General features: G+C 47.1%; 2 protein-coding genes and 2 pseudogenes across 2 annotated transcripts in view; 2 read left to right on the top strand and 2 right to left on the bottom strand.

Annotated features, from left to right (window-relative positions):
• The first annotated feature begins 7,731 nt into the window (after nucleotides 1-7,731).
• LOC139232577 (zinc finger protein 239-like) lies at nucleotides 7,732-8,370 on the top strand (annotated as a pseudogene).
• Nucleotides 8,371-74,907: 66,537 nt separating this feature from the next.
• On the bottom strand, nucleotides 74,908-124,742 carry LOC139232764 (zinc finger protein 271-like; annotated as a pseudogene).
• On the top strand, nucleotides 97,368-104,518 carry LOC139232576 (zinc finger protein 3-like). The gene is made up of 2 exons (XM_070863004.1): nucleotides 97,368-97,452; nucleotides 103,253-104,518. The coding sequence occupies exon 2, from the start codon at nucleotides 103,606-103,608 to the stop codon at nucleotides 104,278-104,280; it is 675 nt and encodes a 224-aa protein (XP_070719105.1). The 5' UTR covers nucleotides 97,368-97,452; nucleotides 103,253-103,605; the 3' UTR covers nucleotides 104,281-104,518.
• A 17,425-nt stretch (nucleotides 124,743-142,167) lies between the features above and the next one.
• LOC139232565 (zinc finger protein 84-like) overlaps nucleotides 142,168-144,179 on the bottom strand; it is a 3,960-nt gene continuing 1,948 nt past the window's right edge. The window contains exon 1 of the mRNA XM_070862994.1: nucleotides 142,168-144,179. This exon is cut by the window's right edge and continues 1,948 nt beyond it. Within this exon, the coding sequence (XP_070719095.1) occupies nucleotides 144,013-144,179 (167 nt within the window). The 3' untranslated portion in view covers nucleotides 142,168-144,012.

The raw sequence follows: 144,179 nt of genomic DNA, 5'->3' as shown, positions 1-144,179 counted from the left end.
CTATTTGGTGGTCTATAGTATACCCCTATTAGGGTGATGGATCCCTTCTTATCTTTTAACCCAATCTGTATAGATTCTGTAACGACCTTACTGCTGGTTACATCCTTTATTTCTAACACCATTATGTTATCTTTCACAAGTACAGCTACGCCACCTCCCCTCCTTCCTTCCCTTTCCTTCCTAAATGAGCAATATCCGGCATTATTTAGTTGCCAATCCTCTTCTCCATGTAGCCATGTTTCAGTCATCCTATATCCGGATCCTCTCTACAAATTATTGCCTTCAGTTCATCCATTTTGTTTTGAACACCTCGTGCATTGCTGTACAACAGTTTAAATTGTTTTATTTATTATTCATCTCTTTGTATTTAGTCGTTAGTTTACCTTTATGCTCTTTGACTTCATCTGATTTCTGGTCATTCATGTTATCCTTATTCCTTCCTGTAGTTTGTTCTTTACTCTCTTTTCCTGATTCCTTTGTAAGGTTTCTTTCATTTCTAGCAGTTGTCTCCGCCGATGTTATTGGTCTTATTTACAGCCTGAGTTATCCTTTCCGATAGGACGTTGTTCCGAGCCCGGTTTGGGTCCCAGTAGTACAGCTCCCTCCTGTTCCAGTACTGGTGCCAGTGTCTAATGAAATGGAACCCTTCTTTCCCACACCACTCCTTTAACCATGTGTTGACTTTCCTAATCTGTTTGTCCCAATCCCAATTTGCACGTGGCTCGAGCAATAATGCTGAGATTATTATCCGTGAGGTCCTAACCTAGGAGTTAGCTCCTAACTCCTGAAACTTCATTCGCAGGACCTCTTCCCTAACCATTCCTATGTCATTGGTTCTGACATGGAGCACATTAGCTGGAGCCTCCCTCTCCCTTTCCAGGTTATTTTACAGTCGTTTCGAGATGTACCTTACCCTGGCACTGGGGGCAACACACCCTTCGGGGCTCTCGATCCTGAATGCAAATGAATACAATCTATCCTCCTAATGATAGAATCTCCTATAACTACAATCTTTCCTCTCTGCACCTCCTCCCCTTGAACTCCCCCTCCCTGTTTCATGGTGCCTTTGGCAGCATTCCGGCTGTCCTTCCCACTGTCTTTTTCCTGATCCTCCCAGATATCGAATACTTTATACCTATTGGGCAGGAGCAGAGTCTGTTGACCCTCCTTCACTCCCTCTCCTATGTTCCCCATACCCTGGTTGACTGACAGTCACACTCTCACCTTCCTGCACCTATGCTTTCTTCTGGTCTGTGACTGTACTCGAGTAAATTATACAGTCATTCTTGCACCTCCCTTTTATGTTGGAGTGTCTCTAGCTCGGATTTCAGCTCACCGACTCTGAGATGGACTGGTCGCTGAGACATGAGTCCGGGGATCGGCAGAGACCTGTAAAGGCAGCGAGAGGCAGCGGGAGTTCGTGGTCGCTGAGGTGTGATTCCACGGATCGGCAGAGGCCTATAAAGGCCGCGAGAGGCAGTGGGAGTTCGTGGTCGCTGAGGCCTGAGTCCGGGGATCGGCAAAAGCTTATAAAGGCCGCGAGAGGCAGCGGGTGTTCGTGGTCACTGAGGTGTGAGTCCGGGGATCGGCAAAGGCTTATAAAGGCCACGAGAGGCAGCGGGTGTTCGTGGTCGCTGAGGTGTGAGTCCGGGGATCGGCAGAGGCCTGTAAAGGCCGCGAGAGGCAGCGGGAGTTCGTGGTTGCTGAGGCCTGAGTCCGGGGTCGGCGAGAGGCCTACAAAGGCCGCGAATTCAGCAGTCGGGAGGTGTGTCGCTGAGGCGTGAGTCTGGGGTCGGCGAGAGGCCTATAAAGGCCGCGAGTTCAGCAGTCGGGAGGTGCGTCGCTGAGGCGTGAGTCCGGGGATCAGCAGAGGCCTATAAAGGCCGCGAGTTCAGCAGTCGGGAGGTGCATCGTTGAGGCGTGAGTCCGGGGATCAGCAGAGGCCTGTAAAGGCCGTGAGTTCAGCAGTCGGGAGGTGCGTCACTGAGGCGTGAGTCTGGAGTTGGCGAGAGGCCTATAAAGGCCGTGAGTTCAGCAGTCGGGAGGTGCGTCGCTGAGGCGTGAGTCCGGGGATCAGCAGAGGCCTATAAAGGCCGCGAATTCAGCAGTCGGGAGGTGTGTCGCTGAGGCGAGTCTGGGGTTGGCGAGAGGCCTATAAAGGCCGCGAGTTCAGCAGTCGGGGGGTGCGTCGCTGAGGCGTGAGTCCGGGGATCAGCAGAGGCCTGTAAAGGCCGTGAGTTCAGCAGTCGGGAGGTGCATCGCTGAGGCGTGAGTCCGGGATCAGCAGAGGCCTGTAAAGGCGTGCTTGTGCAGCTACAGGGAGAAGGCAAAAAAGAAGTAGAAAGAAATAGAAAGGTGACGTCGCAGCCAAAGGGGTAAGTGATTGGCTGGTGATTGGTGAGTAGTTTTTCTTTTTTCTTTTCTGTATCAGTAAGTAACTTTTAGCACTGTTGTTGCCAATTTACGTGTATCTAAGGGTTAAGTCATGGCAGGAGAGCTCGGAAATGTGTTATGCTCCTCCTGTACTTTGTGGGAAGTCAGGGACGCTTCTAGTGTCCCCGACGACTACGTGTGCAGGAAGCGTATCCGCCTCCAGCTCCTGATGAACCGCGTTGTGGAACTGGAGCTGTGGGTGGATTCACTCTGGAGCATACACGATGCTGAGAATGACGTGAATAGCACGTTTAGTGAGTTGGTCTTACCGCAGATAAAGGGTACACAACCAGATAGGGAATGGAATACCAACAGGAAGAGCAGTGCAAGGAAGGTAGTGCAGGGATCCCCTGTGGTCATCCCCCTGCAAAACAGATACACCGCTTTGAGTACTGTTGAGGGGGATGACTCATCAGGGGGGAGCAGCAGCAGCCAAGTTCATGGCACTGTGGCTAGCTCTGCTGCACAGGAGGGCAGGAAAAAGAGTGGGAGAGCGATAGTGATAGGGGATTCAATTGTAAAGGGAATAGATGGGCGTTTCTGCGGCCGCAACCGAGACTCCAGGATGGTATGTTGCCTCCCTGGTGCAAGGGTCAAGGATGTCTCAGAGCGGGTGCAGGACATTATGAAAAGGGAGGGTGAACAGCCAGTTGTTCATATAGGTACCAATGACATAGTTAAAAAATGGGATGAGGTCCTACAAGATGAATTTAAGGAGCTAGGAGCTAAATTAAAAAGTAGGACCTCAAAAGTAGTAATCTCAGGATTGCTACCAGTGTCACATGCTAGTCAGAGTAGGAATCGCAGGATAGCTCAGATGAATACGTGGCTTGAGGAGTGGTGTGAAGGGAGGGATTCAAATTCCTGGGACATTGGAACCGGTTCTGGGGGAGGTGGGACCAGTATAAACCGGACGGTCTGCATCTGGGCAGGACCGGAACCAATATACTATGGAGAATGTTTGCTAGTGCTGTTGGGGAGGAGTTAAACTAATATGGCAGGGGGATGGGAACCTATGCAGTGAGACAGAGGGAAATAAAAAGGAGGCAGAAGCAAAATATAGAAAGGAGAATAGTAAAAGTGGAGGGCAGAGAAACCCAAGGCAAAAAACAAAAAGTGCCACATTATAGCAAAATTCTAAAGGGGCAAATTGTGTTAAAAAAAACAAGCCTGTAGGCTCTGTGCCTCAATGCGAGGAGTATTCAGAATAAGGTGGATGAATTAACTGCGCAGATAGCAGTTAACGGATACGATGTGATTGGCATCACGGAGACATGGCTCCAGGGGGACCAAGGCTGGGAACTCAACATCCAAGGGTATTCAGCATTTAGGAAGGATAGACAGAAAGGAAAAGGAGGCGGGGTGGCGTTGCCGGTTAAAGATTAAATCAATGCAATGGTAATGAAGGACATTGGCCTGGATGATGTTGAATCGATATGGGTGGAGCTGCGGAATTCCAAAGGGCAGAAAACGCAAGTGGGTTTTATGTACAGACCACCAAATAGTAGTCGTGAGGTTGGGGACAGCATCAAACAAGAAATAAGGGATGTGTGCAATAAAGGTACAGCAGTAATCATGGGCGACTTTAATCTACACATTGATTGGGCTAACCTAACTGGTAGCAATGCGGTGGAGGAGGATTTCCTGGAGTGTATTCGGGATGGTTTTCTAGACCAATATATCGACGAACCAACCAGGGAGCTGGCCATCATATTGTGTAATGAGAAGGGACTAATTAGCAATCTTGTTGTGCGAGGCCCCTTCGGGAAAAGTGACCATAATATGGTAGAATTCCTTATTAAGATGGAGAGTGACACAGTTAATTCAGAAACTAGGGTCCTGAACTTAAGGAAAGGTAACTTCGACGATATGAGGCATGAATTGGCTAGAACAGACTGGCAAAGGATACTAAAAGGGTTGACGGTGGATAAGCAATGGCAAAACATTTAAGGAACACATGGATGAACTTCAGCAAATGTACATCCCTGTCTGGAGTAAAAATAAAACTGGGAAGGTGGCTCAACCATGGCTAACAAAGGAAATGAAGGATAGTGTTAAAGCCAAGGAAGAGGCATATAAATTGGCTAGAAAAAGCAACAAACTTGAGGACTGGGAGAAATTTAGAATTCAACAGAGGAGGACAAAGTGTTTAATTAAGGGGGGAAAATAGAGTACGAAAGGAAGCTTGCAGGGAATATAAAAAGCTTCTATAAATATGTGGAGAAAAAGATTAGTAAAGACAAACGTAGGTCCCTTGCAGTCGGATTCAGGTGAATTTATAATGGGGAACAAAGAAATGGCAGACCAATTGAACCAATACTTCGGTTCTCTCTTCACGAAGGAAGATACAAATAACCTTCCGAAGATACTAGGGGACAGTGGGTCTCGTGAGAAGGAGGAACTGAAAGATATCCTTATTAGGCGGGAAATTGTGTTCGGGAAATTGATGGGATTGAGGTCGGGAAATCCCCGGGGCCTGATCGTCTGCATCCCAGAGTGCTCAAGGAAGTGGCCCTAGAAATAGTGAATGCATTGGTGATCATTTTCCAACAGTCTATCGACCCATGGACTGGAGGGTAGCTAATATAACACCACTTTTTAAGAAAGGAGGGAGAGAGAAAACGGGTAATTATAGACCGGTTAGCCTGACATCAGTAGTGGGGAAAATGTTGGAATCGATCATGAAGTACGAAATAGCAGCGCATTTGGAACGTGGTGACAGGATCGGATCAAGTCAGCATGGATTTATGAAAGGGAAATCATGCTTGTTGAATCTTCTGGAATTTCTTTGAGGGTGTAACTAGCAGAGTGGACAAAGGAGAACTCGTGGATGTGGTGTATTTGGACTTTCAGAAGGCTTTTGACAAGGTCCTGCACAAGAGATTGCTGTGCAAAATCAAAGCACATGGTATTGGGGGTAATATATTGACGTGGATAGGGAACTGGTTGGCAGACAGGAAGCAGAGAGTCGGGATAAACAGGTCATTTTCAGAATGGCAGGCAGTGACTAGTGGAGTGCCGCAGGGCTTAGTACTGGGACCCCAACTCTTTACAATATACATCAATGATTTGGATGAAGGAATAGAGTGTAATATCTCCAAGTTTGCAGATGACACTAAACTGGGTGGCGGTGTGAGCTATGAGGAGGACGCTAAGAGGCCGCAGGGTGACTTGGACAGGTTAGGTGAGTGGGCAAATGCATGGCAGTTGCAGTATAATGTGGATAAATGTGAGGTTATACATTTTGGGGGCAAAAACACGAAGGCAGAATATTATCTGAATGGCGGCATACTAGGAAAAGGGGAGGTGCAACGAGACCTGGGTGTCATGGTACATCAGTCACTGAAAATGGGCACGCAGGTACAGCAGGTGGTAAAAAAGGCAAATGGTATGTTGGCCTTCATAGCTAGGGGATTTGAATATAGAAGCAGGGTGGTCCTTACTGCAGTTGTACAGGGCCTTAGTGAGGCCTCACCTGGAATATTGTGTTCAGTTTTGGTCTCCTGATCTGAGGAAGGACGTTCTTGCTATTGAGGGAGTGCAGCGAAGGTTCACCAGACTGATTCCAGGGATGGCAGGACTGACATATGAGGAGAGACTGAATCAACTGGTCCTTTATTCACTGGAGTTTAGAAGGATGAGAGGGGATCTCATAGAAACATATAAGATTCTGATGGGACTGGACAGGTTAGATGCAGGAAGAATGTTCCCGATGTTGGGGAAGTCCAGAACCAGGGGACATAGTCTTAGGATAAGAGGTAGGTCATTTAGGACTGAGATGAGGAGGAACTTCTTCACTCAGAGAGTTGTTAACCTGTGGAATTCCCTGCCGCAGAGAGTTGTTGATGCCAGTTCACTGGACATATTCAAGAGGGAGTCAGATATGGCTCTTACGGTTAAGGGGACCAAGGGGTATGGAGAGAAAACAGGAAAGGGGTACTGAGGGATGATCAGCCATGATCTTATTGAATGGCGGTGCAGGCTCAAAGGGCCGAAAGGCCTACTCCAGCACCTATTTTCTATGTTTCTATGTCATGAGGCAGAGACATTTGCTACAGATGAGGCAGTGTGGGATCGTCTCGTTTTTCACAAGCTCCCAGATACTACAATCTCGACACATTGCCTGGTCTTTATCAATGAATGAATCGTTTTATTTTGTTATCTGTAGTTTATTTCTTCAACTGATTAATTAATTTGCTATTTATCACTTTTGAGCATCTTTAAATGCAGTTAGAACTGAGTCATTTACCTCATTTTCTTTTGCCTTGCACTAATAAATCCTTACTAAGTCAAGCTTAACACTAACCACTAAAGAGACTAAATACACAAAGGTATATCGATGTACTTACCGATATACTTATCCTAATTTGCTCGGGTTCCTCTCGGTGTGTTGATCATGACGTCACTTTTTCGTTGTCCTCCAGTGCGATTACCTATTATTTACTGTTGCTCCTGGGTTTAAATTACTGAGCACCTCCCTCTCCCTCAGCATCCAATTTGCGCTCTGTTTAGCAAGCCACTCACTTGCTAAGAAGAATCTCCAGCTCTGTGCTGCACAGCTCCTCCTCTTATTCCCTTCTCCAAAGGTATCTCTGTACTCCTCAGCTATTCCACTCACATTGGTGAACAAAATGGTGCCGGATATTACCCGGGATCCACCGCGTGCTGGAACAGGCCCTATCAACGCTGCAGGGGCCGAGTGCGCAGGCGCGGGGAGGGCTCGGGGCGGGTCCCGCGGCTGCGCAGTGCCGCCAGTCGGGCGATGTAGACGGAGGGCGGAGAGAAGCTTCCGGAGCGGGGAGGAGGTGGCAGGGGAGCGATGGAACCGGCGGGAAGGCTTTATAAAGACCCGCTGTGGGCCTCAGGCCCCGATCAACAACCTCCGGCTCCAGCCTTTGCCCCGAGCGGGGCCCCCGGGGCAGGGGCAGCTGCGGGCTTTCTCCCGGTGACAGGCCGGGGAACGGCCGCCATCTTGCTGGGGCAGGGGCAGCAGGACGCATGCGCGGCCTTTCCCTGGGCCAGGAACCAGGAGGAGAGAATGTTGTGAATTTCTATCCTGGACTCACAGTCAGGGCTTTTGTAAACTGCTGTTCCAGGCTGTGAGAAGGGCAGCATTTACAGACCGCAAACTCAAACCCAACATCACATCCACATCTCACACACTCACTCCATTCATCAGGACCTGAATATCAGCCGCCTTTCAATGTGGAAGGAGAAATGTTTGTCTCTTCTGTCTGTGGGAAAACATTTCAAACATCAGTGTGACTGGAAAACTACCGAGACACACACACCCGAGTGAGAGTGTTCCAGTGCACAGATTGTGGAAAGAGCTTTAACCAGTTACACAGCCTGAAAAAACATCGCACCATTCACAGTGGGGAGAAACCGTACACGTGTTCTGTGTGTGGACCAGGCTTCAACTGATCGTCCAACCTGGAGAGACACAAGGACACCCACACCATGGAGAAACCGTGGAAATGTGAGGACTGTGGGAAGGGATGCAGTTACCCGTCTGAGCTGGAAACTCATCGACGCAGTCACACCGGGGAGAGGCCGTTCATCTGCTCCGTGTGTGGGAAAGGATTCACTCAGTCATCCAGCCTCTATACACATGAGCGAGTTCATACTGGAGAGAGGCTATTCACCTGCATTGCATGTGGGAAGGGATTTAATGCTTTATCAAACCTCCTGACACACCAGCAAGTTCACTCTGATAAGAGACCTTTTAAATGTTCTGACTGTGACGAGAATTTTAAAAGCACAAAGGATCTGCTGACACACCAACGCACTCACACTGGAGAGAGGCCATTCACCCGCTCCGTGTGTGGGAAGGGATTCACTCAGTCATCCCACCTACTGAGACACCGGCAAGTACACAAGTGACTGCAGAGGTTGGATTCTGCTGTTATTGCTGCTGTTAATCACATCCAGGACTGAACCATGTTCATTCCGGCAGTTGGAGTTTTTATCAGCTGATGTTAATAACACCTGTAATGGGGCTGGAGTTCAATATTGTGGATAAATGTCAAATCAGCTTTGCTTCAAAAACACTTTTTATGGATTCTGTGGTGTCTCCATGTTAAGAGGAGACCAATTGATGTCCTGTTACTGACTGCTCCATTTTTGGGCCTTTTCTCCTTCCTTACTCTGGATTGTTTCAGTTCTCATCTAATTGCCCTTCTACCATCCTGGTAGTCCCATGATACAGCAGTATTGGAGTGTTGACCAATCACAGTAATCAGTCGCTATCAATGAGTGTACAACAGACCCAGACATGAGGCGAGGAATACCCCAGGGATGGAGAGCTTTAGGACCCAGAGGACCAAAGTCACCTGTTCCTTCCCAGCATTCTACACTTACCACACGGCACATCTCAAATTACTCTCACACTATGTCCCAAAATGGCATTCTATGAATGAAATTGGACCAATTTCCATTGAATGAATCAACACGAACTGTCTCCCGAGGGAGTCTGTCCCATAGATTGACCACTCTCACTGAAATATTGTTCCCACAGATTGGATTTGAATTTACCCCCTTTAAGCACAGGCCGTGCCCTCTGGTTCTACTGTTCTGGACAAGGTGAAATAACTTGTCGTGCTCTACATTATCCAGTCCCTTTAGAATCCCACAAACAGTAATCCTATCACCTCTCAACCTCTGTCCCAGTGTGAACATGTCCAGTTTACATAACCCAGACACGTTGGCTCGATACTCAGTTACATTCTCACACAAACTCTCTGATGCTTCTGTAATTGCAATAAACTGACACTTCATAGAATCACAGAATTATACAGCACAGAAGGAGGCCATTCGGCCCATCGTGCCTGTGCAGCTCTCTAAAAGAACCTTCCAATTACAGAAACAAAATACTGCGGATGCTGTCAATCTGAAATCAAAACAAAATGCAGGAAATATTCAGCAGGTCAGGCAGCGTCTGTGGAGAGAGACCTTCTGTCAGAACCTTTCATCACACATTATAATTGAATCTATTACTCACTCTGTATGATGCTTATATTGTGGTTAATAACGGAAAACTCTCTGTTTCCCCTGATCTGATTACAGTTTCCAGTCAGTGGGTTCAGTGGAATGGAATGTCTTATCAGTGTTGTCATGGTGACCTGTCTGCAGTGAAGCTCCTGTTTGACTTTCTAACTCAGAATCAACTTCTCTCCCATAATACACATTATATCAGACGTTTCATGGCAATGGATTTCAGCCACCTGATGTTAATATCTTTAAAACCGACAACGTGTTCATTTACACAAATCGTTAAATATGGGAGGACAAGTTAATCAAGTTGTTTAAAAATGTTATCCTTGGTTTTATAAATCGGGTGTCGAGCACAAATCATTGATTAGGCTGTATTTAGAATATTGTGTCAAGTTTTGGGGCATTTTACTGTGAGGTGACTGTCAAGGTCATTGAGCGGGTGCAGTGGAGATTCACTGAGATGATAGCAGGGACAAGAGGCTTTAGTTATGGGGAGAGAGATTCGAGAACCTGGGGCTCTTCTGATTAGAACAAAGGATGAGGAGATGTTTAAAATGTTCGGGACACTCAGTGACCCTCAGGACCTGCGTCCAGGGACAAGCTGATGGGTTTATCTTTCAGTTGAAAGGTGTGTTCATCGATGTGAGCAACTCGTGTCAGCATCAAATACACTCAAAGCAGGTACAGCACGGGTTAGATACAGAGTAAAGCTCCCTCTACACTGTCCCATCAAACACTCCCAGGGCAGGTACAGTACGGGGTTAGATACAGAGTAAAGCTCCCTCTGCACTGTCCCATCAAACACTCCCAGGGCAGGTACAGCACGGGTTAGATTCAGAGTAATCCGCCCTCTATATTGTCCATCAAACACATCTAGGGCAGTCTAGAGGGAACTTTACTGACATCCTTCTCCCCCAAACACAGATACCGAGGGACAGGGAGTGTCCGGGACACTGACATTTCTCACTCAATAAGGTATAAATTGATCCTGTACCTCTCCCCATTAATCCTGGGCTCCACACGGGTCAAATCCTGCTCCTATTTCCCTTCCTGTAACAACACTGAGATAAACCCAGCCCATAATGAGCAGGACTGAGGCAGATTGGTTGCTAGGCACTACAATGATGTCATAAAGCAGTGCCATTCTGCCCAGCTGGCCCTCTCCTTGTCCCTTTAAAGGAGGAGAGCTGTCTCAACACACATCCCCCTGTTCATACTGAGAATTCCCGGGGAAGGGCCAGGGCCCAGAGTGTGCAACACATCCAAAGGGGAGAAAGGGAGGTTAAAGCATGGAGTCAGGACTGAGGGACACCAAGCTTCAGTTTTGGAGCCTGTAGACGTCAGGAGGGAAAGACTGAGTTCAGTAGTTTTAGGTCCAGGGGAAGAACAAGGCACAAGGCCCAACTTAATACTATTTACCCTCCTCACCTCTCCTCCCCTGAAGGTGCTGACTCTGGCTGGGTTCAGTTCTACACTCACCAGTTTCTCTCCAATATGTGACTCAAGTGCCCAATCTCCATTGACAGTGAGTGTCAATGGGCTATTCCACTGTACTCACCTGAGGCCTCACACGTGCATTTCCCAGCAGGTTCACTGGGCCCTCCTCCCAATGGCTCAGTCCATAAAGGCACCGTCCATTGAAACTGAGTGCTAGGAACAGGAGGAACCCAGGATTAATCCTGTCTGTATATCCTCCCCTTCTAATACCATGTAAAAGTAGTTTACAAAAGTCAGGATTATAAGTAGAAACAAAGGAACTGGAGTCGGCCATTTTGCCACTTGAGCCTGTTCCACCATTCAATGTGATCACGGCTGATCTTAACTCCATCTTCCCACCTTCATTACCTAACCCTTGGTACCCTTGCCTAACAATCTAACGCACAGTTTTGACATTTTCAGTTTTTGGGGAACAGAATTCCAGATTTGCACTACCTTTTAAGAATATTAGAAATAGGATCAGGAGTCGGCTATATGGCCCCTCAGGCCTGCTTTCCCGCCCTATCCCCAGAATCTTTGATTCCTTTGGTGTCTAACATTCGATCTCAGTCTTGATTATTCTCAATGACTGAGCATGTACAGCTCCCTATGGTAGAGAATCCCAAAGATTCAAATGCTCATCTCATTCCTGAATGGCTGAATCCTTATCCTGAGACTATGACCCTAGTTCCAGCTCTCAGCATCTGTGTGAAGAAGTGCTTCCTGACATCATTCCTGAATGGCCTCGGGCTAATTTCAAGATTCTGCCCCCTTGCTGTGGACTCCTCCACCAGAGGAAATAGTATCTCTCTCGTTACCCTATCAACTCTTTAATCATTTTAAGCACCTCAATTATATCACCTCTTCGTCTTCTATATTCCAGTGAATACAAGCCTAGTCTGTGCAATCTGTCCTCATTATTTACAAATGCCATCACTCTAAGTACAGGATAGAAATTCTGAACAGTTTTAGTTTCATTGAAACATTCTTTCCTATCTAGCCCCTCCTAAGCTGCAAATCCCCCGTCCCACGCTCTCCCACTTCTCCACATCCTCGCTGTTTGAAATCCAGATACATTGGAGGATCTGACTGTTGTCCCTTTCTCTCCTGAAGGTGCTGTGTAATGGTGGGGTTTGGCCACAGTCACAGTTTCCCCTCCAGTATCTTGCCAAGTGGTCATTCTGAGCTTGTGAGCCGATATAGCTTGCTGCCAGCATTTCGCCCAGGGGGAGCAGCACAGCCAGCATTTACATAGCGCCTTTAACATCGTAAAACGTTCCGAGGCGCTTCACAAGAGCGTAATCAGTCAGAAATTGACACCGAGTGGAAATCCACATAATCGGCTTGGCAGCAAAAGTGACGTCCATGGAATAAAAGGGAGAGTGGCAGCTGGGAAACTAAATGGGCTCAGTGACAGGAAACAGTGGTGGACTGTAGTGTTCGACCGAAGGTATACAGTGGTGTTCCCCAGGGGTCGCTTCTGGGACCACTGCTTTTCTTGATATATAAATGACTTGGAAATGGGTGTACAGGCATCTTCCACTTCGTCAGTATGAAGTTCGGGACCTGGAACGTCAGGACCCTCATGGATAATCCCAACAGCAACAGGCCGGAACGCCGCACCGCCATAGTTGCCCGGGAACTCAGACACTTTGACATTGACATCGCCGCCCTAAGCGAGACCCGGTGGGCAGGGGAAGGCCAGTTGAAAGAACATGGTGGAGGTTACACCTTCTTCTGGAAAGGGAAACCAGAGGCAGAACACCGCCTTCAAGGAGTCGGTCAACTGCCTCAAAGACTCTCTCTGTGGGGTTAATGAATGCTTCATGACTCTCCGTATCACCCTATCTCGGAACCAATGCACCACAGTCATCAGTGCGTACGCCCCTACACTCGATGCAACGGATGAGGCTAAAGAGGGTTTTTATTCCAACCTCGAGACATCCTTGTCCCACGTCCCCACGGGTAACAAATTGATCCTCCTGGGTGATTTTAATGCCAGGGTTGGCAAAGACCCAGGCCTCTGGGGAGGCGTGATTGGCAGAGGTGGTAGGGAAAGCCAACTCCAGCAGTACCCTACTCCTGACAAAATGTCTAGAACATGAACTCCTCATCACCAACACCCTGTGCTGCCAGAGGAACAAATACAAAGCATCGTGGCAACACCCTCGCTCCAAACACTGGCACCTGTTCGATTATGTCATCGTCCGAGCCAGGGATCGCAAGGATGTGCGCATCACCCGTGCCATGACAGGAGCTGACGACTGCTGGACGGACCACCGCCTAATCCGATCCATCATTGACATCAACATAGCCCTAAAGCAGAGGGGGCAGTAGAAGCAGTGCCGCAAAAAAGTGAATGATGGGGCACTTAGAGACCCAGCTAAGAGAGCCCTATACAGCCAGTGCCTCACAGCCAATCTGACGTGCCTTGATGACCCTGAGATGCTGAATGCCCACAGCGCTTGGTCTGCCCTCCAGGCCTCTATAACCAGTTCCTGTGAAAAGACACTTGGTCACTCAACCAGGAAACATCAGGACTGGTTTGATGAAAATGACCAGGAGATTGAAGAACTAATAGATCGCAAGCACAAAGCATTTCTGAGCCTCAAGCAACAGCCCAACTCGGGAGCTGCAAAACAACATTACAGACGGCTCGAGGCTCACGTACAACAAAAAACTCGGGACTTAAAAAACAGGTGGTGGATGGAGAAAGCGCAGGAGATACAACAACTGGATGACAGCCACGATATGCGAGGATTCCTCGCTGCAGTCAAGGCCATCTCCAGTCCAAACTCCCAAGGCCCCACCCCACTCCCTCAAGAACGGGGGAACACTTATCAAGGACACCGAGGCTGTCAGGGCCCGATGGAAGGAGCACTTTGAAGATCTCCTCAATCAAGACTCTGCCTTTGACTCGAGTGTTCTCGACTCCATCCCACAGCATGCAACCCGCCACCAACTCAGTGAAACCCCAACGTTGCACGAGGTAGGCAAAGCCATAAAACAGCTCAAAAATAACAAAGCTACGGGTGCGGATGGAATCCCTGCTGAGGCGCTAAAGTATGGTGGAGAGGCGCAGATACGTGACCTCCTCTCTCTCATCTGGAGGGAGGAGAGCATGCCGGGAGATCTCAGAGATGCAGTGATTGTGACCATTTTTAAACAGGGGGGCAAGTCCGACTGCGGCAACTACAGGGGAATCTCCCTCCTTTCAGCCACTGGGAAAGTTGTCGCTAGAGTTCTCCTCAATCGTCTTCTCCCTGTGGCCGAGGAGTTCCTCCCGGAATCACAGTGCAAATTTCGTCCCCTACGGGGCACAACAGACATGATCTTTGCAGTGCGCCAGTTGCAGGAAAAATGCAGGGAGCAGCACCAGCCCTTATACATGGCCTTTTTCGATCTTACAAAGGCCTTTGGCACTGTCAACCGTGAGGGTCTATGGAGCATCCTCCTCCGTTTTGGATGCCCCCAAAAGTTTGTCAACATCCTTCACCTGCTTCACGATGACATGCAGGCCGTGATCCTTACCAACGGATCCATTACAGACCCAATCCACGTCTGGACTTGGGTCAAACAGGGCTGCGTCATCGCCCCAACCCTCTTCTCAATCTTCCTCGCTGCCATGCTCCACCTCACAATCAACAAGCTCCCTGCTGGAGTGGAACTAAACTACAGAACCAGTGGGAAGCTGTTTAACCTATGCCGCCTCCAGGCCAGGTCCAAGATCACCCCAACCTCTGTCATTGAGCTGCAGTATGCGGACGACGCCTGGGTCTGTGCACATTCAGAGGCTGAACTCCAGGATATAGTCAATGTATTCACTGAGACATATGAATGCATGGGCCTTACGCTTAACATTCGTAAGACAAAGGTCCTCCACGAGCCTGTCCCCGCCACACAGTACTGCCCTCTAATCATCAAGATCCACGGCGCGGCCCTGGACAACGTGGACCATTTCCCATATCTCGGGAGCCTCTTATCAATAAAGGAAGACATTGATGCGGAGATTCAACATCGCCTCCAGTGTGCCAGTGCAGCCTTCGGCCATCTGAGGAAAAGAGTGTTTGAAGACCAGGCCCTCAAATCTACCACCAAGCTCATGGTCTACAGGGCTGTAGTAATACATGCCCTCCTGTATGGATCTGAGGCATGGACAATATATAGAAGGCACCTCAAGTTGCTGGAGATATATCACCAATGATGTCTCCTTAAGATCCTGCAAATCTCCTGGGAGGACAGGTGCACCAACCTCAATGTCCTCAACCAGGCTAATATCCCCAGTATTGAAGCACTGACCACACTCGATCAGGTTCGCTGGGCAGGCCACGTAGTACGTATGCCAGATACGAGATTCCCTAAGCAAATGCTTTATGCGGTGCTCCTTCATGGTAAACGAGCCAAAGGAGGACAGTGGAAACGTTATAAGGACACCCTCAAAGCCTCCCTGGTAAAGTGCGACATCACCACTGATATGTGGGAGACCCTGGCTGTAGACCGCCTAAGGTGGAGAAAGTGCATCTGGGAGGGCAAAGAGCATGAAGAGGCCAAGCGCAGGCAGCGGAAGGAGCGCACGGCAAACCAGTGCCACCGATCCCTTCCCTCGACAAATGTCTGCCCCACCTGTAACAGGGTCTGTGACTTTCGTATCGGATTGTTCAGCCATCAAAGAACTCACTTTGGGAGTGGAAGCAAGTCTTACTCGATTCCGAGGGACTGCCGATGATGATATGATGACAGGGCACAATTTCAAAATTTGCAGAGGACACAAAACTGGGAAGTGTAGTGAACAGTGAGGAGGAAAGTGATAGACTTCAAATGACATAGTCAGGCTGGTAGAATGGGCGGGCACATGACAGATGAATTTAATGCAGAAATGTGTGAAATGTGAAAAGGGAGAAAGGGATAGACTGAGCAATTACAGGCAAGTCAGCCTAACCTCGGTGGTGGGAAAATTATTGGAAAAAATTCTGAGGGACAGGGTAAATCTTCATTTAGAATGACACGGATTAATCAAGGACAGTCAGCATGTATTTGTTAAAGGAAAGTTGTGTCTGACTAACTTGATTGAATTTTTTGAGGAGGTAACAAGGAGGGTTGACGAGGGTAGTATGTTTGATGTGGTGTATGAGGATTACAGCAAAGCTTTTGATAAGGTTCCACATGGCAGATTGATCACGAAAGTAAAAGCCCATGGAATCCAGAGCAAAGTGACAAGTTGGATCCAAAATTGGCTCAGAGGCAGGAAGCAGAGGGTAATGGTTGATGGGTGTTTTAGTGACTGGAAGGCTGTTTCCAGTGGGGTACCACAGAGCTCAATACCAGGTCCCTTGCTTTTTGTGGTAAATATCAATGATTTAGGCTTGAATGTAGAGGGTATGATTAAGAAGTTAGTAGATGATACAAAAATCAGCTGTGTGGTTGATAACGAAGAAGAAAACTGTAGACTGCAGGAAGATATCAATGAACTGGTCAGGTGGGCAGAACAGTGGAAAATAGAATTCAATCTGGTGAAATGTGAGGTCATGCATTTGGGGAGGGCTAACAAGACAAGGAAATACACTTTAAATGGTAGGACACTGAGAAGTGTAGAGGAACAAAGGGACCTTGGAGTGCATGGCCACAGATCCCTGAAGGTCGCAGGCCAGGTGGTTAAGAAGATATACGGAATACTTGCCTTTATTAGCTGAGGCTTAGAATACAAGAGCAGGCAGGTTATCCTTGAACTGTATAAAACACTAGTTAGGCCACAGCTAGAATACTGCGTGCAGTTCTGGTCACCACATTACAGGAAAGATGTGATTACTCTAGAGAGGGTACAGAGGAGATTTATGAGGATGTTGCCTGGACTGGCAGATTGTAGCTATGAGGAAAGATTGGATAGGCTGGATTTGTTTTCTTTGGAACAGAGGAGGCTGAAGGGAGACCTTATTGAGGTGTATAAAATTATGAGGGGCCGAGATAGAGTGAATCGGATGGACATATTTCCCTTCGCAGAGGGGTCAAGAACCAGGGGTCATAGATTTAAATTAGGAGGTTTAGAGGGGATTTGAGGGGGAATTTCTTCATCCAGAGGGTGGTGGGGGTCTTGAACTCACTGCCTGAAAGGGTGTTAGAGGCAGAAACCCTCACCACATTTAAAAAGTACTTGGATGCACACTTGAAGTGCCATAACCTGCAGGGCTATGGACCAAGAGCTGGAAAGTGGGATTAGGCTGGATAGCTCTTTGTTGGCTGGAGTGGACACGATGGGCCGAAATGGCCTCCTTCTGTGCTGTAAATTTTTATGATTCTATGATGCATTTTGGTAGAAAGAATGAGGAGATATAAATTAAATGGTACAATACTAATAGAGGTGCATGAATAGGGAGACTTGGGGGTATATGTGCATAAATCGGTGAAGATGGCAGGGCAGGTTGAGAAAGCAGTTAAAAAGGCTTACGGGATCCTGGGCTTCATAATTAGAAGCACAGAGTACAAGAGTGTGGAAATTATGAGGAACCTTTATAAAACACTGGTTCGGCCTCAACTGGAGTATTGTGTCCAATTCTGGGCACCGCACTTTAGGAAGGATGTGAAGGCCTTAGAGAAGGTGCAGAAACGATTTATGAAACCCAATTTCACGAATCTGGTCATCCCAGGAACCAGTCTAGTGAACCTTTGTTTCACTCCCTCTGAGGCAAGTCTGTCTTTCATAGAAACATAGAAACATAAGAAATAGGTGCAGGAGTAGGCCATTCGGCCCCTCTAGCCTGCACCGCCATTCAATGAGTTCATGGCTGAACATGCAACTTCAGTACCCCCTTCCTGCTTTCTCGCCATACCCCTTGATCCCCCTAGAAGTAAGGACTTCATCTAACTCCCTTTTGAATATATTTAGTGAATTGGCCTCAACAACTTTCTGTGGTAGAGAATTCCACAGGTTCACCACTCTCTGGGTGAAGAAGTTTCTCCTCATCTCGGTCCTAAATGGCTTACCCCTTCTCCTTAGGTAAGGAGACCAGAACTGTACACAGTATCCAGGTGTGGCCTCACCAATGCCCTGTATAATTGTAGTAAGACTTCTTTACTCTTATACTCTAATCCCTTTGTAACAAAAGCTAACATACCATTTGCTTTCCTAATTGTTTGCTGTCCCTGCATGTTAACTTTCTGTGTACAAGGACACCCAGGTCCCGCTGAATGCAAAAAATTCCTAGTCTCTCACCATTCAATAAATATTGTTTTTTTGTTTCTCCTACCAAGATAACTTCACACTTCTCCACATTATACTCCGATTGCCATGTTCTTGCCCACTCAGACAACCTGTCTATATCTCTCTGTAGCCTCTTTGTGTCCTTCTCACAGCTTGCTTTCCCACCTAACTTTGTTTCATCAGCAAACTTGGATATGTTACATTCAATCCCTTCACCTAAGTCATTGATATAGATTGCAAATAGCTGAGGCCCAAGCACTGATCCTTGCGGTACCCCACTAGCTAACCCGAAAAAGTCCATTAACCAATCTTCAATCCATTCTAATATATTACACACAATCCCATAAGTCCTAATTTTGTGTACTAACCTCTTGCATGGCACCTTATCGAATGTTTTTTGAAAATCCAAATACATTACATCCACTGGTTCCCCCTTATCTATCCTACTAGTTACATCTTTGTCAAACATGATTTTTCCTTTCTCTGCTGAATCATGCGCCTGATACCTTCTGTGACCAATGGGCATGGAAGGAATCATGAGGTGACAATCGATTCTCACAATCACATTATGATTTCATTATTAATTGTGTGTGTCACAAATAGATTTTTTCTAGTTTGCATAGAAATACAAATGATGTATGAGACATGTTAAAGTACTAGTTATTTAAATCAGGGCTGCAGCTACTGAAAGGTTGACTGTACTGAGGTTTGTGGCAAGAGCTAGCAGACATGTTGTTCTGAAGTATGATATCTCACACCTGAAGAGTCTGTTTATGTCGTGTTGTAATTACCTTTTTCTCTTGCTTGGTGTCAGAAATAGAAATCAAAGGGAGATGATGTCCCACTCTGTTAATAGACTCTTTGACTCATTTCCATGCATTTCCTTTCTTAATTTACCAAGATCACAACTCCATTAGTGAACAATGGATTGTCAGTCTGCCAGTCTTTAGGGAGGTTTGAAAGGATTCGCTGTGAAGCTGCACTTGCCCATCGGCCTGTGTGTCACTGTGTTTGGATTGTGTTAGACAACAATGCTAATATCTCGCCTACATCCATTACAGTTTTGAAGTGTTAGATTGCACTTGGAAGAAGTTTGAGTTTGAATCTGACAATTCTGAAAGTAGGAGCAGTTAATGATTTTTTTTCCCACATAACTATATAGTGATATAATCAGTCAAAGCAAATTAAAAGCTGATGCTGCTATTTACTGAACACAACTGAATAATTCTACAAGGATGCTATCGCAGTGTTCCTCAGTATTAACTACATCCCCCAATTTTGTGTCACCTGCAAATCTTGAAATTGTATTTCTGATTCCCAAGTCCAAATCATTTATGTAAATGGTGAACAACAGTGGTCCCAGCACCGATCCCTATGGAACACCGTTTCCCACCTTCTGCCCATCTGAGTAAATATCTTCAACTCATTCCGTTACTTGGACAGGACTTGTCTCCATTGCCGGGCCGAGGGGATTGCTGTACCAGACGGGAGGGGCAACATTTGGGGGCTCTCGATTTCCCACCAATTCCCAATCCCCTTTCTGGTGGATAATGGAGGGGCCACTGTGTGTAATGTACAAGTCAATGAGAATTGTCAGCAAGGATTAATCAGCACATTCTAATTGAAGCTGTTAATCAGTGGAACCTTTCAGACACTTAATTGTAGATTTTGTACCAAAGATCAATTTAGGATTGAAGTAAAAGTTCATCATTGTATTGTAAAATAATTTAGGGTTCTCATCAGAAATGAAGGGGAAAGATCAGACAGCGGTTCTTAAAGCCCCAACAACTCAATCAGTTATCTATCCAGAATATTAAACTCCAGCCCAGTTATAAGGGTTATTAATATCAGAATGGAGATGGTTCAGTCGTGGATGTGATTAAGAGCAGAATCCAAACCCTGCAGTCACTTGTGAATTCGCTGGTGTGTCAGCAGGTGGGATGATCGATTAAATCCCTTCTCACACACACAACACGTGTACAGTTTCTCCCTGCTGTGAATGGTGCGATGTTTTTTCAGGCTGTGTAACTGATTAAAGTCTTTCCACAGTCAGTGCACTGGAACACTCTCACTGTGGTATGTGTGTCTCGGTGCTTTTCCAGTCACACTGATGTTTGAAATGTTTTCCCACAGACAGAAGAGACAAACATTTCTCCTTCTACATTGAAAGGCGGCTGATATTCAGGCCCTGATGAATGGAGTGACTGTGTGAGATGTGGATGTGATGTTGGGTTCGAGTTTGCGGCCTGTAAATGCTGCCCTTCTCACAGCCTGGAACAGCACTTTACAAAAGCCCTGACTGTGAGTCCAGGATAGAAATTCACAACATTGTTAAGGGAAGGTTGTGTCTGACTAACTTGATTGAATTTTTTGAGGAGGTAACAAGGAGGCCCCGAATAATAGCCCACAGGCCCCGTGTTTGCACCGCAGTGACAGACCCGGCCACCAGGGTCAGCGAGGTCACTGGCCGCCATCTTGGATAGGGCGGGGTCACGGCGCTTGTGCAGCCATCCTGGCCAGGAAAAGAGAGTGGGCGGGGCTTCAGGGTCTCTGTTCCCAAAGCCCGGGAGATGGAGTATCACGGGTAACAGGTGTTTAATCCTCTTCACCCACTCCCAGGCCGCAGATGATGTTTGCTGCTAGAGGGGTCCGCGGGCCATGGAGATATTCAGTGTGAGAAGTTGCAGCCCCTGGATAGTTACCTGAAGAGCTGCTCCTCAACTCTTGGTTACTCATTCGCCGCACGTTCCTAATCTTTGGCTTCCCGGTGCGGCCGGGGGAGGGTAAAACGGAAGATCTTCTTCTGGGCCTGCTCTTGGGCCTGGCTCAAACAGCAACTTGTAGGATCCAGGATGGACAGGATCCATGGGTGGTCACTCTGGCTGCCTGCCTCTCTTTCACGGCCAAGAAAGGAGGCGGAGAGAAAAAGGGAAACTGCCGGACAGTTGGAAAAATGTTGGAATCCATTATTAAGGAAGTGGTAACAGGGAAAGTGGTAACAGGGAAAATCATAGTATGATCAGGCAGTGTCAACATGGTTTTATGAAAGGAAAATCGTGTTTAACAAATTTATTAGAGTTTTTTTGAGGATGTAACTTGCAGGGTGGATGAAGGGGAACCAGTGAAGCTAGGTGGGAAAGTATGCTGTGAGGAGGATGCAAAGGGATATATACAGGTTCAGTGAGTGGCAGATGGAGTATAATGTGGAGAAATGGGAGATTATTCACTTTGGTAGAAAGAATAGAAAAACAGAATGTTTTTTAAATGGCAAAAAATTACTAAATGTTGGTGTTCAGATTCAGGTGTCCTCGTACAGGAAACACAGAGAGCCGGCATACAGGTCCAGCAAGCAATTAGGAAGACATGTTGGCCTTTATTGCAAGGTGGTTGGAGTACAAGAGTAAGGAAGTCTTACTAGAATTATAAAAGGCCTTGGTGAGACCACACCTGGAGTATTGTGCGCAGTTTTGGTCTCCTTATCTGAGGAAGGATATATTTGTCATAGAGGTACGGCAACAAAGGTTCACCAGACTGATTCCTGGGATGGGGGGATTGTCCTATGAGGAGAGATTGAGTAGAGTAGGCCTATATTCTCTGGAGTTTAGAAGAATGAGAGGTGATCTCATTGAAACATACAAGATTCTGAGGGGATTGACAGGGTAGATGCTGAGAGGTTGTTTTCCCGGGCTGGTGAGTCTAGAACTAGGAGGCATAGTCTCAGGATAAAGGGTCAGCCGTATAAGACAGAGATGAGAAGGAATTTCTTCACTCAGGGGAATGTGAATCTTTGGAATTCCCTACCCCAAACGACTGTGGGCGCTGAGGCGTTGCGTATATTCAAGGCTGCGATAGATAGATTTTTGGACTCTAGGGGAATCGAGGGATGTGGAGATCGGGCGGGAAATTGGAGTTGAGGTTGAAGATCAGCTATGATCTTATTGAATGGCGGAGCAGGCTCGAGGGGCCATATGACCTATTCCTGCGTCTAATTCCTATTGTCTTTTGTCTTGTCCGTGCCTGGATGGCCCTGGAGAGGGAGCATTCGGTATCCACCGGTTCGCTTAATGCCTTGTGCATCAGGTGGCCCCTCAGGGTACAGGGTGTTTCATACACACTGCTAACAACATTCTGGTTTAGTTGGGAAGACGATTTACTTGTACTTCTTTCAATTTAATATATTGTACTTGCTGCTCACGATGTGGTCTCCTACATTGGGGAGACCAAACGCTTTGCTGAGCACCTCCGTTCAGTCCGCAAACGTAACCCTGAACTTCCTGTCGCTTGCCATTTTAATTCTCTGTCTCAATCGCACTCTGCCCTCTCTGTCCTCGGCCCCCTACACAGTTCCAATGGAGCTCAACGCAAGTTCCAGGAACAGAGCCTCATCTTTCGATTGGGCACTTTACGGGTCGCACGACCTCCTGTGCTGTAAGTTTCTATGATTCATGACTGATCTGTGACCTAACTTCATATACCTGCCTTTGTCCCCTGTCCCTTACTATCTTTGATTGACAAAACTCTATCAATCTCAGATTTAGAATGAACATTTGACCCAGCATCAACTGCTGTTTGCAGAAGAGAATTTGAAACTTCTACCACCCTTTGTGTGTAGAAGTGTTTTTGAACTTCACTCCTGAAAAGCCTGGCTCTAATTCTTAGGCTATGTCCCCCAGCCCTAGATTCCCCAATCAAAGGAAATCGGTAATCTCTATCTACCCTATCTGTGCCAATTCATATTTTGAAAACTTCAACTCCTGTGTGCAAAGTGAGACTAAAATAAATAAGAACATAGGAAATAGCAGCAGGAGTAGGCCATTAGGATGTTTCCCCTGGCTGGTGAGTCTAGAATGAGGTTGCATCATCTCAGGTTAAGGGGTCAGCCATTTGGACTGAGATAAAGAGGAATTTCTTCAGAGGGCTGTGAATATTTGGAATTCTATACCGCAGAGGGCTTTGGATGCTCAGTCGTTCAAGACAGAGATTGATAGATTTTTGGGGCTAGATTTTACACTTTTGTGCAGATGGCCCAAAAATGGGTGTTATTTCTGGCGTGAGCGGTAAAAATGGGTTTTCACATCGCCGGCTTGTCGCCCATTCTCAAATCCCCTAGTCTCTATTTTTGAAATTGGGCATTACCACGAGCGATATGAAATGGGCGGTAGTGTTAAATTTCTCTGACCTTCTACTATAAAGTGTCGCCGTCCTTAGCAACGGCATGGCAACGCTCGATTCCCGTGATTCAAGAGGTCAAGGGTCATCATGACATGAGCAGAAGAGAAGACAAAGAGAGAGGGAGCTGAGAGGGACTGAAGGTGTGGCTACTTTGGGAGGAAGGAGGGAGAGTTTAGAGCTTTAGAGCAAATAGGGAAAATAAATTAGCCGTTACCACCAAATATTTGCCTGAAGTTGACCTATAATGGAGGGAGAGGAGGAAGCGTTACAGCACGCTGTGGAGACTGACGCTGGACAGAGCAGTGAGCTGGGAGAGGAGCACATTGGAGGGCGCAAAAGAGTGAGGAGGTTCTCGGACGAAGCAAATGCCTGCTTCCTGCAGGAGTTCGAGTCACACTGGGGTGATTTGACCCAGGGCGGGGGTGGAAAGCCTACCCCAAAGGCCTACAAGAAGATATGGGCTGAGATAGCAGAGGTGGTCTCGTCGGCGATAACGAGGTGCCTGAGGGAAACCAATGCCGCAAACGATGTAACGAGCTTGTGGGATCCGCAAGAGTAAGTATTACATTTATTTACATGTATTTATGTATTTATATAATTTGATTTGTAACAGTCATGAGTGACTATCATCAGATGTCACTTTTACCGGGAATGTTGTAGACAAAGCCTGCGGTCACGGTGCATGTCTTTAGGTAAAGAATGATAATTATCATAATAATCATGATTACTTCTGTCGGTTATGTATTGTATCAGTCTCTGTGACAGTACCTAGCAATGATATCACACAATGATCTCATGCCATGTCGTCCTGTCACCTTTTACAGAAGAAGCTATTGATGATGAGGTCCGTGCAGAGGCAAACGGGTGGGAGGCCACCAGTCTCCAGCGACATCACTGAGACGGAGGAGCAGGTGCTCGCACTTGTGGGGAAGCACTCCCGGACAACCACGCAAGCATCTGCAGACCCTGAAGTCTCTACGGATGAGAGCACGGACTTCGAGGGACCTGCATCGCCACACTCCAGAAGCCATTCCACCCCAAGGCCATCTAGTGCTCCTCCGGTCATTCCCGCCTCCACTCTGGAGGTACTAGTCCCAAGCACCTTGTCACAGGTGGCACCCCATTTGTCCCCAGGACGGCGCCGACCCCGTGGAGGTTTTGTGGACGCGGCAGGTCTGGTCCACGAGCGCGACATGAGAGCGGAGAGATTGTAGACTTGTCTAGGAGGACTGTAGACATTGGTGACCAGCTCCTCGATGCATTGGGGGGGCATATCCCGACAGCTGGCCACCATGACTGAGTATGTTCTGCGGATGGCAGAGGGCCTGGAGGCGATAGCCAGGAACACTGCTGGCACAGGCCTCCCAATGGTCCCGGGGCACGGCACTCCACCTCTAGGTTCCGCACCACTACTGCGAATGACAGATGAGAGGCACGATCAGAGAACGTTTCCCCTCGGCACCCCGCGCTCCCGTACCCATGCAACCACCGCCTCTGCCTCCAACCTCCCCCGCAATGAACACCGCCTGAGGAGCTCTTCAGCCAGATGGCATGGAGTGAGGAGGGGGAGGGGTAGAGGTAGGGAGAAGAAGGGAAGGGGGAAAGGAAAGTGAGGTGCATCTCTGCAGGTGATGGCTGTGTTTTTTGTGTATGCAATTTGTTGTAATGTATGGGGGGAGGGGACCACCTCCTGCTTTGTCTTTGTATTCTGTGTTGCTGGACATGTTGACCATTTGATTGATGTCAATGGTAGAAAAAATGGGGTGTGGGCGGGGATGGGGTGTTTTTGCCCGTGATACTTATGATTTCAGACCAATGTTGGTATAAATGTTTTTATTGAACATAACCTTGTTGCGCATTGTCTCAGCCAGCTGGACCGTTACACACTGGTGATTCCTTAACATGAAAGGGTTAAATAAAACTTAACTCCATTCAACGTAAACTTTAACTGGCACCAAGGTGATGGGCACCATTGATGTCTGAGCTGCACACACACAATAGTGTGTCAGCGTTGTCACTCACAGCAACATTCTTTCAGGCAAATCGTTCAGATATCAGCTCCTCACGTAAGAATCTTGCAGCTATGTAGCCACCACGGGCCCTTTCCTGCGGTCTGGAGAGGGTCGTGGGCATGGTTGCATAGTCAGCCTGATTGTCTGGCCCTAGGTCGGCGTCCAGCACCTCATCATCCTCTTCCTCTCTCTCCTGAGGTGGAACATCAGTCCCTTCTAGCAATTCTTGGCCCCTCCCGATAGCCAGGTTGTGCAGCATGGAGTACACGACCACGAATTGAGCTACTTGCTCAGGGTTGTATTGTAGCTCCCCTCTGAGTGCTCCAAGCATCTGAAGCGCTGCTTAAGCACAGTTATTGTTTTGTGGACCACATTGCATGTGTCTCTGTGGCTCTGGTTGTATCGCTTCTCGGCCTCAGTGTGGGTGTCACGCAGGGGTGTCACCAGCCAGGTGGCTAGGCCATATTGGTTATCACCAAGCATCCGGCATTGTCCTTGTGCCTGACTCTTAAACATGTCAGAGACAGCGCTCTCACGCAGGATGTGAGCCTCATCGAAGCTGCCCGGACATTTGGCATTCACTGCCATTATGATCTGGTTGTGGTCGACAACTAGTTGGACCTTCAGGGAGTGAAATCCTTTTCTGTTATGAAAAAGCTCTGGGTCATGAGAAGGTGCCCGCATGGCGATGTGAGTGCACTGTATTGCTCCCTGCACCTTGGGGAACTTAGCAATGCGGTAGAATGCTCCAGCCCCCGTCAGTCTGAGCCTCTGTGGTCATGGGGAAGCTGATAAAATCCATCCTTCGTGCGTACAGGGCCTCCGTGACCTGTCTAATGCAGCAATGGGTGGCATGGTGAGACAGAGGGGAAATCTCGACCGTGGAGGCCCGAAAGGAACTGGACGTGTAGAAATACAGTACCGCGGTGACCTTGACCTCGACCGACACTGATATCCTGATGGCAGGCTGCATATGTGGCCTGATGAGCTCACATATTTCATTGATCACCACCCTGTGGAAGCACAGTCTCTGAAGGCAGGTGTGCTTGGACATGTCGAAGTAAGACCTCTTTTCCCTGTAAGTGCGGGATGTGTATGGTCTGGACCTCCTCCTCATTCTGGCACATCTTAAATTAGGTACATCATGATGTGCATCACACATTGAGCCATCTGCACTCTGCAGCATCTGCATATTAATCGATGCAGACCGAGAAATGGCTGGCCCTATTGCAATGAAATTATAATAGTAATTGATCAGAAGCAATAATTTCCTCACTAAAATACACCTACAGTAAACCCCCAATAGTCCAGAGTCTGAAAAGATGTCTGTTGAGATGGTCACTTCACCTGAGAAGAACTCCAGAGTCAATCCAAACTCCCCTGAAGGTGAAGCAGCCTTTTGAATAAAGCGACCTACGATTTTAAAAATGGCCCACACCGCTGTGATTCGTTCAGAACATTTCCACTTTTTCTGAGCGGTGTTTTGGGTGAGCGATATTGTGGGCGAGATGTGTGTGAGGTGGTGAAAGTGACGCTGGCCGATATATTGGGCGTTAGTTTCGGCAAATGTGATCTTCATGACAAAAAAAAAATGGGCAGGCGGTATTATTGAATCTCGCCCATTAATTCCGTGCGAAACGTAACGCTGGGCGATATTATGGGCGTTGATTTCGTCCATTCTGATGATTCCACCTAAAAAAATGGGCGGGCAGTATTATTTTTTCCCGGCGTAATGCACACGGGGAAAGTAACGCTCGGCGATAAGTGTCAGTTTCCATTTTTTGGCTAAATGGGCGATATATGGGCATTATATGCCATTTCAGCGGTAAAATAGGCGTTAATTGGGCGCTAAGTATGCAAAAAAAGCGGAAAATCTAGCCCCTAGACTCTAGGGAATCAAGAGATATGGGGGCTTGACTGGGAAAGTGGAATTGAGGTCGAAGATCAGTCATGATCTTATTGAATGTCAGAGCAGGCTCAAGGGACCATATGGCCTACTACTGCTCCTAATTCTTATGTTCTTACAATGAATTTGAGGGGTTGCAGGAGTTGGGAGCTTTCTTTATTCTGTCCACTTGAGTTAGATAACTTACTTTCCTCTGTAAATATAGAGCTGCAGTATTGTAGTTACTTATTCATCTTTTGCTAAATATATTTTCTGAGTGAATTTAAATTTAAACCAGGTTTTCAGGCGTGATTATCTATTCACACATCGAGAGAGAGATGCTGTGGGGCACACGCTAACCTCTGTAGCTGAAAGATTTTAAACAGACTGGGTTTTGTGTTTAGTGATCCCAGGTGCATTACTGATACCTTCCCTGGATACCAAAGCTAGGAGAGGCACTCTGGAAGGTATAGGGAGCTGGCACTTGTCCATGAGAGTAACCGAAGGCATGAGAAGTGAATTAATCTCAACTTATAGAAGAGAAAAGGCCTAAAAGTGGAACAGTCGGTAACAGGACATCAATCAGTTTCCTCTCATCTTGGAGACTCTGCGTGTTTCACACAAAGCTGATTTATTTGACAAATATGCAGAAAATTAAACTCCAGCCCAGTTATACGAGCTGCTAACATCAGATCAAAGCACAGCTAGCAGAATGAACATGGTTCAGTCCTGGATAGAAACAGATTATCGGGTCGTTATCACATTCTTCTTTGTGGGAGCTTGCTTTGTGCAAATTGGCCGCTGTGTCTCCTACATTGCAACAGTGACAAGACTTCAAAAGTACTTCACTTTTGGTGTGAAGCACATTGGGACATTCTGAGGTCGTGGCGCTATATAAATGCAATTCTTTCTTTTTGGATGCGATTAACAACAGCACGAACAGCAGAATCCAACCCCTGCAGTCCCATGTGAACTTGCTGGTGTGTCAATAGGTGGGATGATTGAGTGAAACCTTCCCACGGTCAGTGCAGGTAAATGGCCTCTCCCCAGTGTGTCCTCGCTGGTGAATCAGCAGATTCCTTGTGCTTTTAAAGCTGCTCCCACAGACAGAGCATCGAAAACGTCTCTCTCCAGTGTGAACTAGCTGGTCGCTCAGCAGATTGGATAAATGAGTGAATCCCTTCCCACACTCTGAGCAGGAGAATGACCTCTCTCCAGTGTGACAGCAGCGATGAGTTTTTAGCTGGGACGGGAAATTGAATCCCTTCCCACAATCCCCACATTCCCACGGTTTCTCCATGGTGTGGGTGTCCTTGTGTCTCTCCAGGTTGGACGATCAGTTGAAGCCTCGTCCACACACAGAACACGTGTACGGTTTCTCCCCACTGTGAATGGTGCGATGTTTTTTCAGGATGTGTAACTGGTTAAAGCTCTTTCCACAGTCAGTGCACTGGAACACTCTCACTCGGGGGGGTGTGTCTCGGTGCTTTTCCAGTCACACTGATGTTTGAAATGCTTTCCCACAGACAGAACAAACATTTCTCCTTCCACATTCAAAGGCCGATGATATTCAGATTCTGATGAATTGAGTGACTGTGTCAGATCTTGATGTGATGTTTGGTTTGAGTTTCCATCACACCATCTCCCAACAGCTTTTCCTCCTCTCCCAGTTTTCTTCCCTGACTCTGGCTGGGCTCAGTTCTACACACACTGGTTCCCCTCCCTCTCCCTCCCCTGAAGGTGCTGACTCTGTCTGGGTTCAGTTCTACACACACTGGTTCCCCTCCCTCTCCCTCCCCTGAAGGTGCTGACTCTATCTGGGTTCAGTTCTACACACACTGGTTCCCCTCCCTCTCCTCCCCTGAAGAAGCTGACTCTGGCTCTACCACTTTCCCCAATACTCTGTCCTTCGCTGTAAGCTAGCCCTCTGTAATGTTGGTGAGGGGATCTCCTCGACCAGTCACCACTTTGCCTTTATTTACGGATGCTCCCTGACCCGTCACCAGTTCGCCTTCATTTACAGACTCTCCCTGACTCGCTTCCTGTTCCGGAGTTTGCCGTGGGGCCGCTTTGTTGTGCTTCGGGCTGGAGTGAAACAGGAGAAGCCAGAAACCGGCAGGTGAGGGATGGCTCATGTTAGATACAGGGTAAAGTTTCTTCTACACTGTCCCATCAAACACTCTCAGGACAGGTACAGCACGGGTTAGATACAGAGTAAAGCTCCCTCTACACTGTCCCATCAAACACTCCCAGGACAGGTACAGCACGGGTTAGATACAGGGTAAAGCTCCCTCTACATTGTCTCATCAAACACTCTCAGGGCAGGTACAGCACAGGTTAGATACAGAGTAAAGCTCCCTCTACACTGTCCCATCAAACACTCCCAGGGCAGGTACAGCACGGGTTAGATACAGGGTAAAGTTCCTTCTACACTGTCCCATCAAACACTCTCAGGGCAGGTACAGCACGGGTTAGATACAGGGTAAAGTTCCTTCTACACTGTCCCATCAAACACTCTCAGGGCAGGTACAGCACAGGTTAGATACAGGGTAAAGTTCCCTCTGCACTGTCCCATCAAACACTCCCAGGGCAGGTACAGCATGGGTTCTAGACTGAGTAAATATCCGTCTATGATTCTGTAATTATTTACACAGGAAATCTCCATTAGCCACATTCCCGACTATCCATTAGAATTTTCACACGGCAAAAGCTTGCAAGAGATGTTGCTGCATTTACACTAATCTCCCGTCTCATATAAACCAACTCCATAGGCCCAGAAAGATTAAACTCATCCCGTTACTTGGACAGGACTTGTCTCCATTCCCGGGCCGAGGGGATTGCTGTACCAGACGGGAAGGGCAACATTTGGGGGCTCTCGATTCCCCACCAATTCCCATTCCCCTTTCTGGTGGATAATGGAGGGGCCACTGTGTGTAATGTGCAAGCCAGTGAGAATTGTCAGCAAGGATTAATCAGCACTTTCTAATTGGAGATGTTAATCAGTGGAACCTTTCAGACACTGAATTGTAGATTTTGTACCAAGGATTAATTTAAGATTGAAGTAAGATTCATAATTTTGTTGTAAACTAATTTCTGATGAGAGTCCCTGAATTAAGGAGAAAGATCACATCACATCACAGACAATGGTTCTTAAAGGGATACTGCAGCCCCAAGAACACAATCAGCTATATATCAAGAATATTAAACTCCAGCCAAGTTATAGGGATTAATATCAGTAGAAACAAACCCTAACTGACAGAATAAACATGGTTCAGTTCTGGATGTGATTAACAGCAGCAATAACAGCAGAATCCAACTCCTGCAGTCACTTGTGAACTCGCTGGTGTCTCAGCAGGTTAGATGACTGAGTGAATCCCTTCCCACAGTTGGAGCAGGTGAACGGCCTCTCCCCAGTGTGAACTCGCTGGTGTGTCAGCAGATTGGATCACTGAGTGAATCCCTTCCCACACACACAGCAGATGAATGGCATTTTCCCAGTGTGAAGTCGCTAGTGTCTCCAAAGGCCAGATGACTGAGTGAATCCCTTCCCACACATGGAGCAGGTGAACGGCCTCTCCCCAGTGTGAACTCGCTGGTGTCTCAGCAGGTGAGATAACTGAGTGAATCCCTTCCCACATACGGAGCCAGTGAACAAACTCACCCCAGTGTGACTGTGTCGATGAGTTTCCAGCCTGTTCCCACTCTCTGAAAGATGCATTCAATTAGTCACACTCTCTGTTTTTTTCCCACTGGCTGGGAAAATATTCCTTTGGAAGTATTGATCCAATTCCCTTTAGAAAGTTACTATTGAATCTGCTTCCACCAGCCTTTCAGGCAGTGCATTGTAGATTATAACAAATCATTGATTTAAAAAATCTCTCCACACCACCTCCCTGCCTTTTGCCCAATTATTTTAATTCTTTGTCCTCTGGTTACTGCCCCTCCCGCCAGTGGAAACATCTATTATTCAATCTACTCTATGAAAAACCCTCATAATTTTGGTCACCATTATTAAATCTCCCCTTAACCTTCTCTGTCCTAAGGAGAACAATCCCAGCTTCGCGAGTCTCTCCAGATAACTGAAACCCCTCAGCCTGGCACCATTCTAGTAAATCTCCTCTGCACCCTCTCCAAGGCCTTGAGGTCTTTTCTAAAGTGTGGTGCCCAGAATCGGACACAATACTCTAACTCGTGATTTATAAAGGGTTAGCATAACTTCCTTGCTTTTGTACTCTATGCTTCTATTAATAAAGCCAAGGGCCCTGTATACTATTCAACAATTAACCTGTCCTGTCACTTTCAGGATCCCTCTGCTCCTGCACCACATTTAAAATGGTACCATTTAATTCATATTGCCTCTCCTCTTCCTACCTTCCAAACTGCATTACAGCCCCTCCTTGACCAGGCACCATTTCTCCTCCATTTACAGACGCTCCCTAACCAGTCACCATTTCTCCTCCATTTACAGACACTCCCTGACCAGGCACCATTTCTCCTCCATTTACAGACACTCCCTGACCAGGCACCATTTCTCCTCCATTTACAAACACTCCCTGACCAGGCACCATTTCTCCTCCATTTACAGACACTCCCTGACCAGGCACCATTTCTCCTCCATTTACAGACGCTCCCTAACCAGTCACCATTTCTCCTTCATTGACAGACACTCCCTGACCAGTCACCATTTCTCCTCCATTTACAGATGTTCCCTAACTCGCTGGGGATTTCCCAGATTTTAAAAAAGTGTTCATGGGATGTGGGTGTCGCTGGCAAGGCCAACATTTATTGCCCATCCCTAATTGCCCTTGAGAAGATGGTGGTGAGCTGTCGCCTTGAACCGTTGCAGTCCGTGTGGTGAAGGTACTCCCACAGTGCTGTTAGGGAGGGAGTTACGAGATTTTGATCCAGTGACAATGAAGGAATGGCAATATACTTCCAAGTCAGGATGGTGTGTGACTTGGAGGGGAATGTGGAGGTGGTGGTGTTCCCATACGCCTGCCGTCCTTGTCCTTCTAGGTGGTAGAGGTCGGGGTTCGGAGGTGCTGCCGAAGAAGCCTTGGCGAGTTGCTACTGTGCATCTTGTAGATGCGTATCAAGCGTGTTATTTTGCCTGGATGGTGTTGAGCTTCTTGAGTGTCGTTGGAGCTGCACTCATCCAGGAAAATAGAGAGTATTCCATCATATTCCTGACTTGTGCCTTGTAGATGGTGGAAAGGCTTTGGGGAGTCAGAAGGTGAAACACTACAGAATACCCATCCTTTGACCTGCTCTTGTTACCACAGTATTTAAGTTAGGGAGAGGGATGGAGTCAGTCGCTAGGGAATGGAGTTTGTGGCAGGGAACTGAAAACAATAGCTTCAGTCTTCCCAGTACTTAATTGGAGAAAATCTCTGCTCATCAGAGCTGGATGTTGGACAAGCAGTCTGACAATTTCGAGACCGTGGAGGGGTCGAGAGAAGTGGTGGTGAGGTAGAGCTGGATGTCGTCAGCGTACATGTGGAAACTGACACTGTGTTTTCAGTAAATGCTGCCAAGGAGCAGCATATAGGTGAGAAGTAGGAGGGAGCCAAGGATAGATCCTTGGGGAACACCAGAGGTAACGATGTGGGGGCAGGAAGAGAAGCCGTTGCAGGAGATTCTCTGGTGATGATGAAATGGAATGGAACCAGGCGAGTGCAGTCCCACCCAGCTGGACGGTGGTGGAGAGGCATGTAGGAGGATGGATCGCGGCCTTCCGCGAGAGGTGGGCGCCAGAGGGACTGGAGTGCATCATCACGCCCGGCAACCAAATTTTAATTTGATTTTATGTTTTAAAGTTTAATTTGTTTTAATTGCCAGTGTTTTTAGAATCCCCCTCCCCTTTTATAGGGGGCACTTGTAAAATATGGAATTTTAATGCCCTTAAAAAAAAACACTAAAAAAAACCTACAAAAAAAATACAAAAAAACCCCAAAAAAGGGTCTTGGGAAATGTTTGGAGTGTCCCCCAGATCGGGGGGCACGTGATTTAATGTTTATGTTTGCTCCCAAAAAAGTTGTAGAGCTGTTGGCTTGCTCTTGCTGTGGCTCAGTGGGTAGCACACTCACCTCTGGGTCAAGAAGGTCATGAGTTCAAGTCCCACTCCAGCGACTTGAGTACAAAAATCTAGGCTGACACTCTAGTGATGTACTGGTGGGGTGCTGCACTGCCGTCTTTCAAATGAGACATTAAAATTGAGGCCCTGTATGGCCTACTTCTGCTCTATCCAAGCCAATATGTTAGTGTCTGGAGTGTCCCCCAGATCGGGGGGCACTTGATCTAATGTCTATTTTGTGTCCCCCCCCCCCCCCCGCCCCCAAAAGAGTTGTAGGAGGATGGAGTGGGCAACCGTGTCAAAGGTTGCAGACAGGTCGAGAAGGACAAGGAGGGGGTCGCTTACCTTTGTCACAGTTACAAACAATGTAATTTGTAACTTTTATAGAGCTGTTTCGGTATTGTGGCAGGGGTGGAAACTTGATTGGAGGGATTCAAACATGGAGTTGCGGGAAAGATGGGCACGGATTTGGGAGGCGACAACACGTGCAAGGAGTTTGTAGAGGAAAGAGAGATTGGAAATGGGGTGTTGGTTGCAAGGACGGAGGAATCAAGGTTTGCTTTTTTGAGAGGGGGTGATGACATCAGATTTGAGGGGGAGGGGGGCAGTATCTGAGGAGAGAGAACCATTAACAATGTCAGCTAACATGGGAGTCAGAAAAGGAAATTGGGTGGTCAGCGGTTTGGTGGGAATAAGGTCGAGGGAGCAGGAAGTGGGTCTCATGCACCAGATGAGCATGAAGAGGTCAGGAGGGGAAATCGGAGAGAAAGTGGAGAAAGATGTGAGTTCAGGGCTAGGGCAGGGGGAACCTGAGAGGAAGTTTGGCCCATTGGGCTAGGGGAAGGAAGGGAAGTGGCAGAGGCAACTGAATGGATGGTCTCAATCTTTGAGACAAAGAAGGCCTCAATTTCAAAATGATCATCCCTCCATGGCCTCACCCCTTCCCTATCTCTGTAATCTCCTTCAGCTCACAGGCACCCCCCCCCCCCCCAAGATCTCTGCGATCCTCAAATTCTGCCCTCTTGAGCATCCCTGATTATAACTGCTCAACCATCGGAGGCTGTGCCTCCAGCTGCCTAGGCCCCAAGCTCTGGAACTCCCTCCCTAAACCTCTCCACCTCTTTCCTCCTTCAAGATGCTCCTTAAAACCTGCATCTTTGACCAAGCTTTTGGTTAACTGTCGCGATATCTGGCTCGGTGTAAGAATTTTTTTTTTGTCTTATAACACTCCTGTGAAGCGCCTTGGGACGTTTTACTACATTAGAGGCGCGATATAAATACAATTTGTTGTTGTTGTTGGAGGTAGCATGCTGTGGACAAGGCTAAGTGATCCCACAACCAACGGATTAGATTAAAGTTCTGTATTGCTGCCACATACAGTCGTGAATGGTGGTGGATCATTAAACAATTAACGGGAGGAGGAGGCTCCATGAATATCCCCATCCTCAATGAAAGCAGAGCCTAGCACATGAGTACAAAAGAAAAGGCTTAAGTGTTTACAACCATCTTCAGCCAGAAATGCCGAGTGGATGATCCATATCGGCCGCCTCCTGAGGTCCCCACCATCACAGAAGTCAATCTTCAGCCAATTCGATTCACTCCAAATGATATCAAGAAATGGCTGAGCGCACTGGATACAGCAAAGGCTATGGGCCCCAACAACATCCCGGCTGTTGTGCTGAAGACTTGTGCTCCAGAACTAGCCGCACCTCTAGCCAAGCTGTTCCAGTACAGCTACAACAAGGGCATCTATCCAACAATGTGGAAAACTGCCCAGGTATGTCCTGTCCACAAAAAGCAGGACAAATCCAATCCGGCCAAATACCACCCCATCAGTCTACTCTCAAACATCAGCAAAGTGATGGAAGGTGTTATCAACAGTGCTATCAAGCAGCACTTACTCACCAATAATGTGTTCACTGATGCCCAGTTTGGGTTCTGCCAGGACCACTCGGCTCCAGACCTCAATATACCCTTGGTCCAAACATGGACAAAAGAGCTGAATTCCAGAGGTGAGGTGAGAGTGACTGCCCTTGACATCAAGGCAGCATTTGACCGAGTGTGGCATCAATGAGCCCGAGTAAAACTGGTCAATGGGAATCAGGAGGAAAACTCTCCACTGGCTGGAGTCATACCTAGCGCAAAGGAAGATGGTTGTGGTGGTTGGAGGTCAATCATCACAACCCCAGGACATTACTGCAGGAGTTCCTCAAGGCAGTGTCCTTGGCCCAACCATCCTCAGTTGCTTCATCAATGACCTTCTTTCCATCATAAGGTCAAAAGTGGGAATGTTCACTGATGACTGCACAGTGTTCAGTTCCATTCGCATCTCCTCAGATAATGGAGTAGTCCATGCCTGCATACATAGAAACATAGAAACATAGAAAATAGGTGCAGGAGTAGGCCATTCGGCCCTTCTAGCCTGCACCGCCATTCAATGAGTTCATGGCTGAACATTCAACTTCAGTACCCCATTCCTGCTTTCTCGCCATACCCTTTGATCCCCCTAGCAGTAAGGACCTCATCTAACTCCTTTTTGAATATATTTAGTGAATTGGCCTCAACAACTTTCTGTGGTAGAGAATTCCACAGGTTCACCACTCTCTGGGTGAAGAAGTTCCTCCGCATCTCGGTCCTAAATGGCTTACCCCTTATCCTTAGACTGTGACCCCTGGTTCTGGACTTCCCCAACATTGGGAACATTCTTCCTGCATCTAACCTGTCTAACCCCGTCAGACCCCAGCAAGACCTGGACAACATTCAGGCTTGGGCTGATAAGTGGCAAGTAACATTCGCGCCACACAAGTGCCAGGCAATGACTATCTCCAACAAGTGAGAGTCTAACCACCGCCCCTTAACATTCAATGGCATTACCATCGCCGAATCCCCTACCATCAACATCCTGGGGGTCACCATTGACCAGAAACTTAACTGGACCAGCCACATAAATACTGTGGCAATAAGAGCAGGTCAGAAGCTGGGTATTCTGCGGCGAGTGTCTCACCTCTTGGGAAGGAAGGGTAGCAGTTGCATGGGAACACCATCACCTCCACGTTCCCCTCCCAAGTCACACACCATCCTGATTTGGAAGCATATCGCCATTCCTTCATCGTTGCTGGGTCAAAATCCTGGAACTTCCTCTCTATCAGCACTGTGGGAGAACCATCACCACACGGACAGCAGCGGTTCAAGAAGGTGGCTCACCACCATCTTCTCAATTAAGGATGGGCAATAAATGCTGGCCTTGCCAGCGACGCTCACATCCTGTGAACAAATATTTTAAAAAGTGAGGGTAGAAGAGAGCGGTTTAAGAAGATGGTTAGCAATGGAGAATAGAAGCTGCAATTTATCTTTGCATTCCACAATGACTCTGGAACAGTATTCCTGGAATTAATCACAACACAGAGACAGAGACGGAGTCCCTTTAAATGTCCAGCTCACCTGCTCGGCGCCGCACATGCTCAGTTGTCCCACAATCCGGCCTCTCCTCTCCTGCGCCTGTGCATTGGGCTTGGTCGCCGCGCCGGGGCTCCTGGGAAAGATCGGCCATTGAGGCGGAATCACCGACGGAAAGTGAGTTTTCGGAACTGATTTAACTGGAGGTGGGGGCAGAGAGAGGGAGAGTGAATAAAGTAAAATCCATACACGAGAGTGGCCGGGAGCCCCCTGGACACTGAATGGAGCGGATTCAGCTGCGCCGGTCACCGGGTGTTGCGAGGGGGTGGGGTGACCTGTAGCATGTGACCCCGGGGCTCGACCGGACTGACGAAAGCTAGACCAATAGGAACAGCCGGTGGAAGTGGGCAGAACGAGCTGGCAGTGGGTCGTCCAACCAATGGTGATGCACCACGGGGGCGGGGCCTGGTGTCCAGCTCAGGTGCGCTGGGGCCGATTGTGACGCGCCGTCCCCAGGTGAGAGCAGCTAAGTGAGCACAGAGCTGGGGCTGGAATCTGGGAGAGGGGCCACAGTGAGCACAGAGCTGGGGCTGGAATCTGGGAGAGGGGCCACAGTGAGCACAGAGCTGGGGCTGGAATCTGGGAGAGGGGCCACAGTGAGCACAGAGCTGGGGCTGGAATCTGGGAGAGGGGCCACAGTGAGTGGCCTTTCAAAGGGCCAGAGGGACAGCAGCTTCACAACACGAGCTTATTTAAATACAAATTTCCTGCAGTGTCAGAGACAGCCTCGGTCACTGTGCAAAAATCTGAAATGTTTAATAATGAAAGAAGGGAGTCAAAAACATCAGGTGAGGCAGTTTAAGAAGACAGTCCCTGACCAGAGATTGCTGGATGCTGACACTCGGTGTTCACAAGGATAGAATGTTCCAATCCCCAGGCACAGACATCTTTCTTTGTTCCCCATTATAAATTCACCCGAGTCTGACTGCAAGGGACCTATGTTTGTCTTCACTAATCTTTTTCTCTTCACATATCTATAGAAGCTTTTGCAGTCAGTTTTTATGTTCCCGGCAAGCTTCCTCTCGTACTCTATTTTCTCGCTCCTAATTAAACCCTTTGTCCTCCTCTGCTGAATTCTAAATTTCTCCCAGTCCTTAGGTTTGCTGCTTTTTCTGGCCAATTTATGTGCCTCTTCCTTGGATCTAACACTATCCTTAATTTCCCTTGTTGAGCCACCTTCCCTGTTTTATTTTTACTCCAGACAGGGATGTACAATTGTTGAAGTTCATCCATGTGATCTATAAATGTTTGCCATTGCCTATCCACCATTAATCCTTTAAGTATCATTTGCCAGTCTATTCTAGCCAATTCACGCCTCATGCCGTCGAAGTTAGCTTTCCTTAAGTTCAGGACCCTAGTTTCTGAATTAACTATGTCACTCTCCATCTTAAGAAAGAATTCTACCATGTTATGGTCACTCTTCCCCAAAGGGCCTCGCACAACAAGATTGCTCATTAGTCCCTTCTGATTACACATCACCCAGTCTAGGGTGGCCAGCTCTCTAGTTGGTTCCTCGACATATTGGTCAAGAAAACCATCCTTAATACACTGCAGGAAATCTTCCTCCACTGCATTATACCAGTTTGGTTAGCCCAATCTATATGTAAATTAAAGTCGCCCATGATAACTGCTGTACCTTTATTGCACACATCATTTATTTCTTGTTTGATGCTGTCCCCAACCTCACTACTACTGTTTGGTGGTCTGTACACAACTCCCACCAGCATTTTCTGCCCTTTGGTATTCCGTAGCTCCACCCATATCGATTCCACATCATCGAAGCCAATATCCTTCCTTACTATTGCACTAATTTCCTCTTTAACCAGCAACGCCACCCCGTCTCCTTTTCCTTTCTGTCTAGCCTTCCTAAATGTTGAATACCACTGGATGTTGAGTTCAAAGCCTTGGTCACCCTGGAGCCATGTCTCTGTGATGCCAATTACATCATATCCATTAACTGCTATCTGCGCAGTTAATTCGTCCACCTTATTCCGAATACATAGAAACATAGAAACATAGAAAATAGGTGCAGGAGCAGGCCATTCAGCCCTTCTAGCCTGCACCGCCATTCAACGAGTTCATGGCTGAACATGAAACTTCAGTACCCACTTCCTGCTTTCACGCCATACCCCTTGATCCCCCGAGTAGTAAGGACTTCATCTAAATCCCTTTTGAATATATTTAGTGAATTGGCCTCAACTACTTCCTGTGGTAGAGAATTCCACAGGTTCACCACTCTCTGGGTGAAGAAGTTTCTCCTTATCTCGGTCCTAAATGGCTTACCCCTTATCCTTAGACTGTGACCCCTGGTTCTGGACTTCCCCAACATTGGGAACATTCTTCCTGCATCCAACCTGTCCAAACCCGTCAGAATTTTAAACGTTTCTATGAGGTCCCCTCTCACTCTTCTGAACTCCTCACATTGAGGCACAGAGCCTTCAGGCTTGTCTTTTTAACACATTTTGCCCCTTTAGAATTTTGCTGTAATGTGGCCCTTTTTGTTTTTTGCCTTGGGTTTCTCTGCCCTCCACTTTTACTATGTCTTTCTTTTATTTCCCTCTGCCTCCCTACATAGGTTCCCATCCCTCTGCCATATTAGTTTAACTCCTCCCCAACAGCACTAACAAACACTCTCCCGAGAACATTGGTTCCGGTCCTGCCCAGGTGCAGACCGTCCGGTTTGTACTGGTCCCACCTCCCCAGAACCGGTTCCAATGCCCCAGGAATTTGAATCCCTCCCTTCTGCACCACTGCTCAAGCCACGTATTCCTCTGAGCTATCCTGTAATTCCTACTCTGACTAGCACGTGGCATTGGTAGCAATCTGAGATTACTACTTTTGAGGTCCTACTTTTTAATTTAGCTCCTAGCTCCCTAAATTTGTTTCGTAGGACCTCATCCCGTTTTTTACCTATATCGTTGGTACCTATATGCACCACGACAACTGGCTGTTCACCCTCCCTTTTCAGAATGTCCTGCACCCGCTCCGAGACATCCTTGACCCTTGCACCAGGGAGGTAACATACCATTCTGGAGTCTCGGTTGCGGCTGCAGAAACACCTATCTATTCCCCTTACAATTGAATCCCTTATCACTATCGCTCTCCCACTCTTTTTCCTTCCCTCCTGTGCAGCAGAGCCACCCATGGTGCCATGAACTTGGCTGCTGCTGCCCTCCCCTGTTTTGCAGGGGATGACCGCTGGGGACCCCTGCACTACCTTCCTTGCACTGCTCTTCCTGTTGGTCACCCGTTCCCTATCTGGCTATATACCCTTTATCCGCAGTGTGACCAACTCACTAAACGTGCTATTCATGTCATTCTCAGCATCATGGATGCTCCAGAGTGAGTCCACCCGCAGCTCCAGTGCCGCAATGCGGTCAGTCAGGATCTGCAGGCGGATGCACTTGCTGCTCACGTAGTCGTCAGGGACATCGGCAGCGTCCCTGAGTTCCCACATAGTACAGGAGGAGCATAACACGTGTCTGAGCTCTCCTGCCATGGCTTAACCCTTGAGCACTTAATTGGGCAACAACAATGCTAAAAGGTTACTTACTGATAAAGAAAAAAAAAGAAAAACTACTTACCAATCACCAGCCAATCACTTACCCCCTTGGCTGTGACGTCACCTTTCGATTTCTTTCTACTTCTTTTTTGCCTTCTCCCTGTAGCTGCACAAGCCGCCTCTCCACGCACCTCCCGAGCCTCTCCGACTCACCACGAACTCCCGAGCCTCAGCGACGCGTTAGGCCTTTTTATAGGCCTCACCAACGCACCTCCCGAACCTCTCCAACTCACTATAAACTCATCTGTTGTTGGGAAAATGCTGGAGTCCATTATTAAGGAAGTAGTAGCAGGACATTGGCAAAAGCATAATACAGTCAGGCAGAGCCAGCATGGTGTTATGAAAGGGAAATCATGTTTGACAAATTGCTGGAGTTCTTTGAGGATGTAACGAGCAGGGTGGATAAGGGGGAACCAGTGGACGTGTTGTATTTGGGTTCCCAGAAGGCATTCGATAAGGTGCCACATAAAAGGTTATTGCACAAGGTAAGAGCTCATGGGGTTGGGGTAATATATTAGCAACGGTAGGAACTTGGCTAACTCGCAGAAAACAGAGTTGGGATAAATGGGTAATTTTCTGGTTGGCAAACAGTAACTCGTGGGGTGCCACAGGGATCGGTGCTGTGGCCTCAACTATTTACAATCTATATTAATGACTTCGATGAAGGGACCGTGTGTAATGTAGCCAAGTTTGCTGATGATACAAATGTGGGTGGGAAAGCAAGTTGTGAGGAGGACACAAATAATCTGCAAAGGGATATAGACAACGCTAAGTGAGTGGGCAAACATTTGGCAGATGGAGTATAATGTGGGAAAATGTGAGGTTATCCACTTTGGCAAGAAAATTAAAAAAATGATAAATAATTATTATTTAAATGGAGATTACAAAATGCTGCAGTACAGACGGACCTGGGGGTCCTTGTGCATGAAACACAAAACGTTGGTATGCAGGTACAGCAAGTAATCAGAAAGGCAAATGGACTCTTGGCCTTTATTGCAAGGGGGATGGAATATAAAAGCAGGGAAGTCCTGCTGCAATTGTACAGGGTATTGGTGAGACCACACATAGAGTACTGCATACAGTTTTGGTGTCTGTATTTAAGGAGGGAGATACTTGCATTGGAAGCAATTCAGAGAAGGTTCACGAGGTTGATTCCTGAGATGAAGGGGTTGACTTATGAAGAAAGGTTGAGCAGGTTGGGCCTATACTCATTGGAGTTTAAAAGATTGAGGTGATCTTACTGAAACATATAGATACTGAGGGAGCTCCACAGGGCAGATGCAGGGAGGATGTTTCCACTCATGGGAGAATCAAACCTCTGGGGCATAGTTTAAGAATAAGGGGCCGCCCATTTAGAACTGAGATGAGGAGGAATTTCTTCTCTCAGAGGGTTGTAAATCTATGGAATTCTCTGCCCCAGAGCGCTGTGGAGGCTGGGTCATTGAATATATTTAAGGTGGAGATAGGCCGGTTTTTGAGCGATATGGGAGTGAAGGGTTTGGGGATCAGGCAGGGAAGTGGAGCTGAGTCCATGATCAGGTCAGCCATGATCTTATTGAATGGCGGAGCAGGCTCGAGGGGCAAAATGGCCAACTCCTGCTCCTATTTCTTATGTTCTGATGTATTGGTCTACGAAACTGTCCCGAATGCATTCCATGAGCTCGGCCTCCAGTGTACCTTTACCAATTTAATGTGTCTATGATGTTCCAGGTCTCACCAGCAGCCTGGTCTGCCTGATGGGTGATTGACAACTGAGTCCGCGCATGCGCAGCCGCATCCGGCACAGCACTCCCTCTTGGTCACCATAGGTAATAACCGCGTATGCCCAGAGGACACCAGCTGCGCCCCCTCCCCCCGCCGGATCAGAGCTGAGCCTGCGCGCTGGGACCCTGTGATGCGGAGTGGGCGCGAGCCTTCTGGGGAAAGTGTTTGTGCCCGTTGGAGTCGCGACCAGTGACGTAGTGAGTTTCCTCCGCTCCGATTGGGCAGCGAGTCACGCGGGGAGGTGGGGGGGGAGGGGGAGAATAAAGGGAAATGCTGCCAACCTGAGAGCCACCGGTTCGGGCCCCGGGCGGAGCTGCTGCAGTTTGGCGGAGCGCGCTCCAGGGACACGTGACCTGGGCCCGCCGCCTGATGGACGGGAGCTTCCAACCAATGGCAGCAAGGGGGCGGGGTTGGAGGAGCGAGCCGGTGGCGGGTACTCTAATCAATCAGGGAACCTGAGGGGCGGGACTTGCGTCGCTGATTGGCTGAGCCGCAGGGCAGCCACTTTGTGCCGCCCCTTGTTCAGGGTCCGGGGCCTGGGGAGGCTGTGGGCCTTTGTTCAGGGCCCCGGGAGGCTGTGGGCCTTTGTTGCCCTTGTTGGACACAAGGCTCTTTGTTCACAACCCACGGGCTCACATTCTAAGTGCGGGCCGGGGCTCAGTTGGGAGCACTCTCTCTCGCCCTGAGTCAGAAGGTTAGAATCATCGTGTAATGCCTGTAAGTTTGTAATGTTTGTAGCTCCACACTGTGGATGTGGACGTATTGTGTACTGCAATTGCAGAGTTAATCATTAAACAGAACCAGGCAATTCTGGAGACTTCCAAGAGAGCTGCCTGCCATGTTAGGAAGCTTTTTGTGCTGTGCTCTGTAAAGATATCACATTTGGCGACGGAAAATGGGATTTTTCGGATGATTTAAAGCTTAAATTTTGTTGGTGAAAGATTCAGCTAGCCGACAGAGAGACTTTGGAAGTTTCTGTCTTTGGAAAAAAGCTACAAAATCCAAGGTAAAATACAGCACACGGTGTGAACAGTTAGAGATTAAAATGGCAGCACCCGCAGGTGTATTGGGACATTTGGGAGAATATAGACACGACCGGGAACGTTTTAAAGCATATGTGGATCGGCTAGAAATGTATTTCACTGCAAATAACATAATCGAAGTTCCAGACAATGCAGTCCAGAACCAGGCTGTGTTGGAATGTAAGAAAGCGATCTTCTTATCGGAGGCAGGTCCGACATTATACGAAACCCTTGTAAATCTGCTTGTGCCTGACGAGCCAAAGAATACAATGTATGAAGAGATTTTAATGAAGCTGGAGCAGCACTATAACCCCAAACAGTTAGAAATTGCTGAAAGCTATCGTTTCGGGATTCGGAATCAAAAGGCTGATGAAAGTATCAGTGATTACATCGTAGCATTAAAAAAGCTATCGATGCACTGTAATTTTGGAAACTTTCAAAACCGAACATTATGGGATCGTTTTGTTTGTGGGGTGAAAAATGATGCGATCAGAAGGAAGTTATTGATGATGGATGGCTTGACTTTTGAGATTGCTTGTCAGATAGCGAGGTCGATGGGTATGGCCGAACAATATTCCCGAGAATTAAATAATGATTATGGTTGTCAGTCAACCGAGGTAAATCACCTGCAGGTTCAAAGTAAAAGACGGGCATGGCCGAAAGTCTCAGAAACTGGAAATTCTACCAGAGCGTCAAAGTCTTGCTATAGGTGCCTGGGACAACACATTGCTCAAAGTTGTCCATACGTGAAGGCAGAGTGTTTCTTCTGCAGAAAGACTGGGCAGCTTGCGAAGGCATGGTGATTGAAGGGTAAACCAGTTTTTAAAGCTATGAGTCCAGCGTTCAAAGTTATGATTAGAAATCCCAAGAGACTACATAGCATGGAAGAACAACAACAGAACAAGGAGATGTTAGAGTTACACGTCATCAAGAGCACGAGGTTAAAGGACAGCGATTCGGAAAGTATCAAAATCCACATAGATGTTGCGGGATTCAAGATACCAATGGAAATTGACACGGGTGCATCCATGAGTGTAGTACCGGAGTCACTATACCGCGACAAATTGCGTGATTTCCAACTGGAGAAATCCAAGATTGAGCTGCGAGGCTACTCGGGAGAGAAAATTCCTGTGGTAGGTCATATCACCGTATTGTTGAAATATAAAGATCAATTTCAGAACTTGCCTCTAATAGTAATGAAAGAAGACAAGTCTGCCTTATTAGGAAGAAATTGGTTGAGCTCACTGAAGCTGGATTGGAGTAAGATTTTCTGTGTGGAAGCGAGATTTTCATCAACGGATGAAGTTATCAAGAAGTATCTGAAGGTGTTCTGCGAAACGGGCAGTCCGATCCAAGGCTTCAAGGCGAGTGTCAGGGTACAGAATGACGCTAGATCGGTTTGCTACAAGCCATGTTCCGTACCATATGCACTCAAGGAGAAAGTTGAGCAAGAACTCAAAAGACTAGAGACTCAGAACATTATTTGTAAGATAGATCGATGGGTGTAGCCCAATTACATTGTTGTTGTACCTAAGTCCGATGGTAAGGTAAGATTGTGTGGTGATTATAAAGTAACCGTAAGCCAGGTTCTAGAGGGTAATATCCTCAATACATTGCCAAATATAGAAGATTTGTTCACAACACTGACAGGTGGTCAGATCTTCTCAAAACTGGATCTTACAAATGCCTACTTATAGTTTGAACTAGATGAGGAGTCCAAGTCATGTTTGACTATAAATACTCATCTAGGCCTATATAAATTTAATAGGCTACCGTTTGGAGTGTCTTTCGCCCCTGCTATATTCCAAGGGGTGATGAACCAGATTTTGCAAGGTATTGAAGGGGTAGTATGTTATTTGGATGACATACTAATTTCAGCACCAAATAGGCAAATTCATAATAACATATTGAATGAAGTCCTCAAACGGCTAGAGAAGCACAGAGTACGAGTGTCTGCTCGTAAGTGTGAGTTATTTAAAAACTCAGTGGAGTACTTTAGGGTACAGAGTAGACAAAGATGGCTTACATCCAACCATGGAAAAATTGGATGCAATTAGAAATGCATCCACTCCCAGGAATGTCACTGAACTTCGTTCATTCTTGGGTCTTTTGAACTATTATGGGAAGTTCCTACCAAATTTGGCTACAGTATTACATCCACTGAATGAACTTTTGAAAAAACAGGTCCATTGGAAGTGGTCAAAAGAATGTGATACAGCATTCAAGGAGTGTAAAAGCAAATTGGTAGAGAGCACCATGTTAGTTCACTATGACATATCTAAGGAGATTAAGCTAGCATGTGATGCCTCTCTGTATGGAGTTGTGGCAATAATCTCTCATGTATTAAGTAGTGGGGAGGAGAGACCAATTGCTTTTGCTTCACGCACTCTCAGTGCCAGTGAAAGTAATTATGCGCAAATTGAAAGGGAAGCTTTGGCATTAATTGTTGGGGTCAAGAAGTTTCACAAATACTTGTATGGTCGTAAGTTTACCATTGTTACGGACCATAAGCCCCAACTGCAATCCTCCATCCAAAGTCCCCAGTTCCAACATTAGCTGCAGCCCGAATGCAGAGATGGCTTTGATTTTGTCAGCATATATATATGATATTGAATACAGACGATCAGCTGATCACAGTAATGCTGATGCAATGTCTAGATTGCCTTCCCCATCACAAGTTACACCCGATGAGGAAGAAGTGTTTTATTTTTCATGCATTGATGAACTGCCAGTCACAGCTGAAGAGATTGGTAGAGCAACCAAACGTGACCCAGTGATGTCAAAGGTGTATGAGTATATTGCAAATGGATGGCCAAACCAGGTAACAGACAAAGATACACATCCATTCTTCATTCGTAGGAATGAATTATCAGTCGATAAGGATTGTATCATGTGGGGTGTAAGATTGGTTATACCAAATAAATTCAGGTCCAAATTATTAGGAGACCTCCATGACCAGCCCTAGGAATGTGCTTGACCAAGAGTTTTGCACGCAGTTATTTATGGTGGCCAGGTCTTGATAAAAATATAGAGTACATCGTGAGTCAGTGTACGACATGTCAACCGGTAAGCAAGCAACCACCACCAGTACCATTACAGCCATGGAAATGGCCACCCAGGGTGTGGCAAAGGCTACATATTGATTTTGCTGAGTTAGAAGGACAACAATTGTTCATTCTGATTGATAGCCATTCGAAGTGGGTTGAGGTGTTCCCAATGTGGAAAATAACAACAAGTAAAACATTGGACATTTTACGAAAATTATTTTCTTCATTTGGCCTCTCTGAAGAGATTGTTTCGGATAATGGACCACAATTTCATTCAAAAGAATTTGCACAATTCACGAGCAAAAATGGTGTGAAACATACCAAGGTTCCACCATACCACCCTGCTTCGAATGGTGCAGCAGAGCACACTGTACAAATTGTAAAACGTGCCCTCATAAAACAAATGTTAGATCCAAATCCAAGGAAACAACAGTTGTCATTGGATCACCAATTGGCTAATTTTGTGATTACATATCGAAATACTCCTCATACAACTACTGGTAGAACACCAGCAGAGCTGTTTCTCAAACGACAGCCACGAACCAGATTCTTGTTGTTAAAGCCAAATTTGGCACAGTCCGTAGAAGAGACACAATTAAGCCAGAAAGAGAATCATGATAGAGGTAGAGTAAAAGAGACAAGTGTGAAATTAAACCAGAAGGTGAGAGTGAAGAACCATCACCATAAATGATTAAAGTGGGTACCAGGAAGAGTGGTGAAGATATGTGGTCCTCGCACATATTTGGTAAAAATGTTTGATAATGGTCAGGTTAGGTTTGTTCATATTGATCATATTTTACCTACAGACATGGAAGGAGTTGAAGGTGGGAATGATTCAATTATTTCTGACTCATCAGATAGTTTTGATACACCAGTAGCAAATCCTAAATCCAATGTACTGGAAACAAATCCAGGAGAGAATCAGAATGAAAGTCTGAGTCCGAGTCAGGAAAACAAAGAGCCGGAAGTTAGAGCGAGTTTAAATGAAAATCAAGGAAATTCCGTGGAGGAAAATGTTCCTCAGGATGAGCCACGAATGAGTGTGAAATCGACACCATGTTTGGAAGGTTCTGTTTGAGAGTGAAGGTATCCTCTTCGAAACAGAAAACAAGTGGTAAAGTTAAATTTGTAAATATGGAAAAAAATAAGTTTATATCCTGTGTTATGTGTAAACATGAAAGTTATGTATGATTTTTGTTATAATAACTTCTTCATTAAGGAGGGGGAAGTGTAATGTCTGTAAGCTTGTAATGTTTGCAGCTCCACAGTGTGGATGTGGACGTATTGTGTACTACAAGTGCAGGGTTAATAATTAAACAGAATCAGGCAATTCCGGAGACTTCCGAGAGAACTGCCTGCCATGTTAGGAAGCTGTGTGTGCTGTGCTCTGTGAATATATCACACATAGAAAGGTTACAGCACGGAAGGCCATTTGACTCGTCGAGTCCGTGCCGACCCTCAGCTAGTCCCACTCCCCGCCCTTTCCCCACAGCCCAGAAAATTTTTTGCCTCAGGTACTTATTCAACTCCCTTTTGAAAGATAAAATTGAGTCAACCTCCACCACCTGTTCAGGCTGTCAATTCCAAATCTTAACCACTCGCTGCGTAAAAAAGTTTTTACTTGCGTTGCCTTTGGTTCTTTTGCCAATCACCTTAAATCTGTGTCCTCTGGTTCTCGACCCTTCTGCCAATGGGAACAGTTTCTCTCTACTGTCCAGACCCCTCATGATTTTGACCACCTCTATCAAATCTCCTCTCAATCTTACAAAAACAAAATTAAATCTGAAATAAAAACAGAAAGTTCTGGAAATCTCAGAAGGTCAAGCACCATCTCCTCTCAATCTTTGCAGCTCCAAGGAGAACAACCCCCGCTCAATATAACTGAAGTCCTTCATTGCTGGAATTATTCTTTTTAATCTTTTCTGCATCTTCTTTGAGGCCTTCATATCCTTCCTAATGATGACACAAAGATTAGTGGGAAAGCGGGTTGTGTAGAGGACACAGAGAGGCTGCAAAGAGATTTAGATAGGTTAAGTGAATGGGCTAAGGTTTGGCAGATGGAATACAATGTTGGAAAGTGTGAGGTCATCCACCTTGAAAAAAAAACAGTAAAAGGGAATATTATTTGAATGGGGAGAAATTACAACATGCTGCGGTGCAGAGGGACCTGGGGGTCCTTGTGCATGAATCCCAAAAAGTTAGTTTGCAGGTACAGCAGGTAATCAGGAAGGCGAATGGAATGTTAGCCTTCATTGCGAGAGGGATGGAGTACAAAAGCAGGGAGGTCCTGCTGCAACTGTACAGGGTATTGGTGAGGCCGCACCTAGAGTACTGCGTGCAGTTTTGGTTGCCTTACTTAAGGAAGGATATACTAGCTTTGGAGGGGGTACAGAGACGATTCACTAGGCTGATTCCGGAGATGAGGGGGTTACCTTATGATGATAGATTGAGTCTTTACTCGTTGGAGTTCAGAAGGATGAGGGGTGATCTTATAGAAACATTTAAAATAATGAAAGGGATAGACAAGATAGAGGCAGAGAGGTTGTTTCCACTGGTCGGGGAGACTAGAACTAGGGGGCACAGCCTTAAAATACTGGGGAGCCAATTTAAAACCGAGTTGAGAAGGAATTTCTTCTCAGAGGGTTGTGAATCTGTGGAATTCTCTGCCCAGGGAAGCAGTTGAGGCTAGCTCATTGAATGTATTCAAATCACAGACAGATAGATTTTTAACCAATAAGGGAATTAAGGGTTACGGGGAGCGGGCGGGTAAGTGGAGCTCAGCCACGATCTTGTTGAGTGGCGGAGCAGGCTCGAGGGACTAGATGGCCTACTCCTGTTCCTAATTCTTATGTTCTAAAGATCGGTGCACACAATTAGACACAGTGCTCCAGTTGGGGCTGAACCAGTGTTTTCTTATTGTCTTTTACCATGAAGGCCGATGCAAAATATTTGTTCAAAGTCTCTGCCATTTCCCTGTTTCCCATTATTATTAAGTCCCTCATTCCTGGAATCATTCTTGTAAATTCTTTCTGTACTTCTCTGAGGCATTCACATCCTTCATAAAGAGCGGCCACAATACTCCAGTTGGGGCCGAACCAGTGTTTTATACAAGTTCATCATAATTTCCACACTTTTGTACTTTAGAACTCTACTTATGAAGCCCAGGATCCCGTAAGCTTTTTTAACTGTTTTCTCAACATGCCCTGCCACCTTTAACTATTTATGCACACATACCCCCAGCTCTCTCTGTTCGTGTACCGCATTTAGGATTGTACCATTTAGTTTATATGCCCTCTCCTCATTCTTTCTCCCAAATGCATCATTTCACATTTTTTGCATTAAATTTAATCTGCCACATGTCTGCTAATTTCACGAGCCTGTCTATGACTTCCTGAAGTCTATCACGCTCCCCCTCACTGTTCACTATACTTACAAGTTTTGTGTCATTTGTAAATTTTGAAATTGTGCCCTGTACACCCACATTCAAATCATTAATATATATCAAGAAAAGCATTGGTCCTAGAACAGACCCCTGGGGGACACCATTGTATACCTTCCTCCAGTCCGAAAAACAACAATTCATCACTACTCTCTGTTTCCTGTCATTCAGCTAATTTTGTATACAGGCTGCCACCATCCCTTTTATTCCATGGGCTTCAATTTTGCTGGCAAGCCTATTATGTGGCATTTTGTCAAACCCCTTTTGGAAATCCATGTACACTACGTCAACCGGATTACTCTCATCAACCCTGTCTGATATTGCATCAAAAAACTCGATCAGGTTGGTTAAACACGATTTGCCCAGTACCTGGGAGACTAAATTATTGCAGCAGTTATTTTATTCGCACTCTCCACACGTCGGATATCATACTATCTCTCCTAAAAGCGCTAGTCGGTAGTGAGCTTACGGTTTACATCACACACAATAGTAACAGTCTCAGTGTTAGAATCCCCATGTACAGTCCCAGGGTTAGAATTCCCATGTACAGTCCCAGGGTTAGAATTTCCATGTACAGTCCCAGGGTTAGAATCTCCACTTGTGCTGTATCTGCTCTGGGACTGTTTTGACAGGACAGTGTAGAGGGAACTTTACTCTACATCTAACGCATGCTTTACCTGCCCTGGAAGTGTTTGATGGGACAGTGTAGAGGGATCTGCATCCTGTATCTAATGCATGCTTTACCTACCCTGGGAGTGTTTGATGGGACAGTAGAGGGAGTTTTACTCTGTATCTAACCCGGACTGTACCTGTCCTGGGAGTTTTTGATGGGTTGGGTCACTGCAGAAGGAGCTTTACTCTGTGACCCATGCTGTACATGCCTGTTCTCATTTTGCTGAAATTGTCCTTCTCCAATTTAGTATTTTTACTGTAGATTGCTCCCTGTCCTTTTTCATAGCTAATCTGAACTTTATGATATGATCGCTGTTCCCTAAATGTTCATCCAGTGTCACTTGCTCCACTTAACCCACCTCATTTCCCAGAACCAGATCCAGCAATGCCTCCTTCCTCATTGGGCTGGAAACATACTGATCAAGAAAGTTCTCCTGAACACAATTCAGAAATTCTTTCCCCTCTCTGCCCTTCACACCATTGCCATCCCAGTCTATATTAGGCTAGTTGAAGTTCCCCATTATCACTACTCTGTAGTTCTTGCATCTCTCTGCAAATTTGCTCCTCCATAAATCATAGAATTATAGACCCATTGGGCCCATCATGTCTGTGCCAGTGTACATCGTGTCCTATATTTTTAGCATTAGTTGGTGGCCTATAGAATACATCGAATAGTGTAAAGACCCCTCTATTATTCCTTAACTGTAGCCATATAGATTCTGTCCATGACCCCTCTAGGACATCCTCTCTCTCCAGCACTATAACATTCTCCTTAACCAATACTGCCACACCACCTCCTGTCTTTCCTTCCCTATCTTTCATGAACACCCTATATACAGGAATATTTAATACTCAATCCTGCCCCTTTTTGAGCCAGGCCTTCATTTACATACATACACTGTAAACCTATCTTAGATCATCCTGTGTTCTCTCTTAGTCTGACCCCACCGAATATCTTGTTATTTCTTGCTTTGATGCTATCCGTCTCTCCCAATCCTTTGTACCCTATGTTTCTCCTTTGTAATGCTACATCCTGGTGCCCATCCCCCTGCCAACTTAGTTCAAATCCTTGCCAATAGCACTAGCAAATCTCCCCGTGAGGATATTCCTCCCGGCTCTGTTGAGGTGCAAATCGTCTGGTCTGTACAGGTCCCGCCTCCCCCAGAACCGACCCCAATGCCCCAGGAATCTGAAGCCCTCCCTCCTGCACCATCTCTCCAGCCACTTATTCATCTGCTCTATCCTCCTATTTCTATACTCGCGTATGGCACCGGGAATAATCCGAAGATTACTACTTTAGAGGTCATGTTTTTTAATCTCTTTCTTCGCTCCCTAAAACCTGCTTGCAGGACCTCATCCCTTTTTCTACCTATATTGTTGGTACCAATATGGACCATGACCTCTGGCTGTTTACCCTTCCCCCTCAGAATGTTCTGCAATTACTTTGTGACATCCTTAACCCTGCAATCATGGAGGCAACATACCATCCTGGAATCACATCTGCGGCTGCAGAAACGCTTGTCTGCTCCCCTAACTATCGAATCCCCTACCACTATTGCTTTCCCAACTTCCTCCTCGCCACACCCCCCCTCCCCCCGCCCAGTACAGCTGAGCCACCCTTGGTGACATGTGTTATGTATGCATGTTAATGTATGTACTGTAACACTAGACCACTGAATGTACCTTCACCTTGTATACACTATATGTGTACACCAGAGGGTGCTGCTGCTGGAGACTGAAGGGTCACCTGTACACTGCAGGTAACACAGTATAAAAGGGAGCTCACTTCTTGGTGTTTTCACTCTAGGAGCTGCAATAAAGGACTAAGGTCACTACAGTTCAAGTACTATACCCTTACCTCGTGGAATCATTATTAGAGTGCTTGCATACACAATAACTGGCGACGAGGTTATGAATTTCCACGCACAACATGTCCAACCTAAGCAACTTCCAACAATTCGCTGATGGGGAAGATTGGGATGCCTTGACGGAAAGGCTAGAACACTTTTTCATCGCGAGCGACTTGGATGGGGACTCACCGATCTCGCTGGTGAACAAGCACAGAGCCATCCTGCTCAGCAGTTGTGGGCCCACTATCCATGGCCTCGTCAGGGACCTGCTAGCCCCAGTGAAGACGACAACCAAGACATATGCAGAGCTCGTAACTTTAATACAAGAACAACTTAAACCTCAAGAGAGCAGCCTCACAGCCAGGCACAGGTTCTACACCCACCGGCGGCCCGAAGGCCAAGAAATTGCTAAATATGCTGCAGATCTGAGAAGATTGGCTGCACCGTGTGATTTTGGCGACCACTGAAGCACTAAGGGACATCTTCGTTATTGGCACACCAGCCAGTTCACACGGATGAGAGAACTTTAAAATCTTGTGAGTGTGGGAAGAACTTTAAAATCTACAAGTACCTGAAGAGACACCAGCGAGTTCACATTGGGGAGAGCCCATTGTGTGTGAGGGAAGGGATTCACTCAGTCATGATTAACACCAGCAAATTCACACGAGAGATCTTTAACCTGCTCCATTAGTGGGGAGGGATTCATTGCACCATCCATGCTTCTGAGACACCAGCTTGTCCACTCCGATGAGGGACCGTTGACCTGCTCTGTGTTTTTGAAGTGACTCACTCATTCTTCCACCTTCCTGAGACATCAGCTTGTTCATTGTGGAGAGAGGCAGTGAATCCCTTCCCACACACAGAGCAGGTGAACGGAATCTCTCCTGCTCTCTCCCACTGGTGTCTCTTCAGATCCTGGGACATTTCAAATCTCTTCCCAGTCAGAACATTTAATTGGTCAGTCATCCCACCTGCTGAGACACCAGCGAGTTCACACTGATGAGAGACCATTTCAATGTTCTGACTGTGGGAAGAGCTTCAAAAGCTTTGGGAATCTGATGACACACCTGCGTACTCACAGTGGGGACAGACCATTTCACTGCTCCATGTGTGGGAAGCGTTTCACTCGGTCATCCACCCTGCTGACACACCAACGGGTTCACACTGATGAGAGACCGTTCAGCTGCCCCGTGTGTGGGAAGAGATTCACTCAGTCCTCGAGTCTGCGGACACACCAGCGAATTCACACTGGGGAGAGGCCATTCACCTGCTCTGTGTATGGGAAGAGATTCACTCAGTCCTCGAGTCTGCGGACACACCAGCGAATTCACACTGGGGAGAGGCCATTCACCTGCTCTGTGTGTGGGAAGGGATTCACTCAGTCATCCCACCTGCTGAGACACCAGCAATATCACACTGATGAGAGAGCATTTAAATGTTCTGACTGTGGGAAGGGCTTTAAAAGCCCCGGCGAACTGTCGCGACACCAGCGAGCTCACACTGACGAGAGACCGTTTACATGTTCTGTTTGTGGGATGAGCTTTAAAGACTCCAAGAATCTGAAGGGACACCAGCTTGTCCATAAGAACATAAAAAACAGAAGCAGGAGTAGGCCATTAGGCTCCTCGAGCCTGATCTGCCACGCAATGAGATCATGGCTGATCTTCTAATGTGGGAAGAGCTTTAAAAGCTGCGGGGCTATGAAGAAACACCAGCCTGTTCACACTGATGAGAGACCATTTACATGTTCTGACTGTTTACAAAAGGAGGCAGACAAAAAGCAGGAAACCATAGACCAGTTAGTCTAACATCTGTGGTTGGGAAAATGTTGGAGTCCATTATTAAAGAAGCAGTACCGAGACATTTGGAAAAGCAAAATTCGGTCAGGCAGAGTCAGCGTGGATTTATGAAGGGGAAGTCGTGTTTGACAAATTTGCTGGAATTCTTTGAGGATGTAACGAACAGGGTGGATAAAGGGGAACCAGTGGATGTGGTGTATTTGGATTTCCAGAAGGCATTTGACAAGGTGCCACATAAAAGGTTACTGCACAAGATAAAAGTTCAAGGGGTTGGGGGTAATATTAGCATCGATAGAGGATTGGCTAACTTACAGAAAACAGAGAGTCGGGATGAATGGTTCATTCTCGGGTTGGCAATCAGTAACCAGTGGGGTGCCGCAGGGATCAGTGCTGGGACCCCAACTATTTACAATCTATATTAACGACTTGGAAGAAGGGACTGAGTGTAACGTAGCCAAGTTTGCCGACGATACAAAGATGGAAGGAAAAGCAATGTGTGAGGAGGACACAAAAAATCTGCAAAAGGACATAGACAGGCTAAGTGAGTGGGCAAAAATTTGGCAGATGGAATATAATGTTGGAAAGTGTGAGGTCATGCACTTTGGCAGAAAAATTCAAATTGCAAGTTATTATTTAAATGGAGAAAGATTGCAAAGTGCTGCAGTACAGCGGGAGCTGGGGGTACTTGTGCATGAAACACAAAAGGTTCGTATGCAGGTACAGCAAGTGATCAGGAAGGCCAATAGAATCTTGGCCTTTATTGCAAAGGGGTTGGAGTATAAAAGCAGGGAAGTCATGCTACATTGGTGAGGCCACACCTGGAATACCGCGTGCAGTTTTGGTTTCCATATTTACGAAAGGATATACTTGCTTTGGAGGCAGTTCAGAGAAGGTTCACTAGGTTGACTCCAGAGATGAGGGGGTTGACTTATGAGGAAAGCTTGAGTAGGTTTGGCCTCTACTCATTGGAATTCAGAAGAATGAGAGGTGATCTTATCGAAATGTATAAGATTATGAGGGGGCTTGACAAGGTGGATGCAGAGAGGATGTTTCCACTGATAGGGGAGACTAGAACTAGAGGGCATGATCTTAGAGTAAGGGCCCACCCATTTAAAACTGAGATGAGGAGAAATTTCTTCTCTCAGAGGGTTATGGATCTGTGGAATTCACTGCCTCAGAGAGCTGTGGGAGCTGGGACATTGAATAAATTTAAGACAGAAATAGATAGTTTCTTAAATGATAAGGGAAGAAGGGGTTATGGAGAGCAGGCAGGGAAGTGGACCCGAGTCCATGATCGGATCAGCTATAATCGTATTAAATGGCGGAGCAAGCTCAAGGGGCCATATGGTCGACTCCTGCTCCTATTTGTTATGTTCTTCTACCTCAACTCCATTTTCCCATATTCTTTGATTCCCTTAATATCTAAAAATCTGTCAATCGTTGTCTTGAATATACTCAACGACTGAACCTCCACAGCCCTCTGGAGTAGAAAATTACAACGATTCACCACCCTGTATGTGAAGAAATATCTCCTTATCTCAGTCCTAAATGGCCGACCCCTTATTCTGAGACTGTGACCCCTGGTTTGAGACTTCATAACCAGGGGAAACATCCTTCCTGCATCTACCCTGTCAAACCCTGTAAGAATTTTTTAATTTTTCAATGAGATCACCTTTCATTCGTCTAAACTCGAGAGAATGTAAGCCTAATCTACTCAATCTCTCCTCATAGGACAATCCCCCCAGCCAAGGAATCAGTCCAGTAAACCTTCATTGCACTCCCTCTATGGGAAGTATATCCTTCTTTTGGTAAGGAGACCAAAACAGTGCACAATACTCCAGGTGCGGTCACACCAGGGCCCTATATAATTGCAGTAATACATCAATTACTCTTAGACTCAAATACTCTTGGAATAAAGGCCAACATACCATTTGCTTTCATAATTGCTTTTTGTAACGGCATTTTAACTTTCACTGATTTGTGTACAAGGACACCCAGGTTCCTTTGAACACCAACATTTCCTAATCTCTCACCGTTTAAAAAATACTCTGCTTTTCTATTTTTCACACCAAAGTGGATAACTTCACATTTCTCCACATTATATACCATTTGCCATGTTCTTGCCCACTTATTTAGCCTGTCTGTATCCCCTTGAAGTTTCTTTGCAGCCTCCTCACAATTTATATTTCCACCTAGATTTGTATCATCAGCAAACTTGGATAAATTACATTTGGTCCCTCATCCAAATCATTGATGTAGATTGTGAATAGCTGGGGCCCAAGTACTGATCCTTGCGGCACCCCACTAGTTACAGCCAGCCAACCCCAAAATTACACATTTGTTCCTAATGCACACACTGATGAGAGATTTTAAATGTTCTGACTGTGGGACGAGCTTTAAAAGTTTTGGGATTCTGATGGCACACCAGTGTGTTCACACTGGGGACAGACCATTTCATTGCTCCGTGTGTGGGAAGAGATTCACTCGGTCCTCGACTCTGCTTAGACCCCAACGAGGTGACACTTGGAGAGGCCGTTCACCTGCTCTGTGTGTCGGAAGGGATTCACTCGGCCGTCCCAACTGCGAGTTCACACTGGGGACAGGCCAGTGAAACGTGTGGGCTGTGGGAAAAACTTTAAAAGGTCCCAGGAGCTGAAGAGACACCAGCTGGAGAGAGCTGGCAAGAGACTGTTCACCTGTTCCGTGTGTGGAGAGGGATTCCCTCAGTCCTCGACTCTGCTGACACACCAGCGAGTTCACGCTGTTCTGTAGCACAGGGCCCTGCAGAAAGCTGGGGCGACATGAATGTGGAACGGATTAATGTTTTATAAATTCTTGTACTGCTGTTTAATCTTTCAAACTGTTATTCTGATGATTCCCTTTACTTGACCTTTCATGGTATCACAGAGAATGTACGGCACAGAAACAGGCCTTTTGGCCCAACTGGTCCGTGCCGGGGTTTATGCTTCACACGAGCCTCCTTTCATCCTACTTCAATTAACCCGATCAAAGTAACTTTGTGTTGCTTTGTCCCTCGTGTTTATCTGGCTTCCCCTTAAATGCATCGATACTATTGGCCTCAACCACACCATGTGGTGGCAAGTTCCACATTCTAACCACTCTCTGGGAAAGATGCTTCTCCTGAATTCCTGACTGGACCATAAATATGAGGAGATTCTGTTAAGGTGACCAGTATGTTGTTGTACTTTGTCTTTTCCTGATGAATGAAACATTTCTGAGCCTCTGTACCCGTGTTAGGAGATGAAGTACCAGACAAGTAAAGGCACAATGTCTGGGTGAGTCTAATAATAACATCACGGGCCATATAAATGTGATAACCAGATGGGCTTGTGGTTATAGTCTGGTCACAGATGGACTAAATTCCTGGAATTAGCAGGGGTTCAGGAGGCAGTCAACAGACGGGTCCAAACAATCCCATTTCCTGAACGGTAACCAAGCTTGTGTGTAAGAACAGGTCACTTAAGCTGTTGTCAGTGGAACAGACTCGAGAAGATGGCGCGGGAATCCACTGTACGCCTAATCTGCAGACTGAGGGAATTATCACCCGATCTGTGTTATGCAGCGCTCTTAATAAAGCCTGGAGAGACAATTGTGTTCTTGTGAGGTTCATTATCTGGTATTAGAAACTCTAGGTGAGGGCCTTCGATGATTCCTCCAGTTCCTGGTCATGTAGGCTGAAGTCAGATCCAGCTTCATGAACGTCTTTCCTCCCACCAGCGCCGTCAGTTTTTGGTAGTGGGTATTGGTCCTGCAGGGAGAAACGATTGATAGTTACTTTGTAATCGTCACAGATTTCTGATGGTGCCATCTCCCTTGAGGACTGGGACAATAGGACTGGCCCACTCGCTGAACTCGATTGGTGAAATGATGCCCTCTTGTTGTAGCCGGTCTAGCTCAATCTCTACCCTTTCTCTCATCATGTTTGGTACTGCTCTCGCCTTGTGATGGATGGGTCGTGCCCCCAGAATTAGGTGGATCTGCACTTTTGTTCCTTGGAATTTCCCGATGCCTGGTTCGAATAGCGAAAGAAATTTGTTTAACACCTGGGCACACAAAGTGTCGTCAGTGGGCAATAGCGCTCGGACGTCGTCCCAGTTGCAGCATATCTTTCCCAGCCAGCTCTTGCCGAGCAGCGTGGGACCATCGCCCGGTGCCACCCAGAGTGGTAGCTTGTGCACCGCTCCATCGTAGGAGACCTTTACGGTACACTGCCAATTACAAGAATCAGTTCTTTAGCTTCGTGCGAACTGGAGTTAAGACTGGCCTTGAGGCCTTGTTGTACCACAACCTTTCGAAAGTCTTTTTGTCCATGATGGACTGGCTCGCGCCTGTGTCCGGCTGCACTGACACCGGGAGTTCATTTAGTTCAACATTCAGCATTATTGGGGGACAATTCGTGGTGAATGTGTGCACCCCATGTACCTCTGCCTTCTCTATCTGAGGCTCTGGTTCGTAGTGATCCTCCGTAGATCTGTCCTCCTCTGCAACGTGGTGGTTTGCAGGTTTAACTGGCTTAGCAGCTCGCCTGCACACTCGTTGGAGGTGTCCCATTGTTCCAAAGCCCTTGCAAATGTATCCTTTGAATCGGCATGAATGGAAACGATGATCACCCCTGCAGCGCCAACAAGGTGTTAATGGCCTTGCATTCATCACCCTTGAAGGTGGACTCTGAGACATCTGTGGACGTGCAGCTGCAGGCATGTGTGACCTGCCCTGGACATTACGATTTGAAAACACTTTGTTCACAGTACTTGTAGCAGCACTTGTGTGCTGAGAAATTTGCTTAGAATTGTCACTGGTAGCAATGAACGCCTGGGCTATCGCTGTGACCTTACTCAAGGTTGGGGTCTCTACAGTCAAAACCTTGTGAAGTATGGTTTCGTGGCCAATGCCAAGTACGAAAATGTCTCTGAGCATGTGCTCCAAATGTCCTTCAAATTCGCAATGTCCTGCAAGGCGTCTCAGCTCGGCGACATAACTCGCCACTTCCTGACCTTCAGACCTTTTGTAGGTATAGAACCGGTACCTCGCCATCAGAATGCTTTCCTTTGGGTTCAAATGCTCTCGGACCAGTGTGCACAAATCATCGTACGATTTCTCCGGGGGTTTCGCTGGAGTGAGCAGATTCTTCATGAGGCCATACGTTGGTGCCCCACAGACGGTGAGGAGGATCGCTCTACGTTTGGCAGCGCTCTCTTCCCCATCTAGCTCGTTGGCCACGAAGTATTGGTCGAGTTGCTCCACAAAAGTTTCCCAATCATCTCCCTCTGAAAATTTCTTCAGTATGCCCACTGTTCTCTGCATCTTTGGGTTCGCTATCTGTATCTCGTCACCAGTTGTATATGGGGAAAGAGTCAGACTGAACACTGTGAGCTCAAAGTAAAGTGTGACCGTAGTCTTTTATTGCAGGTCTCCAGAGTGCCCCTCCAACCTGTGAAGCCTTCTTAAATACCTGTGCTCCCAAGGGATTATGGGATCCCTTGGGACTCTGGGGAATGAGCCCTCTGATGGCTGTACAGAGTAAATACAAGTCCACATATATAACAGGTATCATCTGCAAATTTGCAAATTGTGCCGGCAACCCCTGAATCCTGATCACTGTGGTCTTGGGCCAGGGATTCCCAGGTGCCGGGGGGGATGTTGTACTTTTTCCAAGGAGGCTTTGAGGGTGTCCTTGAAGTGTTTCCTCTGCTCACCTGGGACTCACTTGCCATGTCGGAGCTCTGAGTAGATTGCTTGTTTTGGGAGTCTTGTATCGGGCATGCAGGCAATGTGGCCCGTCCATCGGAGCTAATCGAGTGTGGTCAATGCTTCAATGCAGGGGCCTGAGCGAGAACACTGATGTTGGTGCACCTATCCTGCCAATGGATTTGCAGGATGTTGCGGAAGCAGCGTTGGTGGTACTTCACTGCTTTGAGGTGCCTACTGTCCATAGTCCATGGACTAGATTTTACACTTTTGTGCTTATCGCCCAAAAATGGGCGTTATTTCCGGGCGTGGGCTGAAAAAGGGTTTTCAGATCGCCGGCTTGTCGCCCATTCTCAAAGCACCTAGTCTCCATTTTTTAAAATAGGCGTTACCATGAGCGATATGAAATGGGCGGTAGCATTAAATCTCGCTGACCTTCTGCCATAAAGTGTCACCGTCCTTAGCAATGGCATGGCAACGCTGATTCCCGCGATTCAGGAGGTCAAGGGTCATCATGACATGCGCAGAAGGGGAGACAGAGAGGGGGCTCAGAGGGACAGAAGGCATGTGTGGCAGTGGTGTGTGCTTGTTTGGCTGTTGTGGGAGGCATGAGGGAGATTCACCAGCAGTAAAAATCCTACTAAGCACCAAGAACATAGTTGGCACCGAGTTTTTGTCCAACAAATAAGATATAACATGGAAGGGATGGTGGAGGCCCTGGAGATGGTAGCCAGGGACACTGGTGGCAGAGGGCTCCCAGTGGTCCCGGAGCGTGGCACTGCACCCCAAGGTGCCACACCCCCATTGCCAACCACAAATGAGAGCTAGCAGCAACATCTTGCTTCTGGCCCGGAGCACGTTCCCACCTCGGGACCATCTTCTCCCGTATCCGTCCAAGCAGCTTTCGGCCGTCACCCCCACCCCCCAATGAAGTATTGCCTCAGGAGATCCTCGGCCAGGCGGCTTGGAGTCAGGAGGAAAAGGGGAAGGGGTAGAGGTGGGGAGGAGCAGCGGGGAGTGGGGGAAGGAGGGGTGTGGAGGGAAGGGTTGTTTTTTTACAGAAATACTGACGATTTCAGACAAATGTTCGGTTTAAATGTTTTTTATTTAACAAAACCTTGTAGCACATTGGCTCAGATAGCTGCACCATTACACGCTGGTGATCCCTTAACATCAAAGGGTATATTGACACTTAACTTCAATCAACTTAAACTTTAACTGTCACCAAGGTGATGTCCACCATTGATGTATGACCTGCATACCTAGCAATGTGTCAGCCTTGTAAATAACACCAATGTTCTTTCAGGCAAAGCGATCATTGATGAGCTCCTGACGTAAGGCTCTTGCAGCTATCATGCCACCACGGGCCCTTTCATGTGGTCTACAGGGGGGCGGGGCATGGCTTCAGCATCAGACTGATTGTGTAGGCTGATGTCAGCATCCACCTCCTCGTCCTCCTCTTCCTCTCTCTGGTGAGGTGGACTGTCAGACTCATCAGGCAATTCTTGTCCCCTCCTGATAGCCAAGTTGTGCATCATGGAGCACGCCACAACGAATTGAGCTACCTGCTCAAGGATTGGAGCTTGCCTCCTGAGTGGACCAGGCATCTAAAGCGCTGCTTAAGCACTCCAATGGTTTTCTCCACAATATTGCGAGTGGCTCTGTGGCTCTCGCTGTATCGCCTCTCGGCTTCGGTGTGGGTGTCACACAGGGAGGTCATCAGCCAGGTGGCGAGGCCATATCCTTTATCACCAAGCATCCAGCATTGACCTTGTGGCTGATTGTTACAGTGCTCTCACCCAGGATGTGAGCATCATGGATGCTGCCCGGAAATTGAGCATTCACTGCCAGTATAATTTGCTGGTGGTTGACAACCAGTTGGACATTCAGTGAGTGGAATCCATTGCGGTTCCTGAAAACCTCCGCATCTTGAAAACGTCCCCATATCACGATGTGCGTACAGTCTATTGCTCCCTGCACCTTGGGGAAGTTTGCAATTTTGGAGAATCCTAGAGCCCTCTCACTCTGTGCCTCTCTGGTCATAGGGAAGCTGATCAAGTCCGTCCTGCATGCGTACAGGGCTTCAGTGACCTGTCTAATGCAACAATGTGTGGCATGCCGAAAAAGTCCGCAAATATCGCCAGCTGTGGCCTGAAAAGAACCCGAGGCATAGAACGACAGTGTCGCGGTGAATTTGATCTCGACAGACAGTGCAGTACTGATGATGCTGGCATGCTGCAGATCTCCCTTATCAGCTAGCATCTCTGTGATAACCTCTTTGTGGAAGCGCAGTCTCCAAAGGCAGGTGGTGTCGGGCAAGTCAAGGTAAGACTGCTTCTCACTGTACTTGCGGGGGTGTAATGTCTGGTCCTCCTCAACAGTCTGGCATGTCTTACATTGGACACATAATGCTGTGGAGCATATCTTTGGTGATCTCGAGTCTGCTGCATGTAATTGGTCATCAAGAGAGGGTGAGAAAGGAAAAGCCCCATTGCAGTAGCTCTCTGTTTTCCACCAATTGGTCACAAACAATGAATGTTCCGACGAAGACACCTATTCAATTCCAATCGGTCACAGTATGGTCAAGATATTTGCACAGATATTCACATCAACTCCAATGACCCCCAGAGTAGATACAAATTCCCCTGAGGTTGAAACATAGCAGCCTTTTAAAGGATGCGACATGTGTTGTAGAACATGGCGTCTATAACGCTGCGGTTAGTTCCACTTTTTCTGGGCGGTTTTTTGGGCGAGCGATATTGTGGGCGATGAGTGCGCGAGGTGGTGAAAGTGACGCTGGGCGATCTTATGGCTGCTAGTTTCGGTAAATATGCTCTTTACAATAAAAAAAAAGTGGGCAGACGGTATTGTTGAATCTCGGCATTAAATCCGTGCGTAAATTACCACTGGTTGATATTACGGTCGTTGATTTTGCCCATTCTGTTGATTCTGCCCCAAAAAAGTGGGCGGGCGGTATTATTTTTTTCCCAGCATTAAGCACATGGGGAAAGTCACGCTTGGCGATAAGTTTCTGAAAAATGCCCGTCAGTTTCCATTTTGTGGCTAAATGGGTGATATATGGGCGTCATACATCATTTCAGCGGTAAAATGGGCGTTAAGTGGGCGTTATGCATGCAAAAGAAATGGAAAATCTAGCCCCATGTCTCTGAAGCATACAGGTGGGTGGGTATCACTGTTGCTCTGTAGAGCATGAGCTTGGTGCCGGGTTTAAGGTCCTGCTCTTCAAACCTGAGGACACTGCACCGGCACACTGAAGGTGATGTTGGATTTCGTCATCGACAGCTGTCCTTGTTGGCAGTAGGCTCCCAAGGTATGGAAAATGGTCCACGTTGTCCAAGGCCTCGTCGTGGATCTTGATAATTGGGGGGTAGTATCGTGTGGTGGGAGCAGGTTGGTATGGAACCTTTGTCTTAAGGGTGTTTAGTGTAAGGCCCATACACTCATACGCTTTTGGTGAAGGTGTTGATGATGGTTTGGAGTTGGACCTCTGAGTGTGCGCAAACGCAAGCATCGTCCGCATACTGTAATTCAATGACAGGATAGGCGACTTTGGATCTGGACTGGAGGCGACGAAGATTGAACAATTTCCTGTTTGTTCTGTAGATTAGCTCCACTCCAGTGGGGAGACCATTACTGCCACAGTTGTCTACAATCCTTTTTTCCATTAGCCTTTTTGCTGATCTAATAGCAGTTTCATTTTCTTTAGTTGTTCTTTGTATTCAACCCTATTTATTTGAGTGTTAAATTTCTTTAATTTATAGAAACATTTCTGTTTACATCTTATTTGTCTTTGTACAGACCTAGTCAGCCACCTTGGCTTTTTCTTACCACATATCCTGCTTTTGATTTTAGGTACATGTTTGTTTTCCACATTTTTAATCTTATTCTTAAAAACTTTCCATTTATATTCAACATCGGTCGCGTCATTACTGAGAAGGGTTTGTCAATTTACCCGTTCCAAACCATCTGCTATTTTGGAGAAGATTGCTCTCCTGGAATCCGGGGCGAGTTGCAGGTTCTCTGTACCTTTAGATCCATGAGCCAATTGGAACCGTATAATGTTGTGATCACTGTTGCCCAGATGTTCCCCACATGGAGGCCTGATACGAGGTCAGGCTCACTACGAAACACCAGATCCAATATATGATTGTCCCTAGTTACTTCATTAACATGTTGAGTCAAGAAACAGTCTTGTATATTTTCAATCATTTTTTCAACTACACTTCCCACCACAACAGCGGGTAAACCATCGTGCCACTGAATGCCAGGAAAATTAAAATCACCCACCAGACTAAGGTGGCATTTAATATTAAAAACATCAGTGATTTGTTTCCATAATATCTCATCACGTTCAAGTGTTTGACCCGGGGGCCTATATCACTTACCGATAATTAATCCCTGCCCGTGAGCTTGGTCCAATTGAACCCAGACAGCTCCAGCTGAGCCTGATGAGGCATTATCAAGTCTCTCTCTAGCTGTTAGATTCTCACTGATTAAAAATAGCAACCCCACCTCCCCTTTGACCTACCCTATCCTTTCTCAAACCCTTGTAGCCCTTTCGGTGAATGTCTGTGCCATCATTGTCATCTAGCCATGTCTCAGAAATACGCAATACATCTAAATTCTCCAACACAGCATAGGATTGCAATTCTAACAATTCGCTTCTTCTTGCATTTACATAATTTAAAGGTCTCATATCTAATTTCTTAAAGTTATTCATTCTTATTTGCTTCCTACCTGGTTTCTCTTTATGCTGAGCATCGATATAGTTATGACGTTCAGTAAGCCTAACTTTGAACTGATCTGCACTATCCCTGTGATGAATGAGTTTAAATGCTTTCTGAAAGCCTGCTCAACACCCTCTGCCAGCCTTTGTGCTCCCACGAAGTTAAGATGGAGGCCATCCCTCCTAAACAACTTGCCTTGCCCAGCGAACACCTCCCAATTATCGATGAAGTGAAGCTTCTTCTTTTTGCAGAGGTCCCGAAGCCAGATGTTGAACCGTACGATTGGACTATTCATCTCCATCGATGTGGACATGACCGGCACTAGCCCGGAGACTACAGCCCTCGCATCCCTTTGCTGACGGGCATCAATGATGCTTTTGTAGGAATCCTGCAAAACAAATGTTCTTCTATCCATAATATCGTTAGTTCCAATATGTAAACCTACTCCAGTATCTTTACACTCACCTTTCATCAGTTTATCCACACGATCCCGGAGATCAGCTACCTTGGCCCCTGGTAAACAGAAACCTGCTGTTGACAGAGCCTTACCTGTACACAGGGTGCTGTCTGTGTGCCTGATGACGGAGTCCCCTTTGAGGATTGCACGTTGCCTCTTGCTATTCTTTTGCTGTTGAACCGACGTCCTCTTGGACTTTGCAGCCTTCCCCTTACCTTTTCCAAGATGCTGATATGAGCATTGAGGTTTGGTGTCACTGGTGCTGACCTCACTGCCTGTTGTGTTATCCAAATCACAAAGCGGGGCATACCTGTTTGAAGTAATAAGCGAATCCCAAGTGGTAAGAGATCTGGTGCTTTCAATATCCAACAATAAAGACTTACTTTTCATCACAGTCAGGAAGTCGTCAAAATCCAATCTTCTCCTTTAGGGAAACAATCTCCTGCTGTAGAGACAAAACCTGGACACATTTCCTGCAGGTGAAGGTCCCACAATGCTTCACTTTGACACCATTTCTCTGTAACGAGACCTTTCAGGTGTACATGGTGCACACCTCACATTGGGGTCGTCCTCCTTCCCTCCGGGAGCCGGGGTTCGCCATCCTTATTTCTCCAAGGAATCTACAAAGAAAGCAAAAAAGGAAACTAGCAGCAGAAGTAACGGACAAAAAAAAGAGTATTCCCAGCTCCCTCAGCCCCAACTCCCTCAGCCCCAAACTCCCTCAGTCCCAACTTCCTCAGCCCCCTCATCCCCAGCTCCCTCAGTCCCAGCTCCCTCCGTTCCAGCTCCCTCCGTTCCAGCTCCCTCAGTCCCAGCTCCCTCAGTCCCAACTCTCAGCAACAGATGCCAACACTCTGCTCAAGACACACTCCGCTGAGTCACTTATATTACACTGGGCCCTGTCTTAGTTATTGCTGCACTAGATCCTGTCTCTGTTTATATTACATTAGACCCTGTCTCTGTTTATATTAAACTCAGCTCGTTCTCAGTTAATACTGCACTAGATCCTCTCGCTGTTTATATTACACTAGACCCTGTCTCAGTTATTATTACACTAGACCGTTTCTTTGTTTATGTTACAGTAGACCCTGTCTCAATTATTACTACATGAAACAGAGTTAATTAGCAATCTCAGAGTAAAGGATCCTCTGGGGCAGAGTGATCATAATACAATAGAATTTATAAGAAATTAGTAATGCAAAACAGGAAAATGGCAAAGATTTTGAACAAATATTTTGTATCGGTCTTCACGATAGAAGACACTAAAAGCATCCCAATAATTGATAATCAAGGGGCTTTTCGTGAGGTGGGGTATCTTAAAACAATCACTATCACTTGAGAAATAGTACTGGGCAAACTAATGGGACTAAAGGTGGACAAGTCCCCTGGATCAGGTGGCCTGCATCCTAGGCTCTTAAAAGAAGTGGCTGCAGAGATAGTGGATGAATTGGTTGTAATCTACCAAAATTCCCTGGATTCTGGAGAGATCCCAGCTGATTTAAAAACCACAAATATAATGCCCCTATTTAAGAAATGAGGGAGACAGAAAGCAGGAAACTATAGACCAGTTAGCCTAACATCTGTCATTGGGAAAATGCTGGAGCCCATTATTAAGGAAGTAATAGCACATTTAGAAAATCATAATGCAGTCAAGCAGAGTCAGCATGGTTTTATGAAAGGGAAATCATTTTCACAAATTTTCAGGAGTTTTTTTGAGGCTGTAACAAGCAGGGTGGATAAAGGGGAACCAGCAGATGTCATGTATTTGGATTTCCAGCAGGCATTTGATAAGGTGCCACATAAAAGGTTACTGCACAAGATAAGAGGGTAAAATATTAGCACGGATAGAGGATTGGCTAACTAACAGAAAACAGGGAGTCGGGATAAATGGGTCATTTTCAGGTTGGCAAACTGTAACTAGTGGGATGCCCAGAGATCAGTGCTGGGTCCTCAACTATTTACAATCTATATTCATAACTTGGATGAAGGGACCGAGTGTAATGTGACCAAATTTGCTGATGATACAAAGATAGGTGGGAAAACAAGTTGTGAGGAGGGCGCAAAGAATCTGCAAAGGGATATAGACAGGCTAAGTGAGTGAGCAGTAAGATGGCAGATGGAGCATAATGTAGAGAAATGTGAGGTTATTCACTTTGGTAGAAAGAATGGAAAAACAGAATATTTTTTAAATGTGAGAAACCTTTCAATGTTGGTGTTCAGAGAGATTTGAGTGTCCGTGTGCAAGAAACACAGAAAGCTAGAATGCAGGTACAGCAAGCAGTAAGGAAGGCAAATGTCGTTGTCCTTTATTGCAAGGGGGTTGGAGTATAAGAGTAAGGAAGTTTTGCTACAATTGTACAGGGCCTTGGTGAGATCACATCTGGAGTACTATGCACAGTTTTGGTCTCCATATCTAAGGAAGGGTATACTTACTTTGGAGGTGGTACAACGGAGGTTCACAGGATTGATTCCTGGGATGAAAGGGCTGTTTTATAATGAGAGACTGTGTAGAATGGGCCTATACTCTCTGGAGTTTAGAGAATGAGTGAACATCTCATTGAAACATACAAGATTCTGAAGGGGATTGACAGGGTAGAGGCTGAGAGGTTGTTTCCTTTGGCTGGAGTGTCTGGAACTAGCAGGTCACAGTCTCAGGATAAGGGGAAGGTCATTTAAGACAGTGATGAGGAGAAATGTCTTCATTCAGATGGTTGCGAATCTTTTGAATTCTCTGCCCCACAGGACTGTGGATGCTGAGTGTCTGAATATATTCATGGCTGAGATCGATAAATTTTTGGAGTCTAGAGGAATCGAGGGATATGGAGATCAAGTCGGAAAGTGGAGTTGAGGTCGATGATCAGCCATGATCTTATTGAATGGCGGAGCAGGCTCGATGGGCTGTAGGGACTACTCCTGCTCCTATTTCTTATGTATCTTATGTTCTTATTAGACTCTGTCTCAATTATTACTGCACTAGACCCTAGCCCTATTTATATTACATTAGACCCTGTCCCTGTTTGTATTACACTAGACCCTGTCCCTGTTTTTATTAAACTAGACCCTGTCCCTGTTTATATTACACTAGACCCTGTCCCTGTTTGTATTACACTAGACCCTGTCCCTGTTTGTATTACACTAGACCCTGTCCCTGTTTTTATTACATTAGACCCTGTCCCTGTTTGTATTACATTAGACCCTGTCCCTGTTTATATTACACTAGATCCTGTCCCTGTTTATATTACACTAGACCCTGTCCCTGTTTATATTACACTAGACCCTGTCCCTGTTTGTATTACACTAGACCCTGTCCCTGTTTGTATTACACTAGACCCTGTCCCTGTTTGTATTACACTAGACCCTGTCCCTGTTTATATTACACTAGACCCTGTCTCTGTTTGTATTACACTAGACCCTGTCTCTGTTTATATTACACTAGACCCTGTCCCTGTTTGTATTACACTAGACCCTGTCCCTGTTTTTATTACATTAGACCCTGTCCCTGTTTGTATTACATTAGACCCTGTCCCTGTTTATATTACACTAGATCCTGTCCCTGTTTATATTACACTAGACCCTGTCCCTGTTTATATTACACTAGACCCTGTCCCTGTTTGTATTACACTAGACCCTGTCCCTGTTTGTATTACACTAGACCCTGTCCCTGTTTGTATTACACTAGACCCTGTCCCTGTTTGTATTACACTAGACCCTGTCCCTGTTTATATTACACTAGACCCTGTCTCTGTTTGTGTTAGACTCGACCCTGTCTCTGTTTATATTACACTAGACCCTATCCCTGTTTTTATTACACTAGACCCTGTCCCTGTTTATATTACATTAGACCCTGTCCCTGTTTATATTACATTAGACCCTGACCCTGTTTGTATTACATTAGACCCTGTCCCTGTTTGTATTGCACTAGACCCTGTCCCTGTTTGTATTACACTAGACCCTGTCCCTGTTTATATTGCACTAGACCCTGTTTCAGTTTATATTACACTAGAACATGTCTCAGGTATTACTGCACTAGACCCTATCAATGATCTGGTCAGGTTGGCAGGACAGTGGCAAATGAATTCAATCTGGAGAAGTGCAAGCTAATGCATTTGGGGAGGTCTAACAAGGCAAGGGAATACCCATTAAATGGTACCACACTGAGAACGTGTGGATGAACAAAGGGACCTTGGAGTGCATGTCCACAGATCCCTGAAGGTAGCAGGCCATGTATATAAGGTGGTTAAGAAGGTATACGGAATACTTGCCTTTATTAGCCGAGGCATAGAATACAAGAGCAGGGAGGTTATGCTTGAACTGTATAAAACACCTGTTAGGTCACAGCTAGAGTAGTGTGTGCAGTTGTGGTCACCTCATTATAGGAAAGATGTGTACTGGAGAGGGTACAAAGGAGGATTACGAGGATGTTGCCTTGTCTGTAAAATTTTAGCTATGAGGAAAGATCGAATAGGCTGGGTTTGTTTTCCTTGGAACAGAGGAAGCTGAGGGGGGACCTTACTGAGGTGTATAAAATTATGAGGGGCCTAGATAGAGTAGATAGGAAGGACCTGTTTCCCTCAGCAGAGGGGTCAACAACCAGGGGACATAGATTTAAAGTAATTGGTGAGAGGTTTAGAGATATGAGGGGAATTTTCTTCAACCAGATGGTGGAGGGGGTCTGAAACACACTGCTTGAAAGGGTGGTAGAGGCAGAAACCCTCACCACATTTAAGGGGTGCTTGGATGTGCACTTGAAGTGCTGTAACCTGCAGGGCTACAGACCAAGAGCTGCAAAATGGGATTAGGCTGGATAGCTGTTTGTCAGCTGGTGCTGACACGTTGGTCAGAAATGGCCTCCTTCCGTGCTGTAAATTTGTATGATTCTATGAAAGGTTGGTCCAGAACTTAAAGAAGGCTAACTTTGAAGGTATGAGGCGTGAATTGGCTGGGATGGATTGGCGAATGATACTTAAGGGGTTGACTGTGGATAGGCAATGGCAGACATTTAGAGACCGCATGGATGAACTATAACAATTGTACATTCCTGTCTGGCGTAAAAATAAAAAAGGGAAGGTGGCTCAACCGTGGCTATCAAGGGAAATCAGGGATAGTATTAAAGCCAAGGAAGTGGCATACAAATTGGCCAGAAATAGCAGCGAACCCAGGGACTGGAAGAAATTTAGAACTCAGCAGAGGAGGACAAAGGGTTTGATTAGGGCAGGGAAAATGGAGTATGAGAAGAAGCTTGCAGGGAACATTAAGACGGATTGCAAAACTTTCTATAGATATGTAAAGAGAAAAAGGTTAGAAAAGACAAACGTAGGTCCCCTGCAGTCAGAATCAGGGGAAGTCATAACGGGGAACAAAGAAATGGCGGACCAATTGAACAAGTACTTTGGTTCGGTATTCACGAAGGAGGACACAAACAACCTTCCGGTTACAAAAGGGGTCGGGGGGTCTATTAAGGAGGAGGAACTGAGGGAAATCCTTATTAGCCGGGAAATTGTGTTGGGGAAATTGATGGGATTGAAGGCCGATAAATCCCCAGGGCCTGATGGACTGCATCCCAGAGTACTTAAGGAGGTGGCCTTGGAAATAGTGGATGCATTGACAGTCATTTTCCAACATTCCATTGACTCTGGATCAGTTCCTATAGAGTGGAGGGTAGCCAATGTAACCCCACTTTTTAAAAAAGGAGGGAGAGAGAAAACAGGGAATTATAGACCGGTCAGCCTGACATCGGTAGTGGGTAAAATGATAGAATCAATTGTTAAGGATGTCATAGCAGTGCATTTGGAAAGAGGTGACATGATAGGTCCAAGTCAGCATGGATTTGTGAAAGGGAAATCATGCTTGACAAATCTGGAATTTTTTGAGGATGTTTCCAGTAGAGTGGACAAGGGAGAACCAGTTGATGTGGTATATTTGGACTTTCAGAAGGCGTTCGAAAAGGTCCCACACAAGAGATTGATGTGCAAAGTTAGAGCACATGGGATTGGGGGTAGTGTGCTGGCATGGATTGAGAACTGGTTGTCAGACAGGAAGCAAAGAGTAGGAGTAAATGGGTACTTTTCAGAATGGCAGGCAGTGACTAGTGGGGTACCGCAAGGTTCTGTGCTGGGGCCCCAGCTGTTTACATTGTACATTAATGATTTAGATGAGGGGATTAAATGTAGTATCTCCAAATTTGCGGATGACACTAAGTTGGGTGGCAGTGTGAGCTGCGAGGAGGATGCTGTGAGGCTGCAGAGCGACTTGGATAGGTTAGGTGAGTGGGCAAATGCATGGCAGATGAAGTATAATGTGGATAAATGTGAGGTTATCCACTTTGGTGGTAAAAACAGAGAGACAGACTATTATCTGAATGGTGACAGATTAGGAAAAGGGGAGGTGCAAAGAGACCTGGGTGTCGTGGTACATCAGTCATTGAAGGTTGGCATGCAGGTGCAGCAGGCAGTTAAGAAAGCAAATGGCATGTTGGCCTTCATAGCAAGGGGATTTGAGTACAGGGGCAGGGAGGTGTTGCTACAGTTGTACAGGGCATTGGTGAGGCTACACCTGGAGTATTGTGTACAGTTTTGGTCTCCTAACCTGAGGAAGGACATTCTTGCTATTGAGGGAGTGCAGCGAAGGTTCACCAGACTGATTCCCGGGATGGCGGGACTGACCTATCAAGAAAGACTGGATCAACTGGGCTTGTATTCACTGGAGTTCAGAAGAATGAGAGGGGACCTCATAGAAACATTTAAAATTCTGACGGGGTTAGACAGATGCAGGAAGAATGTTCCCAATGTTGGGGAAGTCCAGAACCAGAGGTCACAGTCTAAGGATAAGGGGTAAGCCATTTAGGACCGAGATGCGGAGGAACTTCTTCACCCAGAGAGTGGTGAACCTGTGGAATTCTCTACCACAGAAAGTTGTTGAGGCCAATTCACTAAATATATTCAAAAAGGAGTTAGATGAGGTCCTTACTACTAGGGGGATCAAGGGGTATGGCGAGAAAGCAGGAATGGGGTACTGAAGTTGAATGTTCAGCCATGAACTCATTGAATGGCGGTGCAGGCTAGAAGGGCCGAATGGCCTACTCCTGCACCTATTTTCTATGTTTCTATGTTTCTATGTACTCTGGCATTTAGAAGAATGAGAGGTGATCTTATTGAAATATATAAGATTCTGAAGGGGCTTGACAGGGTAGATGCTGGATGTTTTCCCACGTGGGGGAATCTAGAACTAAGGGGCATAATTCCAGAATAAGGGGTCGCCCTTTTAAAATGGAAATGAGGATGAATTTCTTCTCTGAGGGTCGTGAATCTTTGGAATTCATTGCCCCAGAGAGCTGCCCAGGCTGGGTCATTGAATATATTTAAGGCAGAGATAGACAGATTCTTGAATGATAATGGAGTCAGGGATTATGGGGAGCGGGCAGGGAAGTGGAGTTGAGACTAAGATCAGATCAGCCATGATCTTATTGAATTGCGGAGCCGGCTCGAGGGGCCAAATGGCTGACTCCTGCTCTTATTTCTTATGTTCTTATGTTGAGGTGCGACCCATCTGGCTTGTACAGGTCCCACCCCCTCAGAACCGGTCCCAATGCCTCAGGAATCTAAAGCCCTCATTTCAGCCACACAGTCACCTGCTCTATCCTCCCATTGCTATACTCACGCGTGGCACAGTGAGTGATCCAGAGATTACTACCTTGAGTTCCTGCTTTTTAATCTCCTCGCTCCCTAAAGTTTTCCTGCAAGGCCTCATCCCTCTTTCTACCTATGTCATTGGTTCCGATATGGACCATGACCGCTGGCTGTTTACCCTCTGCCCTCAAAATAAAAACATAGAAAATAGGAGCAGTAATAGGCCATTCGGTTCTTTGAGCCTGCACCACCATTCAATATGATCATGGCTGATCCTCTATCTCAACACCATATTCCCGCTTTTTCTCCATACCCCTTAATGCCTTTTGTGTCTAGAAATCTATCTCCTTCTTAAATATATTCAGTGACTCGACCTCCACAGCCTTCTGTGGTAGAGAATTCCAAAGGTTCACCACCCTCTGAGTGAAAAAAATTCTCATCTCAGTCCTAAATCTCCTACCCCGTATCCTGAGAATGTGACCCCCTTGTTCTAGACTTCCCAGCCAGAGGAAACATCCTCCCCGCATCCAGTCTGTCCAACCCCGTCAGAATTTTATACGTTTCAATGAGATCCCCTCTCATTCTTCTAAACTCTAGTGAATACAGGTCTAGTCGACCCAATCTCTCCTCATATGACAGTCCTGCCATTCCAAGAATCAGTCTGGTGAACCTTCGCTGCACTCCCTCTATCACAAGTATATCCTTTCTTGGGTAAGGGGACCAAAATTGCACACAATACTCCAGGTGTGGTCTTACCAAGGCCCTGTATAACTCTAGTAAGACATCCTTGCTCCTGTACTCAAATCATCTTGAAATGAAGGCCAACATACCATTTGCCTTCCTAACTGCTTGCTGCATCTGCATGTTTGCTTTCAATGACTGGTGTACAAGGACACCCAGGTCCCTCTGTACATCGACACTGCCCAAGCCATCACCATTTAAATAATACTTTGTCCTTCTGTTTTTCCTACCAAAGTGGATAACTTCACGTTATACTGCATCTACCATGTGTCTGCCCACTCACTCAGCCTATCTAAATCACCTTGCAGCATCTTTGCATCCTCCTCACAACCCCACCTAGTTTTGTGTCATCAGCAAACTTGGAAATATTACATTTGGTTCCCTCATCCAAATCATTTATATATATTGTGAATAGCTGGGCCCAAGCACTGATCCCTGTGGTACCCCACTAGTCACTGCCCGCCACCCCGAAAAAGACCCGTTTATTCCTACTCTCTGTTTTCTGTCAGTTAACCAATTTCCAATCCATGCCAATACATTACCCCCAATCCTATGTGCTTTAATTTTGCACACTAACCTTCTTTATGGGACTTTATCAAAGGCCTTCTGAAAATCCAAATACACGATATCCACTGGTTCTCCCTTATCTATTCTATCAGTTACATCCACAAAAAACTCCAGTAGGTTTGTCAAACATTATTTTCCTTTCAGTAAATACAGTAAATTTGCACGCCCTGTCAGGAACCCCGTTAACGCCCCCGCCCTCCCCCCACCGACCGCAGTGGCTAACAGGAGGAGCAAACCAGGCCCAAGTTCTCCCCCAAGTTATTGGATCTTTGATGGTTCTTCCCACGGTCAGATTATTTAAACAGTCTCGTCAGTGTGAACTCGCTGGTGTGTGCGCAGGATGGTCGACAGAGCGAATCGCTTGTTAGGGCCCGGGCCTAGGGGAGGCTGTGAGGGTATATTCTGCTTATTTTATACAAGGCTTTTAGTTTCACAATGACTGGCTCAGTTTTTAAGAATAGATTTACAGGAAATGAGTGGAATCGAACCACCAGTCACGATTTTGCTTCCAATTTCCACCCCTCCCTCACCTTCACATGGTCCATGTCCGACTCTGCCCTTCCTCAACTCCTCTATTGTCATTTCAGGGGTTAGGCTGTCGACCAATATCTGTAATCAGCCCATTGACTCCCACAGCTACCTCGATTACACTTCCTCCCACCTCTCTTCCTCTTTTGTCGCCTCTGTTCTGATGATGCGACCAACCATAACAGTGCTTTTCCTTTTTCCTCAACCAAGGATTCCCCTCCACCATGGTTGGCAAAGACCCTCAACCATTTCCATCCCATTTCCCACAGTTCTGCTCTCACCCCTTCCCCCTCCCTCCCAGAACCACACTAGGGTTCCCCTTGTCCTCACCTTTCACCCCACCAGCTTCCACGCTCAACGGATCATATTCTGCACACCTTCCCCTCCCCTCCCCTTTCAGCACTCCGAAGGGACCGTTCCCTCTGTCACACCCGGATACACTCTTAAATCACCCTCTCCATGTCCCCCGGCATCCTCTCGTGCAAGCACAGGAGATGCAACACCTGTCCTTTTACCTGTTTCTACGTTCCAGTGGAATCGAACCACTGCAGTCACAATGTGGACACTGTGGTGTGTCAGTGGGTGGAATATACCAGGAATCCCTTTCCACACACTGAGGTTGACTCTAATGATCCGAGTCCCCGGGTTTCTAATACCAGATAATCAACCTCAAGAACACAACTGTCTCTCCAGGCTTTATTAAGAGTGCTGCATAATACAGGTCAGGTGATAATTCCCTCAGTCTGCAGAATAGAAGTACAGTGGATTTACACCTAAACTTCTCGAGTCTGTTCCAACTGACAACAGCTTAAGTGGCCTGTTCTTACACACAAGCTTGGTTACCGTTCAGAAAATGGGATTGTTTGGACCCGTCTGTTGACTGCCTCCTGAACCCCTGCGAATTCCAGGAATTTAGTCCATCTGTGACCAGACTATAACCACAAGCCCGTCTGGTTATCACATCTATACGGTCCTTGGGGTTCTTATTGGACTCACACCCAGACATTGTGTGTTTACTTGTCTGGTACTTCATCCCCTAACACGGGTACAGAGGCTCAAAAATGTTTCATTCATCAGAAAAAGACAAAGTACAACAACATACTGGTCAGCTTAACAGAATCTCCTCATATTTATGGGGCCATATATATATATAATATAGTTATTAATAAATCCAGTCAGGAATTCAGGAGTAGCATCTTTCCCAGAGTGGTTAGAATGTGGACCTCGCCACCACATGGTGTGGTTGAGGCCAATAATATCAATGCATTTAAGGGAAAGCCAGATAAACACATGAGGGACAAAGCAACACAAAGTTACTTTGATAGGGTTAATTGAAGTAGGGTGAAAGGAGGCTCGTGTGGAGCATAAACCCCAGCACAGACCAGTTGGGCCAAAAGGCCTGTTTCTGTGCCGTACATTCTCTGTGCTACCATGAAAGGTCAAGTAAAGGGAATCATCAGAATAACAGTTTGAAAGATTAAACAGCAGTACAAGAATTTATAAAACTTTAATCCGTTCCACATTCATGTCGCCCCAGCTTTCTGCAGGGCCCTGTGCTACAGAACAGTGTGAACTCGCAGGTGTTTCAGCAGAGTCGAGGACTGAGGGAATCCCTCGCCACACACGGAACAGGTGAACAATCTCTTGCCAGCTCTCTCCAGCTGGTGTCTCTTCAGCTCCTGGGACCTTTTAAAGTTTTCTCCACAGCCCACACGTTTCACTGGCCTGTCCCCAGTGTGAACTCGCAGGTGGGACGGCCGAGTGAATCCAGTCCCACATACAGAGCAGGTGAACGGCCTCTCCCAGTGTCATCTTGCTGGTGTCTAAGCAGAGTCGAGGACCGAGTGAATCTCTTCCCACACACGGAGCAATGAAATGGTCTGTCCCCAGTGTGAACACACTGGTGTGCCATCAGAATGCCAAAACTTTTAAAACTCGTCCCACAGTCAGAACATTTAAAAGGTGTGTACATTAGGAACAAATGTGCCATTTTCGGGTCAGCAGACTGTAACTAGTGGGGTGCCGCAAGGATCAGTGCTTGGGCCCCAGCTATTCACAATCTACATCAATGATTTGGATGAGGGACCAAATGTAATTTATCCAAGTTTGCTGATGATACAAATCTAGGTGGGAATGTAAATTGTGAGGAGGCTGCAAAGAAGCTTCAAGGGGATATAGACCGACTGAGTGGGAAGGACATGGCAAATGGAATATAATGTGGAGAAATGTGAAGTTATCCACTTTGGTAGGAAAAATAGAAAAGCAGAGAATTTTTTTAAACGGTGAGAGATTGGGAAATGTTGGTGTTCAGAGGGACCTGGGTGTCCTTGTACACAAATCATAAAGTTAACATGCAGTTACAGAAAGCAATTAAGAAGGAAAATGGTATGTTGGCCTTTATTACACAAGTATTTGAGTATAAGAGTAAAGACATATTACTGCAATTATATAGGGCCCTGGTGAGACCGCACCTGGAGTATTGTGCACTGTTTTGGTCTCCTTACCCAAGGAAAGATATACTTGCTATAGAGGGAGCGCAACGAAGGTTCACCAGGCGGATTGCTTGGCTGGGGGGGGGATTGTCCTATTCGGAGAGATTGAGTAGATTAGGCCTATATTCTCTAGAGTTTAGAAGAATGAGAGGTGATCTCATTGGTGCAGGCTCGAAGTGCCGAATGGCCTACTCCTGCACCTATTTTCTATGTTTCTATGAAACATACAAAATTCTTACAGGGATTGACAGGGTAGATGCAGGGAGGATGTTTCCTCTGGCTATGGAGTGTAGAACCAGGGTCACAGTCTCAGAAAAGGGGTCGGCCATTTAGGACTGAGATGAGGAGAAATTTCTTCACTCAGACTGGTGAATCTTTGTAATTTTCTATCCCAGAGGGCTGTGGAGGCTGTGTCGTTGAGTATATTCAAGACAAAGATCGATAGATTTTTAGATATTAAGGGAATCAAAAGATATGGGAAAGTGGAGTTGAGGTAGAAGATCAGCCATGATCTCATTGCATGGCAGAGCGGGCTCGAGGGGCCGAATGGCCTACTCCTGCTTGTATTCTTATGGACAAGCTGGTGTCTCTTCAGATTCCCGGAGCTTTTAAAGCTCATCCCACAAACAGAACATGTAAATGGTCTCTCGTCAGTGTGAGCTCGCTGGTGTCGCGACAGCTCCCTGGAGCTTTTAAACCTCTATCAACAGTCAGAACAGTGAAATGGTTTCTCGTCAGTGTGAGCTCGCTGGTGTCCCTTCAGATCGCCGAAGCTTTTAAAGCTCTTCCCACAATCAGAACATATAAACAATCTCTCATCAGTGTGAACAAGCTGGTGTCTCTTCATATCTCTGAAGCTTTTAAAGCCCTTCCCACAGTCAGAACATTTAAATGGTCTCTCATCAGTGTGAACAAGCAGGTGTTGCTTCATATCCCCGAAGCTTTTAAAGCTCTTCCCACAGTCAGAACATGTAAACGGTCTCTCATCACTGTGAACTTGCTGGTGTCTCTTCATATTCTCGAAGCTTTTAAAGCTCTTCCCACAGTCAGAACATTTAAATGGTCTCTCATCAGTGTGATATTGCTGGTGTCTCAGCAGGTGGGATGACTGAGTGAATCCCTTCCCACACACAGAGCAGGTGAATGGCCTCTCCCCAGTGTGAATTCGCTGGTGTGTCCGCAGACTCGAGGACTGAGTGAATCTCTTCCCACACACGGGGCAGCTGAACGGTCTCTCATCAGTGTGAACCCGTTGGTGTGTCAGCAGGGTGGATGACCGAGTGAAACGCTTCCCACACATGGAGCAGTGAAATGGTCTGTCCCCACTGTGAGTACGCAGGTGTGGCATCAGATTCCCGAAGCTTTTGAAGCTCTTCCCACAGTCAGAACATTGAAATGGTCTCTCGTCAGTGTGAACTCGCTGGTGTCTCAGCAGGTGGAATGACTGAGTGAATCCCTTCCCACACACAGAGCAGGTGAATGGAATCTCTCCTGCTCTCTCCCACTGGTGTCTCTTCAGATCCTGGGGCATTTCAAATCTCTTCCCAGTCAGAACATTTAATTGGTCTCTCTCCACAATGAACAAGCTGATGTCTCAGGAGGGTGGAAGAATGAGTGAGTCACTTCAAAAACATGGAGCAGGTCAATGGTCCCTCATCGGAGTGGACAAGCTGGTGTCTCAGAAGCATGGACGGTGTAATGAATCCCTCCCCACTAATGGAGTGGGTTAAAGATCTCCCCAGTATGAATTTGCTGGTGTTAATCGGAGCGGATGACTGAGTGAATCCCTTCCCTCACACTGAGTGGGTGAACAGGCTCTCCCCAGTGTGAACTCGCTGGTGTCTCTTCAGGTACTTGTAGATTTTAAAGTTCTTCCCACATGCACAAGATTTAAAAGTTCTCTCATCTGTGTGAACTGGCTGGTGTGCCGTATGATTCGAGGACTGATGGAATCAGGGCCTGAGGAATCGTGTGACTGTCAGATCTTGACGTGATGTTTGGTTTGAGCTTCCTGTCTGTAAATGCTTCACTTCTAAAACCCTGTAAAAGGAGTGAAGATAAAACTCAATATAGAGAAGTGTGAGGTAATACATTTTGGTAGGAAGAATGAGGAGAGACAATACATGATAAATGATTGTAAGAGAGACCTGGGGCTGGCTGTGCACAATTCTTTGAAGGTGGCAGGACAGGTTAACAAAGACAGGAATTTATGCTAAACCTATATAAAACACCAGTGCATCTCGCTCTCCAACCAGTATTCTGTTCTGAGTACTGATGGGGGCGATGGTTCCTCTGGAGAGTACAGCCAGAGCCAAATCCATGTCACCACAGGTGGCTCAGCTGTACACCGGGGGGGGGGGGGGGGGGGGGGGGTGTGGGGGGAGCAAGTTGGGACAGCAATAGTGGTAGGGGATTCGAGAGTTAGGGGTACAGACAGGCATTTCTGAGGCCGCAGATGTGATTCCAGGATGGTATGTTGCCTCCATGGTGCCAGGGTTAAGGATGTCACTAAGCGATTGCAGAACATTCTGGAGGGAGAAGGGTGAACAGCCAGAGGTCGTGGTCCATATCGATACCAACAAGTAGAAAAAGGGATGAGGTCCCGCAGGCAGATTTTTGGGAGCTTGGAAAGAGATTAAAAAACATGACGTCAAAAGTGCCATGCGCGAGTATAGAAATAGGAGGATAGAGCAGATGAACGTGTGGCTGGAGAGATGGTGCAGGAGGGCTTCAGATTCCTGGGGCAGTTCTGGGGGAGGCGGGACCTGTACAGACCAGACAATTTGCACCCCAACAGAGCCGGGACCAATATCCTTGCGGGGAGGTTTGCTATTGCTATTGGGGAGGGTTTAAACTAAGTTGGCACGGGAATGGACACCAGGATATAGCATTAGAAAGGAGAAACAAAAGGCACAAAGGATTGGGAGAGACGGATAGCACCAAAGCAAGAAATAGTAAGGTATTAGGTGGGGTCAGACTAAGAGAGAACACAGGATGGTCTAAGATGTGTTCACATACATACACTGTAAACCTATGAAGCATAGCAAACAAGATTGGTGAGCTGTAGGTACAAATAGCCACATGGGAATCTGATGTCGTGGCAATTATGTAGACCTGGCTCAAAAAGGGGCAGGAGTGGGTATTAAATATTCCTGTATATAGGGTGTTCATGAAAGATAGGGAAGGAAAGATAGGAGGTGGTGTGGCAGTATTGATTAAGGAGAATGTCACAGTGCTGGAGAGAGGATGTCCTGCAGGAGTCATGAACAGAATCTATATGGCTACAGTTAAGGAATAATAGAGGTGCCATTACACTACTCGATTTATTCTATTGGCCACCAACTGGTGCTAAAAATATAGGACACGATGTACATCGGCACGGACATGATGGGCTCAATGGCCTCCTCCAGTGTTGTGATATTTCTATAATTCCATGATTTATGGAGGAGCAAATTTGCAGAGATATGCAAGAACTACAGAATAGTGATAATGGGGAACTTCAACTATCCTAATATACACTGGGATGGCAATAGTGTGAAGGGCGGAGAGGGGGAAGAATTTCTGAAGTGTGTTCAGAACTTTCTTGATCAGTATGTTTCTAGCACAATAAGGAAGGAGGCATTGCTGGATCTAGTTCTGGGGAATGAGGTGGAGCAAGTGACACTGAGTGACTGTACGTGGGGATCCCAACCCTGGGACTTTACGTGGGGATCCTAACCCTGGGGCTTTTCTGTTACAATTGTGTTCGATGTAAACCGTAAGCTCGGTACTGACCAGCACCTTTAGGAGAGATGGTGTGAAATTCGATGTGTGGAGAGCGAGAATAAAACAACTGCTGCAATAATTTAGTCTCCCACGCACTGGGCAAATCACGTTTAACCAACTTGAACGAGTTTTTTTAACGAGATAACAGGCAGAGTTGATGAGGGTAATGCGGGTGATGTAGTGTACATGGATTTCCAAAAGGCGTTTGACAAAGTTCCAAATAGGCTTGCCAGCAAAATTGAAGCCCATGGAATAAAATGGATAGTGGCAGCATGGATATAAAATTGGCTGAGTGACAGGAAACAGAGAGTGGTGGCAGACAGTTGTTTTTGAGACTGGTGGAAGGTATACAGTGATGTCCCCCAGGGGTCGGTTTCTAGGACCAATGCTTTTCTTGATATATATTAATGACTTGGCTGTGGGTGTACAGGGTACAATTTCAAAATTTGCAGATGACACAAAAATTATAAAAAACAGTGAGGAGGAGAGTGATAAACTTCAGGAAGTCAGACAGGCTGGTGAAATGGGCAGACATGTGGCAGATTAAATTTAACACAGAAAATTGTGAAGTGCTGCATTTTGGTTGAAAGAATGAGAAGAGGACATATAAACTAAATGGTACAATCCTAAAGTGGGTGCACAGACAGAGAGATCTGCAGGTATGTGTGCATAAATCATTGAAGGTGGCAGGGCATGTTGAGAAAGCAATTAAAAAGGCTTACGGGATCCTGGGCTTTGCAAATAGAGTGTACAGTAAAAAAAGTGTGGAAATTCGATGAACCTGTATAAAACATTGGCTCGGCCCCAACTGGAGTAGTGTGTCCAATTTGGACCACCACATTTTATGAAGGATGTGAACGCCTTAAGAAGTACAGAAAGGATTTACGAGAATGATTCCAGGAATGAGGGATTTTCTGGGCTGTGGGCAAAGGGCAGGAAGTGGGACTAGCTGAGGGTCGGCATGGGCTCGACGGGCCGAATGACCTTCCGTGCTGTAACCTTTGAGATTCTAACCTTCTGACTCAGGCGAGAGAGAGTGCTCCCAACTGAACCCCGGCCCACACTTAAAATGTGAGCCCGTGAGTTGTTAACAAAGAGCCTTGTGTCTAACAAGGGCAACAAAGGCCCACAGCCTCCCCGGGCCCCTGAACAAAGGCCCACAGCTTCCCCGGGCCCCGAATAAAGGGCGGCACAAAGTCGCTGTCCTGCGGCTCAGCCAATCAGCGGCGCAAGTCCCGCCCCTCGGCCTCCCCGATTGGTTGGAGGACCCGGGCCTCCCCGATTGGTTGGAGGACCCGCCGCCAGTTCGCTCTTCCAGCCCCGCCTCCTCGCTCCCCATTGGTCGGAAGATCCCGTCAATCAGGCGGCAGGAGCGCGCTCCGCCAAAATACAGCAGCAAGGCCCGGACCGGCGGCTCTCCGGTTGGCGGCATTTCCCTTTCTTCTCCCCCTCCCACCCCACCCCTGCGCGACTCGCTGCCCAATCGGAGCAGAGGAAACTCACTACGTCACCGATCGCAACTCCAGCGGACACAAACGGCTTTCCCCAGAAGGCCCCGCGCCCACTCTGCGCCACAGGGTCCCAGCGCGCAGCTCCGAGCGGGGGAGGGGCAGTTGGTGTCCTCTGGGCATGCGGGGTTATTACCCATGGTGACTAAGAGGGGGCGCTATGCCGGAGGCAGCTGCGCATGCGCGGACTCAGCTGTCAATCACTCATCAGACAGACCAGGCTGCTGGTGAGACCTGGAGCATCATAGACACATTAAATTGGTAAAGGTAGACTGGAGGAAGAGTTCATGGAATGCATTCGGGTCAGTTTCCTAGAGCAATACATCAGAACATAAGAAATAGGAGCAGGAGTTGGCCATTTTGCCCCTGGAGCCTGCTCCGCCATTCAATGAGATCATGGCTGATCTGATCATGGACTCAGCTCCACTTCCCTGCCCACTCCCCAAACCCTTCACTCCCTTAATCGCTCAAAAATCTGTCTATCTCCACCTTAAATATATTCAATGACGCAGGCTCCCAGCACTGGGGGTACAGAATTCCACAGATTTACAACCCTCAGAGAAAAAATTCCTCATCTCAGTTCTCAATGGGCAGTCCCGTATTCTTAAACTATGCCCCAGAGGTTTGAATCCCCCAGGAGTGGAAACATCCTCTCTGCATCTACCTTGCTGAGCCCCCTCAGTATTGATATGTTTCAATAAGATCACCTCTCAATCTTCTAAATTCCAATGAGTATAGAGGCCCAACCTGCTGAACCTTTCTTTATAAGTCAACCCCTTCATCTCAGGAATCAACCTCGTGAACCTTCTCCAAATTGCCCCAATACAGGTATATCCCTCCTTAAATATGGAGACCAAAACTGTACGCCGTACTCTAGGTATGACCTCATTAATACCCTATACAGTTGTAGCAAGACTTCTCTGCTTTTATACTGCATCCCCCTTGCAATAAAAGCCAAGAGTCCATTTGCCTTCATGATTACTTGCTGTACCTGCATACATACCAACTTTTTGTGTTTCATGCACAAGGACCCTCAGGTCCCTCTGTACTGCAGTATTTTGTAATTTCCATTTAAATAATAATTATTTTTCCTACCAAAGTGGATAACATCACATTTTCCCACGTTATACTCCATCTGCCAAATCTTTGCCCATTCACTTAGCCTTGTCTATAACCCCTTTGCAGATTATTTATGTGCTCCTCAGAACTTGCTTTCCCACCCATCTTTGTATCATCAGCAAACTTGGCTACATTACACTCGGTCCCTTTATCATTAATATAGGTTGTAAACAGTTGAGGCCACAGCACCGATCCCTGTGGCACCCCACGAGTTACCGTTTGCCAACCTGAAAATGACCCATTTATCCCGACTGTGTTTTCTGCTAGTTAGCCAATCTCCTACCGTTGCTAATATATTACCCCCAACCCTATGAGCTCTTACCTTGTGCAATAACCTTTGATGTGGCACCTTATCGAATGCCTTCTGGAAATCCAAATACACCAAGTCCACTGGTTCCCCCTTATCCACCCTGCTTGTTACATCCTCAAAGAACTCCAGCAAATTTGTCAAACATGATTTCCCTTTCATAACACCATGCTGACTCTGCTTGACTATTATGCTTTTGCCAATGTCCTGCTACTACTTCCTTAATAATGGACTCCAGCATTTTCCCAACAGCAGATGTTAGGCTAACTGGTCTATAGTTTCCTGCTTTTTGTCTCCCTCCTTTTTTAAATAGGGACATGACCTTTGCAGTTTTCCAATCCACTGGGACCTCTCCAGAATCCAGGGAATGTTGGTAGATTACAACCAATGCATCCACTATCTCTATAGCCACTTCTTTTAAGACCCTAGGATGTAGGCCATCAGGTCCAGGGGTCTTGTCCACCTTTAGTCCCATTATTTAACCAATAATTTTTTCTCTGGTGACAGTGATTGTTTTAAGATTCCCCCTCCCTATAGGCCCTTGATTATCTATTATTGGAATGTTTTAGTGTCTTCTACCATGAAGACCAATCCAAAATATTTGTTCAAAGTCTCTGATGGACTGCATCCCAGAGTACTTAAGGAGGTGGCCTTGGAAATAGCGGATGCATTGACAGTCATTTTCCAACATTCCATTGACTCTGGATCAGTTCCTATGGAGTGGAGGGTAGCCAATGTAACCCCACTTTTTAAAAAAGGAGGGAGAGAAAACAGGGAATTATAGACCGGTCAGCCTGACCTCAGTAGTGGGTAAAATGATGGAATCAATTATTAAGGATGTCATAGCAGTGCATCTGGAAAATGGTGACATGATAGGTCCAAGTCAGCATGGATTTGTGAAAGGGAAATCATGCTTGACAAATCTTCTGGAATTTTTTGAGGATGTTTCCAGTAAAGTGGACAAAGGAGAACCAGTTGATGTGGTATATTTGGACTTTCAGAAGGCTTTCGACAAGGTCCCACACAAGCGATTAATGTGCAAAGTTAAAGCACATGGAATTGGGGGTAGTGTGCTGACGTGGATTGAGAACTGGTTGTCAGACAGGAAGCAAAGAGTAGGAGTAAATGGGTACTTTTCAGAATGGCAGGCAGTGACTCGTGGGGTGCCGCAAGGTTCTGTGCTGGGGCCCCAGCTGTTTACATTGTACATTAATGATTTAGACGAGGGGATTAAATGCAGTATCTCCAAATTTGTGGATGACACTAAGTTGGGTGGCAGTGTGAGCTGCGAGGAGGATGCTATTAGGCTGCAGAGTGACTTGGATAGGTTAGGTGAGTGGGCAAATGCATGGCAGATGAAGTATAATGTGGATAAATGTGAGGTTATCCACTTTGGTGGTAAAAACAGAGAGACAGACTATTATCTGAATGGTGACAGATTAGGAAAAGGGAAGGTGCAACGAGACCTGGGTGTCATGGTACATCAGTCATTGAAGGTTAGCATGCAGGTACAGCAGGCGGTTAAGAAAGCAAATGGCATGTTGGCCTTCATAGCGAGGGGATTTGAGTACAGGGGCAGGGAGGTGTTGCTACTGTTGTACAGGGCCTTGGTGAGGCCACACCTGGAGTATTGTGTACAGTTTTGGTCTCCTAACTTGAGGAAGGACATTCTTGCTATTGAGGGAGTGCAGCGAAGATTCACCAGACTGATTCCCGGGATGGCGGGACTGACCTATCAAGAAAGACTGGATCAACTGGGCTTGTATTCACTGGAGTTCAGAAGAATGAGAGGGGACCTCATAGAAACGTTTAAAATTCTGATGGGTTTAGACAGGTTAGATGCAGGAAGAATGTTCCCAATGTTGGGGAAGTCCAGAACCAGGGGTCACAGTCTGAGGATAAGGGGTAAGCCATTTAGGACCGAGGTGAGGAGAAACTTCTTCACCCAGAGAGTGGTGAACCTGTGGAATTCTCTACCACAGAAAGTAGTTGAGGCCAATTCACTAAATATATTCAAAAGGGAGTTAGATGAAGTCCTTACTACTCGGGGGATCAAGGGTTATGGCGAGAAAGCAGGAATGGGGTACTGAAGTTGCATGTTCAGCCATGAACTCATTGAATGGCAGTGCAGGCTAGAAGGGCTGAATGGCCTGCTCCTGCACCTATTTTCTATGTTTCTATGTTTCTATGGCATTTCCCTGTTTCCCCATTATTAATTCCCCAGTCTCATCCTCCATGGGAACAATGTTTACTTTAGCTACTCCCTTCTTTTTTATATACCCGTAGAAGCTCTTACTGTCCATTTATTTATTTATTGTTTGCTCATAATCTATGTGCTTCCTCTTTATTTTTTTTAGTCGTCCTTTGCTGGTTTCTAAAAACGTCCTAAATCTCTGGCCTACCACTAATCTTCGCAACATTGTATGCCTTTGTTTTAATTTGATACCATCCTTTACTTCCTTAGTTAGCCACGGATGGTTCATCCTTCTCTTAGAGTCTTTCCTTTTCATTGGAATATATCTTTGCTGAGAGTTATGAAATATCTCCTTAAATGTCTTACCCATTAATTAATTTCCCAGTCCACTTTAGCCAACTCTGCCTTCATACCTTTGTAATTGTCTTTATTTAAGTTCAGGACAGTAGTTTGAGACCTAACTGTCTCACCCTCAGACTGAATTTGAAATTCTGCCATGCTATGATCATTCTTCCCTAGAGAATCCTTTACTATGAGATTATTAATTAATCCTGTCTCATTACACATTACCAGATCTAAAATAGCCTGCTCCCTGGTTTTACAGAGTTCTGTTGGTTACAGACAAGAAGCTCAGACCAAACATCACATCAAGATCTGACAAAGTTGCTCGATTCATCAGGAGCTGAATATCATCGGCCTTTGCACATGGGAGGAGAGAGCAGCGATCGCAGCGTGGACAAACTGCACACGTGTTCCGTGTGTGGACCCGGATTCAGCCGATCGCCTGACCTGGCGAGACACAAGCACCGTCACACCAGGGAGAAACTGGGTAAAGGCGGGGATGGCGGGGAGGGAATCAGTTCCCAGTCTGCGCTGGAAGTTCATCGGAGCAGTGTCACCAGGGACAGTCCGTTCACCTGCTCCGGGTGTGGGGAGGGATTCGTTTGTTCATTCCACCTACAAACACACCAGCGAGCTCACACTGATGAGAAACCATTTCAGTGTTCTGACTGTGGGAAGAGTTTTAAAAAGCCCCCAGCAACTGAAGCGATACCAGCGTGCTCACACTGATGAGAGGCCGTTTACATGTTCTGATTGTGGGAAGAGCTTTAAAAGCTTCGGCGATCTGAAGGGACACCAGCGAGCTCACACTGATGAGGCCGTTTATACTGCACTACCTTCATCAACCCTCTGTTACTTGCTGTACCTGCATACTATCTGTTATATATGTATACTTGTATTTGCTCTGTACAGCCACCAGAGGGCTCATCCCCTGGAGTCCCAAGGGATCCCATAATCCCTTGGGAGCTTCATAGATTGGAGAGGCACTCTGGAGACCTGCAATAAAAGAGTAAGATCACACTTTACTTTGAGCTCAGTGTTCAGTCTGACTCTTTCTCCATACACAACAACTGGTGACGAGATACAGATAACGAACCCAAAGTTGCAGAGAACAGTGGGCATCCTGGAGAAACTCTCGGAGGGAGATGATTGGGAAACTTTTGTAGAGCGACTCGACCAATACTTTGTGGCCAACGAGCTAGATGGGGGAAGAGAATGTTGCCAAATGAAGGGCGATCCTCCTCACCGTCTGTGGGTCACCAACGTATGGCCTCATGAAGAATCTGCTCACTCCAACAAAACACACGGAGAAATCGTACGACGATTTGTGCACACTGGTCCGAGAACATTTGAACCCGAAGGAAAGCGTGCTGATGGCGAGGTACCGGTTCTACACCTACAAAAAATCTGAAAGCCAGGAAGTGGCGAGTTATGTCACCGAGCAAAGATGTCTTGCAGGACATTGCGAATTTGAAGGACATTTGGAGCACATGCTCAGAGACTTTTTCGTACTTGGTATTGGCCACGAAACCATACTTCCCAAGGCTTTGACTGTAGAGATCCCAACCTTGAGTAAGGCCATAGCAATAGCCCAGGCATTCATTGCCATCAGTGACAATACGAAGCAAATCTCAGTACACAAGTGATGCACCAAGTACTGTGAACAAAGTGATGTTGTTGTCGAATCGTAACGTACAGGGCAGGTCACACATACCTGGAGCTGCATGTCCGCAGATAACTCAGAGTCCACCATCAAGAGTGATGAATGCAAGGCCATTATCAGCTTGTTGGCACTGCGGGGGTGATCATCGTTTGCATTCATGCCGATTCAAAGAGTACGTATGCAAGTGCTGTGGAACAATGGGACACCTCCAACGAGTGTGCAGGCGAGCTGCTAAGCCTATTAAACCTGCAAACCACCATGTTGTGGAGGAGGACAGATCCATGGAGGATCACGATGAAACAGAGCCTCAGATGGAGGAGGCAGAGGTACACGGGGTGCACACATTCACCACGAATTGTCCCCCGATAATGCTGAATGTTGATCTAAATGGACTCCCGGTGTCAATGGAGCTGGGCACGGGCATGAGCCAGTCCATCGTGGGCAAAAAGACTTTTGAAATGCTGTGGTGCAACAAGGCCTCAAGGCCAGTGTTGACTCCAGTTCGCACGAAACTAAGAACTTACATGAAAGAACTGATTCCTGTAATCGGCAGTGCTACCGTAAAGGTCTCCTACGATGGAGCGGTGCACAAGCTGCCGCTCTGGGTGGTACCAAGTGATGGTCCCATGCTGCACGGCAGGAGCTGGCTGGGAAAGATACGTTGGAACTGGGACAACGTCCGAGCACTATCGCCCGCTGATGACACTTCATGTGCCCTGGTCTTAAACAAACTTTCTTCACTGTTTGAATCAGGCATCGGGAAATTCCAAGGAGCAAAAGTGCAGATCCACCTAATTCCGGGGCCGCGATTCATCTATCATACCGTACATGATGAGAGAAAGGGTAGAGATTAAGCTAGACCGGCTGCAAAGAGAGGGCATAGAAACAAAGAAAATAGGTGCAGGAGTAGGCCATTCGGCCCTTCGAGCCTGCACCACCATTCAATAAGATCACGGCTGATCATTCACCTTAGTATCCCTTTCCTGCTTTCTCTCCATTTCCCTTAATCCCTTTAGCCGTAAGGGCCACATCTAACTCCCTCTTGAATATATCCAACAAACTGGCATCAACAACTCTCTGCGGTAGGGAATTCCACAGGTTAACAACTCTGAGTGAAGAAGTTTCTCCTCATCTCAGTCCTAAATGGCTTACCCCTTATGCTTAGACTATGTCCCCTGGTTCTGGACTTCCCCAACATCAGGAACATTCTTCCTGCATCTAACCTGTCAAGTCCCGTAAGAATTTTATATATTTCTATGAGATCCCCTCTCATCCTTCTAAACTCCAGTGAATAAAGGCCCAGTCGATCCAGTCTCTCCTCATAGGTCAGTCCTGCCATCCCGAGAATCAGTCTGGTGAACCTTCGCTGCACTCCCTCAATAGCAAGAACATCCTTCCTCAGATTAGGAGACCAAAACTGAACACAATATTCCAGGTGAGGCCTCACCAAGGCCCTGTACAACTGCAGTAAGATCTCCCTGCTCCTATACTCAAAACCCCTAGCTATGAAGGCCAACATACAATTTGCCTTCTTCACCGCCTGCTGTACCTGCATGCCAACTTTCAATGACTGATGTACCATGACACCCAGGTCTCGTTGCACCTCCCCTTTTCCTAATCTGCCGCCATTCAGATAATATTCTGCCTTCGTCTTTTTGCCCCCAAAGTGGATAACCTCATATTTATCTACATTATACTGCATCTGCCATGCATTTGCCCACCCACCTAACCTGTCCAAGTCACCCTGCAGCCTCTTAGCGTCCGCCACTCACACCGCCACCCAGTTTATTGTCATCTGCAAACTCAGATATTACACTCAATTCCTTCATCGAAATCGTTAATGTATATTGTAAATAGCTGGGGTCCCAGCACTGAGCCCTACGGCACCCCACTAGTCACTGCCTGCCATTCTGAAAAGGACCCGTTTATCCCGACTCTCTGCCAACCAGTTCTCTATCCACGTCAATACATTACCCCCAATAACATGTGCTTTAATTTTGCACACCAATCTCTTGTGTGGGACCTTGTCAAAAGCCTTTTGAAAGTCCAATACACCACATCCACTGTTTCTCGTTTGTCGATTCTACTAGTTACATCCTCAAAAAATTCCAGAAGATTTGTCAAGCATGATTTCCCTTTCATAAATCCATGTTGACTTGGACCGATCCGGTCACTGCTTTCCAAATGCGCTGCTATTTCATCCTTAATAATTGATTCCAACATTTTCCCCACTACTGATGTCAGGCTAACCGGTCTATAATTACCCGTTTTCTCTCTCCCTCCTTTTTGAAAAAAGTGGTGTTACATTAGCTACCCTTCATAGTATTTGTTCAATTGGTCTGCCATTTCTTTGTTCCCCATTATAAATTCACCTGAATCTGATTGCAAGGGACCTACATTTGCCTTCACTAATCTTTTTCTCTTCACATATCTATAGAAGCTTTTGCAGTCAGTTTTTATGTTCCTGGCAAGCTTCCTCTCATACTCTATTTTCCCCCTCCTATTGTACCCTTTGTCCTCCTCTGCTGAATTCTAAATTTCTCCCAGTCCTCAGGTTTGCTGCTTTTTCTGGCCAATTTATATGCCTCGTCCTTGGATTTAACACTATCCTTAATTTCCCTTGTTAGCCACAGTTAAGCCACCTTCCACGTTTTATTTTTACTCGAGACAGGGATGTACAATTGTTGAAGTTCATCCAGGTGATCTTTAAATGTTTGCCATTGCCTCTCCATCGTCAACCCTCTAAGTATCATTCGCCAGTCTATTCTAGCCAATTCACGTCTCATACCATCGAAGTTACCTTTCCTTAAGTTCAGGACCTTAGTCTCTGAATTAACTGTGTCACTCTCCACCTTAATAAGGAATTCTACCATATTATGGTCACTCTTTCCCAAGGGCCCTCGCGCAATAAGATTGTTAATTAGTCCTTTCTCATTACACATCATCCAGTCTAGGATGGCCAGCCGTCTAGTTGGTTCCTCGACATTTTGGTCCAGAAAACCATCCCTAATACACTCCAGGAAATCCTCCTCCACCGTATTGCTACCAGTTTGGTTAGCCCAATCTATATGTAGATTAAAGTCGCCCATGATAACTGCTGTACCATTATTGCACACATCCCTAATTTCTTGTTTGATGCCGTCCCCAACCTCACTGCTACTGTGGTCTGTACACAACTCCCACTAGCGTTTTCTGCTCTTTGGTATTCCGCAGCTCCACCCATACAGATTCCACATCATCCAGGCTAATGTCCTTTCTTACTATTGCATTAATTTCCTCTAACCAGCAACGCTACCCCACCTCCTTTTCCTTTCTGTCTATCCTTCCTAAATGTTGAATACCCTGGATATTGAGTTCCCAGCCTTGGTCACCCTGGAGCCATATCTCCGTGATGCCAATTATATCATATTCATTAACTGCTGCCTGTGCAGTTAATTCATCCACCTTATTACGAATACTCCTTGCATTGAGGCACAAAGCCTTCAGGCTTGTTTTTTTAAACATACTTTGCCCTTTTAGAATTTTACTGCAATGTGGTCCTTTTTGATTTTTGCCTTGGGTTTCTCTGCCCTCCACTTTTACTTTTCTTCTTTCTATCTTTTGCTTCTGCCCCTATTTTACTTCCCTCTGTCTCCCTGCATAGGTTCTCATCCCCCTGTCATATTAGTTTAACCCCTCCCCAACAAGCACTAGCAAACACTTCCCCTAGGCCATTGGTTCCGGTCCTGCCCAGGTGCAGACCGCCCAGTTTGTACTGGTCCCACCTCCCCCAGAACCGGTTCCAATGTCCCAGGAATTTGAATCCCTCCCTTCTGCACCACTCCTCAAGCCACGTATTCATCTGAGCTATCCTGCGATTCCTACTCTGACTAGCACGTGGCACTGGTAGCAATCCTGAGATTACTACCTTTGAGGTCCTACTTTTTAAATTTAACTCCGAGCTCCCTAAATTCAGCTTGTAGGACCTCATCCCGTTTTTTTATCTATATCGGTACCTATATGCACCACGACAACAGGCTGTTCACCCTCCCTTTTCAAAATGTCCTGCACCCACACCGAGACATCCTTGACCCTTGCACCAAAAAGGCAACATACCACCCCGGAGTCTCGATTGCGGCCACAGAAACGTCGATCTATTCCCCTTACAATAGAATCCCCTACCACTATAGCTCTCCCTTCTGTGCAGCAGAGCCACCCAGTGCCATGAACTTGGCTGCTGCTGCTCTCCCCTGATGAGTCATCCCCCTCAACAGTACCCAGAAAGGTGCATCTGTTTTGCAGTGGGATGACCGCAGGGGACCCCTGCACTACCTTCCTTCCACTGCTCTTCCTGTTGGTCACCCATCCCCTATCTGGCTGTGTACCCTTTACCTGCGGTGTGGCCAACTCACTAAATGTGCTATTCACGACATCCTCAGCATCGCGGATGCTCCAGAGTAAATCCACCTGCAGCTCCAGTGCCGCAATGCAGACTGTCAGGTGCTGCAGGCAGATACACTTCCTGCACATGTAGTCGTCAGAGACGCTACATAGCACAGGAGGAGCATAACATGTCCGAGCTCTCCTGCCATGACTTAACCCCTAGATTAACTTAATTTGGCAACAACAATGCTAAAGGTTACCTACTGATAGGGAAAAGAAAAAGAAAAAGATGAGTTCATTGAGTAGGCCAGTCCTATTGTCCCAGTCTTAAAGGAAGACGGCACCGTCAGAATCTGTGGCGATTACAAAGTAACTATTAATCGTTTCTCCCTGCAGGACCAATACCCACTACCAAAGGCTGATGATCTTTTTGCAAAGCTGGCAGGAGGAGAGATGTTCACAAAGCTGGATCTGACTTCAGCCTACATGACGCAGGAACTGGAGGAATCATCGCAGGCTCTCACCTGCATCAACACGCACAAGGGTCTTTTTGTTTATAACAGATGCCCGTTTGGAATCTGATCAGCGGCGGCGATATTCCAGAGAGACATGGAAAGTTTACTGAAGTCGGTCCCACACACCGTGGTTTTCCAGGACGACATCTTGGTCACGGGTCGGAACACAAGTCGAGCACCTGCAGAACCTGGAGGAGATTCTTAGTTGACTCAACTGCATGGGGCTCAGGTTAAAATGCTCGAAGTGCGTTTTCCTGGTGCCTGAAGTGGAATTCTTGGGAAGGAGGATTGCGGCGGACGGCATCAGGTCCACCAACGTGAAGAAGGAGGCAATCGAGAACGCACCGAGGCTACAGAATGTGACGGAGCTGCGGTCGTTTCTGGGACTCTTGAACTACTTTGGTAAATTCTTACCGGGTCTCAGCACACTGCTAGAACCACTACATGTCTTCCTACAAAAAGGGGGCAAATGGGTTTGGGGAAAAAGCCAAGAAAATGCCTTTGTAAGAGCAAGAAAATTGTTATACTCAAACAAATTGCTTGTGTTGTATGATCCATGTAAGCGTTTGGTACTAGCACGTCATATGGGTGTGTATTGCAACAACCTATGATTTCGGGAAACTGCAGCCGGTTGCTTATGCATCCAGGAGTCTGTCTAAGGCTGAGAGAGCCTACAGCATGATTGAAAAAGAAGCATTAGCGGGTGTCTATGGGGTAAAGAAAATGCATCAATACCTGTTTGGGCTAAAATTCGAATTGGAAACTGACCCATAAGCCACTTATATTCCTGTTTTCCGAGAGTAAAAGGATAAATACCAACACATCGGCCCGCATCCAGAGATAGGCGCTCACCTTGTCCACATACAACTACGCTATCCACCACAGGCCAGGCACAGAAAACTGCGTCGATGCTCTCGGTAGGCTGCCATTGCCCACCACGGGGGTGAAAATGGCGCAGCCCGCAGATCTAGCCATGGTTAGAGTGAGCAATCATCCATCACTGCCTGGCAGATCAAAACCTGGACAAGCCAGGACCCTTATTATCTCCAGTCAAAAGCTGTGTGCTTCACAGGAGCTGGTCCAGTGTCCCAGTGGAAATGCAGGAAGAGATAAAGCCGTTCCAGCGGCGCAATGATGAAATATCTATATAGGCAGACAGCCTTCAGTTGGGCAATCGAGTAGTGGTCCCCAAGAAGGGCAGAGAGACCTTTATCAATGACCTCCACAGTACCCACCCAGGCATCGTAATGATGAAAGCGATAGTCAGATCCCACGTGTGGTGGCCCGGTATCGATGCGGACCTAAGAGTCCTGCGTTCACAGATGTAATACGTGCTAGCAGTTAAGCAATGTACCCAGGGAGGCGCCGCTAAGTTTATGGTCTTGGCCCTCCAAACCATGGTCTATGGTACACATCGACTATGCAGGCCCGTTCGTGGGTAAAATGTTCCTTGTGGTTGTAGACGCGTACTCCAAGTGGATTGAATGTGAGATAATATCGACTAGCACGTCCGCTGCCACTACTGAAAGCCTGCGGGCCATGTTTGCCACACACGGCCGACTCGATATCCTGGTGAGCGACAACGGGCCATGTTTTACCAGTGCTGAGTTCAAAGAATTCATGACCCGTAACAAGATCAAACATGTCACATCTGCCCTGTTTAAACCAGCTTCCAATGGTCAGGCAGAGAGAACAGTGCAAACCATCAAGCAAGGCTTGAAGAGGGTAACTGAAGGCTCACTGCAGACTCACCTATCCCAAGTCTTGCTTAGCTACCGCACGAGACCACACTCACTCACTGGGATCCCACCTGCTGAACTGCTCATAAAAAGAGCACTTAAGACAAGTCTCTCGTTAGTTCATCCTGATCTACATGAACAGGTAGAGAGCAGGCGGCTTCAACAAATTGCATACAATGATAGCGCAAATGTGTCACGCGAGATTGAAATCAATGATCCAGTATTTGTATTAAATTATGGACAAGGTCCCAAGTGGCTTCCCGGCAATGTCGTGGCCAAAGAGGGGAGCAGGGTGTTTCGGGTCAAACTTTCAAATGGACTCATTCACCGGAAACACTTGGACCAAATCACGGACTATCCTGAGCAACCCACCTTGGACCCTACCTTTTTTGATTCCCCCAACACACACACCAGTGGCAACCAGCACCACGGTTGACCACGAAGCAGAACCCATCATCCACAGCAGCCCAGCAGGGCCCAACACACCAGCCAGCCCAGCAAGGCCAGCTGCACAGCAGCCCAGCGAGGGCCCAACAAATGATACAACAACACCAGCTTTCACACCAAGACGATCAACCAGGGCAAGAAGGGCCCCAGATCGACTCACTTTGTAAATAGTTACACTATTGTCTTTGGGGGGGAATATTGTTATATATGTATACTTGTATTTACTCTGTACAGCCACCAGAGGGCTCATCCCCTGGAGTCCCAAGGGATCCCATAATCCCTTGGGAGCACAGGTATTTAAGGGAGCTTCGCAGGTTGGAGAGGCACTCCGGAGACCTGCAATAAAAGACTAAGGTCACACTTTACTTTGAGCTCAGTCTGACTCTTTCTCCATGCACAACACCACTATCCTTTTGTGTTTCATATACAAGTACCCCCAGGTCCCACTGTACTTTACAATCTTTCTCCATTTAAATAATAACTTGCTCTTTGATTTTTTTTCTGCCAAAGTGCATGAGCTCGCACTTTCCAACATTATACTCCTTCTGCCAAATTTTTACCCACTCACTTAGCCTGCCTATGTCCTTTTGCAGATTTTTTTGTGTCCTCCTCACATATTGCTTTTCTTCCCATCTTTGTATCATCAGCAAACTTGGCTACGTTACACTCAGTCCCTTCTTCCAATATAGATTGTAAATAGTGGGGGTCCCAGCACTGATCCCTGCGGCACCCCACTAGTTACTGGTTGCCAGCCAGAGAATGAACCATTTATCCCGACTCTGTCAGTTAGCCAATCCTCTATCCATGCTAATATATTACCCCCAACCCAGTGAACTTTTATCTTGTGCAGTAACCTTTTATGTGGCACCTTGTCAAAATGCCTTCTAGAAGTCCATTGGTTCCCCTTTATCCACCCTGTTCATTACATCCTCGAAGAATTCCAGCAAATTTGTCAAACATGACTTCCCCTTCATAAATCCATGCTGACTCTGCCTGACCGAATTTTGCTTTTCGAAATGTCCTGCTACTGCTTCTTTAATAATGGACTCCAACATTTTCCCAATCACAGATGTTAGGCTAACTGGTCTATAGTTTCCTGCTTTTTGTCTGCCTCCTTTTTTTTTAAATAGGGGCATCACATTTGCAGTTTCCCAATCTGCTGGGACCTCCCCAGAATCCAGGGAATTTCGGTAAATTACAACCAATGTATCCACAATCCTTGCCGCTACTTCTGTTAAGACCTTAGGATTCAAGCCATCAGGTCCAAGGGATTTACCTGCCTTTAGTCCCATTATCTTACTGAGTACCATCTCCTTAGTGATTGTGATTGTGTTCCTCGCCCTTTGACTATCCACTGTTGGAATATTGTTAGTGTCCTCTACTATAAAGACTGATACAAAATATTTGTTCACAGTTTCTGCCATTTCCATGTTCCCCATTACTAATTCCCCCGTCTCGTTCTTTAAGGGACCAACATTTACTTTCTCCACTCTTTTCCTTTTTATATACCGATAGAAAATCTTGCTATCTGTTGTTATATTTTGTGCTAGTTTACTTTCATAGTCTATCTTCCCTTTCCTAATCATTTCTTTAGTCATTCTTTGCTGACTTTTAAAAGCTTCCCAGTCTTCTGTCCTCCCACTAGTTTTGGCCACTTTGTATGCCCTTGTTTTTAATTGGATATCGTCCTTTATTTCTTTAGTTAGCCACGGATGGCTATCTTTTTTCTTACACCCTTTCCTCCTCACTGGAATATATTTTTCTTGAGTTGTGAAATATCTCCAAGGTCATCCAAACCTTGGCAGCCCATGTCCTAACTCGCACCAAGTCCCACTCACCCATCACCCCTGTGCTCGCTGACCTACATTGGCTCGATTTCAAAATTCTCATCCTTCTTTATAAATCCCTTCATGGCCCTCACCCCTTCTTATCTCTGTAACCTCCTCCTGCCCCTACAAATCTCCCTACCTCTGTAACCTCCTCCAGCCTCTTCACCCCTCCCTATCTCTGTAACCTCCTCCAGCCCCTTCACCCCTCCCTATCTCTGTAACCTCCTCCAGCCCCTTCACCCCTCCCTATCTCTGTAACCTCCTCCAGCCCTACACCCCTCCCTATCTCTGTAACCTCCTCCAGCCCCTACACCCCTCCCTATCTCTGTAACCTCCTCCAGCCCCTTCACCCCTCCCTATCTCTGTAACCTCCTCCCGCCCCTACAAATCTCTCTAGCTCTGTAACCTCCTCCAGCCCCACAACTCCCCAAGATGTCTGCGCTCCTCTAATTCTGCCCTCTTGAGCATCCCTGATTACAATCGCTCCACCATCGGTGGCCGTGCCTTCTACTGCCTGGGCCCCAAGCTCAGGAACTCGCGGCCTAAACCTCTCTACCTCTCTTTCCTCCTTTAACACACTCCTGAAAACCTACCTCTTTGACCAAACTGCCGTAATTTGTTCTTTTGTGGCTCGGTGTAAAATGTATCTGCTTTGTCTTAGAACACCGCTGTGAAACGCGTTGGGACATTTTACTCCGTTAAAGGTGCTATATAAATACAAGTTGTTGTTGTTGTTGTTGCAGGTCAACCAATCAGCGGCGCAAGTCCCGCCCCTCTGGCTCCCCGATTAGTTGAAGGACCCGCCGCCGCCTCGCTCCTCCAGCCCCGCCCCCTCGCTGCCCATTGGTTCCCGTCAATCAGGCGGCGGGCTGGGTCACGTGTCCCTCGAGCACGCTTCGCCAAACTGCAGCAGCTGCGCGCGGGGCCCGGACCGGCGGTTCTCAGGTTGGCAGCATTTCCCTTTATTCTCCCCCTACCCCCCGCGAGACTCGCTGCTCAATCGGAGCGGAGAAAACTCACTTTACGTCACCGGCCGCGACTCCAACGGAGACAAACACTTTCCCCAGAAGGCCTCGCGCCCACTCAACCGTGTCCCAGTGCGCAGGCGTAGCTCTCCGAGCGAGGTGATGGGCGGTTATTACCCATGGTGAACGAGAGGGGGCGCTGTGCCGGACGCGGCTGCGCATGCGCGGACTCTGGCTATCAGGCAGACCAGGCTGGTGGTGAGACCTGGAACATCATGGACATTTGCCGCGGTCCAGGGTGTCCTTGGAGATGGAGCACGCGGTGTCCACCGGTACGCTCGCGGCCTTCCGCGAGAGGTGGGCACCGGAGGGACTGGAGTGCATCATCACGCCCGGCAACCAAATTTTAATTTGATTTTACGTTTTAAAGTTTAATTTGTTTTAATTGCCGGTGCTTTTAGTGTCCCCCTTCCCTTTTATAGGGGGCACTGGGGAAAATTGTGATTTTAGTGCCCAAAAAAAAAAACCAAAAAAAAAGAAAAACACAAAAAAAAAACCAAAAAAAAAAAAGGGGGGAAAAAAAGGGCCTTGAAAATGTCTGGAGTGTCACCCAGGTCGGGTGGCACCGTTTATTGTTTTTATGTTTTCACAGGTGAACTCAAAAGAGTTTCATGGACATTTGCCAAAAAAAAATGCCTTGTAAATGGTTGATGTTTCCCCCAGATCGGGGGGGGGGGCACGTTTTAACGTTTTTTGTTCGCTCCCAAAAGAGTTCATGGACATTTGCAGCACAGAAGGAGGCCATTCGGCCCATCGTGCCCCTGCTGGCTGACAAAGAGCTGTCCAGCCTAATCCCATTTTCCAGTTCTTGGTCCGTAACCTTGTAGGTTACAGTACTTCAAAATAAAGACTTGCATTTATATAGACATTGGAGGAGCGACCTAACATCGCGAGGCCGAATCATTGTGGGGCTACAAAAGGCGGCACAGAGTGGGAGATCGGGAGGAGCCGGAGAGTGGAACAGAGCGGGAGATTGGGAGGAGCCGGAGAGTGGGACAGAGCTGGAGATCGGGAGGAGCCGGAGAGTGGGACAGAGCCGGAGATCGGGAGGAGCCGGAGATTGGGAGGAGCCGGAGATCGGGACAGATTGGGAGATTGGGAGAAGCCAGAGGTCGGGAGGAGCGGGACAGAGCTGAAGATCGGGACGAGAATCTGCTACAGCGACAAACGGACCTACGTGGGTAAGAGATAAAAAGTAAAAAGAATTGAAGTATGACGTCACATCCAAACAGGTAAGTGATTGGCTGGTTGGTTGGTGAGTATTTCTCTTTTTTAAAAAACCATGGGCATTGGAGTAAGTTCGGAACCACAATTAAATAAACCAGTGATACCTATTATCTAAAAAAACCTAATTAATTAAATCAACTGTTTGCTGAGTAGCTGCTGGGTGTGTTTTGCTAAGGTTTAGAGTTTATTTCTGCCGGATAATTCCGAGTCTAACTAGAGGCATGGCAGGGCAGCTCATTCCCGTGGACTGCACGTCCTGTGGCATGTGGGAAGTCCTGGACACTGCGTAGCATGGACGACCATGTGTGCAGGAGGTGTCTCCAGCTGCAGCAACTCGAGCTCCGTGTTTCGGAGCTTGAGTGGCGGCTGGAGTCACTGCGGTGCATCTGCGAGACTGAGAGCTACGTGGATAGCACAGCTTAAGAGTGTACATGTAGAGAGGGTATGGGTGACCACCAGACAGAAGTGGAATACTAGGCAGGTAGTGCAGGAGTCCCTCGAATCCATTTCTCTCTCCAGCCTGTATTCTCTTCTGGGTACCAGTGCCTCTGGGGATTGCAGCCTGAGCCAAGGCCACTGCACCAAGGGTGGCTCAGCTGCACAGGGAGGAAGGAAGAAGAATGGAAGAGCTATAGTGGTAGGGGATTCAGTAGTCAGGGGAGTAGACAGGCCTTTCTGTGGTGAGGATGTGACTCCAGGATGATATGTTGCCTCCGTGGTGCCAGGGTCAAGGATGTCGCCGAGCAACTGCAGGGCATTCTGGAGGGAGAGGGTGACCAGCCAGAGGTCGTGGTCCATATCGGTACCAATGAAATAGGTAGAAAGAGGGATGAGGTCCTGCAAGCAGAGTTTAGGAAGCTAGAAGATAGATTAAAATGCAGGATTTAAAGGTAATAATCTCCAGATTACTCCTGGTGCCCTGAACTAGTGAGTACAGAAATAGGAGGCTAGAGCAGATGAATGCGTGGCTGGAGAGATGATGCAGGAGGGAAGGCTTTAGATTCCTGAGGCAGTTGGACCGTTTCTGAGAGAGGCGGGACCTATACAAGCCGGACGGGTTGCACCTGAACAGAGCCGGGAGCAATATCCTCGCGGGGGGATTTGCTAGTGCTGTGGGGAGAATTTAAACTAGCTTGGCAGGGGGATGGTAACCTGAGAATAGATTCAGTAGAGAGGGAAGTAAAGCTGGAATTGGAAAGCAAAAATGTAGATAGTGAATTTGAAGTGCAGAGGAAACAAGGGCTAGACAGTAGTCAACAAGAAGGTCTGGCTGTACTAAATGGTATATACTTCAATGCAAGGATTATAGCCAATAATGCAGATGAGCTGAGAGCACAGGTAGACACTTGGGAGTATGATATTATAGCTATTACAGAGACATGGCTAAAAGAGGGGTAGGTATGGCAGCTCAACATTCCTGGTTACGGGATTTGGGACAGGATAGAGAGGGGGGTCGCGGTATTGATTAAAGAAACTATTACAGCTGTGAGAGGGATGATATGTTAGTGGGATCATCAAACGAGGCCATATGGGTCGAACTCAAAAACACAAAAGGGGCGCTCACACTGCTGGGCATGTACTATGAACCCCCCAAACAGTGAGAGGGAGATAGAAGAGCAAATATGTTGGCAAATTTCTGAGAAGCGCAAAAACTATAGGGCAGTAATAGTAGGGTATTTCAACTATCCTAATATTAACTGTGACAAAATTAATGTGAGGGGTATAGAGGGTGCGGAATTCCTAAAATGCATTCAAGAGAACTTTTTTAGCCAGACTGCAGGAAGACACCAATCAACTTGTCAGGAGGGCGGAACAGTGGCAAATGGATTTTAATCCTGAGAAGTGTGAGGTAATGCATTTGAGGGCTAACAAGGAAAGGTAATTATAGACCGGTTAGCCTGACATCAGTAGTGGGGAAAATGTTGGAATCAATCATTAAGGATGAAATAGCAGCACATTTGGAAAGCAGTGATAGGATTGGTCGAAGTCAGCATGGATTTATGAAGGGAAATCATGCTTGACGAATCTTCTGGAATTTTTTGAGGATGTAACTAGTAGAGTGAACAAGGGAGAACCAGTGGATGTGGTGTATTTGGACTTTCAAAAGGCTTTTAAAAGATCCCACACAAGAGATTGGTGTGCAAAATCAAAGCACATGGTATTGGGGGTAATGTACTGATGTGGATAGAGAACTGGCTGGCAGACAGGAAGCAGAGAGTCGGGATAAACGGGTCCTTTCAGAATGGCAGGCAGTGACTAGTGAAGTGCCACAGGGCTCGGTGCTGGGACCCAGCTCTTTACAATATATATTAATGATTTAGATGATGGAATTGAGTGTAATATCTCCAAGTTTGCAGATGATACTAAACTGGGTGGCGGTGTGAGCTGTGAGGAGGATGCTAAGAGGCTGCAGGGTGACTTAGACAGGTTCGGTGAGTGGGCAAATACATGGCAGATGCAGTATAATGTGGATAAATGTGAGGATATCCACTTTGGGGGCAAAAACACGAAGGCAGAATATTATCTGAATGGCGGCATACTAGGAAAAGGGGAGGTGCAACGAGACCTGGGTGTCATGGTTCATCAGTCCTTGAAAGGTATGCAGGTACAGCAGGCGGTGAAGAAGGCAAATGGTATGTTGGCCTTCATAGCTAGGAGATTTGAGTATAGGAGCAGGGAAGTATTACTACAGTTGTACAGGGCCTTGGTGATGCCACACCTGGAATATTGTGTTCAGTTTTGATCTCCTAATCTGAGGAAGGACATTCTTGCTATTGAGGGAGTGCAGTGAAGGTTCACCAGACTGATTCCCGGGATGGCTGGACTGACATATGAAGAGAGACTGGAGCAACTGGGCCTTTATACACTGGAGTTTAGAAGGATGAGAGGGGATCTCATCGAAACATATAAAATTCTGACGGGACTGGACAGGTTAGATGTGGGAAGAATATTCCCGATGTTGGGGAAGTCCAGAACCAGGGGACACAGTGTTAGGATAAGGGGCAGGCCATTTAGGACTGGAATGAGAAGAAATTTAACCTGTGGAATTCCCTGCCGCAGAGAGTTGTTGATGCCAGTTCATTGGAAATATTCAAGAGGGAGTTAGATATAGTCCTTACGGCTAAAGGGATCAAGGGGTATGGAGAGAAAGCAGGAAAGGGGTACTGAGGTGAATGATCAGCCATGATCTTATTGAATGGTGGTGCATGCTCGAAGGGCCGAATGGCCTACTCCTGCACCTATTTTCTATGTTTCTACACATTAAATGGTAGGACACTGAGAAGTGTAGAGGAACAAAGGGACCTTGGAGTGCATGTCCACAGATACCTGAAGGTAGCAGGTCCAGTAGATAAGGTGGTTAAGAAGGCATACGGAATGCTTGCCTTTATTAGCTGAGGCATAGAATACAAGAGCGGGGGGGGGTTATGCTTGAACTGTTTTAAACACTGGTTAGGCCACAGCTGGAGTACTGCGTGCAGTTCTGGTCACCGCATTACAGGAAGGACATGATTGCACTGAAGAGGGTAAAGAGGAGATTTACGAGGATGTTGCCGGGAGTGGAGAATCTTAGCTATGAGGACAGTTTGGATAGGCTGGGTTTGTTTTCCTTGGAACAGGAGGCAGAGGGGAGACCGCATTGAGCTGTATAAAATTATGAGAGGCCTAGACATAGTGGATAGAAAGGGCCTATTTCCCTAGCAGAGGGGTCAACAACCAGGGGGCATAAATTTAAAATAATTGGAAGAAGGTTAAGAGGGGATTTGAGAGGAAATGTCTTCACACAGAAGGTTGTGGGGGCCTGGAACTCACTGCCTGAAAGGGTGGTAGAGGCAGAAACCCTCACCACATTTAAAAGGTACTTGGATGTGCATTTGAAGTGCCATAACCTGCAGGGTTACGGACCTAGAGCTGCAAAGTGGGATTAGGCTGGATAGCCTCATGTTGGCCGGCGTGGACACGATGGGCTGAAATGACCTCCTTCCGTGCTGTAAACTTCTATGATTCTATGGGTAGAACTGAACCCAGCCAGAGTCAGCACCTTCAGGGGAGGAGAGGGAGGGGAACCAGTTAGTGTAGAACTGAACCCAGCCAGAGTCAGCACCTTCAGGGGAGGAGAGGGAGGGGAACCAGTGAGTGTTGAACTGAACGCAGCAAGAATCAGTCCATTCAGAGGAGCAGAGGGAGGGGGAACCAGTGAGTGTAGAACTGAACCCAGCCAGAGTCAGCACCTTCAGGGGAGGGAGAGAGAGGGGAACCAGTGAGTGTAGAACTGAACCCAGCCAGAGATGGGGAAGAAAACTGTAAGGGAGGAACAATTGTTTTGAGATATGCAGTTACTGTGGATTTCAGCACAGGGAGGAAGGTCAATGTGTGAGACGGGAATTTACAGCTTTGTGGAACGAGAGGACAGAATGTTCCATAAAAACTGAAATTGTCTGTTCTGACTTTCTATCCTGTACTCATAATGACGGCTTTGTAAACTCCTTTTACAGGGTATTAGAAAGGGAGGATTTACAGACAGGAAACTCAAACCAAACCGCACATCAAGATCTGACAGAGTCACTCGATCCATCAGGACCTGATTATCAGCGGCCTTTTAATGTGGAAGGAGAAATGTTTGTCTGTGGGAAAGGATGTCAAACATCAGTGTGACTGGAAAATCACTGAGACACAACCCCCGAGTGAGAGTGTTCCAGTGCACTGATTGTTGAAAGAGCTTTAACCAGTTACACAGCCTGAAAAACACCGCACCATTCACAGCGGGGAGAAACCGTACACGTGTTGTGTGTGTGGATGAGGCTTCAACCGATCTTCCAACCTGGAGAGACACAAGGACACACGCACCATGGAGAAACCGTGGGAATGTGGAGACTGTGGAAAAGGATTCAATTACACTTCCCAGCTGGAAATTCATCGGCGCAGTCACACCGGGGAGAGGCCATTCACCTGCTCCGAGTGTGGGAAGGGATTCAGTCAGTCATCCCACCTGCTGATACACCAGCAAATTCACACTGGGGAGAGGCCGTTCATCTGCTCTGAGTGTGGGAAGTGTTTCACACGGTCAGCCAGCCTGCTGACACACCAGCGAGTTCACACTGGAGAGAGGCCATTCACCTGCTCCGTGTGTGGGGAGGGATTCAGTCACTCATTCATCCTGCGGAGACATCAGCGAGTTCACACTGGGGAGAGACCATTCATCTGCTCTGTGTGTGGGAAGGAATTCGCTCTGTCATCCAGCCTCTATACACATCAGCGAGTTCATACTGGTGAGAGACCGTTCATCTGCTCTGACTGTGGGAAGGAATTCACTCAGTCATCCCACCTGCTGAGACACCAGCGAGTTCACACTGGGGAGAGACCATTCATCTGCTCTGTGTGTGGGAAGGGATTCACTCTGTCATCCAACCTTCTGACACACCAGCGAGTTCACACTGGGGAGAGGCCGTTCACCTGCTCCGTGTGTAGGAAGGGATTTGATCGATCATCCCTCCTGCTGAAACACCAGCGAGTTCACAAGTGACTACAAGGATTGGTTCTGCTGTATTTGCTGCTGTTAATCACATCCAGGACTGCACCGTGTTCACTCTGATAGTTGGGGAGTTTTTCTGCTGCTGATACTAACATGTATAACTGGGCTGGTGTTTAATATTCTGGATATATTGCTGATTGTGTTCTAGGGGCTCAGTGTCCCTTTAAGAAACACTTTCTGAGATCTTTCCCTCAATTCAGGGACTTTCATCAGAAATTAATTCATAATAAAATTATGAAATATTACTTCAATCCTAAATTGGTCTTTGGTACAAAATCTACAATTCAGTGTCTGAAAGGTTCCACGGATTAACGTATCCAATTAGAAAGTGCTGATTAATGCTTACTGACAATTCTCACTGACTTGCACATTACACACAGTGGCCGGACATTCAATACATGAGACATACATTGATTTGAATGGACACAGCCCCTTGTCACTCAAGGTGAAGATGGTTTCCATCCCGCCTACCCCGGGACCTTTCCCCCAATGTGTTTCTGGCTTGTTTATGCAGCTTTGGAATGTTATGTTATCTCTCCGTGCTCTTGCTCTGCTTTGACCTTTGCTCTACTGGGTACCAGTTTTGCTGATGTGTCGGTTTGAAATCAACTCTCACCATGTTATCTCTTGGGTTGAGACATCAAGGATCTTTGTGTTTCTTCGGCCTTAGGTTGCAAAGGCTGCTTCTATTTGCTGCACGTACACACTTTAACCCTTTATTGCATGTCTGATATGTCCAGTGTGACCTATTGCCCCACTTCAGTGACTGTGGGATGGGTTTGTATCAGACAGGACGGGATTGGTGTCAGTGACTGTGGGGTAGGTTTATATCAGACAGGAGGGGATTGGTGTCAGTGACTGTGGGATGGGTTTGTATCAGACAGGAGGAGATTGGTGTCAGTGACTGTGGGATGGGTTTGTATCAGACAGGAGGGGATTGGTGTCAGTGACTGTGGGTAGGTTTGTATCAGACAGGAGGGGATTGGTGTCAGTGACTGGGATGGGTTTGTATCAGACAGGAGGGGACTGGTGTCAGTGACTGTGGGTAGGTTTATATCAGACAGGAGGGGATTGGTGTCAGTGACTGGGTAGGTTTATATCAGACAAGAGGGGATTGGTGTCATAGAATCGGAGCAGTTTATGGCACAGAAGAAGGCCGTTTGTTCTCGCCACATCTGTGCCGACCAAAAAAGTGCTATCCAGCCTAATCCCTCTTTCCAGCTCTTGGTCTGTAGCCTTGTCGGTTACAGCACTTCAAGTGCATATCCAAGTACAGGCCCGGATGAAATGTATCCCAGGCTGTTAAGAGAGGAAATAGCGGTGGCTCTGACCATCATTTTCCAATTCTCTCTAGTTTCAGATTAATCAAGGGCAGTCAGCATGTATTTGTTGATGGGAGGTCGTGTCGACTAACTTGATTGAATTTTTCTAATGGAAGTAACAAGTAAGGTTGATACGTCCTTACTACACAGTATAAATCCACACGAGGCCCATGCTTGAGAGAAGGTCAGTCTGTGACCTGTCCTTTATTCCTTAGCACTCAAGTGATGAAGGTGGGTGGAGCTTCCCCTTTTATATCTGAAGGTCCAGGTTACGAGTGTCTCCCACCTAGTGGTCAGTGTTCTCACGTTGTACAACTTAGGTCAGTTTATACATGGGTTACAATGCTGGTTGAATACATGACATGACCTCCCCCCCCCTCCACCCCCCCCCCCCCCCCCCCAAAGTCTTATTGGGATCACAGGTTGAGTCTCTCTGGTGGTTTACGCTCCCTTGTAGAGCGCCTGAGTTGGGGCTCCGGTTGTTGGGCGCTGGCCTGAGTGTCTGCTGTTTGCGGTGCCTCAGGCCTGTCCGGACTGCCCACAGTGACTGGGCTCTCCTCCCTTTGGTTCCGGTGTTCGGTCACTTGTGGTGGAGTGAACTCTATATCGTGTTCTTCCTCTGCTTCTTCTATGGGGTTGCTGAACCTCCTTTTTGTTTGATCCACATGTTTGTGGCAGATTTGTCCATTGGTAAGTTTAACTACCAGAATCCTATTTCCCTCTTTGGCAACCACAGTGCCTGCGAGCCATTTGGGCCCTGCAGTTTAGTTGAGGACAAAAACAGGATAATTTACTTCAATACATCACGCCCTCGCATTCCTGTCATGGTAGTGATATTGTGACTGGTGCCTGCTCTCGACAATTTCTTTCATGGTGGGGTGTATAAGGGATAATCGGGTTTTGAGCGTCCTTTTCATTAGTAGCTCTGCGGGTGGAACCCCTGTGAGCGAGTGTGGTCGGGATCTATAGACCAACAGGAATCGCAGGATAGCGCAGATGAATACGTGGCTTGAGCAGTGGTGCAACAGGGAGGGATTCAAATTCCTGGGGCATTGAAACCGGTTCTGGGGGAGGTGGGACCAGTACAAACCGGACGGTCTGCACCTGGGCAGGACCGGAACCAATGTCCTAGGGGGAGTGTTTGCTAGTGCTGTTGGGGAGGAGTTAAACTAATATTGCAGGGGGATGGGAACCTATGCAGGGAGACAGAGGGAAACAAAAAGGAGGCAAAAGCAAAAGACAGAAAGGAGATGAGGAAAAGTGGAGAGCAGAGAAACCCAAGGCAAAGAACAAAAAGGGCCATTGTACAGCAAAATTCTAAAAGGACAAAGGGTGTTAAAAGAACAAGCCTGAAGGCTTTGTGTCTTAATGCAAGGAGTATCCGCAATAAGGTGGATGAATTAACTGTGCAAATAGATGTTAACAAATATGATGTGATTGGGATTATGGAGACGTGGCTCCAGGATGATCAGGGATGGGAACTCAACATCCAGGGGTATTCAACATTCAGGAAAGATAGAATAAAAGGAAAAGGAGGTGGGGTAGCATTGCTGGTTAAGGAGGATATTAAGGCAATAGTTCGGAAGGACATTAGCTTGGATGATGTGGAATCTATATGGGTAGAGCTGCAGAATACCAAAGGACAAAAAACGTTAGTGGGAGTTGTGTACAGACCTCCAAACAGTAGTAGTGATGTTGGGGAGGGCATCAAACATGAAATTAGGGGTGCGTGCAATAAAGGTGCAGCAGTTATAATGGGTGACTTTAATATGCACATAGATTGGGTTAACCAAACTGGAAGCAATACGGTGGAGGAGGATTTCCTGGAGTGCATAAGGGATGGTTTTTTTAGACCAATATGTCGAGGAACCAACTAGGGGGGAGGCCATCTTAGACTGGGTGTTGTGTAATGAGAGAGGATTAATTAGCAATCTCATTGTGCGAGGCCCCTTGGGGAAGAGTGACCATAATATGGTGGAATTCTGCATTAGGATGGAGAATGAAATAGTTAATTCAGAGACCATGGTCCAGAACTTAAAGAAGGGTAACTTTGAAGGTATGAGGCGTGAATTGGCTAGGATAGATTGGTGAATGATACTGAAGGGGTTGACTGTGGATGGGCAATGGCAGACATTTAGAGACCGCATGGATGAACTACAACAATTGTACATTCCTGTCTGTCGTAAAAATAAAAAAGGGAAGGTGGCTCAACCGTGGCTATCAAGGGAAATCAGGGATAGCATTAAAGCCAAGGAAGTGGCATACAAATTGGCCAGAAATAGCAGCGAACCCGGGGACTGGGAGAAATTTAGAACTGAGCAGAGGAGGACAAAGGGTTTGATTAGGGCAGGGAAAATGGAGTACGAGAAGAAACTTGCAGGGAACATTAAGACGGATTGCAAAAGTTTCTATAGATATGTAAAGAGAAAAAGGTTAGTAAAGACAAACGTAGGTCCCCTGCAGTCAGAATCAGGGGAAGTCATAACGGGGAACAAAGAAATGGCGGACCAATTGAACAAGTACTTTGGTTCGGTATTCACTGAGGAGGACACAAACAACCTTCCGGATATAAAAGGGGTCGGAGGGTCTAGTAAGGAGGAGGAACTGAGGGAAATCCTTATTAGTCGGGAAATTGTGTTGGGGAAATTGATGGGATTGAAGGCCGATAAATCCCCAGGGCCTGATGGACTGCATCCCAGAGTACTTAAGGAGGTGGCCTTGGAAATAGTGGATGCATTGACAGTCATTTTCCAACATTCCATTGACTCTGGATCAGTTCCTATGGAGTGGAGGGTAGCCAATGTAACCCCACTTTTTAAAAAAGGAGGGAGAGAGAAAACAGGGAATTACAGACCGGTCAGCCTGACATCGGTAGTGGGTAAAATGATGGAATCAATTATTAAGGATGTCATAGCAGTGCATTTGGAAAGAGGTAATATGATAGGTCCAAGTCAGCATGGATTTGTGAAAGGGAAATCATGCTTGACAAATCTTCTGGAATTTTTTGAGGATGTTTCCAGTAGAGTGGACAAGGGAGAACCAGTTGATGTGGTATATTTGGACTTTCAGAAGGCTTTCGACAAGGTCCCACACAAGAGATTAATGTGCAAAGTTAAAGCACATGGGATTGGGGGTAGTGTGCTGACATGGATTGAGAACTGGTTGTCCGACAGGAAGCAAAGAGTAGGAGTAAATGGGGACTTTTCAGAATGGCAGGCAGTGACTAGTGGGGTACCGCAAGGTTCTGTGCTGGGGCCCCAGCTGTTTACATTGTACATTAATGATTTAGACGAGGGGATTAAATGTAGTATCTCCAAATTTGCGGATGACACTAAGTTGGGTGGCAGTGTGAGCTGCAAGGAGGATTCTATGAGGCTGCAGAGCGACTTGGATAGGTTAGGTGAGTGGGCAAATGCATGGCAGATGAAGTATAATGTGGATAAATGTGAGGTTATCCACTTTGGTGGTAAAAACAGAGAGACAGACTATTATCTGAATGGTGACAGATTAGGAAAAGGGGAGGTGCAAAGAGACCTGGGTGTCATGGTACATCAGTCATTGAAGGTTGGCATGCAGGTACAGCAGGCGGTTAAGAAAGCAAATGGCATGTTGGCCTTCATAGCGAGGGGATTTGAGTACAAGGGCAGGGAGGTGTTGCTACAATTGTACAGGGCCTTGGTGAGGCCACACCTGGAGTATTGTGTACAGTTTTGGTCTCCTAACCTGAGGAAGGACATTCTTGCTATTGAGGGAATGCAGCGAAGGTTCACCAGACTGATTCCCGGGATGGCGGGACTGACCTATCAAGAAAGACTGGATCAACTGGGCTTGTATTCACTGGAGTTCAGAAGAATGAGAGGGGACCTCATAGAAACGTTTAAAATTCTGACGGGGTTAGACAGGTTAGATGCAGGAAGAATGTTCCCAATGTTGGGGAAGTCCAGAACCAGGGGACACAGTCTAAGGATAAGGGGGAAGCCATTTAGGACCGAGATGAGGAGGAATTTCTTCACCCAGAGAGTGGTGAACCTGTGGAATTCTCTACCACAGAAAGTTGTTGAGGCCAATTCACTAAATATATTCAAAAAGGAGTTAGATGAAGTCCTTGCTACTAGGGGAATCAAGGGGAATGGTGAGAAAGCAGGAATGGGGTACTGAAGTTGCATGTTCAGCCATGAACTCATTGAATGGCGGTGCAGGCTAGAAGGGCCGAATGGCCTACTCCTGCACCTATTTTCTATGTTTCTAACAGGAGGTGTGATAAGCGGGTTTGTAGGGAACCCCTTTGGAATCTGAGCATCCCCTGTTTGATTATCTGCACTGCTCGTTCTGCCTGGCTGTTTGAGGCCGGCTTGAACGGTGCCATTCTAACATGGTTAATTCCATTGCCTGCCATGAAGTCCTGGAATTCAATGCTTGTGAAGCACGGGCCATTGTCGCTGACCAAGATGTCCGGTAGACCGTGGGCGGCGAACATTGCCCGTAGACTTTCTACCGTGGCAGAGGATGTGCTTGAATTTAAAATGTCACACTCGATCCATTTGGAGTAGGCGTCTACTACAACCAAAAACATTTTCCCCATGAAAGGACCTGTGTAGTCCACATTGATGCGTGACCAAGGCTTGGTGGGCCAGGGGCTAAGGGGGGCTTCCCTGGGCGCATGGCCCAGCTGGGCACACGTGTTGCATCTGCGAACACAAAGTTCCAGATCTGCGTCTATCCCTGGCCACCAAACGTGTGACCTGGCAATTGCCTTCATCGTGACAATGCCCGGGTGCCCATTGTGGAGTTCTCTGATGAACACCTCTCTGCCCATCTGGGGCATGACTACGCGGTTTCCCCACAGTAGGCAATCGGCCTGAATCGAGAGTTCATCCTTGCGCCTGTGAAATGGTTTAAATTTCTCAGGGCATGCCCTGTATGTGGCTGCCCAGTCCCCATTCAGGACACATTTCTTGACTAGAGACAATAGCGGGTCTCTATTTGTCCAGACTTTAATCTGATGGGCTGTCACGGGTGAGCCTTGGCTTCCGAAAGCTTCAACAGCCATGACCATCTCAGCACCATGCTCGGTAGCCCCCTCAGTGGTGGCTAGTGGGAGCCTGCTGAGTGCATCGGCGCAGTTTTCGGTGCCCAGTCTGTGCTGAATTGTGTAGTCATAGACAACTAACGTGAGTGCCCACCTCTGTATGCGGGCCGATGCGTTTGCATTTATGGCCTTGTTGTCGGCCAAAAGGGACGTTAGGGGTTTGTGATCTGTCTCCAGCTCAAATTTCCTGCCAAACAGGTACTGGTGCATTTTCTTTACCGCATATACACATGCGAGCGCCTCCTTTTCTACCATCCCGTAGCCCCTTTCTGCCTGGGACAGACTCCTGGAGGCATAAGCTACCGGCTGTAACTGACCCTTGGCATTGACATGCTGCAACACACATCCGACACCATAGGACGACGCATCGCACGTTAACACAAGTTTCTTACATGGGTCATACAGCGTTAACAGATTGTTGGAACATAACAAATTGCGTGCTCTATTAAAAGCCCTTTCCTGGCTGTCCCCCCAGACCCATTCGCGACCTTTGCGTAGAAGCACGTGTAGCGGCTCTAGCAGCGTTCTCAATTTGGGAAGAAAGTTACCAAAATAGTTCAGGAGCCCCAGGAACGAACGCAGCTCCGTCGTGTTACGGGGTCTGAGTGCTCTCTGGATCGCTTCTATCTTGGATGCAGTAGGGCTGATCCCGTCTGCTGCTACCCTCATCCCCAGGAATTCTACCTCTGGAGCTAGGAAGACACACTTCGCCTTTTTCAGTCGCAGACCTACCTGGTCCAGTCTGCGTAGCACCTCCTCCAGGTTGTGGAGGTGTTCTTCAGTATCGTAACCCGTAATGAGGGTGTCGTCCTGAAAAACCACCGTCCCTGGAATCGACTTGAGGCTTTCCATATTTCGTTGGAAGATCGCGGCGGCCGAGCGAATCCCGAATGGACATCTGTTGTACTCAAACAACCCCTTGTGTGTCGTGATGGTGGTCAGCTTCTTCGACTCACTCGCCAGCTCCTGGGTCATGTAAGCTGAGGTCAGGTCCAATTTTGAAAAAGGTTTGCCACCGGATAGCGTCGCAAAGAGGTCCTCCGCTCTCGGTAGCGGGTACTGGTCTTGGAGTGACACCCAATTGATGGTGGCCTTGTAATCGCCACATATCCTGACCGACCCATCCGCCTTGAGCACCGGCACAATTGGGCTCGCCCAGTCACTGAATTCGATTGGCGAGATGATGCCTTCCCTCAACAGGCGGTCCAATTTGCCTTCTATCTTTTCCCGCATCACGTACGGCACCGCTCTGGCCTTGTAGTGTACTGGTCTGGCGTCCGGGTTTATGTGAATCACTACCTTGGCCCCCATGAAAGTGCCAATGTCGGGTTGAAATAATGAGTCAAATTTGTCCAGGACCTGTGAGCATGATACTCGCTCCACAGAGGAAATTGCATTGACATCGCCCCATTTCCAGTTCATGACAGCAAGCCAGTAGTGCGGGACCGTCCCCTGGGACAATCCAGAGTGGCAACCTGTTCTCCGAATCTTTGTGGGTCACGACTACCGTGGCGCTGCCTAGCACCGGAATGATCTGCTTTGTGTAAGTCCGTAGCTGTGCGTCAATCGGCGATAATTTTGGCCTCCTGGCCTTGGATGCCCACAACTTTTCGAACTGTTTGATATCCATCAGGGACTGGCTGGCACCTGTGTCTAACTCCATTGATACTGGGATGCCATTGAGGAGCACTTTCATCATTATCGGTGGCGTCCTGGTGTATGAACTGTATACGTGCTCCACATGAACTCGCTGAACTTCAGCTTCCAGCGATTTCCCCCAGTGTCCATTTCTGCAATTTCTGCAGGTATTTTGCTCATCTCTGCAAACTCCGGCTGAATGTATGCCTCCACGTCTCCACGCCTCCAGCATGAGTTGTGGTTTGAAACAAAAGGTCCCTTGCCAGTCGATCGTCCCTGACTGCCCCTGTTATTGTCCTTGAATGCACCATTAACAGGTGTTGATGGCCTCATTACTGGCCGCATTGTCCCTTGCAATGGCGTGAATCGCTGTTCCGCTTGCCATTGTCTCTGTCGAACTCCCCCTCTGGGTTCGACTACATGTTGGGGCATGCCTGACTGCCCTTGTCTGCCTGGAGAACTGTGTGCTGCTTTAACAATGTTGAATCTCTGTCCCAACCATTCCTTAACACAGTACCTCTCGTCTGTTCTGCTGGTGGCCATGCTCGCGTGGTTTAAATCCCAGTTTCTTGTCGCCATTGATACGTCCTTACTACACAGTATAAATGCACACGAGGCCCATGCTTGAGAGGTCAGTCTGTGACCTGTCCTTTATTCCTTAGCACTCAAGTGATGAAGGTGGGTGGCGCTTCTCCTTTTATACCTGAAGGTCCAGGTTAGGAGTGTCTCCCACCTAGTGGTCAGTGTTCTCACGGTGTACAACTTAGGTCAGTTTATACATGGGTTACAATGCTGGTTGAATACATGACAAAGGTCAATAAGGGTAGTGCATTTGATGTGTATCTGGATTTTAGCAAGGCTTTTGATAAGTGTCACATGGCAGACTGGTCACGAAAGTAAAAGTCCATGGAATCCAAGGCAAAATGGCAAAATTGCCTCAGAGGCAGGAAGCAAAGGGTAATGGTCGATGGGTGTTTTTGTGACTGGACGGCTGTATCCAGTGGGGTTCCACAGGGCTCAGTACTAGGTCCCTTGCTTTTGGTTGTAAAAATCAATTATTTGAACTTGAATGTAGGGCGTATGATTACGAAGTTTGCAGATGATACAAAAATTGTCTGTGTGGTTGATAATGAAGAAGAAAGCTGTAGACTGCATGAAGATATTAATGAACTGGTTAGATGGGCAGAACAGTGGCAAATGGAATTCAATCTGGAGAAGTGTGAGGTATTGCATTTGGGGAAGGCTAACATGGCAAGTGAATACACAATAAATGGTAGGACACTGAGAAGTGTAGAGGAACAGAGGGACCTTGGGGTGCATGTCCACAGATCTCTGAAGGTAGCAGGACAGGCAAGTTCGGTGGTTAAGAAGACACACGGAATACTTGCCTTTATTAGCCGAGGCATAGAAAGTAAGAGCAGGGAGGTTATGCTTGAACTGTATAAAACATTAGTTAGGCCGTAGCTAGAGTACTGCGTGCAGTTCTGGTCACCACGTTATAGAAAAGTGTGATTGCACTAGAGAGGGTGCAGAGATTTACGAGGATGTTGCCTGGACTGGACAATTTTAGCTATGAGAAACGATTGGATCGGCTGGGATTGTTTTCTTTGGAACAGAGGAGGCTGAGGGGGGGACCTTGTTGAGGTGTATAAAATTATGAGGGGCCTAGATAGAGTGGCCTAGAAGGACCTATTCCCCTTAGTAGAGGGGTCAACAGCCAGGGGACAGAGATTTAAAGTAATTGGTAGGAGGTTTAGAGGGGATTTGAGGAGAATATCTTCACCCAGAGGACGACGTGGGTCTAGAACCCACTGCCTGAAAGGGTGGTAGAGGCAGAGAACTCCATCACATTTAAAAAGTACTTGGATAATCACTTGAAGTGTCGTAACTTACAAGGCTACGCACCAAGAGCTGGAAAGTGGGATTAGGCCGGCACGGATACGATGGGCTGAACGGCCTCCTCTGTTCCGTAGATTTCTCTGATTCTGTGGGAGTTGGAATCCCTGACTATTACTGCCGGATTGTTTTTGCATTTCTCAGAACTGTGCCTACATGTTTGTTTTACTATCTCCCTCTGACTGTTTGGGGGTCTATAGAACATTCCCAGCATTGTGAGTGCCCCTTTTATGTTCTTCAGTTCAACGTATACGGCCTCATTTGATGATCGTTCTAAAATATCATCCCTCCTCACTGCTTCAATAACACCTCAGCTTTTCTGCCTTATTCACCTGACTCCTTGCACTGACGTATATATCGTTAAGCACTGCCAAACTCCTTTGTTGTCTATTTTCTAGCCTTTGTTTCCTCTGCCTTCCAAACTCACTCACTAATTTTCTGCTTTCCATTTCCAGATTTGCTGCTCTCCCTTCTGAATCTAGGCTCAGGTTCCCATTCCCCTGCCAAGCGAGTTTAACCCCCCCCAACAGTACTAGCAAACCCCCAGCGAGGATAATGGTCCCGGCCCTGGTCAGGTGCGACCCATCCGGCTTCTACATGTCCCACCCCTACAGAACCGGTCCCAATCTAAAGCCCTCCTTCCTGCACCATCTCTCCAGCCACACACTCACCTGCTCTATCCTCCCATTTCTATACTCACGCGTGGCACTGTGAGTGATCCAGAGATTACTATCTTTGAGTTCTTGCTTTTTAATCTCCTTGCTCCCTAAAGTTTTCCTGCAAGGCCTCATCCCTCTTTCTACCTATGTCATTGGTTCCAATCTGGACCATGACCTCTGGCTGTTCACCCTCTGCCCTCAGAATGTCCCGCAGCCGCTCAATGGCATCCTCGACCCTGGCACCAGGGAGGCAACCTACCATCCTGGAGTCATGTCAGCAGCCACAGAAATGCTTGTCTGTTCCCGTAACATTGAATCACCTATCACTATTGCTTTCCTGACCTTCCCCCACCACTGCCCCCTGTACAGCTGAGACAGCCATGGTGCCATGGTCTTGGCTCTGGCTGTACTCCTCAGAGGAATCATCACCCTCACCAGTACCAGTTAGAGAGTGAGATGCACTCAGGGACTCCTGCATTACCTGCTTGGTCCTCCATGTCTGTGTGGGGGTCACCCATTCCCTCGCTGCCTACACACTTAAGCTGCGGGGTGACCGCCTCCTGAAACCTGCTATCCACATAGATCACAGCCTTGTGGCTGGAGTGACGCCAGTCGCTGCTCCAGCTCCGAAACCCGGAGCTTGAGCTCCTCCAGCTGACGACACTTCCTGCACATGTGGCTGTCCAGATACGAGAAGCGTGTTTCCTTCACCCCACAGGATTTTATCTGTTCAAATTGAAACAACAATTACACTGATATTTCCTGAAATAATCCCTTTTGTCTGTCCTGAATGAATCCATTTCATTACCAAATGTTGCAATGTTTGCTCCAACCCACAGAGTTTCATCTGTTTAAAGCCACAAGAGAACGGTCCAGTTTCCTCCTGGAGTTTGAGAGAAATCAGCTTTAACAATGGGACAGAGTTTCAGCCAATGAGGACAATCCGTGCTCAGCCCCGCCCCTCGCTCCAAGCCCCACCCCTCGCAAAGCCTGGAGGACCAACCACACGCTAGGTCCTCCAGCCCTGCCTCCGCTTTTTCTATTGGTCCAGAGCTGCGGTCAGTGTGAGCTGAGCATGTGCGGGCGGCGATGGTGACTGTGGTGAGGCAGCGGGTGAGAGATGGGTGGGGGGAGCGGGTTAATAAACCCCGGGGGGACATGGGCGGCACACTCGCCTTCTTAGGCAGACCCCGGAGTCGAGGATGACTTGCTTCCACATAAACTGAGTTCTAAGGTGACTGATGAGACTAGTGTGGGATCTACAGTCTCTGTCACAGGTGGGGCAGACGGTGGTTGGAGGGACGGGTGGATGGGGTGCTTCATTTGTCGTACGCTCCTTCCGCTGTTTGTACTTGGCTTCCGCAAAGTGATTCAAAGTGTTCAGCGCCTTCTCGGATGCTCCTCCACTTTGAGCGGTCTTGGGCCAGGGATTCCCAAGAGTTGGTGGGAATGTTACATTTTTTCAAGGAGGCTTTGAGGGTGTCCTTGAAGTGTTTCCTCTGCCCTCCTGGGACTCGCTTGCTGTGACGTAGCTCGGAGTAGAGTGCTTGTTTCGGGAGTCTAGTATTGGGCATGCGGACAATGTGGCCTGTCCACCGGAGCTGGTTGAGTATGGTCAATGCTTAGATGCTGGGAATGTTGACCTTAGAGAGAACGCTGACATTGGTGCGCCTATCCTGCCAATGATTTTGCAGGATTTTGTGGAGACAGCGTTGGTGGTACTTCTCCGGTGCTTTGACGTGGTTACTGTACATAGTCCATGTCTCTGAAGTACACAGGAGGGCGGGTATCACTACTGCTTTGTAGACCATAGAAACATAGAAACATAGAAAATAGGTGCAGGAGTAGGCCATTCGGCCCTTCTAGCCTGCACCGCCATTCAATGAGTTCATGGCTGAACATTCAACTTCAGGACCCCATTCCTGCTATGAGCTTGGTGCCGGGTTTGAGATCCTGGTCTTCGAACACTCTTTACCTCAGGCGGCCGAAGGCTGCACTGGCACACTGAAGGCAGCATTGGACTTCGTCATTGATGTCTGCCCTTGCTGATAGTAGGCTCCCAAGGGATGGGAAGTGGTCCACATTGTCCAAGGTCTCATTGTGGATCTTGATAAATGGGGAGCAGTACTGTGTGGTGGGGACTGGTTGGTAGAGAACCTTTGTCTTACTGATGTTCAATGTGAGGCCTAAACACTCGGACGCTTCAGTGAAGGTGTCAACGATGGTTTAGAGTTTGGACTCCCAAGCGTCATCTGCATATTGTAACTCAGTGGCAGAAATAGGAGCAACCTTGGATCTGGACTGGAGATGTCGGAGATTGAACAATTTCCTGCTTATCCTGTAGATTTAACTCCACTCCAGCAGGGAGCTTGTTATTGGTGAGATGAAGCATTGCAGCGAGGAAGATTGAGAAGACTGTTGGTGCGTTGCTTGACCCCGGTCTGAATTTGTATTGTGTCTGTCGTGGATCCGTTGGTAAGGGTAATGGCTTGCATGTCATCGTGAAACAGGCGGAGGATGTTGACGAATGTTTGAGGACAGCTGAATTTGAGAAGGACATTCCATAATCCCTTGATGGAGTTGAACGCCGTTGTCAGGTCAAAGAAAGCCATGTACAGAGGCTGATGCTGTTCCCTACATTTTTCTTGGATTTGTCGCGCGGTGAAGATCATGTCCGTTGTGCCCCTTAGTGGTTGGAATCCGCATTGTGACTCTGGGAGGAGCTCTTCAATCTCCGGGAGGAGAAGATTGAGGAGGATTCTTGCGATGATTTTCTCTGTGGCAGACAGCAGGGAAACTCCTCTGTAATTACCGTAATTGGACTTACCCCCTTGAAGATGGTCATGATTACGGTGTCTCTGAGATCCTCTGTCATCCTCTCCTCCTTCCAGCTAAGAGATGAGGTCATGGATTCACGGCAAGAGTACTTCACCACCAAGCTTTAGTACTTCGACGGAGATTCCATCTGCTCCTGAGGCCTTGTTGTTCTTCAGTTGTTGGACCTTCTGCCGGGCTGGGATTGTGCCGAGGTGGTGACGGGAAGCATGCTGTGGGATGGAGTCAAGGACAGTAACTTCAAAGACAGAGTCTTGGTTGAGGAGATCCTCAAAGTGCTCCTTCCAGTGGGCATTGACTGCCTCTCTGTCCTTGATGAGCACCTATCTGTTCTTGGCTCTCAGTGGAACAGGACCTTGAGTGCTTGGGCCGCAGGTGGACTTGACTGCGCTTAGACTTGACATTTCTTGCTGTTTCTCACTGACGTACATTACACACAGTGGCCCCTCCAATATCCACCAGAAAGGGGAATGGGAATTGGTTGGGAATCGAGAGCCCCCAAATGTTGCCCGTCCCATCTTGTATAGAAATCCCCTCGGCCCGGGAATGGAGACAAGTCCAGTCCAAGTAACAGGATGAGTTAAAGATATTTACTCAGACGGGCAGAAGGTGGGAAGTGATTTTCCACAGAGATCGGTGCAGGGACCACTGTTGTTCACCATTTACAGGAATGATTTGAACTTGGGAATCAGAAATACAATTTCAAAATTTGCAGATGACACAAAATTGGGGGATGTAGTTAATACTGAGGAACACTGCGATAGCATCCTTGTAGAGTTATTCAGTTATGCTCAGTAAATAGTAGCATCAGCTTTTAATTTGCTTTGACTGATCATATCACTATATAGTTATGTGAAAAACAAAAATCATTAACAGCTCTATTTCTATTCTATTTCTAACACCAAGGAAGAGAAAAAGGTAATTACAACACGACATAAACAGACTCTTCAGATGTGAGATATCACACTTCAGAACAACATGTCTGCCAGCTCTTGCCACAAACCTCAGTGTAGTCAACCTTTCAGTAGCTGCAGCCCTGATTTAAATAACTAGTGGTTTAACATGTCTAGTACATCATTTGTATTTCTATGCAAACTAGAAAAAAATCCTTTAGTGACACACACAATTAATAATTAAATCATAATGTGATTGTGAGAATCGATTGTCACCTCATGATTCCTTCCATGCCCACCGCTTGCGGAAGGTATCAGGCGTATTATTAGGCAGTCAACATGGTTTTATGAAAGGGAATTCGTGTTTGACAAATCTGTTCGAGCTTTTTGAAGATGTAACTCGTAGGATGGATAAGGGGGAACCAGTGGATGTGGAGTATTTGGATTTTCAAAAAGCCTTCGATAAGGTGCCACGCAAGAGGCTATTAAATAAAATTAGGACTCATGGGATTAGGGATAATAAGTGTCACAAATGTGTTCAGTAAATAGCAGTGTCACCTTTTAATTTGATTGAGGATTGGTTAATGCACAGAGAGTAGGAATAAACTGGACTTTTTGGGATGGCAGGCTGTAACTAGTGGGGTACCGCAAGGATCAGTGCTTGGGCCTCAGCTATTCACAATCTATATTAATGAGTTAGATGAAGAGATTGAATGTAACATATCCAAGTTTGCTGATGATACAAAGTTAGGTGGGAAAGTAAGCTGTGAGGAGGACGCAAAGAGGCTGCAGAGAGATATAGACAGGTTGACTGAGCGGACAAGAACATGGCAATTGGAGTATAATGTGGAGAAGTGTGAAGTTATCCATTTTAGTAGGAAAAACTAAAAAGCAAAATTTGCACTCCTGCTAAGCCAAGTATGTCTTTACTTGGATAAGGAGACCAGAACGGTACACTGTATCCAGGTGTGTCCTCACCAATGCCCTATATAATTGTAGTAAGACTTCTTTACTCTTATACTCTAATCCCTTTGTAACAAAAGCTAACATACCATTTCCTTTATTAATTATTTGCTGTACCTGCATGTTAACTTTCTGGACAAGGACAAGAACACCCAGGTCCCTCTGCACACAAACATTTCCCAGTCTCTCACCATTCAATACAAAGGTTCACCAGACTGATTCTGGGGATGGGGGGATTGTCCTATGAGGAGAGATTGAGTAGACTAGGCCTATATTCTCTAGAGTTCAGAAGAATGAGAGGTGATCTCATTGAAACATACAACATTCTTACAGGGCTTGGCAGGGTAGATGCAGGGAGGATGTTTCCTCTGGCTGGGGAGTCAAAAACCAAAGATTACAGTCTCAGAATAAGAGATCGGCCATTTTGGACTGAGATGAGAAGAAATTTCTTCCCTCAGAGGGTTTTGAATCTTTGGAATTCTCTACCCCAGGGGGCTGTGGATGCTCAGTCATTGAATATATTCAAGTCAGAAGTCGATAAATTTGGGGGAATGAAGGGACATGGGGATGGTGCGGAAAGGTGGAGTTGAGGTAGAAGATCAGCCATGATCTTGTGGAATGGTGGAGCAGGCTCGAAGGGCCAATTAGCCTACTCCTGCTCCTATATGTAAAGTGTTTATGTAATGGTGGACACCGCATGCTCCCTCTCCAGGATCACACGGACACGGACAAGACCGCGGAAGAGAGGCAGTCAGCCAGTCACCCCCCCCCCCCAACCCACAGGCCCTCCCCGGCCCCATCTCCCCTCCAGCCCCAGCACCCCCCCCCCGGGCCCCAGGCCCCACCCCCCTGGACCCACCCCTCGGGTCCCACCCATCCTGGACCTGCAAATTGCTGCTTTAGCCCGGACCAAGAGCAGGTCCAGGATAAGATCCTCCGACTTACCCATCCCCCTCCACACTGGGTGGCCAAAGGTTAATAATATGGGGCTAAAGTGTCACCAAAAGTTGAACACGTGCTGCAGGTAACTATCCAGGGGCTGCAACCTCTTACACTGAATGTAGACATGGGCCGTGGACTCCTCAAGGCCGCAAAAAACACATCAGGCCTTGGAGTCTGGAAAGCAGCTTAAAAACTTGCACACGACTGCTCCGTACAACACTCTTCACCCCGGATGCCCAATGGTGTAGAGAAGGACCCCTGCGTAGAGAGCCCTCCAGTGAGGACCCCCACCTCCGCCGGACAACACGATGACCCACCTGTCCGATTGAGACGGGGAATAAACAAAATGAATCAATAAATGATCCAGAAACCCGAGTACCCGGGTTCTCAGTCATGGTGCGAAGTTCACTGGCCACCAATTTCCTGTTACTAACTCTCACCTCAGACCCCGTCCATGCTGGTTTAATTGCTAAATGTTTTCTAACTCGGGTTCAGGCCTGTCATTCTCAGGGAAATTTACAAGGCCTCATTTATTGGTGTGTCCCACCCGAGAGGCCAATAACGCCTTTAATAAACTGGCAGCAAGTGGGTTTTTAAGTGGAAAGAGGTGAAAAACGGCAGTATCGATGCCTCAAAACTCACGGACTGAGAAATCCACTTCACCAGCGCCCCTGCCACAAGACTCAATATCCACCCCCTCCACCACTGGTGCATGGTGTCTGCAGTATGTACGGTCTACAAGATGACCAGGGTCAGGTCATGTGGAGTCAAAGGTCAGGGAACAGAATGGAGGGTAAGGTCGCTACAAACTTCCCTCAAGTCCAACCCTCTGATTGCTGTTCTGTAGCCATCTTTCCATCCATTCTGCTGCCTGGCCCTTCACTCCACACGGCCTGACCTTGGTCACCTTGTAGACCTTACACACTGTTATGGATCGCAAGCTGGTTACAAAACAGAAAACAGAGAGTGGGAGTTAAGAGCAGCTACTCAGACTGGCAAAAGGTGGGAAGTGGTGTTCCACAGGGATGGGTCCTGGAACCACTGTTCACCATTTATATAAACCATTTGGACACGGGAATCGGAAGTACAATGTCAAAATTTGTCATCAAATTGGGAGGTAGAGTTAATACTGAGGAAGACTGAGAGAAAATACAATATATTAATGAATTTGCAAAATGCGCATGTAATTGGGAAATTAATTTCAATATAGATCAGTGTGAGGTGGTGCATTTTTGTTGGAAGAATAAGGAAGCCACATACTATTTGGAAAATAGGAGACTAAATGGGGTAGAGGAGCAAAGGGATCTCGGGGTACAGATACACAAATCACTAAAAGTCGCGACGCGGGTTAATAAGGCCATAAAAAGCAAACAAAGCACTGGGGTTCATTTCTAAAGGAGTTTTCTGTTCCACGCCTAGGAGCTCTGAACCATTAAAGAGATTGGCTAGGACACATTTCTTACACAACTCAAGACATGTATCCAGAATATTAAACTCCAGCCCAGTTATCGGGTTAGTAACGCCAGCAGAAACAAACCCCAACTGTCAGAATGAACATGATTCAGTCCTCGGTGAGATTAACAGCAGCAGTAACAGCAGAATCCAAGCCCTGCAATCACTTGTGAATCCGCTGGTGTCTTAGCAGGGTGGATGACTGAGTTAATCCCTTCCCACACTCGGAGCAGGTGAACGGCCTCTGTCCAGTGTGAACTCACTGGTGATTCAGCAGGTTCGATGACTGAGTAAATCCCTTCCAACACTCGGAGCAGATGAACGGCCTCTGTCCAGTGTGAACTCGCTGGTGATTCAGCAGGTTCGATGACTGAGTAAATCCCTTCCCACACTCGGAGCAGATGAACGGCCTCTGTCCAGTGTGAACTCGCTGGTGTGCCAGCAGATGCTTTTTGCTTCTAAATCTCTTCTCACAGTGAACGACCTCTTCCCAGTGCGAACTCGCTGGTGATTCAGCCGGTTCGATGACTGAGTAAATCCCTTCCCACACTCGGAGCAGGTGAACGACCTCTTCCCAGTGCGAACTCGCTGGTGATTCAGCAGGTTCGATGAACGAGTAAATCCCTTCCCACATTCGAAGCAGACGAACGGCCTCTCCCCAATGTGAACTTGCTGGTGTACTAGCAGGGTGGATGATTGAGCGAATCCCTTCCCACACTCGGAACAGGTGAACTGTTGTGTATACATGCCTGTTTACTATGTGATATCTGTAACACTGTTATGCAACACTGAATGTACCCTTACACTGTACACACCTTGCCTGTACACCAGAGGGTGCTGCTATTGGAGACCTAAGGGTTACCTGCACACTGCAGGTAACCCTGTATAAAAATGAACACACAGCTTGTTGTCTGCACTCAGGAGCTGCAAATAAAGGACTACAGGTCGATACAGTTTAAGTATCATACCCTGCCTTGTGGAGTCATTACTAAAGGTGCCTCCATATACTACAACTGGTGACGGGAATACGAGGTCACGAACCACACGCTCAGCATGTCGAATCTCAGAAACTTTCAGCAATTTACCGATGGGGAAGATTGGGACGCTTTTGTAGAAAGATTGAAAACTGCACCGTGCGACTTTGGCGACCACCTAAATGAAGCACTAAGAGACTCTAAACTGATGAGAGCAGTGCACCGCATTGATACTTCTAAGAGCAGAAATGCTGCCCTGAGTCCCGCAACCCTGAGCCCGCCACATGGGACAAACCAGCTAGCCCCATGCTGGCGCTGTGGAGGAAACCACAAGGGCCCACCAGTGCCGCTACAAAGACTATGCATGCAAAGATAAAAGGCACCTTCAAAGGATGTGCAGAAAAAGCTTTACAAGGAGCCCACCCAGTCTTGTGGCCCTGCCCACAACTACCCACATCACAGTGTATACACACCACCCTCTGCTGCCGTGGCTACCCTGAGGGATCCCACAACATTAACACCCACTTGGTCTGTGTGTGAGGGAGGGGAAATGTTCGAGGCCAGCCTCAAGCACAGGGGTCACACCTGGCAACCACACAACCCTCACCACAACCTCCCATAGCCCACCACTGATCACCTCCCCTGGTCATGCCAATAAGGATATGAAAAATGCATGCCTGTTTACTATGTGATGTCTGTAACACTGTTATGTACCCTTACACTGTACACACCTTGCCTGTACACCAGAGGGTGTTGCTGCTGGAGACCTGCAGGTAACTCAGTTTAAAAAGGAACACACAGCTTGTTGTCGGCACTCAGGAGCAGCAAATAAAGGACTACAGGTCTGCACAGTTTAAGTATCATACCCTGCCTCGTGGAGTCATTACTAAAGGTGCCTACATATACTACATAAACAGTCTCTCCCCAGTGTGAGTGCGCTGGTGTTTCAGCAGGGTGGATGTTTGAGCGAATCCCTTCCCACACACGGAGCAGATGAACGATCTCTCTCCAGTGTGGATGTGCTGGTGCACAGGGATTTTAGATGATCGCCTGAACCCAGTCCCGCAGTGAGAGCATCTGAACAGTCTCTCCGCAGTGTGAACACGATGGTGTGTCAGTACCCTGCAACTTTTATTGCACTTCCCACAGTCCAAGCACTTAAAAGGTCTCTCATCATTGTGAACTTGCTGGTGATTCAGCAGGTTGTATGACAGAGCGAATCCCTTCCCACACACAGAGCAAGTGAACAGCCTCTCCCCAGTGTGAATTCGCTGATGTCTCAGTAGGTTGGATGATTGAGTGAATCCCTTCCCACACCTGGAGCAGGTGAACAGCCTCTCCCCAGTGTGAACCCGCTGGTGTCTCAGTAGGTTGGATGATTGAGTGAATCCCTTCCCACACCTGGAGCAGGTGAACAGCCTCTCCCCAGTGTGAATTCGCTGATGTCTCAGTAGGTTGGATGATTGAGTGAATCCCTTCCCACACCTGGAGCAGGTGAACAGCCTCTCCCCAGTGTGAATTCGCTGATGTCTCAGTAGGTTGGATGATTGAGTGAATCCCTTCCCACACCTGGAGCAGGTGAACAGCCTCTCCCCAGTGTGAATTCGCTGATGTCTCAGTAGGTGGGATGAGTTAGCAAAACCTTTCCCACACTCAGAGAAGCTGAGCAGACTCTCCCTGGTGTGATTGCACTAGTGTCTCGACAGGCCAGAGGATTGGTTGAAGCCTTGTCCACGCACAGAACATGTGTACGGTTTCTCCCCACTCTGAATGGTGCTTTTTGCTTCCATGTTTAAACGTTGATGATATACAGGTCCCGATGAATTGAGCGACTGTCAGACCTTGATGTGATTGTTCTCTGTACCCTTTAAAATGAATTACAAAATGAGGAAAGAGAGCGTGAGAGGGAACCCACAAAAAGAGGCAGCTTGTGAAATTGGGTTTAATGAATCTGGTCATTTGTGGGGCTGGCACGAGAAAAAAGTGACGAAGAAAGCTGCTGGATTGTCGTAAAAACCCAACTGTTTCACTGATATCCTTCAGGGAAGGCAACCTACACCTGGGCTGGGCCTGCACAAGATTCTGGCCTCGATAGGAGGAGGTGGGGGTTGCGGGGTGGGGGGCTGGGTGGTGAAGGAGGGGGATACTCCAGTGCCAAGTGGACCATGTTATATATGCAGACTATAGATATACTCTCTGTGTAGTCACTGTATAGTTGCATAAGATGGAGACTGGTTTACCTGATGTATGTCAATAAGGTTTACACTGTGTATATACATGCTGGCACCACTAGAGGGTTCAACTGGTGGAGATCGGGGTTTCCTGCCCTGGTGGCAGGGGCTGTATAAAAGGGGAGCCACCATGCGGCTGCCTCACTTTGGAGTTATGAGTAAAGGACCAAGATCACTACAGTTTGAGTACAATGCATTGCCTCATGGAGTCATTCATAAGTACACTACAGGCATAATAACTGGCGACGAGAATACGGACTTTCACGCGAGTATGGCTATCTTTGGCACACTAAAAGTCTTCGCGGAGGGTGATGATTGGGATGCTTTCACGGACAGGCTTGAGGTATATTACGTGGCAAACGACCTGGCAGGGGAGAAGGATGCATTGGCGGAGAAGCGCAAGGCTATACAGCTGACCAGTTGTGGGCCCAAGGTCTACCGCTTCGTCAGGGACTTGCTGGCACCCACGAAAGCCAAGGATAAGACATACGTTGAGCTGACTGAACTAATTCGCGAGCAACTAAAACCAAAAGAGAGCATCCTCAAGGCCTGGCACAGATTCTACATTCACCGCAGACCTGAGGGCCAGGAGATTGCAAAATATGCTGCGGACCTCAGGAGACTTGCAGCGCCATGTGATTTTGGCACGCACCTCAACAAAGCAGTGTGAGACATCTTCGTTATAGGAATTGGCCACGATGGCCTCCTTCACAAACTATTATCTGTCGACACCACAGTCAACCTGCAGAAGGCCATCAGCATCAGACAGGCATTCATGACCTCGACCTGCAGCACCAAGCAAATTATTCATCCTGTGGACTCAAACTCGGCAAGTAATGTACGCAGAATGGTGCCTTTCACAGGCAGGACTGTAGAACATGGCACTGCCCAGGGCAGAGAGCACAGACCCCAGGGTTCCAGAGCTCAGAGTCCACCGAGGGGTACTAATCGAGTAGCACCATGCTGGCGTTGTGGATGAAACCATAGGGCTCACCAGTGTCGGTTTGCTGAGTATGTATACAAAGCCTGTAACATGAAGGGCCACCTCCAGTGTATGTGTAAAAGAAATACGACTCACCGTCGAGCAGAGGAGTTAGTAGATGACTTTGAATCTAGTGGGGAGTATGATGATTTGGCCAGAGAGGCAGCTCAGCCCCAAGAAGAAATGTATGGAGTGTATATCTGCACCACCGATTGTCCTCCAGTGAAGATGGAAGTCGAGATAAACGGTGTTCCAGTCTTCATGGAAGTGGACACGGGAGCGAGCCAGTCAGTGATGAGCCAGGATGCCTTTGAGAGGCTATGGAATGAAAAACGATCCGAACTGGTTCCAGTACAGGAAAAGTTGCGCACCTACACCAAGGAGCTGATCCCAGCCCTTGGTAGTGCGGATGTAAGTGTAATCCATAATGGCGTGGTGCACAAGTTACCTCTTTGGATTGTTGCAGGTGATGGTCCAATGCTACTCGGAAGAAGGTGGATGGGGAAGATCCAGTGGAAATGGGAAGACCTCTTCACTCCAGCAATCGATGTCTCCCATGCTCAGAGGCAGAGCCAAACCTCATCTTCGCTTGGGCCAGGCACCAGAGAACAGACCAACGCAGCACCTGAGGCACAGACCATCCATCACGACCGTGTGGCAATGATCCAACCGGAACGACCTAAAAGTACCTTCCTGGCTCCAGTGGCAGGACTCCTGGGGAGGAAGATTGAATTCACAGCAACTCTTCCAGCTTTTGTGGCAGAATCACGGGAGAGAAGAATCAAGGCAGTCGACCTCGAGGACCGAGGCAAGGTGGTGTCCCTGCTGCAGCGAGGGGCAGCGTGGTGGAAAAAAAAGATGACCGCGGCCAGACCACGAGGTGCAACACTGAGGGACCAACATGTGCTGTCTAACAAAGGATTTAATTGGGGTAAAGCCAGCAGGATTTACTTAAAGGAGACCTGCAACCAATTGAACTTAAAGAGAAATTGTATGCATGGCAATCAATGTAACGAACTGTTTAAGATTGTGAACAAAATGTTGTTGCGAGATGTCGGGAATAGAGTGACCCAAAAGTAGCAAGCGATCAAATTCGGGAGGGTAAAGGTGCTAATCCTGATGCCCTGCCCCAGGTGTCCCCACAAGTTATAGGCCAGCAACCTCAAGAGGGTGAAGGCACAGGTCCTGATACCCTGCCCCAGGACTATCCCACGCTGCAGGCACCTGATGGCACCATTCGCCACAGACCTGGAAACGAAAACAGCGCCAATACACGCAGTCGGCTGCCGTTGCCCACCACCCGGGTGGAGACGGCGCAGCCCCCAGACCCAGTTGCTACCTCGGCCATGTCCGGGAGTGAAAGGTCAGAACTAATGAGTTCCCCAAATGGGACCTGGAACAGCCAAGTTCCCAACACCGTTAGAGAGCAGGCAGAAGATTGTGCAGCCCTCAAAGGAGGACAGGGAGGCCACACACATCTGTGGCTCTGCCCACCACTAGGCAACGGCAAAGGCCCTGAGTCCTGGCAAGGTGAGCGAACCAAGCCCACCCCGCTAGCAGGGAGCGCAGCGCCGCCATCAGACAACTAGGACCCCGTCCGGTTGCTCTGGAACTAGCTTCCTCGCATACCTGTACTGCTACCTCAGTACTGACCATGACTGAACCACGAATGCAATCTACCCAATCCTGGCGCACGACAGTAAAACGTAATGAATGTAAGTCACTGAACCAAGGTGTCATGATACAAATTGTAAAAAGTACCTTTCTTTGAACTTGCACTATGTCTGATCCTATATGTTAATGTAACGGGCCAGCTGGATGATCTCGCTGTGGGGGGTGGGACGGGTGGGGGAAATGGATGTATGTAGCCATGGACACCCACATGGATCACACCCAGAACCCACTGGAACCTCCACTGCATCATCGAACCATCCAAACTGGTAAATGTTATGTATGCAACCTTATGTAACCAGCATTCTACCGCCACCAGAGGGCGTGTCTGGTGGAGTCCCAAGGGATCCCAACATCCCTTGGGAGCACTGTATATAAGCAGTCCTCCCATGCTGTACCAGCACTCTGGAGTTAGAATGAAGAGACTAAGGTCAACACTCACTCACATCTACAGTACTCAATCACATTGCTTTATTCAAGACATAATAACTGGCGACGAGATAACGAACCATCACGCGAAAATGAAGATAACTTTTGGTATCCTGGAGAAATTCTCAGAAGAGGACAATTGGGAGGCCTTCGTGGAGTGACTCAACCAATACTTTGTGGCCAATGAGCTGGAAAGGAGTGTGAAAGCTGCCAAACAAAGGGCGCTCCACCTCACCGTCTGCGGGGCAACAACCTACGGCCTCATGGTGAATCTTCTTGCTTCGGTGAAACCAACAACCAAATCGTATGAAGAACTGTACGCTGGGCCGGGAGCACCTAAATCCAAAGGAGAGCGTTCTGATGGCAAGGTATCGATTTTACACAAGTCAACGGTCTGAAGGCCAGGAAGTAACGAGCTACATCGCCGAACCAAGGCGTCTTGCAGGACATTGCGAATTCGATGGATTCCTGGAGCAAATGCTAAGAGACTTTTTGTGCTTGGCATTGGCCATGAGGTTATCCTTCGCAAACTATTGACTGTTGAAACACTAAACCTGAGCAAAGCTAGAACGATAGCACAGGCATTTATGTCCACCAGCAATAAGTCATGGCAGGAGAGCTCGGTCAGGTGTTATGCTCCTCCTGTACCATGTGGGAACTCAGGGACGACACCAGTGTCCCTGACGACTATATCTGCAGGAAGTGTATCCACCTCAAGCTCCTGACGGTCCGCGTTGCGGAGTTGGAGCTGAGGGTGGATTCACTCTGGAGCATCCACGATGCTGAGATGACGTGAGTATCACGTGTAGCGAGTTGGTCGTACCACAGGGAAAGGGTCCACAGCCAGATAGGGAATGGAAGACCAACAGGAAGAGCAGTGCAAGGAAGGTAGTGCAGGAGTCCCATGTGGTCATCCCCCTGCAAAACAGATACACTGCTTTGAGTACTGTTGAGGGGGATGACTCATCAGGGGAGGGCAGCAGCAGCCAAGTTCATGGCACCATGGCTGGCTCTGCTGCACAGGAGGGCAGGAAAAAGAGTGGAAGAGCAAGTGATTGGGGATTCAATGGTGAGGGGAATAGATAGGCGTTTCTGCGGCCGCAACCGAGACTCCAGGATGGTATGTTGCCTCCCTGGTGCAAGGGTCAAGGATGTCTCGGAGCGGGTGCAGGACATTCTAAAAAGGGAGGGAGAACAGCCAGTTGTCATGGTGCACATTGGTACCAACGACATAGGTAAAAAAAGGGATGAGGTCCTACGAAACGAATTTAAGGAGCTAGGAGTTAAATTAAAAAGTAGGACCTCAAAAGTAGTAATCTCGGGATTGCTACCAGTGCCACGTGATAGTCAGAGTAGGAATCGCAGGATAGCGCAGATGAATACGTGGCTTGAGCAGTGGTGCAGCAGGGAGGGATTCAAATTCCTGGGGCATTGGAACCGGTTCTGGGGGAGGTGGGACCAGTACAAACCGGACGGTCTGCACCTGGGCAGGACCGGAACCAATGTCCTAGGGGGAATGTTTGCTAGTACTGTTGGGTAGGATTTAAACTAATATGGCAGGGGGATGGGAACCAATGCAGGGAGACAGAGGGAAACAAAAAGGAGGCAAAAGCAAAAGACAGAAAGGAGATGAGGAAAAGTGGAGGGCAGAGAAACCCAAGGCAAAGAACAAAAAGGGCCACTGTACAGCAAAATTCTAAAAGGACAAAGGGTGTTAAAAAAACAAGCCTGAAGGCTTTGTGTCTTAATGCAAGGAGTATCCGCAATAAGGTGGATGAATTAACTGTGCAAATAGATGTTAACAAATATGATGTGATTGGGATTACGGAGACGTGGCTCCAGGATGATCAGGGCTGGGAACTCAACATCCAGGGGTATTCAACATTCAGGAAAGATAGAATAAAAGGAAAAGGAGGTGGGGTAGCATTGCTGGTTAAGGAGCAAATTAAGGCAATAGTTCGGAAGGACATTTGCTTGGATGATGTGGAATCTATATGGGTAGAGCTGCAGAATACCAAAGGGCAAAAAACGTTAGTGGGAGTTGTGTACAGACCTCCAAACAGTAGTAGTGATGTTGGGGAGGGCATCAAACATGAAATTAGGGGTGCGTGCAATAAAGGTGCAGCAGTTATAATGGGTGACTTTAATATGCACATAGATTGGGTTAACCAAACTGGAAGCAATACGGTGGAGGAGGATTTCCTGGAATGCATAAGGGATGGTTTTTTAGACCAATATATCGAGGAACCAACTAGGGGGGAGGCCATCTTCGACTGGGTGTTGTGTAATGAGAGAGGATTAATTAGCAATCTCATTGTGCGAGACCCCTTGGGGAAGAGTGACCATAATATGGTGGAATTCTGCATTAGGATGGAGAATGAAACAGTTAATTCAGAGACCATGGTCCAGAAGGGTAACTTTGAAGGTATGAGGCGTGAATTGGCTAGGATAGATTGACGAATGATACTGAAGGGGTTGACTGTGGATGGGCAATGGCAGACATTTAGAGACCGCATGGATGAACTACAACAATTGTACATTCCTGTCTGGCGTAAAAATAAAAAAGGGAAGGTGGCTCAACCATGGCTATCAAGGGAAATCAGGGATAGCATTAAAGCCAAGGAAGTGGCATACAAATTGGCCAGAAATAGCAGCGAACCCGGGAACTGGGAGAAATTTAGAACTCAGCAGAGGAGGACAAAGGGTTTGATTAGGGCAGGGAAAATGGAGTACGAGAAGAAGCTTGCAGGGAACATTAAGACGGATTGCAAAAGTTTCTATAGATATGTAAAGAGAAAAAGGTTAGTAAAGACAAATGTAGGTCCCCTGCAGTCAGAATCAGGGGAAGTCATAACGGGGAACAAAGAAATGGCGGACCAATTGAACAAGTACTTTGGTTCGGTATTCACTGAGGAGGACACAAACAACCTTTCGGATATAAAAGGGGTCGGAGGGTCTAGTAAGGAGGAGGAACTGAGGGAAATCCTTATTAGTCGGGAAATTGTGTTGGGGAAATTGATGGGATTGAAGGCCGATAAATCCCCAGGGCCTGATGGACTGCATCCCCGAGTACTTAAGGAGGTGGCCTTGGAAATAGTGGATGCATTGACAGTCATTTTCCAACATTCCATTGACTCTGGATCAGTTCCTATGGAGTGGAGGGTAGCCAATGTAACCCCACTTTTTAAAAAAGGAGGGAGAGAGAAAACAGGGAATTATAGACCGGTCAGCCTGACATCGGTAGTGGGTAAAATGATGGAATCAATTATTAAGGATGTCATAGCAGTGCATTTGGAAAGAGGTAATATGATAGGTCCAAGTCAGCATGGATTTGTGAAAGGGAAATCATGCTTGACAAATCTTCTGGAATTTTTTGAGGATGTTTCCAGTAGAGTGGACAAGGGAGAACCAGTTGATGTGGTATATTTGGACTTTCAGAAGGCTTTTGGCAAGGTCCCACACAAGAGATTAATGTGCAAAGTTAAAGCACATGGGATTGGGGGTAGTGTGCTGACATGGATTGAGAACTGGTTGTCAGACAGGAAGCAAAGAGTAGGAGTAAATGGGTACTTTTCAGAATGGCAGGCAGTGACTCGTGGGGTACCGCAAGGTTCTGTGCTGGGGCCCCAGCTGTTTACACTGTACATTAATGATTTAGACGAGGGGATTAAATGTAGTATATCCAAATTTGCAGATGACACTAAGTTGGGTGGCAGTGTGAGCTGCGAGGAGGATGCTATGAGGCTGCAGAGCGACTTGGATAGGATAGGTGAGTGGGCAAATGCATGGCAGATGAAGTATAATGTGGATAAATGTGAGGTTATCCACTTTGGTGGTAAAAACAGAGAGACAGACTATTATCTGAATGGTGACAGATTAGGAAAAGGGGAGGTGCAAAGAGACCTGGGTGTCATGGTACATCAGTCATTGAAGGCTGGCATGCAGGTACAGCAGGCGGTTAAGAAAGCAAATGGCATGTTGGCCTTCATAGCGAGGGGATTTGAGTACAGGGGCAGGGAGGTGTTGCTACAATTGTACAGGGCCTTGGTGAGGCCACACCTGGAGTATTGTGTACAGTTTTGGTCTCCTAACCTGAGGAAGGACATTCTTGCTATTGAGGGAGTGCAGCGAAGGTTCACCAGACTGATTCCCGGGATGGCGGGACTGACCCATCAAGAAAGACTGGATCAACTGGGCTTGTATTCACTGGAGTTCAGAAGAATGAGAGAGGACCTCATAGAAATGTTTAAAATTCTGATGGGGTTAGACAGGTTAGATGCAGGAAGAATGTTCCCAATGTTGGGGAAGTCCAGAACCAGGGGACACAGTCTGAGGATAAGGGGGAAGCCATTTAGGACCGAGATGAGGAGGAATTTCTTCACCCAGAGAGTGGTGAACCTGTGGAATTCTCTACCACAGAAAGTTGTTGAGGCCAATTCACTAAATATATTAAAAAAGGAGTTAGATGAAGTCCTTACTACTAGGGGAATCAAGGGGTATGGTGAGAAAGCAGGAATGGGGTACTGAAGTTGCATGTTCAGCCATGAACTCATTGAATGGCGGTGCAGGCTAGAAGGGCCGAATGGCCTACTCCTGCACCTATTTTCTATGTTTCTATGTTTGTATAACACCAAACAAATTTTGCAGCATAAAGATGTTTCAGCAAGTAATGTACACAAAGTAACGTCGTTTTCAGGCAGGAATGCATGTGGCAGAACGCCTGCAGCTGCACGACCTCAGATGACTCAGAGTCTGCCATCAAGCGTTAATGCGAGGCAATTGACACCTTGTTGGCGCTGCAGAGGTGATCATCGAGCCCATCAATGCCGCTTCAAACACTATGTGTGCAAAGGCTGTGGAACAATGGGACATCTCCAGACAAGCTGCAAGCCCTGCAAACCACCACGTTGCAGAGAAAGATCGATCCATGGTGGATCAAACTGAACTAGAGACTCAAATCAAGGAGGCAGAAGTGTACGGGGTACACATCTTCACCACGAAATGTCCACCGATCATGTTAAAAGTTGAACTGAACGAAATTCCAGTATCCATGGAATTGGACACGGGTGCAAGTCAGTCCATCCTGAGCAAAAAGGCCTTCGACAGGCTGTGGAGCAACAAGGCACACAGGCCCAAGCTGAGCCCTATTCATACCAAGCTGAGAACTTACACTAAAGAGCTGATCCCTGTAATTGACAGCGCAGCAGTAAAAGTCTCCTATGATGGAGCAGTGCACGAACTACCACTATGGATAGTGCCAGGAGATGGGCCCATATTGTTTGGCAGAAACTGGCTGGGAAAAATCTGCTGGAACTGGGATGACATCTGAGTGCTTTCGTCCGTCGACGACGGCTCATGTGCCCAGGTTCTGAGCAAGTTTCCGTCGTTGTTTGAGCCAGGCATCGGAGGTTTCTCGGGAATGAAGGTGCAGATCCATTTGATTCCCGGTACACGACCCATCCACCACAAGGCACGGGCAGTGCCATACATGATGCGAGTGAAAGTGGAGATCGAGCTGGACAGGCTGCAACGCGAGGGCATCATCGCGCTGGTGGAGGTCAGTGAATGGGCCAGTCTGATTGTTCCGGTTCTGAAGGGCGATGGCATGGTCAGAATTTGTGGGGACTATAAAGTAACGATTAACCATTTTTTGCTGCAGGACCAGTACCTGCTACCCAAGGCAGACGACCTATTTGCGACGCTGGCTGGAGGAAAGACGTTCACCAAGTTGGACCTGACCTTGGCCTACATGACACAGGAGCTGGCGGAATCTTCGAAAGGCCTCACCTGCATCAACACGCACAAAGGTCTGTTCATCTACAATAGATGTCCGTTTGGGATTCGATCGGCCACGGCTATTTTTCAAAGGAAGATGGAGAGTCTGCCAAAGTCGGTTCCGCGCACCGTGGTTTTCCAGGACGACATATTGATCACAGGTCGGGACACCATCAAACACTTGCAGAACCTGGAAACGATTCTAAGTTGGCTAGATCATGTGGGACTCAGGTTGAAACGCTCAAAGTGTGTTTTCCTGCCACCAGAGGTTGAGTTCTTAGGGAGAGGAATCACAGCAGACGCCAAGATGGAGGCCATCCAGAATGCGCAGAGACCACAGAACGTGACGGAGCTGTGGTCGTTCCTGGGAATCCTCAATTATTTTGATAGTTTCCTACCCGGGTTAAGCACCTTGCTAGAACCCCTACATGTGTTGCTATGCAAGGGAGATGACTGGGTATGGGGGAAAGCACAAGAGACAGCTTTTGAGAAAGCCCGAAATCTGTTATGGTCCAACAAACTGCTTGTCCTGTATGGTCCTTGTAAACGTTTAGTGCTAGCTTGAGATGCGTCTTCGTACGGGGTTGGGTGTGTGTTACAACAAGCAAATGAATCGGGAACATTGCAACCAGTCGCATATGTGTCCAGGAGCTTGTCCAAGGCCGAAAGGGCCGACAGCATGATTGAAAAAAAAGCTCTGGCATGCGATTATGGGGTAAAAAAAATGCATAAGTATGTTTGGGCTTAAGTTCGAGTTAGAAACTGACCATAAGCCGCTCATATCGCTATTCTCAGACAGCAAAGGTATCAATACCACTGCCACTGCCTCTGCTCGCATCCAAAGATGGGCGCTCACGCTGTCTGCATAATTCGCCACAGGCCAGGCACAGAGAACTGCACTGACACCCTCGGTTGGCTACCGTTGCCCACCGCCGGGGTGGAAATGGCACAGTCTGCAGACTTGCTCTTGGTGATGGAAGCATTTGAAAACGAAAAGTCATCCGTTACGACCCACCAAATGAGGACCTGGACCAGCCAGGATCCTTTATTGTCCCTGGTAAAAAACTGTGTCCTCCATGGGAGCTGGTCCAGCATCCCAGCAGAGATGCATGAAGAGATCAAGCTGTTCCAGCGGCATAAAGACGAAATGTCCATACAGGTGGACTGTCTTTTGTGGAGTAATCGCGTGGTTTTGCCCAAGAAAGGCAGGGAAATGTTCATACGCGACCTACACAGTACCCACCCAGGCATAGTAATGATGAAAGCTACAGCCAGATTCCATGTGTTGTGGCCCGGCATCAACTCAGACTTGGAGTCTTGCATGCACCAATGCAACATTTGCTCTCAATTGAGCAATGCATCCAGGGAGGCACCGCTAAGTTTGTGGTCATGGTCATGTGCACTAGACCCCACTCGCTCACCGGGTTCCCCCAGCTGAGCTGCTCTTGAAAAGGGCGCTCAAAACAAGGCTCTCTCATCCACCCTGATCTCCATAATCACGTCGAGGGCAGGAGGCATCAACAAAGCATGTACCATGATCGCGCAAATTTGTCACATGATATTGAAGTCAATGACCCTGTATTTGTACTCAACTATGGACATGGTCCCAAATGGCTTGCCGGCATTGTCATAACCAAAGAAGGGAGTAGGGTGTTTCAGGTCAAGCTCGCAAATGGACTAACTTGCAGAAAGCATTTGGACCAATCCAAACTGCGATTCACAGACAGCCACGAGCAACCTGAAGAGGACACCACCAACTTCGACCCTCCGATACACACACAAGTGGCAACCAACATCACGGTTGACCACGAAGCTGAACTCAGCATCCCCAACAGCGCAGCAAGGCCAGCTGCGCAGCAGCCCAGTGAAGAACCAACCAACTCACCTGCACCTGCATTTGTACCAAGACGATCGACCAGGGAGCGGAAAGCCCCAGGTCGTCTCACCCTGACTTTGGGAGGGAGTGATGTTATGTATGCAACCCAATGTAACCAGAATTCTACCGCCACCAGAGGGTGTATTTGTTGGAGTCCCAAGGGATCCCAGCATCCCTTGGGAGCACTGTATATAAGCAGGCCTCCCATGCTGTACCAGCACTCTGGAGTTAGAATAAAGAGACTAAGGTCACACTTACTCACGTCTACAGTACTCAGTTACATTGCTTTATTCAAGACATAACAGTAACCACTATCCAACGTTGTGGCAAAAGGACTTGGGGGTTAACAGGGAGAGAGCCAAGCAAAGCACAGCCAAGGTGCAAGGGCTATTGGCACTTAAATCTGGGGAAAGCTAAGCCACAGCACATAGTGCAAAGGTAATTGGCACAAAGGACTTGGGGGAGAGTGATGTTATATATGCAGACAATAGATATACTCTCTGTGTAGTTACTGTATAGTTGCATAAGATGGAGACTTGTTTACCTGATGTACTGTCAATAAGGTTTACACTGTGTATATACATGCTAGCACCACTAGAGAGTGCAACTGGTGGAGACCGGGGTTTCCTGCCGTGGTGGCAGGGACTGTATAAAAGGGGAGCCACCATGCGGCTGCCTTACTCTGGAGTTATGAATAAAGGACCAAGGTCACTACAGTTTGAATACAACACATTGCCTCGTAGAGTCATTCATAAGTACACTACAGACATAATAGACCAGGTGTTTAAAGGTCATTCATTTCCCTCGCTCCATTTCGCTGTTAGTTAAAGGTACAGAGATTGATTTCTCCTCATTATGCATGTCTGTGATATGTAGAGAAATAAATACTTGCATTTATATAGCGCCTTTCATGACCACCAGATGTCCCTAAGTGTTTTACAGCCAGTGACGTACTTTTTGAAGTGTAGTCACTGTTGTAATGTCGGAAACGAGGCAGCCAATTTGTGCACAGCAAGCTCCCACAAACAGCAATGTAATACTGTCCAGATAATCTTTTCTACTGATGTTGATTGATGGATGAATTTTGGCCAGGACACGGGGATAATTCCCCCGCTCATCTTCGAAGTAAATCTTTTACGTCCACCTGAGAGAGCAGACAGGACTTCAGTTTAACGTCTCATCTGAAAGACGACACTTCCGACAATGCAGCACTCCCTCAGTATTGCACTAGAGTGTCAGCCTAGATTTTTGTGCTGAAGTCTCTGGAGTAGGACTTAAACCCACAACCATAGAATCATACAATCATAGAATAGGATCATAGAATGGTTACAGCACAGAAGAAGGCCATTTGGCCTGTCGAGCCCGTGCTGACTCTCAGTTAGTCCCTCCCCCCCTGCCCTTTTCCCGTAGCCCAGCAATTTATTTTCCTTCAGATTCTTATCCAACTCCCTTTTGAAAAATAAAACTGAATTTGCCTCCACCATCCTTTCCGGCTGTGCATTCCAGATCTTAACCACTCGCTGCAGGAAAAAACATTTTTTCTCACGTTGCCTTTGGTTCTTTTGCCAATCACCTTAAATCTGTGTCCTTTGGTTCTCGACCCTTCTGCCAATGGGAACAGTTTCTCTCTATCTACTCTGTCATCCTCGACTCCGAGGGACTGCCTTAGAGAGAAAGCGATCTACTCTGTCCAGACCTCTCATGATTTTGAACGCCTCTATCAAATCTCCTCTCAATCTTCTCTGCTCTAAGGAGAACAATCCCAAATAACTGAAGTCCCTCAATCTTGGCATCATTCTTGTAAATCTTTTCTGCACCTTCTCTAAGGCCTTCACATCCTTCCGAAAGTGTGGTGCCCAGAATTGGACACGATACTCCAGTTGAGGCCGAACCAGTGTTTTATAAAGGTTCCTCATAATTTCCACACTTTTGTACTCTATGCTTCTATTTATGAAGCCCAGGATCCCGTAAGCCTTTTTAACTGCTTTCTCAACCTGCCCTGCCATCTTCAGCGATTTATGTACACATACCCCCAAGTCTCTCTATTCATGCACCCTTTTAGGATTGTACCATTTAATTTATATCTCCTCATTCTTTCTACCAAAATGCATCGTAGAATCATAAAAATTTACTGCACAGTAGGAAGCCATTTCGGCCCACCATGTCCGTGGCAGCCAACAAAGAGCTATCCAGCCTAATCCCACTTTCCAGCTCTTGGTCCATAGCCCTGCAGGTTATGGCACTTCAAGTGTGCATCCAAGTACTTTTTAAATGTGGTGAGGGTTTCTGCCTCTACCAATCTTTCAGGCAGTGAGTTCCAGACCCCCACAACCTTCTGGGTGAAGAAATTCCCCCTCAAATCCCCTATAACCTACCAATTAATTTAAATTTATGCCCCCTGGTTCTTAACCCCTCTGTGAAGGGAAATATGTCCATCCTATCCACTCTATCTCGGCCCCTCATAATGTTATACACCTCAATAAGGTCTCCCCTCAGCCTCCTCTGTTCCAAAGAAAACAAATCCAGCCTATCCAATCTTTTCTCATAGCTATAATTCTGCAGTCCAGGCAACATCCTCATAAATCTCCTCTGTACCCTCTCTAGAGCAATCACATCTTTCCTGTAATATGGTGACCAGAACTGCACGTAGTATTCTAGCTGTAGCCTAATTGGTGTTTTAGACAGTTCAAGCATAACCTGCCTGCTCTTGTATTCTATGCCTCAGCTAATAAAGGCAAGTATTCCGTATGCCTTCTTAACCACCTGGCCTGCGACCTTCAGGGATCTCTGGCCATGCACTCCAAGGTCCCTTTGTTCCTCTACACTTCTCAGTGTCCTACCATTTAAAGTGTATTCCCTTGCCTTGTTAGCCCTCCCCAACTGCATGACCTCACACTTTTCCAGATTGAATTCCATTTGCCACTGTTCTGCCCACCTGACCAGTTCATTGTTATCTTCCTGCAGTCTACAGCTTTCTTCTTCATTATCAACCATACAGCCGATTTTAGTATCATCTGCAAACTTCTTAATCATACCCTCTACATTCATGTCTAAATCATTGATAAATACCACAAAAAGCAAGGGACCTAGTACTGAGCCCTGTGGAACCTCACTGGAAACAGCCTTCTAATCACAAAAACACCCATCAACCATTACCCTCTGCTTCCTGCCTCTGAGCCAATTTTGGATCCAACTTGCCACTTTGCCCTGGATTCCATGGGATTTTACTTTTGTGATCAGTCTGCCATGTGGAACCTTATCAATAGCCTTGCTGTAATCCACATACACCATATCAAACATACTACCCTCGTCAACCCTCCTTGTTACCTCCTCAAAAAATTCAATCAAGTTCATCAGACACGAGCTTCCCTTAACAGATCCATACTGATTGTCCTTGATTAATCCGTTCTTTCGAAATGAAGATTTATCTTGTCCCTCAGAATTTTTTCCAATAATTTTACCACCACCAGGGTTAGGCTGACTGGCATGTAATTACTCGGTATGTCCCTTTCTCCCTTTTCACATTTCACACGTTTTTGCATTAAATTAATCTGCCACGTGTCCGTCCATTCTACCAGCCTGACTATGTAATTTGAAGTCTATCACTCCCCTCCTCACTGTTCACTATACTTCCAAGTTTTGTGTCCTCTGCAAATTTTGAAATTGTGCCCTGTACACCCACGTCCAAGTCATTAATATATATCCAGAAAAGCAGTGGTCCCAGAAGCGACCCCTGGGGAACACCATTGTATATCTTCGGTCCAACACTACAGTCCACCACTGCTCTCTATTTCCTGTCACTGAGCCCATTTAGTTTCCCAGCTGCCACTCTCCCTTTTATTCCACGGACCTCACTTTTGCTGGCAAGCCGACTATGTGGATTTCCAAAAGGTGTTCGACAAAGTGCCACATAATAGGCTCTGTGTCGAACGCCTTTTGGAAATCCATGTACACCACATCAACCGCATCACCCTCTCTGTTACCTCATTAAAAAACTCGATGAAGTTGGCTTCACCTTTGAAAATTCTCATCCTCCGGCCTTACACCCTCCGGGACCCCTTCCCTCCTCCAACTCTGGCCTCTTGTGCAACCTCCCACTTCCTTCGTTCCAACTTCAGATGCCTCGGCCGTATGATCTTTGATCAAGGGATAGTGCAGGAAAGTGGAGCAGAGGTAGAAGATCAGCCATGATCTTATTGAATGCCGGAGCAGGCTCAAGGAGCCGAATGGCCTACTCCTGCTCCTATTTCTTATGTTCTTATGTTTTGGTCACCTGTCCTAATGTCTCATTCTTTGGCTCGGTGTCAATTTCTGACTGATTACACTCTTGTGAAGTGCCTCGGAACGTTTTACTATATTAAAGGCGCTATGTAAATGCAAGTTGTTGCTGGTGTGCTACTCTAGGCCTCAGCTTTGCCAGACAGAATCAGTGAGGATGGTGGCTGTGCTGCTCCCCCTGGGCGAAATGATGGCAGCTCGCTGTATCGGCTCACAAGCTCAGAATGACCACTTGGCAAGGTACTGGAGGAGAAACTGTGACTGTGGCCAAACTCCACCATCACACAGCACCTTCAGGAGAGAAAGGGACAACATTCAGATCCTCCAATGTATCTGGATTTCAAACAGCAAGGATTGGAGAAGTGGGAGAGCGTGGGACGGGGGATTTGCAGCTTAGGAGGGGCTAGATAGGAAAGAATGTTTCAATGAAACTAAAACTGTACAGAATTTCTATCCTGTACTTAGAGTGGTGGCATTTGTAAATAATGAGGACAGATTGCACAGACTAGGCTTGTATTCACTAGAATATAGAAGGCGAAGAGGTGATATAATTGAGGTGTTTAAGATGATTAAAGAGTTGATAGGGTAACGAGAGGGATACTATTTCCTCTGGTGGAGGAGTCCACAGCAAGGGGGCAGAATCTTGAAATTAGCCCGAGGCCATTCAGGAATGAGGTCAGGAAGCACTTCTTCACACAGATGCTGAGAGCTGGAACTAGGGTCATAGTCTCAGGATAAGGATTCGGCCATTCAGGAATGAGATGAGCATTTGAATCTTTGGGATTCTCTACCATAGGTAGCTGTACATGCTCAGTCATTGAGAATAATCAAGACTGAGATCAAATTTTAGACACTAAAGGAATCAAAGAATATGTGGATAGGGCGGAAAAGCAGGCCCGAGGGACCGTATAGCCGACTCCTGATCCTATTTCTTATATTCTTAAAAGGGAGTGCAAATCTGGAATTCTGTTCCCCAAAAACTGAAAATGTCAAAACTGTGCATTAGATTGTTAGGCAAGGGTACCAAGGGTTTGGGAATGAAGGTGGGAAGATGGAGTTAAGATCAGCCGTGCTCGCATTGAATGGTGGAACAGGCTCAAGATTCGACCTGTGTGGAGCCCAGGATTAATGGGGAGAGGTACAGGATCAATTTATACCTTATTGAGTGAGAAATGTCAATGTCCCGGACACTCCCTGTCCCTCGGTATCTGTGTCTGGGGGAGAAAGATATCAGAAAAGTTCCCTCTAGACTGCCCTGGGCAATATAGAGGGCGCATTACTCTGTATCTAACCTGTGCTGTACCCTCCCTGGGAGTGTTTGATGGGACAGTGTAGAGGGAGCTTTACTCTGTATCTAACCCCGTGCTGTACCTGCTCTGGGAGTGTTTGATGGGACAGTGTAGAGGGAGCTTTACTCTGTATCTAACCTGTGCTGTACCTGCCCTGGGAGTGGTTGATGGGACAGTGTAGGGGGAGCTTTACTCTGTATCTAACCCGTGCTGTACCTGCTCTGAATGTATTTGATGCTGACACGAGTTGCTCACATCGATGAACACACCTTTCAACTGAAAGATAAACCCATCAGCTTGTCCCTGGACGCAGGTCCTGAGGGTCAGTGAGTGTCCCGAACATTTTAAACATCTCCTCATCCTTTTTGTTCTAATCAGAAGAGCCCGAGTTTCTCGAATCTCTCCCCCCATAACTAAAGCCTCTTGTCCCTGCTATCATCTCAGTGAATCTCCACTGCACCCGCTCCATGGCCTTGACAGTCACCTCACAGTAAAATGCCCCAAAACTTGACACAATATTCTAAATGCAGCCTAATCAATGATTTGTGCTCGACACCCGATTTATAAAACCAAGGATAACATTTTTAAACAACTTGATTAACTTGTCCTCCCACATTTAACGATTTGTGTAAATGAACACATTGTAGGTTTTAAAGATATTAACATAAAATATATTGCCATGAAACGTCTGATATAATGTGTATTATGGGAGAGAAGTTTATTCTGAGTTAGAAAGTCAAACAGGAGCTTCACTGCAGACAGGTCACCATGACAACACTGATAAAACATTCCATTCCACTGAACCCACTGACTGGAAACTGTAATCAGATCAGGGGAAACAAGAGAGTTTTCCGTTATTAACCACAATATAAGCTTCATCCAGAGTGAGTAATAGATTCAATTATAATGTGTGATGAAAGATTCTGACAGAAGGTCTCTCTCCTTGCTATTGAGGGAGTGCAGCGAAGGTTCACCAGACTGATTCCCAGGATGGCAGGACTGACATATGAGGAGAGAGTGGATCGACTGGGCCTGTATTCACTGGAGTTTAGAAGGTGGGAGGAGATCTCATAGAAACATATAAAATTCTGACGGAACTGGACAGGTTAGATGCAGGAAGAATGTTCCCGATGTTGGGAAAGTCCAGAACCAGAGGGCACAGTCTAAGGATAAGGGGTAAGCCAGTTAGGACTGAGATGAGGAGAAACTGCTTCACTCAGAGAGTTGATAACCTGTGGAATTCTCTACCGCAGAGAGTTGTTGATGCCAGTTCATTAGATATATTCAAGAGGGAGTTAGATATGGCCCTTATGGCTAAAGGGATCAAGGGGTATGGAGAGAAAGCAGGAAAGGGGTACTGAGGTGAATGATCAGCCATGATCTTATTGAATGCTGGTGCAGGCTCGAATGGCCGAATGGCCGAATGGCCTACTCCTGCAACTATTTTCTATGTTTCTATGTTTTCACAGACGCTGCCTGACCTGCTGAGTATTTCCAGCATTTTGTTTTGATTTCAGATTGACAGCATCCCCAGTATTTTGTTTCTGTAATTGGAATGTTCTTTCAGAGAGCCGCACAGGCACGATGGGCCGAATGGCCCCCTTCTGTGCTATATCATTCTGTGATTCTATGAAGTGTCAGTTTAATGCAATTACAGAAGCATCAGAGAGTTTGTGTGAGAATGTAACTAGGTATTGAGCCAACGTGTCTGAGTTATGTAAACTGGGCATGTTCACACTGGGACAGAGGTCGGGAGGTGATAGGATTACTGTTTGTGGGATTCTAAAGGGACTGGATAATGTTGAGCACAAGTTATTTGACCTTGTCCAGAACAGTAGAACCAGAGGGCACGGCCTGCGCTTGAAGGGGGTAAATTTAAATCCAATCTGTGGGAACAATATTTCAGTGAGAGTGGTCAATCTATGGGACAGGCTCCCTCGGGAGACAGTGGAAGCAGTTCGTGTTGATTCATTCAATGCAAATTGGACCGATTTCATTCATAGAATGTCATTTTGGGACATAGTGTGAGAGTAATTTGAGATGTGACGTGTGGTAAGTGTAGAATGCTCGGGAGGATCAGGTGACTTTGGTCCTCTGGGTCCGAAAGCTCGCCATCCCTGGGGTTTTCCTTGCCTCATGTCTGGGTCTGTTGTACACTCATTGATAGCGACTGATTACTGTGATTGGTCAACACTCCAATATCGTCGTATCATGGGACTACCAGAATGGTAGAAGGCCAATTAGATGAGAACTGAAACAATCCAGAGTAAGTAAGGAGAAAAGGCCCAAAAATGGAGCAGTCAGTAACAGGACATCAATTGGTCTCCTCTTAACATGGAGACACCACAGAATCCACACAAAATGTGTTTGAAACAAAGCTGATTTGACATTTATCCAGAATATTAAACTCCAGTCCAGTTACAGGTGTTATTAACATCAATAGATAAAAACTCCAACTGCCGGAATGAACATGGTTCAGTCCTGGATGTGATTAACAGCAGCAATAACAGCAGAATCCAATCTCTGCAGTCACTTGTGAACTTGCTGGTGTCTCAGTAAGGAGGATGACTGAGTGAATCCCTTCCCACACAGCAAGCAGATGAACGGCCTTTCCCCGGTGTGAACTCGCTGGTGTGTCAGCAGGTTGGATGAATCAGTGAATCCCTTTCCACACACAGAGCAGGTGAACGGCCACT

The sequence above is a fragment of the Pristiophorus japonicus genome, chromosome 20, assembly GCF_044704955.1.
Source record: "Pristiophorus japonicus isolate sPriJap1 chromosome 20, sPriJap1.hap1, whole genome shotgun sequence".
Lineage (NCBI taxonomy): Eukaryota > Metazoa > Chordata > Chondrichthyes > Pristiophoridae > Pristiophorus > Pristiophorus japonicus.
This window is presented reverse-complemented; position numbering and strand designations above follow the sequence as displayed.

Coding starts and splice junctions, on each gene's coding strand:
- LOC139232576 (XM_070863004.1), top strand. CDS start 103,606: ATGGAGAAACCGTGGGAATGTGGAGACTGTGGAAAAGGATTCAATTAC.